The sequence below is a fragment of the Phaenicophaeus curvirostris genome, chromosome Z, assembly GCF_032191515.1.
Source record: "Phaenicophaeus curvirostris isolate KB17595 chromosome Z, BPBGC_Pcur_1.0, whole genome shotgun sequence".
NCBI lineage: Eukaryota > Metazoa > Chordata > Aves > Cuculiformes > Cuculidae > Phaenicophaeus > Phaenicophaeus curvirostris.
The window spans coordinates 56,855,656-56,999,834 of record NC_091431.1 but is presented as its reverse complement, the minus strand read 5'-3'; the positions used below and the strand labels follow the sequence as shown (position 1 = coordinate 56,999,834).

Sequence of the window (144,179 nt, the reverse complement as noted above, 5' to 3'; positions counted from 1 at the left end):
AGCTTATGGGAAGCACGGAAACAGGGCATAAGAGCAGACCTCCTGCAATGAGCAGTGTTCTCAAATAACAGTGTGTTTTTTTCCCTTGGGAAACGAAACAAACTATCTAGGAGAAAGAAGGGGATGATTAAAAAAAAAAATCAGGTAGGCAGAGTAATACAGCAGTAGAAAACATTAAATTTGTATCAGCAAGTCTGGATCTGCCAAGTTCCGAAGAGTTTTTAGTAAAAGCACTGAACTGGCTGGGGAAATTGATACACCACCAGGATTTGTATATATTTTTATACATTTTGAGATATATGGCTTGTGTTCCTTGCTGGCTGTCCTGCTCCCCTGCCCATGGCTGCCCCTAGCACCCACCTCCTCCTGCAACCCTAGTGCCCACTTCACATGTGAGGACCAGCAAGAGTTTTGCTCCTGCCTGTGTGAGTGTGTGGTTCGTGGTCTGCTGAGGTTTTGCCTATGCTGGTGGGTGCTGCAGCAAAGCCAAGCCAAGAAAACTGAGATAAGAAGCTTGCATCCATTCTTCAATCACTGTACCTCCATTGGGAAGGGGAAAGTACATTTATTCTCGTTGCTCATATGGCAGGCCTGTCTTTCCTAGGCATGTTCTCTGATGCTCTGCATACACTATGAAAGAAATTTGGAAGTGGATATCTTTTTTCTCAGCCAAACTCAGATGTTTTAGTTGCTAAACAACGTCACTGACTTAGATTATTCTTTCCTATTCTTTCAACAGAACAAAGTGAGCAATGTGGGCTTATAATCTCAAGACTATGCAGTGAAAGTCTTAATGTTTATTTGTTCAGGGACATGCTTTGATGTCTTGTCTTCTGCCAAATATGTTTCCATTTTCTAGCCAGGGACTAGGCAGTGTGGGATGGCTATACAGAGTCTCAGATCAGCCCTTCTCTGCCCTTGATAGTGTTCTCCCCATCCTATTATGCTCCCACATACCAAAAGAAAGACCAAACTAGTTTCTGTTTATTTTATCTATATGCCATGACAGAGACAATTTGGGTGGGAATTTGAGAATAATAATTATTAAAACGTCAATACAATAAAATTATATCTTATGCATTTTCTCCTTTGTGAACTTAGATCTTTCATGTTGAGTATTTCAAAACAGCAATCCAGATGTAATCTCCCAGACCATTGGCAGTCTTTGCTCACTAATCTTGCTGAATGAGAAGTGAAGATTTGTTACATTCATTGATTAAGGCCTAATATTGATCCTTGCATGGGTGTACACAGCACTGGGAAAGGACTGTGTCAGTTAAGAGAAGCAATGACACAAATGTTTGTTTGGTGAGTAGATAGGGAATTCAGTACCCCTGGCTAAGCACCAGGTTGAACATTATATTAGGTCACCACTTGTGGTACTCTTACTGCCTGCCTTCTTGTTTTCAGTCATGAACATGGTGCACACCCCACTTACTTCTCCAAAATGTACCTGGTGTCAAGAGTAAAATGGCTCGGCTTTGGTGATCTCCATGCTCTTAAGCAGCAGGCTGACTTTTGCATGGAGTAGTTCTCATTTTTGACTCAAATTTTAACATCGTTGCAGTGGTGTCAACACCTGTCAGTACCAGAACCACTGTACTGTAAAACAGCGTAAGTACAGCTCTGAAAATCAGCATGGCTAAATCAGCCCTTCAGGTGTAAATGCATCAGCTTTATCACCTTGTCTTGAACATCACACTAGTTGCACAATAGCAATAATAAGCAGGCAAGGAGTCCTATAACCAAAAGAACTAACAATCTTCGTGAACGAATCAGTGCAGGTCATTGGCAGTGCTGCACTGCCCACATTGTTGTCATCACTGTAAAACTCGAACAGAAATAAATGTAGCTGTAAAAACTACTCATCACAGCAGCCACAAGCCAGCCACAACTTCTAACCTCCGTGCTACCAGGAGGTGTCCAAAGGCAGCTGAGAAGCAGCAACACCTGCATACATCGCAGGGGACATCCACCTTCCTGACTTTGCCCCTCTAATAGGAGTGCTGCAGCAGGGACAAAGGAGCCCGTGGATGTCTCTCGAGCCTTCTGGCTTGAATGCCCACCCAACCTGCAGACTCCTTGTCAGGGATTTTCCTGTCAAGACGTGATTATATTTAAGAAGCACAGGGGCCTCATGCTATTACTCAGACCACAGTAAATAGTATACCAAGCACTGGAATTTCATGTCTGAATTGCCTACCAGTCATTTTTGGTCAGAAATCAAGAGGTGACATCCCTTGCTTTGGATGATTCTCTGTTTTTACTCTCAGAACACTTTTGCCATCTCAAATATCCCTGTTTTGTTCTGCTTGTTTTCCACCTGACCTTTCATTTTAAGTTCAGCCAGCTAAAACTATGTTCATGCTGACTGGAATTATTAGTAGATCCTGGTCTTCCAACATTGAAGAAGTTGTGTTATTGTAGGTTTGACCACTGCTGCATGTTCACACATAAGGGTTTTTTTTTTTATAATATGAATTGTTGCAAGTGTTTGTCATTTGAGATATGCAATATCTGCATGAATTTAGATTTGTTCTGTGAGTACTACATGGATATAATTAATGAGCCATAGGGGTGGCAGGATCGTGTCATTCATTATTCATGACCATTTCACATTTTTTAAATTTGTGAATATAACCCCATTTCTTGTCTTATAGCAAAAGCAGAGTTATACTGAAAATGCATATAAAAAAAGCACCATATTAGTTACATACCATTCTCTCTTTATGAAAGTTTCAGTCAAGCAGAAACAGAGTACACACTGGATACTGCATGGTGCTTCGGACTTATAGCAAATGGTTATTATTAACAGCTTGTGAATTAGCCAGATATTGACATTGTTTCCATATGCTATCAAGGAGCCACCTAAAAATAATTTTACCTGTCAAAATCAGCTTGCTAACAAATAGAGAAACATACTCAAAAATGACATTGTGAAATATTCACAAAAAGAAATTTTACTAGTTCCATGCTGACATGATGACTGTGACAAAGTTGAATCAATCTACTTTCCTAGTGTAGTGTGCTATTTATATAATTGGCCCTTTGTCTTTCCTGATGGAAAATCTAGTACAATTCGAATACAAGACTGGAGAAAAAAACATCATGTCCATGGAGATGGATATGCTACTCTATATGACTCCACCAGCCTGCCTGAAAAGAGGGACAGGGAAATAAAAGTGAAAATAATTAACCCAAATATTCTGTTGAGTTTTATATTCCTTTCATTAGACATATAATGGGCAATACGGTGAAAGGAAGTGTCCTCAAGCTGTGCCAGGGGAGGTTTAGACTGGATATTAGGAAAATTTCTTCACCAAAAGAGTTGTCAAGCGTTGGAACAGTCTGCCCAGGGAAACTGAGTCACCATCCCTGGAAGTATTTAAAAGAGTGTAGATGTGGCGCTTAGGGATATGGTTTAGCGGTGGACTTGGCAGTGTTGGTTTGAGAGGTGGACTCCATGATCTTCAAGGTCTTTTCCAACCTAAATGATTCTATAATGCTATAGTTCTATTAGATAAATTGCTCATGAGTCTTTTTCAGACTTTTCCAAGGGGGGCAGTCCCTTTCAGAGGCCCATGCCCTGCTGCCTGTCAGTCCCACCCTGTCCACCAGTTCCACTCTACCCAAGAGTGGTGCACATGCCAGAGGGGAGAGCAGTCAAGTCTGAAATAATTTCTGATGGCAGAATCACCTCTTGCTTAGGCTAAAAATTTTTCCACTGTACTATTCTCAGAAGTGGGGAGCAGCTGCCTCCACCACTTCCAGCTTTCTTTTGCTGCAGGAGCCATCCTGCCTGGGCAGTGAACTACCCAGACTGCATTTTATTCTCATGCATCAGCCAAAACTCAGGCTTCAGGCAAGTCAGGCTCAGCTGGCTGGCAGGCTAGTGGATCCACGGCTCTCATAGCTGGCTTTTAAGGCCTTAGGAGTTGGTTTGAAGGGTGATGGACCTCAACAAAACTCTCGTCTTCTTTGATTCCTGATCCCCTCCTTCACCTTTGCTGATGGATCTTGCACATGGGTGGGATCCAAGAGCTACTGGCAGTGCCCTGTTCTGCCAGCACAGGGGGTTTGTCCGGGAACAGAATGTATGGGCTTAGTGCTTCATCTCTCCTATAGGATTCATTCCTCCTTTTCATACCTCCCCAGAAACTCAAACGGCAAAATACACTTATGGGTGTTGGCCTGGCTAGAGCCCCATGGCTTGCTCTGTGTCACCCTGCACCTGCACCACAGATGCTGCGTATACCCACAGCACTGCAGTGGGGCCATCCAGAATGGCATTCACTGCATTCGGCCATACACTCCCTGCCTCTGTTCCCTCCCTGCCCCATTTAAAATGTTTTATTGCCTCCCACAATGGGCTGTTATCATTAATGAGTGAGCATCCCTGACATGCCTTGCAAAGGAAAGGCACAGTGTGCTCTCAGCACTGAGTATATTCGTTTCTTTGAACAAAGCTTCTGTAAGAACACAGAACATGTGCCATGTACAGTAGACATTTCTGGCATAGCTTTTATTGAGGTCAATATAATATTCGTAACATTGCTAATGGACTGTTTGTTGGACAAAAGGATTTTGCTACTGGCATTTATCTATAGAACAGTTTTTCTGTTTTATGCCCACATACTAGCATATAATTATAGTAATAAAGTCTAGTCCCTTGCTTGAAGTGACTGCTGCCAGTATTATGAAATCATGGCAATGGTTGTAAAAATAAAAGAGGTCATAACCCCTCCACACACACACCCACCCACTCTGTAGCTGATATCAAATAGCTTTGGTGGGAAAATGCAGACCTTTAAACTTTCTCTACCAAACTCAATGCCTTCTGTATTTAACTTATCCTCTAAAACAGTTTGTGTTATAGGAATTAGAAAACTGCACATATCCGTGGAAGAAGTCTGTACTTAATTAGCTACTGAGTCCAGCTTGATTTAAGCAAAATAACAACTATTTCTTTGTGCTAACTATTTGTAATGATATGCATTACATGCATCAGCCTGTCCTTATGCCAAGGCTATTCGAGCATCAACTCCCTGCTTCACTGTTCTAGTTTTGGCAAAGAAAAGTATCAGGAAACGTCTGCATGGAGGTGCTTTTTCATGTCTACCAGGCCAAGAACATTCATCTCTCAGGAATACAACCAATTATCTTAAAATTGCAGTGGCATCAAACAAAATACATTACAAGCTCCCAGGTACCTCCTGGGAAAGCAACACAGGATGCTGGAGGACAGGCAAGAGCAGGTAGGAAAGGCTGCTGTCTGGATTCTTTGCAGACATTTTTCGAGGGACTTCTGCATCAAATACCCTTTCCCCCCGCCTCCCCACTACACATATAAGCAGCAGAAAAAGGTGTTAGTAGACTCACATTAGTTCTGCAAAATGGAAAAGCAGAGCAGGCACGACCTGAGGCCGTGTCTGTCCCAGCCAAATATAGAAGACAGCACCCGGGAAAGAGTGAGGTTGACTGGTTGCTGAGCACCACCAGGCACAAAGCTGCCCATAAAGATTTTTGGTGCCTCTCATTTGGGATGCTTACACTGAGGCCCTGGTTTCACAAAGTGTTTGAGCCACTCCGCTGAAGAAGCTTGAACTTTGTCAGGTGTTCAAGAGCAAATCTCCAAAGATTGTGCCCTGCATGTGAGTCTTGCTTGGGCACCTGACATCACTTGTTACTCTCAAAAACATCACAGTCTCTGGTTTGGCTCTGGCCAAAAGAAGACAGAATTGAAAGTGTAGTCAGAGACTAAGAAGAGGAATAAATCGAACAAGCATTAGACAGCTGCATTTGACAGCCTCCTCCTGTTCCCTAAACTCTTCATAGCCTGAAGAGTATCAGGGACATACAGTGGAGACAATTGAACTGTACAATTCCCAGCAGCCCTGATTGAGCTGCCTTGTTTTGTTTTCTTAGCTGAGGCCTCTGGAGACAGTGGGAAAAGAAAAACAACAACAAAAAATGCTCAGTTATTCAATCTTCTTTACTGGAAGTAAAATGTAAAGGATAAGCAATGTAGAGGCAGAGAAGGTTGCAGAACTACTTTACAGGTTGCCAAAAAGATAAAAGATGCCCAGAAAGAGTGCTACAGGACAGAGAGTTCTGGAGAATGCTAAGAACAATGAAAAAAACTCTAATGAAAAGCTGGAGACTTCATAGATTCTTAGATTTTCCTTCCTGCTTCTGTGTCTCACTCGGGAAGAGAAAAATTCAGAAAATGAGTGCAAGCTGGACATAAATAGGTTAAGCTTAGAAAACAAAGCAGTAAAGCAAAAACTGTGGTGACAGATCCTCCTCTTGTTTATCCAGGGGTAAATTCTTAATTGTCCCATTGGGACAACTTTGGGTTTGCCTCAACACAACTGAAAGCAGAATGTGGCCCTTGCACAATATGTCCAGATGTTCCTTTTTTCTGTGATGAAAATGTGAGAGATTCAAAGAGGTTTCTCAGACTGATGAAATTTACAGCCTCCACCCTCTCCCCATGTAGCTTTACTTAATTCAGCTGAGTTACACCAGAGACAGTAGACTTTTGTCTCATGGCACAATTTTTTCAATGTTTTACACTGCAGAACTACTATACAGGTTGGTTGGTGTCTGCAGTTTAGCAAATCAAAGGCATCACCGTGCTTTTACAAAGACGGCTGATTCAAGGGAAGTCTTTCTGACGTCTAGGACAACATTTTTCTTTGCTTCTTACCTTATCTGCAGTTTGCAGAATCTACCAACAGCCTGCAGAAGGAAATGTTCCCCTTGTCCCTCCTGGGCATCATGCCAGCAGCAGATAATCAGCAGGCAGATAAGTAATTATTCATTATTTACTGTTGAGCTGCCTGGTGCAGGTGTATATCCTTTACTTCAGCTGTCTCTTACACTGTCTCCTGCTGAATGATCTCATTTTACACAGATTCCCTGCACTTTGTAAAGAAGACCAGAGATACAGAAGGGATGCATCATCTCACACTCCCATGCCAGATTCTGGCAGTTTATAAGCAGGTGCTCAGACATGCTGGAGATCCAGAAAATCGAGGTAATTACAAAAGAAGGTGGTTTGATTCACTGCACTTTCATGGATGGTCTCATGCTTATTGCAGGAGCCAAATACTGCCCTAGTGAAACAGTGCACAGGATCCAGGGAAACCAAAGGGCTGTGGTAGTAGGGGTGTAAATGTGTAGCACCCTGTGATTTTTCTTCCCCAGAAAATCCACCACATTGAGAGGCTGAGGAACTGATCGTACTACACGCAGGTCTGGGCAAGTGAAGACAAAATTTACAAAAGGGCTGTGGCCATAAGGTTCAGCTGCACTCCCATGGAAGTCCACAGCTCCCATCATTCTACTGGCTGCCAGTTCAGGCTGCTTTCAGTTCTCACAGCAAAAGCTAGGTTCCACGGAAGTTTAACCTCAGCAAGCCAGAGCACTTTTTTAAACCAATAGTAACTGGGAAAAAACAGCGTGGTGGTACATCGATGAAACAGTTTACCTTTTTTTTCTGTTGCAGAAACAGGAGTTCTTGCAGGTTCTCTGGTGGCTCCTTTCCTGAATCAGCACAACATCCTGCAGCTAAGGGAGTATTTCTTTGGTTTGCCAGGGTGAACTGGGTGCCCTGCTGGAACCAGGATTTCTGTACTCGGAGTCTCTATCTTAACCTCCCAACCCACTGGGCTATGACAGTGGCCTTACAGCAGCCCAGCATGGTCTGGCAGGCCCAGTGCCATCTGAGGCTGCTGTTCTGAAACTCACCTTTTGGGGTAAATTCACTTAAATCCGCTCCTGTTTGAGCATGCCCTCTTCCTGTCTGGTTTTCCTTTGCACAACTAAAGATCTTTGGGACAAGCACCCTTTCTGGTTGTGTGGTTGTATTGTGCTATCCGCAATGGGATTGAGTCTACAGAGGTTTCCCTAACACACTTGAGCACGCTGACCAAGAGAGCTCCCCAGTGTGAAACGAAGCCTTCATACCATTGCTATCCTCCTTTTTAGCTGTCTAATCAGGGCATAACAGTAGCAAAGTCTGAATTGTTTAATACCTTTTGCCCAGCATGAAAGACACAGCGAAACGGACGACACTAAGCTGGGTGGAAGCGTCGAACTGCTGGAGGGTAGGGAGGCTCTGCAAAGGGATCTGAACAGGCTGGACCGCTGGGCAGAGTCCAATGGCATGAGGTTTGACAAGGCCAAATGCCAGGTCCCGCACTTGGGGCACAACAACCCTATGCAGTGCTACAGACTAGGAGAAGTCTGTCTAGAAAGCTGCCTGGAGGAGAGGGACCTGGGGGTGTTGGTTGACAACCGACTGAACATGAGCCAGCAGTGTGCCCAGGTGGCCAAGAAGGCCAATGGCATCTTGGCTTGGATCAGAAACGGCGTGACCAGCAGGTCCAGGGAGGTTATTCTCCCTCTGTACTCAGCACTGGTGAGACCGCTGCTCGAATACTGTGTTCAGTTCTGGGCCCCTCACCACAAGAAGGATGTTGAGGCTCTGGAGCGAGTCCAGAGAAGAGCAACAAAGCTGGTGAGGGGGCTGGAGAACAGGCCTTATGATGAGTGGCTGAGAGAGCTGGGGTTGTTTAGCCTGGAGAAGAGGAGGCTGAGGGGAGACCTCATTGCTCTCTACAACTACCTGAAAGGAGGTTGTAGAGAGGAGGGTGCTGGCCTCTTCTCCCAAGTGACAGGGGACAGGACAAGAGGAAATGGCCTCAAGCTCCGCCAGGGGAGGTTTAGGCTGGACATTAGGAAAAAATTTTTCACAGAAAGGGTCATTGGGCACTGGAACAGGCTGCCCAGGGAGGTGGTTGATTCACCTTCCCTGGAGGTGTTTAAGGCCCGGGTGGACGAGGTGCTAAGGGGCATGGTTTAGTGTTTGATAGGAATGGTTGGACTCGATGATCCGGTGGGTCTCTTCCAACCTGGTTATTCTATGATTCTATGATTCTATGAAATACCCAGATCCTCAGAAGAAGTTGCCCTTGGGCACAGACTTTAGATACACAAAAATGAGACAGAGGAAGAGGGACAACACATGACATTGCCTCTAGCCAAAATCTATTTTTCAGGGAGTGTTCAGCAAAACAACAGCCATCACCACCACAGAGCTCTCTGGGTCTTCACAGGAGATGATTATACTGATTAGCCTTGAAGTTAAAATCAGAAAAAAAAAATTTGGATCAATTCTTGCTGACAACTGAAAAGAGAGCCCTATATGGTAAAAGTGCAGCTCACATTCAGTGTGAAAATGTGGGGTTTATTTTCTCCAGTTACAGTGGTTAATCCTGTCAGCTCATTTTAATAATGCTTTTTATAAACCCACTCTCATCCAGATGTGGTATGTTGTTGTGTTCTTTTTGGTGATGCTGGGCATTTAGTCCACATTGACAACACATTTATGATGCTCACATAAAAAAGGGGATCCAAAAGCTAGGGTCCAATAATTATTCCTAACATTTTCCAGCATCTCTTTCAAAATGCCTAAATTTGCTTTATCTCTACAAGATAAGGCTTGTCTGCATACCAGGTTTGAAAAAAAGATAAAAGATCCTGGCTTGACCTGAGGTTGACCTTTCTGTACACAGGCTCCGCTATTGTAGAGGAACCGAAAGCAGCAGTGCTTAGCAAAACCAAACCAAACAAGCCCCGAGAAGCAGGAAGAGGAGGGGGAGCGTCCTGCAGAGAGGTGCAGTGCCAGCCGCTGCCCCTGTGCACAGCCTGCACCCGGGGGGCCTGGGAGCCACATCTCACAGCATTGTCCAGCCCTGAACCCCAGTGGCCCACCTTCCTCTCCAACTCTGGAACGCCTGGTGTCTGAAAGCAGATCCAAACAACTGTGCTGTTTGCTTACATCTACTGTTCCGAGGAAAAGTGTAGGGGTTAGTTTTATTTTGAGACAAATTCGCTCTAAGCCTTCTTGGTTTCATCATCCTGAGCGAGGCATGTTCGAAGCAGGCTTCAACTGTGCAGAGACTGCTGAGGAATTTGGACTTGCAGTTACTTGCAGGAATGTAGATTATTAGTCATCCTTTAAACCTGAGACATTTCATACCCATGCAACTGCTAATCGCAGAAGCCACATCAAATTTGTGATTACCTGTAGACAGTTTTTAATGGTCCTGTTATGCGATACGCAGATTTTTCACAGGGACATGGGAATAATGCTTTTGGCTTCCTGGCCTAGTTCCCACATTGGAACTATCAGTGCTTCGACCTTACTGCAGGAAGCTGCTGACCACGCTTCTGCTCTGCAGCTCTCTGCTATGCTCTGCACATCTCTGTGGCTTAGCAGAATAAATTGGGAAGTGATATTTCCCTTAAGGGAATATTTTCTCCAACTGAAAAACAAACCACTTCTAAAGAACTGCTTTGTCAAAAAAAAAAAAAAGGGTCATTTTTTTTTCTGGAAAATCTGGAAAATCTTTATGCAAGACTGTGTAAAGGCTTGGAGATGAGGGAGTCACAGCTCAGATGGGTACTCTGCAGTAAAGGCAGCTTCAGAATTGACTTTGAGATGAGATTCATCTCCCCCTTCAGCACTGTGAGCCTGCTGGTGAGGCTGAGTTATGTCCTCTAGGGCACAGGGGTCTGGCAGTGGTTCACAGCCCCTCCTAAGATACCACTCGACAGGGCTGGTTTGCCCAGAGGGGCTCAGACACCTCCAGCACCACAGCAAGAAGACTATGAGGGCATCTTGTTCCTGGGCACCCTGGGGTCACCCTTTCCCAGAGCTGTGCAAGTAGCCTGACAGCCTCATTGACTTCAGTGCAACCGCTCACATGAGTGACATAAGGGTCAGGCCAGAGAAGTTCCATTCCTGAGGACTAGGAAGTCCCCTAGGCTATATAAAGCTATCTGTTGCAAAACCAGTTTTCCTTACAATATTTGGTGAATCCTTTCCCAGGGAACATACAGCTTATAGATGAAGAGGCTGAGAGAGGAGCAGCCCAGCCCTCTCAGGGCTCACAAGAGCTGCAGCTCAGCTTGTGTTCCTGAGGAACTGGGTGGTCTTCCTGTATCAGAAATAGTGCAGCCACCCTAGCCACTGAAATATTAACATGTGCACCAATTTGTTTGCTTCCTGAATTAACTACACAGCTTTTATCAGCCATCTGTTTTTCAGACTTGACACTGGTGGTTTCATTTCTGCTGCTACAATGCACCTTGCACTCAAGAAAATATTTCCTGTTCTGGTTCCTTCCCAGTGTTTTACAGAAATGATGAGAGATCAGACACCAATGGAAACTGTGATTTCTCCTTCAGCTTCTCAGCACCAGGAAAACATGCAGCTGGCTACTGTTGCTGAGAGGAGGCATACACAGTGAAACCACCACCTGCCCAGTCCCTCTGTTAAAATAGGGCTCGTATGAGAGCCTACACAGAGAGTGAGACTTGTCTCTGTGAGGCTTTGGTAAGACCATCTCCGTTGTCCTCGGGGTCGCTCCCCTGCATGCTCTCTCTGAGCAGATCCACCCTTCCACATCCAGCAGCAAGTCCAGCAGGAGTGCATCTGCTAGGACGTGTGTGCCCAGGCATGGCTGGACCTGGGGAGTCTTCTGGCCCTCACTGTGCCCTGACCTAGCAGCAACCTCTGCAACGCCACTCTGCCCCAGGGCATGGCATCCTGCCCACAGCCCCATGCCCTCCTCTGCTTCCTGGCATCCCCATGGAATATGTAGCTTCTCCCAAGGCATTATCTGCAGAGCTTCAGAAGCGATGAGGTGCCCTGCAGGAGGAAAACATCTGCATAAATGCAGACAGAAATCTACTGAAAGCACAGAGGCATTTTCCTTCACGTAAATAAATAAAGCTGATTTAAGCAGTGGCAGGCAGTTTCACACTTGAAATTGGCCTGCAATTAGACTGTCTCATTATGATTAGGCTCTATGTAAACCATGGGTGATTTCACGCGTATCACATTTAGTTCATGTTAATATTTAGATCATGTGTAAAATTTCATAAATGAGTACAGAAAACAACAGTTTGCTCATAAGGCACTAATTACAAACCAGGGAAGGGGAAGCCTAAGAGGTCAGTGCACTTGGCAACAAGGCCATCATTGGCAATGTCATGAATCAAATACTACAAGAAATGTGCAACAAACAGGGCTGAGGCATGTGTAGTGCACAACTATGAGACCAGTAGGAGCAAAGTGAGTTAGACCAACACTTGTAGTGCTTTATTCATGATTTACCAGCAATTCTCTGAAACATTGAGAGATTTAAATTATTAAACAAATGCTCTTTGAATATTTTATAGAGCTGGATCTACAGCATGAAGAATTATTACTCAGTTTGAGTGACAAATAATGGGTATTATTTGACCACAGTTAAGCGGTACAAAAATATGTCTCTTGTTTCTTAGACATATTTATGCCTAGCACTGAAGCACTTCTGCTGTGGGCATGTTCATGGCAGTCAAACACAGGTGTCTGCCCTGCACACCCAGTATGGTTACACGCCATCCCTGCATGGCGCACCACCTCCTGCTGCCATAAACACACTGAAAGTTGGCAAATCAGACTAGATGGTACTGATACTTATGCTTCTCTTTCCCTCCATTTTGTATGGATACAAGTTTATGCTAATCTTGCTGTTAGCTCATTTACACCAGTAGGAGGTGTGAACACAGCTATGTGGCCATTCCAGAGTCTATTTATGCTGAATAAGGCATTTGAGTTTGGCTGTTGCTGTGTTCTCTGGCACTCCTGGAAGGCAAAGTCCTGGTTGCAGGCAAATGCTACAAGGTTGCTCAATAGCTTTCTGGATTGCCAGCATCTCTTACAGAGATTTTTCCTGAGGTTTGAGCATTTAATTGCAACTATCAAGCACAGCCTGCTCACTATCGGTACAGAAAGGAGAGAAGAAGGAGAAGAAGACAGCAGAAGGAAAAATGATATGGGAAAGTACTTGGATCACAAACTAAGCTTTTCGATGTGTGAAGAATGTCCAGCATGATGAAGCATTCATCTCTTCATATGGCTTTCAGATGTTTCTTCGATAAAGACACTTAGAGTCACAACAGACCAAAAATAATTAATCAAAGTAGCAAAGCTATTTCCTTCTTACTCATTTGCAAAGTGTGACATACCTGTTTACGCACCACACAGTTAAAAGCACAAATAGCAAGGACACATTGAAATGGCAGCATTTTCATGATATTCACCTAGTTTGCTCTTGAACAGACAGCATTCTTTATAAAACAGCAAACTGAGTAACACGGGAATCTGCAAATTGTAATAGACTCTTGCAAAAGAACTGGTGCTTTATCTCATTGTACATCGACAATTATAAGGGTTCTGAGAAAGCTGCAAAAGAAACCACAACCCTAGAGGGCCTGGTTCTGCACATCTAGCTGAGGAGAGCTGACAAAAACCTCTTTATATGAAACTCAGAAAACACTGAAAATAGAAAACCAGATTTGTATGTTCTTTGTATATCCAAGCAACTTCCCAGAAAGACTTCAAGTTTTACACTTTGCTTTTGTACTGAAAAGAAAAGAAAGATTGTAAGCTTCTCAGTGAGTGACAGCTGTGTGAAAACATAATAATGTGAGAAAACGTGTTATATTACATATTGCATCATGAGATGGTTTAATTAATTAGACAATATTAGTTTCTGTTGACACCAAGTATTCTTACTTTACCAAATCAAATCATAGACAGTTTCACAATCAGAAGATCATGTTTTTCACCTGTGGGAAAAATAATTATGTTTTAACATTTCGTCCCCAGTTCTCAGGTTGTATTAACCTGCTTTCTGCCAGAGAGTAATGGAATGGATTTTACCTTGGACCTCCACTAGCCAAGACTTCTCTGCATTCAGAGAATTATGGTTTCTTTATGTTACAAGAGAAAACAAGCTGTGTCAGGGCTTTGAAATGGGTACTCCATCTTCATCAGCATAATTTGTTAGATAAATAATGTGGTCTGGCAGCTAGGGAAAGGCCTGGGAGACATGTATCTTGGGTTATCCACAAGCGTACCTTACAAACATTCCCCAGTTTCATAACCTTCCTGTTCCTCTGCCTCCTGTTTTATGAATAAGGCCAACAATAACTTTAGCTTTATAAGCAGTTTGGAGAGTGATGGGTAAAAGGCGTTATGTTTATGCTATAGAATGTTATTACAAAACAAATGGTTGCAATATATGCAGGAAGGAAACTTTCTAAATAAAAGGTTTAGTGAAGTGTTCTAGATCACATGGCAGAGGAGGATTTGCACAGTAATAGCTTAATTGCAATAAAATGTGGGAAGGACTCTGGTTACATTCCCACACTATAAAGCCATTTCAAGCACCCAAGATGGTATTGGGACAGGGACATAGGGATCGGGAAGACAGGATTGCCACAATGGTCCTAAACTATCTATTCAGACAGTAACTACCTCTACAGATAGAAAAGATTTCCTCCTATCTAACTGAGCCGAACTTTATAAATTAGTTACATTTTGTCCCACTCTTATTTAATTTGGCAAGCAATTTATTCTTGCCTTTTATCCTGGATATAGCTAGTCCCTTTTCAGTCCTCTTTTTTTTTGAGCCACAGTAAATCCACCTCTTCAGAAGCTGCATGTTCTTTTGCTGTTATCTCTGAGCTTCTTTGGACTTCCTCTTAGTTATTTACAACTTTAAGAGCTGAGTACAAGTGTAAAAAATTCACTCCAGTTGAGAAGTCTCAGTCAAGCAAACAGTACTTCTCATCTGTCTTTATTAAATGTCATTTGCTCATTTTCAGTCCTTTTTACTGCCTAGAAAGGTCTTTCTTTTCCTATCTAGTAAGTCCTTCTTATCCTGTCCCCAAAAGCTAGGCAATACTTTTCAGCTAATTTTGTAGGTGCACCCTTTATTCCCTCTGACGCAAGAAGTAGTTACTGTTACAAAAAGTAGAATATTTTTTATTTAAGCTTAAGTAAAGTTACATCTAAGCAATTGTGTTTTTTGAAAGTTAGACACATTGTCCCTCTGATAAAATGTTCTCTTTCTCTGATAATATGTTTTGGTTTAGACAGTGTTTTTCCAGACATTTTTAATTCTTTGAAGAAGATAACATCTTGTGTGAAGTATGGTCTGTGCTGAACAGATGTCTCTTCTTCTGTAATCACCTCCGCTTGGGGTTTCTTCCTGTCTTAAAGGCGAGGTCAGGCAGAGAGCTGGAGTGAGTTCCGAATCAGCAAGAGTTTTGACTCTTGAAATATTTCTTTCGAAATTAGACCTTGGAAAGTAATAGAATATGCATAAGATTTCTGGGGAAGTTTATACATATGAATGTAAGTGGGAAATATATTCTGTAATCAGCTTTTGTCTCATTGCATGTGGTTGATGAAGATCACTCCCTCCTGTTGCCCAGGACCTGGTGAAGGATACTTGCTTTCTGAAACTCCAAAATGAGTCTTAGAGAGTTTATTTGCTGGCATTTTTGGTATCACCTGGTCAAAATAGTAAATGAAAATGATGTATATAGACAGTTTTCAAGAACAGACCACTGTAGGCAACAATGAAATTATTGATGGCACCTTTCTGAATACAACTTAATGGCTAATTATTAATCAATTTGGCAGCTGGTGGACACACTGAAGAATCTGAGACTCCTCCAGAAACGTACCATCTGACAACAGTGCTAATGTTGTAGCCTTAATTCGGGAGGTATGGAGTAGTTTGTAACATACAAAATGCAGCCATCAAGTTTCCACGCTGAGCTGCTAGCACTAGACAAGTGCTAGCATCTTCCCCAGCTTTCTGGTAACAAAGGAGACATACCTAGTGAAAACAATGGACCAAGCTGGTTTTGGATAGCACATTAAGGCTAAATGCCACCCTACCTCTGCTGAAGACCTTCTGAACATTACACCTGGGCCAATAATGTCTTTTTAAATCAGCTTACTCTTTTGCAGGCAGTTGACCAAGACAAAGCTTGGAGCAGTCAGTCGCAGCCCACGGAACTTGGTTTCTGCAGGCTGCTTGCTCTTAGCCACAAGGAAAGCTGCAGCTGTCTGCATGTGTCTGCATGAAATGTGAGTGCTTTGCAGTAGGTGTGCTAGAGAAGCCTCTTGGGAAGACTGAAGAGTGGGACAGAAGAGTGGCTGCTTTTCAAAATTAACATGTGGAACAACTGAAATCTTCATGAGTTGGAGCTTCAGCCTCCCTGCACCTCAGGGGGCTTCTGTGTTCATGTGGTAAATTAAAGCCAAGTTTGCTCTCACAAACCCCACTTACTCTGTGGGTGCTCCACTTCAGATGCTGATGTAGATCAAAGATCTCACAAGGACAAGGGGAACAGTAAACAGTGTTTTCAAGTGGTTTGCTAGTTGTGGGGTGTGCAAATTTTGCCTTTAGTACCAGGACTTTCCACTAGCAAGCCAGCCAGCTGACCGGAGATGAGCCTGTTGGTAGGTGCAAGCATTTTGCCCTACGTGAAACTTATTGTTAGACTGCTCCAGAAACTTCTTTGAAAGGTGTTTCCTCCTCTAGACCTACTGCTGCAAAGAGCACCTTGTGCATATCCCTAGCTTTCAGTCGACTTCCACATGGCAGTTAAGCCTGTAGTGTGCAGTTAATTTCATTCACCAAAAGTCAACTACAAGAGCTGACAGCTCAATATATCCTGGATATCATTTATTATAAGGATAATAAGTTTTGCTACTTCTGCTTCCTGCAGACCTGCTCTCCTTTTCAGATGTTTTAGTTCTTACAGCTGTGTAATCAAGGTAGAATAAATTAAAACATTTTGCCATGAATCACACCTGGTATATGAGGCAATACACCATTCTAAGCAATTTTTTTGCCAGTGGTGGAGAAGCTTAACCCTTTGAAAATGTCGAGATGTTTCTGGCAGACAAAGAGAGCAGTTTATCACTCAGGCTCCTTTCAGCCTCATGATTCCTTGATTCTGTGAATAATGAAGTAACTTCCTAGAGGCAGTTGTGCAGCATGCACTTATAGATATGGTTAATTCATAAGGTTGCCCATTAATAATAAAGCAGAACATGGCTCTCGAGAGATGTGGGGGATGCAGGTTTCTGCTTCCCTTAATAAATAATATATAACTCTGGTATTTCTGTAATATCATGCCTCTAAATAAGATCTCACTTAACCAGCTCTGTTCATCATCTTTCCCCTGCTGTATAATTGTTGTGGCTTGTTTAGAGAGGATTACTTATCTCCCACGGAATCCTCCATTAAACAAAGACAATCTCTTTTCTCTTGAATCATAGAATCATAGAATAACCAGGTTGGAAGAGACCCACCGGACTTATAACACCCCTTTTTCCAAAGGGATAACATTTATATTGCACCTAATGTATTACCTAGTATTCAAATGAGAGGCTGAACTTGAGTAACACAACTACACAGATCATTTATCATGTTCCCAAGTGCTTGTACATGTCTATATTGAGATGCATAGTTGAAGTTGATTTGTGTTAAGATATTGCACTGTTCCTTCTCTCTCATGAGAGAAATAGCTGTGCTTAAGGAAGTAAACCAGAGACTTTACAGCTGATCACACTTGAAAAGGTGGAGGCATACAAAGATGACATAGGGTAAAAATAGGAAATTTCAGAAAGCTAAACTCTCTTTTGCTTTAACTTTGCACTTACTATTTCAGTTTTAGGCAAGAATGGCAGAAGTATATGTTCAGAGAATGATTCATCCCGTGCTGTACAGTGCAACCTCATTCAGATTTGGATATCTGGGAATGCAAAACCGTTACACTTCTATGAAAAAAACCAGTGGCAACACTTACCTTACAACACTTATCTGACATAAGTAGGATAGACACATATCTGGAGCAGGAACTTTGTAATTTGCTTCCCTGAAAAAGGATTATTTCCTTAAACCACTGATATGCTCTGACATGGTGTCAGATTATATCAGGGCATTTTCCATAAACCAATTTTGCATATGTGTGAGATGCTGTCCACGGCAGGCTCACAACTGAACTAGATAAATATTTAAATAATTTAAATATTTAATTCATGGATTGGTCACAAATATCAATTTCAGTTCTCTCGCCTTTCCCAGGAAAATCCAGCATGTCTTCTGTCCTTCTTTACGGCTAATTCTCAACAGCCTAAATGCACAGAAAAGGTCTGTATTCTGCACACCTGCCTGCAAAGGCATTATCAACCAAGAAAGGTCTCCTGTTTTCACCAATGTTGCTTGACAAGAAGACAGAGTACAGTTTAAAACCATAGCTGCACTTTTATTTGAAAAATGCTGTTAGAAAACCTAAACATAAAATATGTATTATTTCTCATCTAGGAGCTGATTTCAATCTCCCTTCAGGCAGCGAAAAAACTTCTGTTAGCCTAAGTGGAGAAAATCAACATTTTTTGGAGAAATGTGGACTCATTGCATCTCCCATTTCTGTCTGTACAGTGTTCCTCCCCTTTTCTCCTGAATTCTGCTTAAGATAGTGAGGGGTTCTTCTGAGTTTCAGCCAATGAGATTTTAAACATCCCTCATAACTGACACATGATTATTGGTTTCAAATTCCACCCCCCAAAATGGAGAATAAAACTATCTGAACAAAATCGTCCATGACCTGTAAAAGTATCTTTAAAACAACCACACACTGTGAAGTTAGAAGTAGATGTTGACGATGTTCAGACCAATGAGACTTTTTATGATGGGCTACAGCAATCATGAAAACTAGATAGGTTAAGAATCAACTGTGATGAGGGAGTCTGCATATAGGGGAAGTAATATGTAACGCTAACAATTCACAAGATTTCTAAGACTTATTTAGCCCTGCCCTTGTGAAGAGCAAGGAGCCCAATCCAGTTACAGCCAGCAACTGAACAAGGTGATGTAAACCACAACAGCAGCAACTGTTTTATGAATCTGCCCGTGAGGATATCCGGTGAGGTCAGTCCTGCAAATGTGGCCACACTGGTGCAGAGAGAGGATAGATCAGGTCCGGAGGCTTGATGCTGCTGTAAAACTTGCTGCAGACATTTTGGGAAATCCAACTTACTGCCCATTTCTGCAGCACGCAGACGCACTCTATGGATTCCCTCGTGCCTTACAAAGGACAAAACAGATACCAGTTTAACGCCTTCATAGGAGACAAGTTGCCAGCATGTCAGATCACCACTGCATGAGAAACACACTGCAGGCATAATCTCAAGATAGATCTAAGTGTAGACTGGTCAATCTGTTGAACAAGGATACCCAGATCAGAACCAAATTAGAGCTGAGAAGCTTGGAAGCTGCACATGCTCGTTTCAGGTGCTTATCTGCAAGAAAACAATTTTTTAAAAAAACCCGTCTAGCCTGCTGAGGCACTTGAAATACCAAAAGCACTTACAGTTTCTGGCAAAAACATCCTCAGGCAACAGTAGCTGTGCTATCTTGCATGCCCAATAGCACCACTTTCTTGGCTGTTTTTGACTATCTAGGCACCTATCTCTTTGCCTGTGGCTCTTTAGGTTTCAAAAATTAAGTGCCTCTGTGCCTAACACCCCTGAAGACCGTGGGTTTTTATGCATACCAGAACACACTTAAGACAAACTGAGAGGCTGCGTCTAACCTAGTGAAGAAAATGTTTTCACTACCCCTCGGGGCAGCTAGCATGGCACAACATGCACTCATTGGACTTCACCTTGCCCACCTCCGAAGACGGGTGGCCACATTTAAGCTGTTCTTTTTCTTTGATGCAGTATCATGAAATAAATTGAAAACTATTGCACTGTATTTCATACTTTGATTAACCTCTATTGAATATCTGCATTTTGGCTTATTTTCTATGTCCCCTTTGAGAGGAAATATTAGAATTAAAGTCTTTTTTTGCTTTAATTTTCTTTCTCTTCCCTTAATAAATAAGTGCTTTTTACAGGGTAATCCTGAGGTGTTTCTGCCTCTTGCCTGTTGTGGCTTGGGCTCTCAACAGCCAAAACCATGCCAGGGCTCTACTTAATAGCTCAGTATTGTGGATAGTTGCAAACTGCCACTCAGGTCTGTGTCTAGCCCTGTTTAGTTTGTTAGTACAGCACCACTGTCCTAACCAACTCATGCATTAGGGTGCACCTGGCTTCACTCCAGACTGTGAGTGAGGGTATTTGCCTGGCAACCACCCTACAGGACTGCGGAGAAATATAATTTAATTTCAGATTCTGTTTCCCTCATCTCAAGAATAAACAGAAAAAAATGAACAATCATGTTTCAGATAGAAGCTGGAAGTTGACCTTTTGATTTTTCTGGTGCAGCTCCCTACTCAGCTTCCTGTTGCCTCTTGCCAAAGCTACCACTGCTCCTTAGTAGCAATTGAACCTGTTAAACTTAGTTCCCTTCTCTTCCCTTTCCTTCCCTTTCTCATTCACAGACAGGTCAAAGCTACAGGAATATGCTGAAATGGACCATGCTCATTCCCCACATGACAGAACAAGAATCCTTCTTAGAGCTATTGCAAGCTACCAGCTCCCGTAGCCTTCAGAAGGCACCTGTTTCCCAAACTTAGGAAAGAGAAGTATGGAATGGGATCTTGTCTAGAAAGGATTTGGATTTCGAGTTCTGCTACAAGGACAGAGGGACTGCTCTGGAAGTCCTTGCCCTTCACATCATGCCTGGGAACTTGAGAAACCCATGATCATGGGGTCCCTGGAGAAATTGGCTGCTCCCAATTGACTGCTTTAATGACAAACTGCTTGAGGGTCTGGCTTGAGGGATGGAGAGGAGTTCATAATAGAATCTTTTGGTCCTGCTGTGTTTCACGTTTGTCTGCACAGTTGTTAAGGCAGAGCAAACTTCTCAGACCTCTTTCAACAACAGCCTGTGTTAATGAATAACCTAAATCTGGGCTGACGAATGGAAATCCACCTTTTTGAGCTGTGCTCTTAGCCATTTTGGTTAACGAGCTACAACAGTGATATTTCAGCTTAGGAGGATTGAGAAGGGGGTGCAAGGATAGGAAAGCAAGAGGATTGGAACAATAAGGAGGGAAAATAACTTTACTGTGATTACGAATGGTTGTTGAGAAGATGAGAAGTTGGTTTGAAGGTAGCTTCCTTTGTGGGAGCAAGGCATGCAAGAATGAGGGAAGAAAGAAGCCAGAGCCAAGCAGGATTGCACATTTGTGAAGAAAAACCTTCTTTACGCAAATATTGTTTTACTATTTAATGTCATATTCTGCTGGTAGAGAGGCCACCCTTTGCTTTTTGCTGTTGAAGTCCCACTCCTGGCTTGTAGCAGGATTAAGGAGGCAAGCTAGCCCTTCCCGAAGGATGTACTTAATCACCTGGCTGAAAGAGAGGGAGAGAGAACACCATAGAAAGATATATACTCAGAAGAAGGGAATGATAGAGGGAAGTCATCAGGCAAATGGCACACATGAACCAAAGTTGATGTGTCTAGGTTTTAAGATCCTGGCTAGGAGATAAGGCCAAAAAGCAGATAGAAAGGAAAGGTGTTTGAGGATTCTGATATGAAGAAAAAAAAAAGAAAAAGTGAAGACAGGAGCTAGAAACCAAGAGAGGAAACAAAAGAGAGTGACACACCTGGGAAATGCATAGCACTTGGCAGAAAAAGACCATCAGTAAGAGGGGATGAGGCTGGAGAGGAAAAAGCAGTGAGGGGTGAGCATGGCAAAATTGCTGAATGAAGAGATCCTGCAGACAGAAGAGAGGTTAATGCCCTCATACATGTAAGACAGCTGCACTGATGTGTGCAGAGACAACATGGTGTCTAGTGTACATGCCTGTGCATTAGGCTCAAGCTCCAGCAGCCATCTCTCTATGTCAGCATTATATTTTCCTTCTTTCGAAAGAAAGTGAGTTGCGCAAAGTCGACATGGGCTGATCTCCATATAAGGGCCTGGGAAGGAGCTAGTTCTGGCAGCTGGCGTTGTGGGGCTGCCCACAGTGCAGGTGCTGCTGCTGGCAGGCATGGCACAAGGGTGGCTGCTGCTTCTCCCTGAGTTAAGCAGTTAAGCAGGGAAAGACTGCTGAGTCTGAGGCCAAAACTGAAAGAAGGGTAGGTTGCCAAATTAAGCACTGAAGTTGTTAGGGAAAAAAAATTGTCAGCAGTTCTTAAAAAAATATCTTGCATAAACATGATGCTGTTTGGACCACATCGCTCAGTGCATGTGTGTGTGTTGCTGCCAGCAGCTCATGTATTTGCCTTTCAGAGACTTGAGATGTGTGCTGTATGGTCCCAAGCTTGAAAGATGGTAAGCACTCTTACCCTCTAGTTGGTGGCTCCAGAATGTACCCTTTCCTCTGCAGCATCAAGTTGCTGCTGGGGACTTGCCTCACCAGTGCTGGAGCAATACGTTTTGAGAGGGATAAAGACAGTCTCCAGAGAGCCATGTGCCTGTGGAGTCATCAAGACTATTCATGAGTCACCATTTTGTTATACACAGACCTAAATTACAAAAGAGGGACCCAAAATTTAGGTGAATTAGGCCATGAAGTGTTCTGGTCTTTCTAGAAGAGCCTGCCTCCATTCCCTCACACACGCAGTGTCTTACTCCCTGAAGACTTACAGACCCTCAAATGAATAGGTCTGTATATATATGTAGCAGTATAGCCTCTGATGTGGCCCTTAGAGTACATAGCCACCAGACATACAATTTGACCTGCTCTGAAAATTACTCCCCTTTGTCTGCTAGCTCTATGTTTTATCAATATATCATATTATATATTTAAATGGTTAATAGCTAAGAGGGTTGTGGGAGTGATCTTTTTTCTTCCATCTTGCAGGACATTTCAGTGTTACAATTAGGTTATTCCCGTTTTCCAGTCACCAAGTCCTCTGTACCTTTTGCTGCTGAGCCTTATTTTCCCCTTGTCTTGGCCGCAGCTGCGTACACTAATTCAGTCACATCACATCAATGCTAGCACAGGTCAGCCGAGGTACTGTTGTCTCCACACAGTGCAGCTCTCCGTGCTGCGTTTTGGGGAGGCAGTGCCACCCTGGCATGCCGGGAGCCTTGCCCAGGTGGAAGATCTGAGCACACATTGCCTAAAAGCTGTAGCTTCTTCTGGTGAACTAAGTCTTTTCCTGGAGGTCTTTATTGCACAACCCACAGTGATTAAGGCTTCCATTTTCTCAAAAGGAAATGAATATTTTGCAGGCTACGTAAGGAAGAATTTGGGAACTTAGGAGGCTAGGAGAGAAAGAATACACAACAATGTAATTGGGTGAAAGATAAAACGCTTCAAAAATTGCTTCAAATGTCAGAGAATGAGAGGGAGGAAATCATTTCAGTCAACAGCAGAATCACTGAAAGTTGTAGCAGCAGGAGGAAATAATTTGCAAATTTTGGCTGGATTCAGCATTCACCTTCATTTAGAAAACAGAAGGCAACTTTATAAGGAGTTAAAGTGTTTTGAGGATTTTGAATTGCCATGATTAATTCTGAAAATATCAAGTGTTGTTTTCTGAAATCATAGAAGATTTGGTTTTGCACTATATATTTGGTAAAGGCCCTGTTAAAATAGGCCTGAGCATTAAGGAGTAGATCAAGGAAGAAATATGTATCTTGAAACAAGATGAGACATTTTATGTGAAAAGATAGGAAACATTTTGTAAAGTTTATTTTTTCAAGAAAAATGAAAACCTCCACTTCAGGTTGAACTGCCTTACATCTATTCTCCTTTATCAGTGTGACAATCAAGGCAAAACCTCATAACACACTTAGCTCTAATGAGTTATGGTGAGCTCTAGGGCCTTCTTGAGAACAGCCTATATGAAAGATGGATCTGTTATGTGAAACCGTGTTACTGCTGTGAAGTGTGCTCAGTTACAAGGTATTTAGCATACCTTATTATCCTTGGCAGGTCTGGTGCACATTGTTGTGCCAATACCATTATTGAAAACAAAAAGAAGGCAGTTTGCCCAAGTATTTGATAACAAAACCAAATTGCTACAATTTCAGTCCAGTGGTAGGGCATGGGAAAATTTCCATAATGTTAATGCTTTAAGAAATGTTAATCTCACTGTTCTTTTCTTTTTAACAAACTGTACTTGTAATATAGTTTAGTTTTCTAAGATTTTGAGAACATGTGCAAGGCTTACAGTCTTTCAGTAGGTAATTTCTCACATGCCACATTAAAAGCACAGACTGAAAATCTGTTCTTCATCCTTTTACACCCTTTGTAGAAGTTGTACTGGGATATTCCCAATGAAGTGTAGGAACACAGGTAATTCAGATTGTGTAATTTCTGGCTGTGCTGCAGAGGTCGTTTAAGCAGAGTGAGATCTCCCTTCCTAAAACAGTCCATAGTACATTGGCTAGAAAGACTGAGGAGGAGGAGCCCAAGCATTTGCTTCAACTTCTTCATAATAAGTACCATTGTGCTGCTCAAAGTTTAATGAGCTTTAATAGTATTACTTGAAGAAAGGGTGTTTCCTCCCTCCACAGAAACTGCCTTGTGAATATGTACAGAAGTGTTCTATTCTTCCATCAGTGAACTAAGTCTTTACTTAAGATTGATTTCAGTGGTGAATTTCAGGAATGAAAAAAAAGCACATATTTATTCCACTGAACACACTGGGAAATTTTTGCTGAAAGATATCTTTCTGTGACAACACTTCCATAGCTGCACATAAAAATGTTATTAAGATATGTTTAATTTTTTAACTTTTATTTCAAAATACAGGAGATTTTGGACTGAAAAACTCATTTAATAAGTGGTAGCGGGACAGAGTACTTGATTTTAGATAGGCTTATATTGCCTTTAACTTTGGTCATATGGTAGATAGTGTAATCATGGGGGAAGTATGCATAATACAGTAACAGGTACACTGAAAAAGCATTTAAATTAATATCTACTTAGTCAGAAATACTAGTCAGAGAGAACAGAGGCAGTATAATGAAAACAAAAGAAATCTTCAAATAAAAGGGGGAGTTTAAAGTATGTGAGACTTGTATGATTACAGACAGTAACTTAAAAGGTGAGAAATTGGAAATGTATACAAATAGCTGTCTGTTCACACTTCTTATAATGGAAGTCATATCTAAGAAACAGAAAGTCAACCAATTTTAGACGTAGGAATGGAAAATTGTCTTTTTCCTTAGTTTTGCCCCATGAAACTCACAGCTGGAAGATAACACAGTCAAGACATTGCAATCAAGATCTAATCTGAATTTACTTATCTAGGAAAAACAAAGCTCCATTGTACAAATCATCAGGTTAGAGTACAAGGAGTGGTTGGTTTGTAGAAATATTTTTCATTTGTAAGTTTCTTGCTCCTTCCTCTGTGCTACTTCCCACTAGCCTCTCTCAATGGCGTGATACTGGACATGAAAGGACATGCATCTAACTCAGTGACAGTTCCTATTGCCTTCTACCTTGGAAAGAGCCAGTGTGTACAGAGCACTTCTGGGTCAGAAAAAGAGCCAAGATAACTTAGAAAATGTTGGCCTGCTGTATGTACGAGACATAAATATTCCCTTGTCATGGCTAGAGGTTTGGGAGGCCTCAGACTGACTGGAGACATCATGTTGTCACACGCCAGCCTGCTAGAAAACAGCTGGGAAATCACTACAGAACAAATTACTATTCATGAGGCAAAACCCTAAAACAAAGCCTGTCCTCCAAGTCCTGGTGGCCCAATAGGATGCAGCATGGGTTAGAATGCTGAGGCATCATCTGCACAGCTGGAGTACTTCGGTGGCATACTGCCAGGAGCCTGATGGCCATGTCTCATTTGCATGCGTAGGGCTGGATTTTAAGCAGAGTTCAGCGCATACAGTTCAGCGCATACAGAGTACCGCCGTAAACACAACCCTTCTTCAAACCCATAGAGAGAAAGGGGGTATTCAGTGCTTCGAGAAGCAGGAAGGGGAAGCATGCACCAAATGAGAGATCGGCACGGCACCTACTATCTGAAACCAGGTCCAGCTGTATTTCTGCATGGCAGTTTCAGACTGTTAGGTCATTATGTTCCTTAGGCTTGTTCACACCTGTGATAGGAAATGCCTGCTCACAATCATATCAGTATTTCCAAAGAGCCTTGTGCCAGCAGCATCTCACACGTAACTGTCATCAACCATACAAATTCACCTTGGCAAAGACTGGGCTACAGCACCATTACTTAATCAATCCTACTTCTGCTTTCATCTCAGCTTCTTCCAGGTTCTTTCCAAGATGTGGATCCCTGTTTCTTTCCGAGGTTAGGAATACTTTAATGAATACATGCTCCAAAGTGTCCCATCCACTTTTTCTGCAACTAGGCAACAGGAATTACCCATGCTCAAAGAGTCCCAACCGCGGAGCCAAGAAACCCTAGGACTTCTAGTTGTCAATTCAGAGTCTTTTGGGTTTTCTTTCTGCACAGAGTATCTGAGCCTTCCTAGCTAGGGGCTAGTGTGTCAGTGAAGCAACATAAATAAAACGTCAGTCATGTTGTTTCTATTGGAAGCTTGTGTGTAAGGCTTAATGAAGATGCAGGGTGGGCATTGGAAGTCTAGTTGTATGAATCTGGATTACAGAAGTAAGAGGGTGAGTTCCTACTTGATCATCCTTGGTTCTGCACATTGACCAACTGAATTAGGGAGGTCCCTTCAGCAGGAATCTGCGAGTGCAGGCTCAGTTTCATCACTGAGGATCCTGGGCAGTTGCTGGCCCAGCACTCTGCTTCCTATGCAAGAAGACGTGATGGACACTAGGGTGGAAATTGTCATATGCCCATGGGAGGATTTTAAAGGTGTAATGAAAAGGGTCACACAGAACTTTAAGATGTTGTCTAGATTACCTTGGAGTCAGCTGGTCAAAGATACTCCTAAATCAAGGAGAACGATTGCCAGACTAACTATGGGGTATACAAACAGGAGTTACCATGCATATAGTTGCAAAGGAGGATTCAATGTTTCTCATCCATAAATAAAAACACTAGGAATATTTATACAAGACAGCCTAGGATCAGATATACTAGCTAAGGATCTTGGAGCAGGCTTTCTTCTTAGAACTGATGCTCTTGAGTGTGTGGGTTAAGGAGAAAAGAACTGGCAGTCGGACACAGCTGCAGCAGCAGAGGCCTGAAGTATAGCACTGCACACTGCTTGCCTTGGAGTTTCATACACTGTACACTCTTCTGATCTTGTTTCTTACGCACTGAGGAAAATACTAGAGAGCATATTGGTACTGAACATCTCTTGCCTACCTACACCAAAGTGCTTACGGATATGGTTTAGTAGCGGACAGGTGACGTTGGTCTCGATGATCTCAAAGGTCTTTTCCAACCATGTGATTCTATGATTCTTGGTCTTGCCCATAGCCCTGGTGAGCTGAGAAGGACTCAGGTTCAGTAATGTTTCTCACTGAGATAACTCTCCAAACTGGTTGGGAACCAGCAGTCTGAGGCCTAATTGCAGCCTCTGGAATACCTACTCCTTGTTTACCCGAAAAAATCAACAGGTCCGCAAAGAACTCAAAAAGCTGAAAAAACATCATCTTAGAAGAAATATACAAAGCTATTGCATTCTTGATCCCAAGTTTACCGGTTGAGTTAATGTAGATATCAAATCAATTAAGCTGATAAGACCAGAGTTGCTCCTAATATTCAGAATTTCAACAAAGCAATTCTTCTCATCTGCATATCAAAATGCTGGGAAATAAATTGTGTGGGCAAAAACCCGGTGCTTAATGTAACTGCATGGTTCTATCCAAAACTCACTTAGGGATCATATTATCCTTTCTGTGCCTCCGAAGCTCAATTTTGTTGCAGGTTACTTATTGGTTTGTTGCTGCAGTTGGGAAACTTTCTGACATGCAGCAACTGAAGTTATATTCATACAAATGTCAAACATGAAACCATATAGTAATTTACTACTGCTGGTTATGAATCTTAAGAAAACCCGACCTCACGTAAGAGTTATCATTGACTTAATTCTCATAGCTTCTCATTGCCATTGATGTTTGATGACCCACTCAAAAACAAGACATCAGATTTTCTTGTCTGAATTTAATTTGTGACCTAACTACGCTCATTTTAAGCTTGCTTGACTTCCTTCATGGCAAAGTCACTTACAATTACTGTCACATGCAGCGGTTTCTTTCCTTAATGTGTTCACTTGCAGGATTTTATGGAGACTTTTTTCCTACATAATGTAGAACTCTTGAAATATAGAAAAGCTATAGGCTAAAAAAAAGAACACGGGAAGCTCAGAGAGCACTCCAATGCACGGAAAGCATGAGGGAATTTAAAAAATGCTGCAGGAGGGCTAAGGTTAATGCAGAAGCTTGAGCTGCATGGTAGTGGCAGGAAATCTGGGCTGGCTGGAAGACCACGGAAGCAGCCTGTGGAAGCAAAGCTGTGGTGCAGGAGGCATTAAAAAATAAGAAAACATTCTGAAATAGCACTTAGGAAGAGCAGAGGTTCCAAACAAGGGTGGAGAAGGAAAGACAAGAGACACAACCTCTTTTTCAGTGACCTGAATGGAAGTAATACCTTGTGTCTGTCCTCACAGAGCGTCCTCTCTGGCCCCTAGTCTCCCTCAGCACTTAACCACCTTAACTACTCCAGCATCGCTTTGCGTGCACAGCTCAAAAAGAGATGCATGTGTTCCAGATAAGGACAGAAGTTTAGTCTGCTGACAGATGTCATTTGGCACCTCTTCCCATGACCTCCTCCAACCCTCACAAGTGCCCTGTAGACAGGGTTTTGCCCTCTGCATGGCTACGAGGGAAGTGTCTGCTGGAAGAGGATGGGAAGACCTTACTCAGCAGGGAGGTTGCGGATTTTGCTCTATCCCCACAGTCTTTAGCTTTGACTACAGAACTCATGGGTCCACTTGCCTTGTACCTGATTATCTTCTGTACTTTCCTGTTCCTTTTTTCAGTGTTCGTTTTCCCACCCTGTAAGTCTGGATTGCCTTTGTGCCCAGAAGCATGACCTTACAGCTGCCTTTTCTGACATGCATGTTGCTTGCTCAGTGTCAGCCCCACAAAACCATACAGAGCACTATGTATCAGCAGCATGTTCCTTTTCTACTTCTCAGTCTTTATGTCAATTGCAGATTCTGTTTACAATTGTATTAACATTTTTTTTCAAGCTGTTACAAATTATAAAATGGTACGTGCTGCAGTAGAGGTAATTTGGTAAAGTCTCATGCGGAATTCCATTTGTGATAATTAAGTAAAGTATTCAATCTATTTAATGCATTGATATTCTATCAATGCTAAATAAAAATATAATGTAGAACTAAATTAAATATCTTTTTATACCATCACTTCTACTAAGAGCATGTAACATACAATCTCAAAAGAAGAATAACACCCCACCTTGGGAAGATTCATTTGCCAGAATTTGTGTATTGTAACTTATATTGGCATCTCTCTAGTTTTTTGTTAATTGAAACTTGTATCAACATTATTTTTCCTACATCAAGATCAGGGTGAGCCCTAGACTTATTTAGTCTTTTAAGTCTTAGCTCTAAAACAGCCAGTTCTGAGTTTTCTGGAACTTCTTTAGTGTTCTAGTGTTCCAGGAGGTATTAAAAATAAGGAAAGTTGATCCACAAGTGGTTTTTTAAGTGTTCAGATACAAGTTATCTTTACTAACTGATTTACTAGTGACATTTTAATAGCTTCAGGTATGTATTATTCTTTAATGTCTTTGCAATGAAGTGTTTCATTTTTATGAATAATTTAAAAAAAAATGTACTGACCAGCTGTGACATTCTGTCATTGTTATTGACAGTTCCTCTATTTCAATCCACAGTTTTGTAAATTACTTTTGTTCCTGAATATCTGTTACTACCTGCATTAGATCCTATCTTGTGTCATTTTCCTTCCATTATTAGTCTTTTACAGCATCTGGCTTCCTCCTTGTATTTATTGTTATAAAATTTCCCTGTTTCCTCTTGTTTCTTTCCTTTTCTTTTTATAAAGCTGGTTTTTAGTCAGTGTAAATTTCTGTTCTGATTATAGGCTGCTGTTGCTAAGTTATGTATATTTGTAAATAAATCTCTGTTGTTAGGCACAGTTTCCAATTTGTATTTTTGCTCTGATTGATTTGACTTACAAATTATTTTGAGTAGTAGTCCCTTGAAAAGGTCCTGTATATTTCTATTTATTTATGCAAATCATACCAAGTACATACATATTATTTTACATTACATGTAAAATGACAAATCATATGTCCTGATCACTTTTTGCTAAACAAAGTTGTAATTTTATAAGCAATTTTTCTTTATTTGATAATATGAGATGCAGAATTCCCTGGGTTGGATATATTGTGTTTTGAAGCATTCTTAAAATTCCAAGGACACTAAACTATTGACAGCATGAGACCGCCAAAAAGTCAATGGGAGTTCACTGATCACTATGACATGGACCGAAGGAAAAATCAGTCATTGAAATTTTCCTTCATTCATGGAATTTGATAGATTTTGTTAAATATCCTGCCTGGAAAAGTTATTAGGCATGTGTTTAAAGTTTAGCACATGCTGAAGAACTTTAAAGAATGAGACTGAATTTGAGGACACTTAAATTTTTTTTCCCTGGTAGCTCTACCACCCATCTGAAAAAAAGTCACAAGACACAGAAAGAGAAACTGCTGTTAGCAGATATGATACAGATGTTTACAATTAAGCATGTTCTTAACATCATTGCTACACTACATGTGGTGTGTTCAGACTATAACTTGTTGCCCACTACAGCATAACATCTGTGGGTTATTAAGAGGTCAAATATATCTATATCTCACAAAGTTCACATCTATGAGACTGGAGATGAAATGTTTGTTCTATGCTCTCCACAGCCTCGATCTATTATTATACCAAGGTACTTGGAGATATTCAGAAATGAGAGCATTAATTAACCCGCTCAGTCATAGGATAGTCATAGGATATTGCCTTATTGATTTAGAGCTATAAATAGCAACGCTATGAGTACTAGCCATCAAAATTTCCATCCTCAAAAACTGCCATCACTCTTTTTGAAACAGCGGCTGTCTGAGCTCATCAGTGTTCTGGCTAGCACATCTACAACTGCTTAGTAGTCTTGTGTTGAAACAGTTATTCACTGAAAATGTGCCTTTGCTGAAATCAAAAATAGCAGCAGATGTGATGCAGCGTCAGCTGCGTCAGTCAGTGTTCCTTGGCTCCTGGAATGAGTTTCTGGAGAAGGAATATGGCAGAGGGAGAGCACGCATAAGCCTTGCCATAGAATGTCAGATAGGCTGATGCTCAGCTTCACTTCACCTGGAGAGGGAAAAGCCTCCCGCTGTGAGTGATTTAGTGCCCAGGGCAAAACTACTCTTTCTAGCCCAATGAATATTTAATTACTTACACACTGTTAATCAATGGCAGCAGGAGAAAGTGTCTCCTAAACAAATTCCCAGTATGAATCACACGGTGCAAAGATCATAACCTATCTCCTAAAACTGTGCCTTGATAACTATAATAGTTGGTAGGGACAGGAGATAGATTTTGCCTCTCATTTCCAGCTAAGGAGGGAAAAATATTTAAAAGAATGTTAAGACTAACACATCAGAGTTTAAAAATGTACACACTGCAACCCTTTTGTTGCAGCATTGTAGGACAGGACTGAAAAAAAAACCCAAAACAACAAAAAAGGCTCATATCTCTCTGTGTATCTGACCTCTGGAAGACTATGGAAGTAAAGAGCAGAATGGAGAACAGCTGCTTTCAAAGCAGGAGCAAATGTACCCCTGATCAGTGTAATGAAACAATGAGTTTCCAACCACAACATGAGAAGTGAGAGCATGCAATACTACCTGTGCTCTGAGGCAAAAGTCTGAAATACCAGAGCTCCTTCTCCAGAGGAATCGGAACCTTGCACAAAGCAAAAGTAGGGGAAAAGAGTTATGATTTTTTTTCCTTTTCTGTTTTGGTTCCTTGGCTTGATTTAAATTGAAGAAAACAAATCAAAACCTGTAGAAGGAATGGTGAAATTCTCCTGTTCCTGCTGGACTAGTTTGGCCACAGAAAGTAAAATGGAAGTGTGGATCTTCCAATCCATGAAGCACAAAATTTAATGGAATGAGAGGCGGGCTAACCTCCCAGCCAGCTGCTGAGTGGTGTGAGTGTCTCCCTTGCAGCAAGATCTGCTATAAAAAGCCCTACAAGTCCTGTCTCTTTGGAGGATTCTTTATATTTTTAAATTACTCATGACCTAAGCCTAATTTGAGGAATGTTCAATGAAGACAATAGATTAGCTCCAAAAACACATGAGGTACAAACATGAGGTGAACCAAGATGCTTATGCAGAAAACAGCATAACCCTAGATAACATTTAAAATCAAATGTGAGTAAAATTGTTCTGAGGTTTCTCACTTTACAAAATGTGGACAGTAAAGACCAGCTAATGCAAGAACTAACCAATATATACTGTTAATTAAGGAAGGACAAAAGTAAAAAACTGGTTTGCACTGGCCTTTTGAAAATACCTATTAGTACTGCCAGACACCTGGAGATAGCCTTGCTTTGCTTGTAAGCGAGCTGCCCCACTTTGAGCAGGGTTGCTCTCCCAGACCACTCACTGGGGAACATTCGATGGCCAAGGCTCTACCAGCTCAGGAATTCTATGCTACTGCAGCTCTGTTTTCCCAGTTGTCAGCTCTGTTTATAAATTGTCCACTTATAGCAAATCCAGCACCTGCTGTGGACACTTCAAGATGCCAAGCTTTTGAATGTATTTCAAAGGGAGCCATTCCATGTTTCAGCAAGTTATGCTCAACTCTTCGGTTCAAGTAGCCTCCCAGGATTTCTGAGGGCAAGTTTACGCTGTTGTGAACTAACTGGATAAGGCTATAGAATTGGGTTTGGTAGACTTAAAATGTACAGTATTCCGTTTCAGAACAAAATAGCAGATCTGCTGTGCCTAGAACATACCTCCCTCTGTAAGCAAAGTACTTTTATCCTTCACACAGCCCTTAAAGAGTAATTCAGACTGGCAATTCAGAAAATCAAAATAGTAATAAAAACCCCACTGACACTTTTACTGTTTAGTTCAACTAATTTGTGATTTTTATGTTACCAGAATACGACGATCATTCATTAGTAAATCCCAGGTAGAAAATATCAGATGCCTCCATTTGTTCTAACTCATTCACCTCCTCCTTTAACTAACCTTCCTCACCTTAAAGGTGCTCAACCAGTCTGGAGAAACACTCACTTATACACAACAGAAAATGCAAAAGGAATGTATCAGCCTCATTGCTTAGCTTGCCCAAGCACAGCTCAAAACACAGGCTGACTTTGCAGCTACACACAACTCAAATCCTACTGCAAAACCAAAGCAACACCAAGGAAAACTCTAGCTACCACTCTGTGAAGATGGAGGTCTCGGAGCTGCTGATAACCAGCTGAGGGGGAACATGAGTCTAGTGCATCTTCAGCTGAAGGAGGACTTTTGGGAGGCTGCGTAACATATGGGTTCCTGGGTTTTGGAATTCAGCCATTCCTCCTCCCCAGTGGCCAGAAAAAGCTGCAAATTCCTAACTTTCAGGCATAGTACAATCAGCCCATCTATTAGTCTGGACTTTTGGAGAATTTGCAGATGTACAAGGGGTAATTGGGCTCAGAGGTTAGTGTTTTGGGTGGGGGTTGTTACTTTGATCTCTTCAGCAGGCTGGTTGGTGAAGTCTCATGGGAGACAGTACTCAAGGGCAAGGGAGCCCAGGAGGGCTGGGAGCTCTTCAAAAGGGTGGTCCTAGCAGCTCAGGAGAAAGCCATCCCCGTGGTCCGGAAAAAAAGCCGGCAGGGGAGAAAGCCAGCTTGCTTGAACAGAGAGATCTTGAGGGATATCAAGAAGAAGAGAAATGTTTATGGGCTCTGGAAGAAGGGACAGGCCTCTTGGGTGGACTACAGGAGGGAAGTGAGATTGTGTAGGGAAAAAATCAGAAGGGCTAAGGCTCAGCTAGAAATTGGATTGGCCAAGTCAGTGAAAGATAACAAAAAATCTTTCTACAAATATATAAATAATAAAAGGCGGACTAGGGAGACCATACAGTCCCTATTGGACACAGAAGGAACAACAGTGACAGGGGATGAGGAAAAGGCTGAGGTACTTAATGCCTTCTTTGCCTCAGTCTTTAGTCGTAAGGAGGGTCGTTCCGCCTGTGTACAAACCCAGGAGCTAGACGAGCAAAATGAGGCTCCCATGATCCAAGAGGAGGTGGTCAGAGCCTTGCTAGCCCGACTAGACACCCACAGGTCTATGGGGCCGGACGGGATTCACCCTAGGGTACTGAAGGAGCTGGCGGATGTGCTGGCCAAACCCCTTTCCATCATCTTCCAACAGTCCTGGAAGACTGGGGAAGTCCCACTGGACTGGAGGCTGGCTGATGTTGTGCCCATCTACAAAAAGGGCCGCAGGGAGGACCCAGGGAACTACAGGCCTGTCAGTCTGACCTCAGTGCCAGGGAAAGTCATGGAGCAGGTGATCTTGAGTGCTATCATGAAGCACATGCAAGAGAACCAGGTGGAAAACTGGTTGGATGTCCGGGCCCAGAGAGTGGTGGGAAATGGTGTGAAATCCAGCTGGAGGCCAGTGACAAGTGGGGTTCCCCAGGGCTCAGTGCTGGGTCCAGCCCTGTTCAATGTCTTCATCAATGACCTGGATGAAGGCATCGAGTGCACCCTGAGCAAGTTTGCAGACAACACTAAGCTGGGTGGAAGTGTGGATCTGCTGGAGGGTCGGGAGGCTCTGCAAAGGGATCTGAACAGGCTGGACCGCTGGGCTGAGGCCAATGAGATGAGGTTTAACAAGGCCAAATGCCGGGTCCTGCACTTGGGGCACAACAACCCTATGCAGTGCTACAGACTAGGAGAAGTCTGTCTAGAAAGCTGCCTGGAGGAGAGGGACCTGGGGGTGTTGGTTGACAGCGACTGAACATGAGCCAGCAGTGTGCCCAGGTGGCCAAGAAGGCCAATGGCATCTTGGCTTGGATCAGAAACGGCATGACCAGCAGGTCCAGGGAGGTTATTCTCCCTCTGTACTCAGCACTGGTGAGACCACTCCTCGAATCGTGTGTTCAGTTCTGGGCCCCTCACCACAAGAAGGATGTTGAGGCTCTGGAACGAGTCCAGAGAAGAGCAACAAAGCTGGTGAGGGGGCTGGAGAACAGGCCTTATGATGAGTGGCTGAGAGAGCTGGGGTTGTTTAGCCTGGAGAAGAGGAGGCTGAGGGGAGACCTCATTGCTCTCTACAACTACCTGAAAGGAGGTTGTAGAGAGGAGGGTGCTGGCCTCTTCTCCCAAGTGACAGGGGACAGGACAAGAGGGAATGGCCTCAAGCTCCGCCAGGGGAGGTTTAGGCTAGACGTTAGGAAAAAATTCTTTACAGAAAGGGTCATTGGGCACTGGAACAGGCTGCCCAGGGAGGTGGTTGATTCACCTTCCCTGGAGGTGTTTAAGGCCCGGGTGGACGAGGTGCTAAGGGGCATGGTTTAGTGTTTGATAGGAATGGTTGGACTCGATGATCCAGTGGGTCTCTTCCAACCTGGTTATTCTGTGAAACGTACACAGCTCAAATATTTTCACTAGGGTTAGAGGTTTGCTTCTGCATTTCTTACGTTTTTGGGATGTAACAAGAATATATTGAGGCTGTCAGAGTATGACATGGTCTATGCTCATGTAGCCAAGGCAAAATTCATACAGAGGTGAATGAAATGTGACCTCAGATGCCTTAAAAGTTACAGATTTCTTATTTTGTCTGGACTTTTCATCTCGTTTGCTCCAGTGCAAAGTTGGCATAAAACGCTACTGCATAAAAATCCTCCAACAACAGTAGCCTTTTACCCAGGTCCTGATGTTGCACAACTCACCAGTGACCCTGGCATACAAGCCCTGTGGTGCTGCCTTGCAGCTGGACCACGCTTAACTGAAAAGGGCCTTTACACCATGAACAAGGTGGTCCTGGTCGCCTGTCTTCAGAGAAGCTGGCACCCAGTGACGCTGAAGAGTGACAGTCTAGAAACACTTCATTAATCTGTGAAGCTTGCTGCCCCAGGATAAAAGGAGGTCAAGTGCTCAAGAGGACTCCAAATGGATTAGCTTTTGTACTGCTCCTGCAAACTTCTAATTGTACTTGACGTTCACAGACGACAGCACAGAAACTTTCATACTACAAAGCATTATCTAGCCTTTGCTAGAGTTAATGGGGGGGTGTGAGGGGGGCAGGGGGAGACAAAATAAACCATTGCCTGAACGGTTTCTCAGAAGCATATGACAAAGTCTGGTAAAAGCAGAGACAGCCTACTGGAGAGACAACACTGCCATATGACCGCTCCCAAATGCCTCCCAGGTGGCTCCTGACTTGCTGAGGGGTAAACAAAAGGGCAGCGGACGTCCCTGCAGCTAAACAGTGAGTCCTCACCACTTGCAGCTGGACCATGCTCAAGCAGAATCTGCTTGGCCAAGGGCTGGCCAAGGAGGTGCTGGCTGTGCAACTATCTGCAAAATGCAGAAGAGTTTTGGTGGGACAAGGCTTAGTGCAGCAGAATGGCCAGCACGAGCAGAAACAGCAACCCTGACCACTTGCCGTTTGGACAAAAAGTGGTGGTCTCCAGAGCCCTTTGCAAGGCGAGGCAAGGATCTGGGAGCTGCCTCCTGATTCGGTGTATATCTACCACCAGATCCCTGCCAGCAGCCCCAGGCATGTATGTCAGAGGGGGCTTTGAATCCCTTCCAAGACACTAGTAAAAATAATTTTAAATACATCGGTGTGGACTGTGCTTTTACCAGCTTGTTGTCCCCCTCTAAAATCAAATGGGTATACAAAGAAAACAAATTTTATCAGGTTTCCCAGATATTACTTAAAATACTGGAATAATATTGTTTGAAGCATGGGACCCAAACCTTGACACACGGTTTTGAAATATGCTTCTTTTCTCCGTATTTATTATGCAGAAGAGATCTAAAAATAAATTCAGAGACTGGAAGTATACTTTCGACCCTTGATGCTCAAAGTTAACCCATGTCTAATTTCGTTCCAGTTAAGCCAAAAATGTTTTAAATTGAATACTTCATCTCCAGTTTTGATGTTGTTTGCTTTTGTGGTTATGTTTTCAAACCAAGGTATTGTAAGAATATACACACAGTATTATGAGTATACAAGGTCATGGGCAGACAAGTCTTTTACCCCACAAACCTGCTTTTCAGGCTTCAAAATAATTTCTAAGCATTTAGAGAGGTCTAAAAATGCATTACCCTTTCTGAGTATGGATTAGTAGTCAAGAGAGATTATGCAGATCTAAATTCACCTTCTGTTACCAAATATAAGAAAAGAGAACCTTTGAAACCCAAGTACAATTATGAACGATTGTCAGTAAATAGATGGAGTCACATGGCTAGGAAGCAACACTCACAATGCAGCTTTAGGTGACTACCAAATTGAAGTAGGAAGCCAGAAAGCTTTCCCTTCATCAGTGAGAATTTCCTACCCTCCTTTTAGTAGTCCCATGCAAGAGGGTCACTTCATATTAACTGCTTTGTTTTCTTTTGTTTTAGTGATTAAAGTTCTTTTCTTAATAAAAACCTGAAATACTAAATATAAACAAGCAACAGTATTAATCTTAATTTTACATCATTGTATTCATCATACCTCTTTATTTTCCTTAACAGTCAGTTAAGTGGTTCATAAAACATCCACTATGGAGTACTGATACATGCAAAAAAGTTTACAGGAGCTTAGAAACCACAACTGAATCTATTTTCAGATTAAATTACTACTCAAACGCACATTAGCATTTGCTCCCAGATCCTCAGGACAACTCAAAAAGTTATGTCTCAGGAGTTTTTTGGAATGTGGCCATCATCTTTACTGTGAGAGTGGCAAAGTATTGAGAATGCCCTTCTGGAAGTGCTTTCCAGTCATGTCTGAGGGCTGAGTGTGGAAGAGCATGACCTACTTTAAAAATTTGGCCCACGGCATAGAGAGAACAGAGAATGTGATGAATGCCAAAGAGTGCATGAAAGCAGCAAGCAACATAGAGTGCTGTAAGCATTCACTGTTGTGGAAGACATTATATGGAAATAGGTTCTTAATAGAAATATAGTAAGGAAATTATATCTACCTGGATGTTGGTGAATTGTTTCCAACAGATATCCAGTGTCAGAGAACAAATAACTGTTGCAAACTTGAGGACATTCAAATTTTTGCAGATAAGTTCATCCAGCACATTTAGGTATTTGAGAGGTCAGAGCCTTGTCACATTGCACTGACATGACAGATACTGGTACTCATGCCACACTGCTTGTGCAGGCATGTAAAAGAAGCTGCAGCTTTTGGCTCCAATCAATAGTACGTGCATCTTGACACATTACTTTTGGTTAGGATCTTGGCTGAGAGCCCAACCTTTGGGACACCGAGTCAATATTTTACAGAAGATATTTTCCTGTATTTGGTAACACCAACTATTCTCACAAACTTGTCAGTAGTGCTAACTGCACATTTCATTTTTGTGTTCTATATTTTCATATGTGCATCTCTGTGGATAGACTTGTGTATAACCTACATTTGCTCTCTTGCAAGGGCTCCACTAACCTCTACTAGATTTCAGCACTGTGTGGAAGGAATTTGCTGATGAATACCTGTCCCTTGATATGCACCTTCACTCTGTAAAGAAGTTTCTTTGCAATAGTTTATGTTTTGCTAGGAGTGTGTTTCAGACCACAGTTCTGAATAGGTAATGACTGGTTTTCCCCTGGGAAGAGCCCAGGGCAACTCTGGCACAGTGAGTGCGCTAACATTATTCATACACTAAAACTGCTTACTACACCACCTGAAAGCTGCTTGCAAATCTAACCTTCAGTTAGCTTGGTTGCATTTTAACATGACCTTTTCCTGGTAAACCTAAGCAACACGTTCAGCAGAAGTCCATGAAAATAGAAGAGATAAAAAGAATACGGGTTGTTTGTTGGGTTTTTTTTTCAAATTCTTCAGATTTCTGGCTGTTCACAAGCAGTCCAAAGGCTCTCACACCTCTTCTAGGAATGACATAGGATAACTAAGTCCTCCACACAGCTAAAAATGCTATAGCTATAAATTGGCTCTTAGTTCTAGTTACTTACTTGTGGGAAACGGAAAACAGCATTATGTCTCACAGCACGGTAAGCAAAATATATTTCATTTTCGAGTAGACTACTATAAAAGCAAATACTAAAAATTGCTACATGAAAACCTCAAGGTATTCACCAAAACATTTTCTGATTTTTTTTTTTCTTTTAATAAAAATAGTCATGTTTTTCTTCTGTTTCTATATACAGCAGACCCTTGTTTCCCAGGATACCTTCCTAGGGATAAGTTTTTGGGATGGGGTTAGAATTTAAAATTAGGCTTATTTATTTATTCTGGCTAGTTACATGACTGGTACTTGCTTGCATTGTTTCCCCTTATAATAAGAAATCCACATTTTTCTTTCTCATACATTATTTCAGTCTTCACTTGGCAGTAGTTTAAACATATTAATATTAGCATTTGTAAGCATACCCTGAAATAAACACATTGAAGCCAAGATACCTCCTGGTCTACTTTTAATTTCAATTAAAGGTTTAGTAGAAACTCTCCGAGGAGGAAACGTAACCTCAAGCAAACTATTTTAATGCTCTAAGGACAAACAAACTCTCAGGCAAAGCTAAACACAGCTCATTGTAAATTGCAGGGCAGCCTTTCTCAGAGTATGAAAGGACATAAGCAGACTCCACTCTCACAAATGAGAAAAAAACACATGGCATAGAGAGAAGTCATTTGTCTGATCCTGAAGTTAAGACCCAATGTAATATTATGATCACAGTTGTGGATATATTTGGTAGTATGGCTCTGTCATTGCAGAGAGGTGTCAGGTGCGCAAGAAAAAGGGACAACAAGCTCCCTTACAGAAAGATCTGCCATAAAAGACTAGAAAATATGAAAAAAGGGGGAGTGAGGAAAAGCTCACATGTAAATTATCTAACAGGAGGCAGGGTTGTTATAGACCTGTAGCCTGACTGAGGTCAAAACTAAGGGAGAAAGCAGTCTCCTTAGGGCCACTATTCCATGTTTTATACAAACAGCTCCTTCTGTGTCCTGACCTCCAGGCCCAGGAAGATACTCTTGTTTAAGGTCACAAGGAAAACAGAAGTGAATAGAGCTTCGCAGTTTCTGAAGGAGAAATGACTTAGTTACATGGAGACAAACAGATTGCCTGTCTGTGGAAAGCCAACTCTGCTAGCTAGGCTTGATGTAAACTGGTCGCCTCCTGAAGAGCTTTCCAATTTAGTATTCACATACAAGATAGCTAACAAAAGTGAAATATCTTTCATTTCATTAACAGATGTGGTTACTAACAGAAACATTTTCCTGGATTCTTTTAAATAAAGCTACCAAAATAGTATCATACCACTGCCAAAAAAGCTAATGTAGGCCAAATTCTCATGGAAAACATCAATGTGTAGTATTTTCTTCAGCTGGTATGTAATTACTGACCAAAGGAAATTATATACACCTTACCTGGAGCTCAGGAGCCACTGCCATGACCCATAAAAAGGAGGCTGTGTGGCTTACTATACCTTTCTTTGTATGATGTTGAAGCAATTGCACTTGAGGCAATGTTGTACTATCAAGGTCATTAAATAGATCAAATAGAAAACACATGGTGTTCTAAAATTATATTTGGCAATGGCTCTATATCAAGATTAATAAGGTCAACAGGAGTACGTACAGAAATCTGGAGTCTGAGGGCCAAATCTTATGACATGCTGAGTGATCTCATCTTAGTCAGAGTATTATTTAATCTCTGTAACTAGTCCCAGGGACTCAATAGAATAACTCACATTGCTAGAAAGAGTTTTACTGATTCTTCTTATCCCTTCAGTAGGGAAAAAAAAATCATGGTTCTTACGTATTTTTAACTGACACAGGCCCCTAGTTTACAGTTAGAGGACACTGCTCCTTTAACTAAGAACATCAACTTCCATATGATTTTCAATATAAGTTATCTTGGGATGCACTGTATGAAACCAGACAGCTCTTAAGAACTGTTTAAAAAAACAATACTTGTGGCTAAGCTGGTAACATCTGTGACATCTCTGGTAACCCCAGCAATTTGCTAGTGGAATAGTGATAGGCTATGCTATTAGTATTTAATTTCAGAATCTTTTATGGACTTTGTTTGAAGCTCTGGTCTGTGCATTCCTTTGACATAGGGCAGGATCAGTATTGTTTCAATTATTATTTGATTCTTTTTGCATGCAAGACATAAGAAGATCTCATCCTTAACAATATTTTCCTGCAACACAACACTCCCCATTCTGACAGGAAGCAGGAAACACTATGGAAACTGGCGATGGTTAAAATCAGAAGAATGTTAATTATGTAGTGGGAAATTAGCTGGAACAATGCTTTTCAAACTCTTTCTGTTTGGAAAGCCCTAAAAATCTGCAAGTGGTGCAAACCACTTTTCAAGAAGAAAAAGTTACTTTTTATGTACTTGTGTTCTGATTGTATTTCACAAAATGTTTAGAAGAGTGCTAAGCTATGACATTAGTATAGAGGTTCCCTCTTCAGTAGCTGGGAAATGCCACAGGTTCTTTATGATGTCTTGCAGTGAGAACCTACATAATGAAGTTTTTAACCATTGAATAGATATTTCTTTCAGCAATGGCATGCTTAAGCACCCTTCTTGTTAGAGAAAGGCCGCATCAGTGTCTTCTGTCAGTTATTTGGGTATTACTTGTTTAACCGCTATACATCTCTAAAAACACTTAAATTTGCTATTTCCTGTCATCATGAACTGAGATGATGTATTTCCAACAGAGTCATTCTTAATTCTGACTGTTAGCTAGCACAAGTTCTGATGTTCAATAGTTACATAGCTATGAACTTGCTGTATTATGCTGTACAATTTGACCATACTTACTGAACAATTTATGTCTTAGAATAATGATTTGTTCATTTTTAATGTTAGCTTCTATTTCCTTTTATTTTTCTTTCCAACTTTATGTAGCAAAAGCCCTATCTACATTTCACCCCTTCACATATCTGAAAACAAAGATCTAACTTCTGATCTAGCCTGACCTAGTGGGACATATCTCTGCCTGTGGCAGGGGGGTTGGAATTAGATGATCTTTAAGGTTCCTTCCAACTCAAACCATACTATCATTCTGACTCTCTCAGAGACATAAAACATAGATTATTATCAAAGTATCACCTATGTATAATCATTCCCAGCTAAAGCAAAAGCCTTGATCAGATTTCGTCTCTGCTCCTTTGTATCTAGAGGACTAAACTTCCTGGATCATTATCACATATTTTGGAGGGATTTTATATATTCCACTAATATTTCTTACTCAAGCACACAAAGCATCTATTTTGTAGGCATTATTTCTTCCGTAAATATTCAGTAAAGATTTATTTCTTGCATATGAATGTCTTGCTCCTCTGACCTTTGGTAAATTGTGAAATCGCACTTAGATGTAAATTGTGATTCCTTTCCAGGGGAAAAAGATGTTTCTTGCTAGAATGAATTCCCACAAAACCTCTAGCCTTCAGCATTAGTAATTAAGCTAAGTTACTAAAATATTTGGTTATTTTTGGTTAATAAGAACTTTTGAAGTTGCCCTTGAATATGATTTTTCCCTTTCACTGTATCTCAATGTTACTAGAATTTTTCATAAGCAGTTGTGTCAACAATGCCTAGAGAAATTGAAAGGAAACCAGTTCAAAGGCTTTTAGTATATAGCCACTTTGTTGTACAAAGATACTTATACAGATCATTAAAAACTTTAAATACCTGGCGTGGATGGGAAAGCATTAATAATTTCTCACGAACCAAAATCTGCATCTACTAAGCAGGCATTGGGCTCTGTTTGGAAAGAAAATTTGGTTCTTTACTGTCATTTTGAATAGAAACAGTGTTTAATATTTAGCTTCTTTGGACAGCCTTAAAATTGTGATTTCTTTCTTTTTATGTGCAAGATACAAAAGAAACACATCCTAATAAGTATTTCCCTGCAACACAACACTGTTCATGGCAATTGGAGATTTATGTGGAGAAATGAGAAGAGAGGAAAGAAATTGTCACAAAAACTGTCCCAGAATTTCTCCATACAGCTTGAGTCTTCATCAGGGCTGTAGGAAGGGGTCACCAAACATTTTTCTGCTTTTGAGCACACACACTTGCTGCCACTTGCAGTCTCTGGGGAGTTCAGGTTTCTAGCATGATTTTAGCAGGATGATAATGGGTTAGTTTATTTAGTGTAAAATAGGGTGTCCTCATTTAAGCCTCACTTGTGAAAGGATGGGGTTTGTTCTGACAGAAAATTGCCAGAAGTCTTCTCTTGATTCCTGATTGTAAAGCTTCAGTGTTACGTGGAAATGATCTAGGATATGTAGTGACTGGGCACAAGCAAAGTAAATAGTTATGAGATCTCTCTTCACACTGAAATATCTTTATGAAAAGAGGTGGCTCGAGAAAAATGAAGTTTGAATCTGAACTTCTTTGGAGAAATAACTAATCAACAAAACAGTTGGTGAGCCTGATAGGTCACCTGAAGATTTAAGATAATGAAAGATAGGTAATTTCTTAGAGGAAAAAGATATTAGAGAGATCACACCTTTTTTGAGATTAATTGTGTCCAGAAACTCGTGAGAGAAAAAGGATCCCGAACTCTTGGGTTAGCAAGGACCCTGATCTCAGAGTGCTGAACCCAAATTTGTAAAGATGTGAAAGGAGTTGTTGATTTATGTATTTCTTGAGCTGCCCAATGTGCTACGTGAGTCAGCTTTTGTTTGCCTGGAGAGAGAAAGTACTTGCAGACCCCTAGAAAGCCTTGGCTGCAGACACGAAACATTGGTGTGGGCACCCAGACCACAGAGTACTGTTAATCAGCCAGATATTGAGGGACACCCCAGGAAACTCAGCTCAACCACCTTGTGATGCAGGGAGCCAAGAAGTTAGCAGGGGGAGCAGACACCATCCCAGTCCTTTTACCTTTGCAATCTGAGACAGAAAATGCTTTAGGGCGGGGATTGCCGCACTGTTTCTGGTAGTACAGTGGGACTCAAATCTCAGCTGGAGCCCTCAGGCACCACAATAAAGCAAATAATGACAGTCATCCCCCATAAACCTGCTGAAGCCCTGATTATTTCATGGAAAGTGTCAGGATTATTAGTTCTTGGATGGGTAACAAGTATAAACACTCAAAACTTATTTTGCTCTCTATTTTTTTTATAAGCTTACTTTTTCTGTTAACAAAAATAAACTGCATTTTAATGGATAGATTTTGTGAAGGTAAATGCACAGAGTGGAGTTTTTATTAAGAGTGGACCAGCTAATTCTTTCCTTGTGTCTGCTTTAAATGTACTTGGTCAGAAGGGGAAGCTATAAATAATGTTACCTTGTATTTTCTGTTTGTAGGACAGAGAAATGTAAATGGCAGTCTAGTTGCACATGCTTGAATGACCAGAACTGAACAGACTAGCCCATACTAACATTTTAAGATATTTGAATAAAAGTGGTATTATAAGCCTAACTCTAACTAGAGATTTTCATTTTATGCATAATCCCATCGAGATTTTTAATAATCAGTAAAACACTTGAAAAATAACCTATGGAGACTTTTGTAATAGAGTTATTTTTAAAAACAGGCTTTTCTATAAGATATGTCTTAAGAACTGCTGACTGTGAGCAATGCAGAAACAAAACCAATTCATTTTTAAGAATCAGGCTACTTAATTAATTGCTTTGTTGATGTACGAATGCAAACACATATCTGAAAATACTAAGTCATATATCCTTTTCAGATATAGACCAAATTGTGATCAGCTAATCATATGCCTCCGTTACCTTCAGGGAAGTCTGCACCAGTGCTTTGCTTGAACAGTGCAGTGGATGGATGGAGCAGAGGACAGGTACTGCATAGGCCTTCAAGCCTCACCTTCTAATCTCACTCCCTGGGTATGATCTGATCATAAAGATGCCAATAGTTCAGTGCCCAGATGTGTTGGAAACATCTAAAGAGCCAGTGGTTTGACAGTCAAAAAGGCTGATAATGTCTGCAAAATATGGTGAATGTGTCCCACTGAGCACCAGAGAGTCAACAACAGGCTTTCACATGGAATTCAGTATACCTGTATTTCCATATAAAGTCTTACAATCAGTCTTTCAGTCCTATTTTGCATGCCCTGCAATTATTCCATGTGTGTACAAAACAAGGCTGCCTCAAATTACTTTTAAGGGGACCACACGCTATTATTTTCACCTAATTACAAGAATTATTCATAAATAATTATGAGGACTTGTTCACTTCAGAAGTTCATCCATTCAGCTGTAGGACTGCTGGATAAATTCCTCATTGCATTTCTTTTTCAAGGTGTGGCCTTGGGTCATATTTGTCAGTGACCCAATCATTGCCTTGAGACCAGGGGCCCCTGTCATTCCCAGGGGTGACGCCCCTCAAATGTCCAGCTTAATCTCAAATACCAGGTAAAATGGGAGACATTCAGGGATATTTTTTAGGAAATTACAGATCTGAGGTTTTGGTCTGATTCGTTTCCACGCCATCCTTCATTCTCAGAATACAGCAAGGAATAAGCACTCCACGAGCCAACTGTCTGAAATCAGAGTTGCAATGGCAATTCTCCTCAAATCGTAAATCCAAGAGATAGAAATAAATGTCAAGCTGTTGGGTTCCTCTCATTGATAATTTCCAGTTGTCAGAACATTTTCTAGCTGTTGTCTGGCAAAGGACTGTTAAAAGCAAACATGATGACTTTCTGAACTAACTTAAAACTTTCTCTTTTTTTTAATGGGTGGGGAATTGAAAACCATATTTTGAAAACCAAACAAATGTCTCTATTTTTCATCCTGTAAAGGCTGGAATGTTGCTTTTTGAAGGGTACAAAATAGTAACATATGGTGACACTGTAGCAATAAGTCATTTCTATTACTGGTCACACGCCATCGTTTTATCCCAGTTGCTCTTGCGGTACTGACAGCCCAGGATGAGTGTGAACTCTGTTTCATATTTACAACACACGAATAATCTCAAAGAAAAGAAATGCAAGACTGTCTCCATTTTGTGAGGCCAGTTAGCTTGCACATCTTTAAAAAAGGCTGCAAGTTACAACTTCTATGAATACAGAATTCGTACTGCAGTTTTTATAACATCATCGATCTTTAAATTAATGTGAAGATGCAAAGGACCGGTCTGAAGACATCCAAGTGTGTGGCTAATGTTTCCACAGCCAGTCACTGAGATTAGAAGAAATTCCTGCCTGAGATAGCTGGACTAAAATATTTCCGGCTGTAGGAGCTAAGTAGATCATTTCTGTCAAAGAAACTGGTATTAAGTGAAAAGTGCAAACATATAACCTTTCACATTTTGACATCCTCAGCGCAGTATGCTGTTGTCTCATATAATAAAACATTTACAATTAATCAAAAGGATTATTCACAGCATGTTTTGTGGTGCAGATGACTTTTACTGCTGGCGCTCATATAACAAAAGTTTCTGACAGCATTTACATTTTTAAAAGACTTTCTGTGAGTTTTTACCACAGTTTAAAATTATTCATGGTGGTTAATCCTTTCACTAAATTCTGAAAGAGAAAATGTTTAACACTTTTAACTTCATCCTCTGATGAAATAAATATACAATAGATTTGAATAATGTATATTTTTATCTCTTCTTCATCACTTTTTTATTAGTGCTCAGAATTTGCTCTTCAAATTTGCTCTTCCAAGTGCAGGCAAAAAACAATCTGAATTTTGTAAACATACATTTATGTCTGTAGCACCTGGCTTCAAACCACGCAGAAAATATGTGTTCACTTATAAAAGAGAAGATTCAGACATTTGGTCTGTCCACTTTCTGTCTTCAGCTATGTATTTTTGCCTTTCTGTCCTGGCATTTTATTGCCTTTATCTACACTGTGTTTTCCCCTCCTTTTCTTTCTCCTAAATATTTGGTGGCTCAAGGCACTGAGGTAACTTCATGTCTAAGGACAGAAAAAGATGAACAGCAGAACACAGCACACACATACAATCCTAAAGCTCAGTGCAAGCCTCTGGTTTGCAGGGCCATCCCATTTTCTTTGTGATCAGTGCACAACATGCTAGTAAGTGTGCATGATGCCCTTGCTACAGACTTGTTTCTACAGCAGTGTATAATCATGCACATCTTGAATCTAATTTGCCACAGTTTAGGTCCATAAGCCTGTAAAAATATAATCTGAAGTGTAACTTTGTAACACATACACTTAAATGTGCTTCCAGATATCTTTTTTCATTGTATATATGGAAATCAAAGTGCATGGAGTTTCATAGAATCGTAGGATCGCTTGGTTGGAAAAGACCTTTGAGATCATCAGGCCCAACTGAATCCCTCTTGTTTCACTCCAAGTCAACCAAAGAATTAATGATACTCCATCATGCATATACATCAGGTAAGTTACCGTCCAGGAGAGTGACTCTGTTTCTCTCAACTCACGGCTGCTAGGAGCATGCTATGCACAGACCAATCTCAAGTCCTCAGCAGAGCTTTCAGCAGAGAAACTTCAACTTGCTGAGAGTGTTGCGTTTCCTGACAGATAATATAATCTGTTGCACTACAATTTCAGCTAATCAGAGAGCCTTCAAATCACCTAAAGAAATCCAGATATGACCATGAGATGATAGGGTTTTCTGTTCTAGGACAAGTGAAGAGGGTGGTTAGCAGGACAGTAGCATTAAATTTCCAGAGGGCAGACTTTGAACTCTTCAGAAGGCTGGTTGGCAAAGTCTCATGGGAGACAGTACTTAAGGGCAAGGGAGCCCATGGGGGCTGGGAGCTCTTCAAAAAGGAAATCCTAGCAGCTCAGGAGAAAGCCATCCCCATGTTCCGCAAAAAAAGCCGACAGGGGAGAAAGCCAGCTTGGTTGAACAGAGAGATCTTGAGGGATATCAAGAGGAAGAGAAATGCTTATGGGCTCTGGAAGAGGGGACAGGCCTCTTGGGAGGACTACAGGAGGGAAGTGAGATTGTGTAGGGAAAAAATCAGAAGGGCTAAGGCTCAACTAGAAATCAGATTGGCCAAGTCTATGAAAGATAACAAAAAATCTTTCTACAAATATATAAATAATAAAAGGAGGACTAGGGAGACCATACAGTCCCTATTGGATGCAGAAGGAACAACGGTGACAGGGGATGAGGAAAAGGCTGAGGTACTTAATTCCTTCTTTGCCTCAGTCTTTAAATGTAAAGAAAGTCATTCTGTTTGTGTACAAACCCAGGAGCTAGAGGAGCAAAATGAGGCTCCCACAATCCAAGAGGAGGTGGTCAGAGCCTTGTTAGCCCGACTAGACACCCACAGGTCTATGGGGCCGGATGGGATTCATCCAAGGGTATTGAAGGAGCTGGCGGATGTGCTGGCCAAACCCCTTTCCATCATCTTCCAACAGTCCTGGAAGACTGGGGAAGTCCCACTGGACTGGAGGCTGGCTGATGTTGTGCCCATCTACAAGAAGGGTCGCAGGGAGAATCCAGGGAACTACAGGCCTGTCAATCTGACCTCAGTGCCAGGGAAAGTCATGGAACAGGTGATTTTGAGTGTTATCATGAAGCACATGCAAGAGAACTGGGTGATCAGGCCCAGTCAACACGGGTTCACAAAAGGCAGGTCTTGCCAAACTAACCTGATCGCCTTCTATGACAAAGTGACTCGGCTGCTGGATGAGGGAAAGGCTGTGGATGTGGTCTTCCTGGACTTCAGTGAAGCCTTTGACACACTTTCTCACAGCATTCTGCTTCAGAAACTGTCAGCCTCTGGCCTGGACAGGCGCACACTCTCCTGGGTGGAAAACTGGTTGGATGGCCGGGCCCAGAGAGTGGTGGGAAATGGTGTGAAATCCAGCTGGAGGCCAGTGACAAGTGGGGTTCCCCAGGGCTTGGTGCTGGGTCCAGCCCTGTTCAATGTCTTTATCAATGACCTGGATGAAGGCATTGAGTGCACCCTTAGCAAGTTTGCGGATGACACTAAGCTGGGTGGAAGTGTGGATCTGCTGGAGGGTCGGGAGGCTCTGCAAAGGGATCTGAACAGGCTGGACCGCTGGGCTGAGTCCAATGGATTTCACATGGAGTCCAGCTGGATTTCACACCATTTCCCACCACTCTCTGGGCCCGGCCATCCAACCAGTTTTCCACCCAGGAGAGTGTGCGCCTGTCCAGGCCAGAGGCTGACAGTTTCCGAAGCAGAATGCTGTGAGAAAGTGTGTCAAAGGCTTCACTGAAGTCCAGGAAGACCACATCCACAGCCTTTCCCTCATCCAGCAGCCGAGTCACTTTGTCATAGAAGGCGATCAGGTTAGTTTGGCAAGACCTGCCTTTTGTGAACCCATGTTGACTGGGCCTGATCACCCAGTTCTCTTGCATGTGCTTCATGATAACACTCAAAATCACCTGTTCCATGACTTTCCCTGGCACTGAGGTCAGACTGACAGGCCTGTAGTTCCCTGGATCCTCCCTGCGACCCTTCTTGTAGATGGGCACATCAGCCAGCCTCCAGTCCAGTGGGACTTCCCCAGTCAGCCAGGACTGTTGGAAGATGATGGAAAGGGGTTTGGCCAGCACATCCGCCAGCTCCTTCAATACCCTTGGATGAATCCCATCCGGCCCCATAGACCTGTGGGTGTCTAGTCGGGCTAACAAGGCTCTGACCACCTCCTCTTGGATTGTGGGAGCCTCATTTTGCTCCTCTAGCTCCTGGGTTTGTACACAAACAGAACGACTTTCTTTACATTTAAAGACTGAGGCAAAGAAGGAATTAAGTACCTCAGCCTTTTCCTCATCCCCTGTCACCGTTGTTCCTTCCTATCCAATAGGGACTGTATGGTCTCCCTAGTCCTCCTTTTATTATTTATATATTTGTAGAAAGATTTTTTGTTATCTTTCACTGACTTGGCCAATCTGATTTCTAGTTGAGCCTTAGCCCTTCTGATTTTTTCCCTACACAATCTCACTTCCCTCCTGTAGTCCTCCCAAGAGGCCTGTCCCCTCTTCCAGAGCCCATAAGCATTTCTCTTCCTCTTGATATCCCTCAAGATCTCTCTGTTCAACCAAGCTGGCTTTCTCCCCTGTCGGCTTTTTTTGCGGAACATGGGGATGGCTTTCTCCTGAGCTGCTAGGCCTTCCTTTTTGAAGAGCTCCCAGCCCCCATGGGCTCCCTTGCCCTTGAGTACTGTCTCCCATGAGACTTTGCCAACCAGCCTTCTGAAGAGTTCAAAGTCTGCCCTCTGGAAATTTAATGCTACTGTCCTGCTAACCACCCTCTTCACTTGTCCTAGAACAGAAAACCCTGTCATCTCATGATCACTTTGTCCTAGGCGTCCACCTACTGCCACATCCCCCACAAGGCCTTCTCTGTTCACCAACAGCAGATCCAGGAGGGCACCTTTCCTTGTTGGTTCATTCACCAGCTGTGCAAGGAAGTTGTCTCCCACGCACTCCAGGAACCTCCTAGACTGCTTCCTTTCTGCTGTGTTGTACACCCAGCAGATAGCAGGAAGATTGAAGTCTCCCACAAGAACAAGAGGCATCGATCTTAGAGATTAACCCCAGCTGTTTATAGAAGAGCTCATCAGCTGCTTCTCCTTTGCTGGGTGGTCTGTAACAGACTCCCATCACAAAATTTAGCTTCTGGTGGGCTCCTCTGATTTTAATCCACAGGCACTCAATCTCCTCATCACCACAATCCATCTCAATGGTGTTCAAGTCCTCCCTTACAAAGAAGGCTACCCCACCTCCTCTCCTGCCCAATGGGACAGCAGCAGGCATTTCAGCACAGTTTTTACCGTGAGCACCAGCTAATTTAGTCCATTCCAACAACATCAGGCAGTGAAAAAAATTTGTATAAGTCATTTTAGTGTTTTGAAAAATACATTTTGGCCAAATGGAAGGTATAGAACTGTGTATTATCTTTTTGAGTCCAGGAAAGTATGTTTCACCTTGAACAACCACGGTATTTAGATTAAGCACCACCCCCTTGTCCCATGTCTATACCTACGACTTACCTTAGGTTTTTAAAAGAAAATTAACCTTCCTCTGCCTTTAGCAGAAGTGCCATAAGAATATGTCTTCACATTCATTCCAATGTGAATTTTATTCCAGAATTCAGAATGAATACAGATGTTTCCTAACCTGTTCCTCTGCCCTTAACAGTATCATGTGTATTATAAAGGAGCTGAGCTGAAGCCCATATAGTCTAACCACAGTGTTCAGACAGGGCACCACGTTCTCCGTAGAAGTAACATTCTCTAAGAATGATCTGATATTGTATAAATTGTAAATTCCTTTCCCTGAACAGAATGTTTTCTTATGTGTCAAACTGCCTCAAAAAGAAAGCCGTTTCAAGTGCTTTCCAGGGAGATGGTTGGGGAGGGAAGCCTTTCTTTGGTTATTTAGTTTTCCTAGACATGATGATAATTATTTCCCTAATTTTCTGTTGGGGTAATTGATGCAAACAAGTTGAGAAGATACGCATTAAGGCTAAAATTTTCCCTGCTATGCCCAAAAGCCATTCAAAGTTTGGCAGAAAATAAATTACTTAATTTAGGCTCCAAATACACTGAAGCCCCTTCATGGTTTAATAAAAATACTATGTTATTGTGACAACTATGAAGCAGCCTTATCTAAGCAGTACATCGTAGGTTGTATGACAATAATAACTACTTCTGAATACAGTGCTACTGCTGTAATCATTTCATGCCCTGGAAGTCTCCTGAACTCTCATTTAGAAAGGAGATCTCTTCTCCTGATCAATCTCTACCCCATGCATGGAAAGTTACTTAACACTTCTTTCCCTCTCTTATAAGTGTGAGATGGCATATTTCCATGGGCTTTCTGAATAGGTCACTGAAATTATAGAGTTCTAAGTGATAAAAACAAGTGAAATCAAAAGAAAACTTCCTACCCTAGTGTCAATAACCTTCCAATTTATTTTAGAGGAATGTAGTGCTAGAGACATGTTTTGAATTCAATTTTTCTAAGTAGGTAGTTTAGAGAGATCCATGTGGGTAAAGGATACGTTATCAACCTCCTTGATAATTTCTTACATGCAGTGAAGAAAGCATTGTATGTAGACACAGTTTCATTCTCACATATTGTTAAAAACACATTTTCCTTCATTTTACACTTCTAGGAGAGGGACAGCATCCAGCTTGTGAGTCTTTGTATAGATCATACAGATCTTAGTGGACTTCAAAACTGGCTTAATTTAAGTAGCGTAGACCCAGAGCATGCATACCTTTGAAACAATTTACAGAATCACAGAATTGGTTAGGTTGGAAAAGAACTTCTTAATCATTGAACGCAACCATAAACCTAACACTACCAAGTCCACCACTAAACCATGTCCCTAAGTGCCACATTTAACTTGTTCAGCTAGTCTAAACATGTGATAATTCCTTTCCACATTACTTACAAGATAATGATGATTCTAAGAGGCTCTATAACGTATACTCCCTTTCAGATCTTCGAATTTTGATTTCAAAGATGGCTTTAGTAGAACTGTTCTTATCTTACAGGTGGTAAAATACATGAATGCACTGTAATTGAAAGAATGCTGAAATTTTGCATGGCTATTCTGCATTTACAAAGCACACAATTTGCACCGCTAAGTACAAGCAGTGCTGTATCCATACCATGGATATCCATACCCATGATTCATCTTCTCTGTCTATCCTAGCTGCTAATTCCCTGACAAGTTTCGTTGCTGGCAGTCTTGTATAGTGTAAAGATTTGAAAATAGTATGTGGCTGGCAATAATTACAGAAATAAGTTAAATGATCCCAGTATGCTATTTATTTTTAAAGTGTCTGGACAGTTTTCTTTCTCAAGTCAGTAGCACAAGTTGCCCCTTTTGTGGGGCAATTTCTTGGGCTAGGCTTCTTTCAATTGCTGTTTCACAACAACAGTTTCACAACACTGAGGCAACAGACAAATGAGTCTGTCTTGGCAATAGGCATTGCTATCTGTTTACATTTCCTTTTAAATATTGCTGGAAAACTAGGGAGGAGGATTGCTGCAAAAATACAGTTTAATACTGTTGCCATTGAGTGAGTTATGAGATTAATGGCTATCTCTGACTATAATTGCAAGAACTTGATAGGAGTTGTAACTTATAAATCTTGATGTGACTTCAAATGTCTCAAGCTTGTTTTCAGCCAGCACACGAGATCATCCTGTGGGAGGCAAAAAAAGATAGCTCAGGTGATTAATATGGGCCTAGGTGACTGAGAACACATCACTGAGTCAAAATCCCAAAGAAGGAGAGATGTAAGTGGAAAACACATATTCTGGCTGCTGTAATTGGCCTGTGAAGTGGCTGTGTTTGCCTCATGGCTTTCCAGAGCAAAAGAAAGTGTGTTATGCTGCCAGAAGTGGTGTCATAGGCCCGCAGTGAGGCACATTTGTAACCATCAGTACGTTCATAACAAGGACCTGTATATCCTTTGCAGGAAGTTGTGCCAGCCCTTAGCATCCTGCTGCTGAAATGGACAGAGGTTTTTCCTCCAAAGCACACAAGCATGGTGTTTTCTTTGTCCTCAGGCTTAGAACTGGGTTGTTCTCTCGTTATTATTTAGAAGGAAATGTTAGAAGTCACAAATATGAATCATGCTGTAGTGACAGTCATTTGTATTGCTTTCTTGAAGGTCTTTGATATTCCAGTATTAGGTAAATCAATTTATTTTGTGCATCACGCTTCAAGTCAGTAAGACTTTGATCTACATTTGAATGCATGTAGTTGTGACCTTTATTAACATAGTTCTGATGTTAAGGAAGAAATTATGCTTCCAATTTTGAAAATTCTGCCACTCTCAAAACTCTGCACATATGGGTGTTATGTGAGTGGCTTATAAAATGCAAGTAGACTTTCTGGGTTTTACCTCTGTTTACTGGTTATTGTGGTTGGATAGAAGGAGGTTTAAAAGTGTTCTGGTCAAAAATGAGGGTGATGTCCTGGTGTCCTACTGCTCTGTTGCAGGGCATATCTCCCTGCAGATAACAATGACTGTGTATGTATATTTGTAATAATATACCTATTCTTGTATGTATACATGCAATATAACAAACGTATTTTATACATATTCTATTCTATTGTACAAGTTACACATAAAAATAGCATATTGTATGTATACATACAATAATACTGTCGTATTGGAGCAAGGCTATGGCTGTATATCAGAACTCTGTCAAGACAGAATGTGGTTTTCAAGGTCAGCAACCATGTCCCCTTTTTAATTCCTCCTGTGCTAGAAGCTGCCATCTCTTCTGTTGTGCCAGTAGCTGTTGCTGTGGCTGCTCCCTAAATTGGGTATGACTCAGAAAACAGCAAGAAAACAAAAAACTGGCCTTTGAAGAAGATTCTAATTCACTAGGGAGAAAGCATACCTCCAGATATTTGACAAGGTCATTACTGACAAGTCCATTTGCCACTCCTCAGTCATAGGGAAGGCTGAAATTTACACAAACAAGCTGCTGAACCTGCACATTTTACAGTAAAATTTGAAGGCAGTTACCACATCATAATCTGCAGTATTTCAGCAGCTGATCTGTGAGCATCTCAGCTGTCCATACATAGAGAGCATATGTCCATACATTCAAGAGAGCAGGTGACCCTGAGTCACCGGACTTAGCCATGCCACATCTGCTCAGGAGTCAGTGCTCTTGGCAGAGGTTGTTGGGTTTTTAGGCAGGGTCATCACACAATTTTGGTTTCAACATGATGTACGAGAAACTGAATAGACAACAACAGTGGTGACAAAAACTTTTTCAATGCTGAGATCAAGTTGCTGGGCTCAGAAGTTTGGTAATGTCTTGAACAGGTCTGGTCCCAACAGATTAGTAATGTGTAATGGGAATCCAATTTGGACACATCCATTTTTCTTAATGTATCAAGTCATGTCAGGTGCATGAACCAACAGTTTGTTGGCTGTTCTTGTGTAAATAGACAACATATGATTTTTATGTAGCAATGAAAATCAGCAGAACCTTTGACTTAACATGTTAAAAAATGCCTAGCAAGTATCTGTTGCTATGTACATAATTTTATTTTTCAGTACAAAAAAAAAAAAAAGGGGCACCTCAGGAATCAGGATATGTCTTCTTAGCATCTTGCTGACTTTCCGTATCTGAAGTGATGATTACAAAAACTGTAAAATAACCGCAATGATTCCATGCTTAACAAGAACTCCAATGTATTCACATTGATACTGTCTGTTTGATAACTTCCACTCTAAGCAAAATAACTTCAATGGCTTTGATAAATGTCCATCCTAACTCTGCTTTATTATTGCTCCAGCAACTGTTCATCATCAAATGCCCTGGGAAAACTCAGCAGTATACGAAGACTGCTCACAGTTGTAGTTATATGGAAATGTTTCAAACCAAATAGATTTTAGGTGTCCACAAAGAAAGGCCTTGAACATGAGCACCTCATATATTTCAAAAGTAATACTTCTACCCAAAGTTTACCACTGTGGTCAGAATAAAAACTCACAATGACTTAAAGGAAGACAAAATTTCTCACCTATAACTCTGCAGAAGCTTGAACATGTGACTAATAGCAAAACTGAGCACAGGAATCCATCAACATTTCTTCATTATTTCTCTCATTCATTTGTTCATTCGTTCATTTCTTCAGTTCAAAATCTTGCTTCTTTTGAATCAGAAATTAACATTCCAAATGAAAAAAATCTAAGGAAAAAAATTCATCTGAAATCAATACAAATATTTTGTTCTGATAAGGCATTTCATTTCAGGTCTAACTGCTATACGATCAGTTTATGGACTACTATATGAAACTAACAACTTAAAACACACGGAAAAAAAGGAAAAAGAAAATAGCTGTAAAGGACACTTTGACCTTATCAGAACCCTTAAAGGACTTCTTTACCCAAATAAAATTCAGCTAACTAACTATATGCCAAACATTGTTGGAGCTGTGATTACACTTTCTAGGTAGAAAATTGTTCTCTTTCTTTAGGGCTTTAATTAGCAGTGATGCATAGTATACATTTGACAATGGTAACATCAGATAAGCTATGCCCTACACAGCATACAACATGGATGTTTGTACTTCTCTTGCTTTGACGTCTTCCCTGTGATGAAAGAAGTAAATGTCTTCCCTGTTCTAATAAGGTATTAATAAAGAAATGAGACTGTGATGCCTTTCCCATCATCATATCCTTCTTGCGAGTAACCTTTAGAAGTACTGGGCAAAAAGATAAGACAAAGAAAAAGTTTGTGGATCACAATGTCTATGTCAAACTGAATTTTTCTCTCCTTTATTACAAACAGAATGGTGAAAAAACAGAGTCCAGAGAAGTGCTAAATAAAATTTGTAACAGGAACTCACTTTCTTATTCATCTACAAAACTGGGTTAATGACTATGACCTATTAATAAACTGCTTCAGCATCTCTTTATACATAATATAAGACTTAGTAATATAAAAACCTGATTAATTCCTCTCGTAACAGAACAGACAGCATACCATGGCAAATCAAGTGTTTCCATTTTAATGAGACAGAGAATTTTACTAAATCTGCAGTTCTGCAAGAGCTCATCCATTCTCATGCTTTTTTTTTCAGATGCTACAGGCCAATTCAAATGTGAGATCCATTGCATTCACACCAAATTTAGAATTACAGAACTGTTTAAACATTGTTTGGAAGGGCTTTCTTGAGGCTGCCCAGTCCAGACTCCTCCTCAAAGCAAGACTATTGAATTGAATCAAATCAGTTGTGGTGTTGATCCTTGGAAACATCTAACAATGGATATGTCACTACATCCCTCAGGTTCCAGTGACAGAGGGAGAACATTTAATAGGAAAAAATATCCACCACCACCTGCCCACTATCTAATAGCTTACTGTTAGGACAGGCCTTACTGAAGTGTAAGCTGAGCTTATCTCTACATCCTGAAGGCTGGATGGAAAATGAAGTGGTGCTTCAACACGATCGTATTTATTGCTCCTTCCTCCTTGCTAGACTGGTTTTCTGCTCACACTTAGGCTGATTTATATTCTGCTATAGCACTGTATTTTGGCTGTTAGATGCTGTATTTATCATCTGAACAGGACTTTGGAGTGAATTTTCTGTGGCCTGACTTTGATGGAGGAAGAGAGCCTCTAGATATTTCACAGATGCTTCCAATACGTTTTGCATGGCAAAATATTCTAAGAGATGGAAGCTCTGTTAGGATCTGACATTGTAAAAAAAACCCCAACCCTTAAAAGACCCCAAAAAAGACATTGATTATGGTTACCAAGTTGATTATGATTACCATGAAATAACTGGTACATCATGACAAAATTAGCCAAAATGTTAACCTCAAAGCCTTCATGGCATGCAAACTTGGAAATCCAACGTGGCTTTGTGAATTGTGCAGACATAGGTTTTTATTCCCAGCTTTCCACTTGCCCATAGTCAGCAAATCTGTTCCTCATCTGCATAACAGAGTAAATGATAGTGACCCACTTTACAAAGTGCTTTGAGATCTATTGCTGAAAAAAACTAATTGAGAGACTTTTCTGGTACTAAATACAAGGTCTTTTCTCTGGGAGTTACTCAGAGGTGCTCCAAGTCTTCATGCCAGAAGACTGCTCTGATTTAAATATGTTCTTCTAGAAACTGGTTCAGTTAAATCATTGCAACTTTTGTGCTACAGACAAGACCAAAGAAGAAGCCTGAAGCACTAAGAACAGGGGAGAGGGGATATATTTGTAGGTCAAGCAGTACAGAGCAAAATTCTCTGAAGCAAGCACTTCAGTCACAACCAGTCCTCACTGGCTTTCACCTCCTGTTTTAACCTGAGATCACACTATACAAGTGAATATAATAGCAAACAAGATCCAGCCCTTCCATACCAGCAATTTTCAGTAGATCATGCAACCACAAAGGACAATTAAAAAGAACTAAGGAACAGCCTGTGCCAGACATCGACTTCCTAGTATATTTTAAAGTAGAGATTATTACTTTTGGCAACAGTTCAAAGCCATGTGGGGGAACAGACTTAGCCTGAAGGATAGATGGTGTTGTCGCTGTCATCCTTCCTTCCTCATAGTTTTGTCTGGAACAGCTTAAGAGTGTTTTCAGCAGAGCATGCTGAATCAACTCATTCTTGACTAGCTCAGTTTGCTTTTTGCTGAGGCCAGTGCATGCAAAGAGGAGGGTGTGACTGCTGCAGCCTCTTTATTCTGCAGACTTCTTAGCCCCTTAGTCATGCTACCTGATACCTGGACCTAGTGAAAATTGAACAGTGTCTATTGTCCTGTGTGTCTTGTGATAGGAATTGTAATTTTTAGGAGTGTTCTTGAAGTGCAAAAAAGCTGTGTGATTGACTATGATGCTCCCTCAAATCCTCTTATCTGATTCGTATTATCAAAAACTTATTGGAGCTTAAAGATATTACTGTGGGTTCTTTTGATTTTAAAAATAACAAGCAGTGAGTAATAAAGACTGCAATGACATAGGCATATTAATTCAGCCCTGGATAACTTTCTATTAATTTGCAGGAGAATTACATGTGTTAGAAGCAAAGATAATTAAACATATTCTGTTTTAGATGAGTCTTCAAGGATTCCAGTAAGAGTATGCTTGAATCCAAAAGAAATCGGATCTGTTATCTTAAATATAATCAATGGCATTTAGACTAAGATGTTCTGTACAGAGCACTAGATTTCTCTCTTCAAAACATTAATTGCTGTGGCAAAGAGGAAACCCAAGCCATGACAGACCCATAAGTCCTTTGTCTTTCTACAAGATGTGTCTGTGCCTAGCAACCAGAACAAATGGTCTCTTCCAACTTCACTTCCAGCTTACCATCATTTTCTGTGTAATGGTTAGCTGTTTCACTTGTCTGTGTTTTAGGAATTGCTGTTATATTATACAAGTATGGATATTCAGACAATTATTGTGCTAAATGTTTGGGGTAATCTTAACGCTTTACCTCACAGTGAATTTTTTTTAAGAGATCTTCATATCAGTATAAGTAAATATGCCAAACACGTGGCAGGATGACACACAATTTTTGATATATCTTTGCCTCATTTGGATAAAAACACCTTTGATTTTTTAAGAAGTTCTTCTAAACTCGAACTTCTCATAGGGGCAGGATTCAGAACCCTTAGATAGGGCTCTAGGCAAGAAGGACTGCAGGCAGATGTCGCCTTCACTGGGTGCAGGGACCTTAGCAGAAATGCAGAAATGGTAACAGCAACCTCCATTGTCACTGGAGTTGAACCATCTGGACTGTGACTAGTGTTCAACAAAAGCTTGGCTAAGATTACAAAGGAGAAGTGAACAGATTTTGTGTCTTCTCTGTAATTTTGAGGCCTCTTCTAGACCAATTAATGCCAAAATACTCAGGAAATCATACAGTAAGCTTGGGCTTACCAGAAAAGTTTTCATTCATACTTTCCCATCTTCTGCAGCAAGACTAGAATGTGAGACATCAATGGAATTCAGACCTACGACTTTCCAAATATTCACAATGAGCTGGTTTTGAAAGCATCATACACTTCAATCTCAGGACAGCTTTCGTTGTCTTTGGTGCGATACAATTACTAAAATAAGATGGTTGGAATGCCCTTCCATGTGCCAATACAGACTACGAACACCCTCACGCAGTTCTGTATCATTCACCAAATCTACTTATGGCTCTAGTTTTAAACAAATTAATTCACAGGCTTATAAAACTAGTCTAAGACACACACGTGAATTTTTAATATTCCAAATAGTAGCTATTTATCTCATGCTTTTTGGAAGGCAGGGGAAATAGAAATCTTTTCTGTTTTTTAGCTACAACTTTGGCTTTCATGACACCATAAAAGTGCATCGGAATTTAGCTCCCCTTCTTTCAGGAAAGAGGCAGGAGTTTCTGCTACATACCTTTCTAATGTGCTATTACTAGTAATAGTTTTAGAATGAAAAATAAGAACTAAATACAATTTTAAGGGAAAGAAATACCTACAAAATTTTGCATTTATTGATTGCTAAATACATGTTCACTTAAGTTAGAGAAGTAGTCCTGTTTTATTTCAAACATAAATAAGTTGTTTTATACCAGTCATTTAAGGTGAGATTCTGGGTTTAAAAAAATGGGATTTTTGTCTTCCTGCAGATATTTCCAATTGGCCACGTTCTTCCTTCACAAGCTTCTTAAATGTTGCTTTTCTGATGCCTCTTCAGCTTCCTTCAAACATTGGTTAACTTAGAATGGTGAAAAGATGAGCTGTGATATTCTTTGATATCTAGACTTCCAGCTAGTAATGTATGTACTACACCACAAATATATAAAAGGATTTGGCAATAACTCAGAACATTCAGGGTTTAGGAACTTAAAAATTTTTAAGAGGAAGTGTGAATTTCTTTATTTAGCTGCATTTTATTTTTACATTTGGTATCTCTCCATATACAGGACTATGATCCAAAGGGTAAAATCATTAGAAGGGGACTGCAATAGCTCTTACTGTAGACTGAAAGGTATGTTACCGCCCCGAGAAGGATCCTTTGTTCTGATTAAACAGAGCAAACAAATAGTTATAATCTCAAGACTTCTATGCCTAATATGTAAGTGTATGAATACACATTCTTATCTTGGACAGAAATTAAAATGAAGATTGTTCTTCTCAACATAAAGCAGACAGTTCAGGCAGGTTTATGATCAAGATACTAGAGACTACCTACTGAAGTGAATGTAGTGAAACTGGTGTTAACCTTTGTAAATAAAATCACCCTTAAATCTTACCTCTGGAAGGTGGGAAATGAAAAGCAGCAGCCCAGTGGTGTGCATTTGTTGATGACATTCAAGAGAAAACACTGACATGTATTTTTTAAGTGATCTGACTTGCACAGTTAGTATTGTACACAATAAACTTGATTAAGGTATGATGTTGAAAAGCACTTAGCAGCTCACTGGAAGTGGTTTATGTGGTTAATACCTTCAACTGTAAGTGACCAGTTCTGCTCTTGAGACTTGCAAGCCTTTGTTGAAAATCTGAAAAGTTTTGCCTTAAACTACAAAGAAAACGAAGACAGGTAATCTGTCAAAATAAACTATGTATCCTACCTTGGCAAGTATTAAATTAATGCCCTCCTCCAAATCCACACAAACATCACCTGTCAAGGTCATTCTTTGTTTCTCAAGGCCTTTCATAGTGAAAATATGTAGAGCATGTGAAGCCAGCTCAGTTTCGTACCCTGGTAATGTTTTTAGGTTGCATCAAGCACAATGAAATGAAATGAAATGAAATGAAATGAAATGAAATGAAATGAAATGAAATGATCAAAAGTAAAAATGCAAAACATAAAACTAATCTATTAAAGAAGTAGCAAATGCATGTTATAGCATCTATTTATAGTATAGACATGTATCTATATTACCTGCAAATCAATTTGCCAAGGATGATCAAGTAACACAACATCTATTTTCTGTGATTTCAGTATCTAAGACAAGTAAGTATGCAGAAAGCAGAGTATTTGTCTACTGATAATTTATTGATAGGTCAGATACATCAGTCTCTACAAACATCATAAAAATGTAAATTAGCTGGGTGTAGCAAAGAAAGCTACAATATAGAGCATATGATATAGAGCAAGAGCCCTGTGAATGATAAATAAACTTCAGGAAGAGCAATCAAATTCAAGAACTAGATTTATGGTGCAGAATAGGTAGAATATTTTTGTAAATATCTTTTTATTGGTAAACCAGACCTCAGGAAAGGTAAGAAATTTGTTTTGCAATGATATATTTTATTTCATTTTATTTCACCTTTTGCTTTTGCAATATAAAGGTAATTGTTTTGGTTTTAATACCAACCAAACAGTAAGACTGAAAAGTTACTTTCCTCAGAATTCTCTAGGGTAGTCATTTGTTTTTTCAGAAATTGCCTGGGAAAAGAATTCCATGACTCCTGGGCTCCTACACGCTTATGTGTACACAGAAGAGAATACTGCCAAAGCAACACAATGTTGAAAATATTTTGATTTAAGATAGGCAAATGCCTACTACAGATCTCTGGAGGATGTTTAGTTTAGACGATAGCTTGGGACACTGTGATTAGGTGGCTTTGGAAATACCTTTATTGGGGACTGGCACTGGCACACAAGCAATAAAGTAGTGTTGCACATACTATAATTGCTGGAGAGAATAACTTAAATGTAAAAACTTAGGGAAAAAAATGATAAAAACTTTTCTAAAAAGTTGAGTATGACAAAGTAAAGATCTGACTGTTTGGACATAAAAGACCCAATAACTATTTTTAAGAACTGTGGACTCCCTGCCATCATTGTAGCAAAAAAGCTACTCGATTCAGTTCTGCCATGGTGCCAGAAAATTGACAGGCTTGGCACAGATGGATCACATGATGAACTAGGCACTAGTGTCACTGCTGAGTTTTCTTATTCCCTCTGACAGCTGTGAGGACCTTGGCAGGGTCCTTGCTGGATTTGGGAAGAGAACAGCACTGCCACCACTCCCAGCCATCATGCTGGGAGTGCACAAGCAGCCTTAGTTGAGAGCCAGAGTGGGATGAACAGAAATAAAAAGGAAGGAGAGACTGTGTCAGGCTTGATGCCATTACTGCACCCAGAAATGATTATTCAGACATGCACTGGCTCTGGAGAAAGCAAGCAGGGTGCTTTGTGGAGGATGCTCCTGCCTGTTCCTTGCCCATCTGGCACTTATTTAGGGAGGCAGTTATCCAGAGGTAGCTGCCAAACTGTGTCACTCTTGCCTGCTCCTCTTCTACAGGATTCTCAAACAGTCTGTGTACTGCATGATTCTGCTGCTGGTGGAAGGAGGATGACAGAGCAGTAGGCAGAGGAAAAGAACAACTGCAGGGTCCTCCTTGGTGGGAGTGAGGAAGTTGTCCTTCTTCCATCCTGGCCCTTCATGCTCCCTTTCAGTAGGTTGTTATATTGTCCTTAGAAACAACAATAAGAGTGAAACTTGCATTTGTTCCCTTATAATCTGGAAATCCATAGCTTCCAGTGGAGAAAATCTTCCCAAGTTTATTAATAATTGTGCTAATGCCCCATACCTTTGTCTCACAGAATGGAAAGAATAATAAGTGCCTAGGCTGAAAGATATGTAGCAGCAGCCAGAGGCAGCAGTAGGGTAAAGGAAAACTGAGCTATTTCTGGCCTCTTGAGTCTGAAACAGTACAGTTGCTTTCCCCTGGAAAGAGGGAAATGTGATGCTTGCAATAGATGCAAATGCTGAACTGGTTGAGCAGTGTTGAACCAGTTGAACTATGTTGTCTGTTTAGCAGTCTGGAAGGATTTAAGAAAAGGAACTGACAGCTGCAATAATTGTGATAACTCTTCAGAAATTATTTACAAGAAGATGTTTAACAGGTCTTGCTCGCTTCATTGTTATACTTCCTTTGGGCAAAGGTTCACCTGGAAACTTCATATTAAACTCCTCAGCTTTGTGTCAGGCCTGAGGTGGGCAAATGTATTTGTTACCCAGTTACAATTGGGAAAAATTTAGTCATGAAAGGATGGTGACTTATTTGAAGTCAGAAAAAGTGCAGCCAGGAAGAATATCCTAATTAGATGCCAAAGTATCAGTAATTTAAAGAATATCCAAGGTCACAAATTTGACTGATCTTAGTAGTTAATGCACGATACAAAAAGTAGTGACAAAAAAAATTGAAAGCAGTGCACAGACTTCTGTTGAACAAGGACTGCAATCTAGCTTGCTAATTGCTCTGTTTCTTGTCTGCCTTTTATACTTAAATTGCAGATCCTTTGGGAACAGATCACAGTTCTACTTTGGATCATTTGGTGGACAGACTAAATGGTTCCTTGTTTAATAAGTAGATGCTACAGAAAAAAATGATAACTGTGATGAATGTGACTAGACAGCGAAGAGTTGTTAGAAGAGTTGTTAGTTATTAGAAAGAAAGAGAGAACTGCTATTATGTGCTTTGGCAGGAAAAGGAGGTCTAAGAACAGGTATTTTCTCACATAATGTGTCTGACGCCTAGGTCGAGATGTAATCTTAAGTTTTGTGGATCCAAAATACATTTTTAACTGAAATGTGTGAATTGAAATGTGAGGAAAGAAATCTTTAAACACATTTTCCATGGAAATCAATGCTGAAATTAGTAGGTAGCCCAGTAAGGAAAGTACCAAAGGAACAGTGAGATGAGATGTTCCTGGTGTCTGAATGAAAGCCATGGAACACCCTGTAACAAATTCCAGTTTTACCCTCCTTCCTCCTGAGAAGTGATATAGTATCCTGATTTTCTGAGGTGGAATCTATTCTAAATGACACATCTATTACACAATGAAGTAAAAACTGAGCATCAGCAAGTTTACAAAGCATTTCTACAGGCAGCAGAGGCAGTAGCAGATTTTCAGCAGGCCCTAGAAAACAAAAATGAAAAGGACCTCAGACTCTATGTCTTCATTTAGTTGGTTGACTTCTCCATTACACAGAGGAATAAAAAGGAAAGGATTATGGCTTAAGACCAGGTTTGTCTTCACTTTCTCACAATGGAAAGAATGAATGGAAGTTCAAGGCGGGGATAAGTTTTCCTATACAGAAGGACACAACAGGGAGAATCTGGTTTGTATACAGTATTAAAGCACTTTTAACATGTTTAGTTGAGACCAGAGGCTATTGACTGTGTTATCTCTTGTATTTATTGTGTTCATGGATGATGATGCCTAGGTTACGTACTGAGAGACATGGCAGATTCCTATCCAATCTCTAGCATGGTTTAAATTGGTTTTTATTCATGACACTGTTACAGGTTTTGTGCAACAAGAAAACTCCTTGGCTTGCAAAAACTTAGTGTGTTCACAAACAGAAGTTTCTTTGTGTACAGCAGTTGATGTTCCAAATGTTGCACTGTGTTAATTTGAGGCCAAAGGCTTCTGTTTCATAACAAGCTCTGAGTGCCGCTACTTACAACTTAGGGGAAACAGGCCCACTGAAAACTGCTAAAAGTCTCATGTTACCATCCAGAGCTGTATTTTAGATAGACTGAGAAATAAACTGTGCAAGAGGTAACCAAGTATCTTTCTGAGCGCTTCTGTAATTCTTACGGCTCTTTACAATTAGGACAATTCATGTTGATTAAGTGCAAAAGGGTTTTTAAGAGCAGATCACAAGAAAACACAGACGTCAGTCAGCATGTTCAGTTACTGATACAGAATTTAGTGCTTCTAGTAGAGCCTCTATATTTTGTATATATATATGTTGCATACAGGCATTGTGTTACCTAGTATTCTGGAGTGAGGAATGGAATGTTTTCTCGTTTGCCACTGTGCTGCTCTGGTCATTTGAAACAATAAGGTGAATATAAAGATCATAGGCAAAATGTAATTCATTAGAGTTGGATTTCAGCCAATAATTGGGGATAAACAGCCCTTATAAGACATGCCATGTGTTCTTTAGTGACTAAATAGATGTTTTCCCTGTTTCCATCTTACCTAAAAGGTCACTCTAAACCTTGATAGTGCTGGCCTTACTCAAAAGGCAAAGTCATGCCTTAGCAGGGACAGTGACTGCAGTTGTCCACACTTAATTATTTCTTACACTAGTGCCTCCCAATACCCCTGGATTTCATGTTTTGCTCTGTATCTAGCTGCTTTCCAGAAAGCATTTCACCTCAGTGCACGTGCACATTCCCCAGTACCCCATTGCCACTCTGACATGGGCCTTGAAACTTCCCAAGTTTCTTTCTCGTTTAAGCCTTGTTGGAGCCTTGGCACTATGAGAGAGTTATGCCCTAGGACTCTGTCAGACCAAAAGGATGAGTATGCATCCTTTTTTTCCTAGGTGTAGTTTCATTAGAGATTTGCTCTTTCTTTTCTGTGTCCTTTTCTATTAATTCCTATTCAAAGCTGTATTCCTCCTCCATGTGACAAATTCCTAAACCTGCTTTCTTTTTCTGTTTAGAATACTTGTAGGGGGAAAAAAAAGCATACGTGCCTTTTTTCTTTGAATATGATTTTATTTGAAAAGATGTAATTGTGCACTCTGTTGGGTTTGGTTTTGGTTTTGGGGGTTTCTTTGGAAGACAAAAGGATCCTGTATACATGCAGGTTGCACTGTCAACAACTGGTAATAATTGGAGTTCAGCTATCTGCTTCTGCTCTGTTCTTCCCTGCATTTAGTAACATCCTCACCTTGACAATAAGGCTTGTTTAGGCATCTTCCAGAAAACTGTCCCTAATTTATAGTAGAGGCTTTAAATAAGCTTTACATACTATATTTACGAAATTCAGAATTAATTCCTCTTTAAATGTGCACCCCTGGGTTGTACATCACACAGGATATTTAAATGACCAGCTTACCCCGAAGATACCCTTCTTACAACTTGATAAAGGACATAACTGACTTCCTCACAGCATTCTTCACTGGAAGACCTTCATAACGGTAGTTATGGCGTGGCATCTTGACAGACCACCTGTGTGATTCATTTAGTGTGACCTTGAGACCATGTAAGCATGGATATTACTCTGCAATTTTATATAGTACTAAAATAACATGCTCCAGCTTTTGCTCTCTCAGGTCTAGAGGGAAAGACCTCTTTAATCTCCTCATCACATCCTTCAGTGAAGATTCTACATTTAGGTCAGCATCTGATCATATATGTAAGGCAAGAAAGAAATTGCTTCTGTTAGAAGGTACTTCTCACTCAACTAATGTTTCAGATCAAAGCACTGATCCCAGCAAAGTGACCGTATTAATAGCCATTGTCAATTAATGTTATTGTTGGGGGATACCTAGCAAATTCTGAGAAATAAGCCTAAGATATCCAGCTAAAACAAAAAGCTCTTTGTACTGTGAGACTCCTACTGTATCTAAAATTGCACCATCCTGAAAACACCCTGATATGCATAGAGACATTAGGGTTTTAGTGACATTTAGGGTTTTAGCGGTATTTAGGGCTTTTTACCTCAAGCTGGCATTGCGAGAGGGCAGGCACCTTTCTAACAGCCCTGTGCGCTCCTCTGCTCTTGCAAAAATTTAAGTCTCTTGTCCGCAGCTCCGAGTTTGAAAGCACAGCCACCCAGCCGCGGTCGGGTGGAAATCTAGACCAAAAGCAAATTTGCTTGGACCTCCCCACGGTTCTGATCATGTGATGCCTCCTGCTTTTTCCCCCTCTCCCAGCCTCCCGGGGCACAGCCGCGGCGGTGGGTGTCGGGCTGTGACCTGAACTGGATGCGCGCACGGTCGCACAGATGGAAACGGGCGCGCCCCGACGGGACGGAGACGCTTCTGAGTAGCTGCAGACATGGAGCGGGATCCGAGGAGGGGCGAAGCGGCGCCTGCCGAGTGAGGGCAGCGCGGAGAGGGACGCGCGAGGGCGGCAAGCGAGGACATGCACGGAAATTCGCACTGATCCCCGCGAGGAGTCGGCAGGTAAGCTGGGGCGCAGCAGCGATTTCCCAGCGCGGCCAGGCGGGTCCCGGGGAGGACGAGGAGAGGGGGCAGAGGCACGGCGCTGCGAGCAGAGGTGCTGCGGGCTCGGGGGACCCGAGACGGGGGGCTGAGAGATCGAGGGATGCGAGACGGGGCTCTGAGAGCTCGGGCGATGCGAGACGGGGCGCTGAGAGATCGAGGGATGCGAGACGGGGGGCTCTGAGAGCCCGGGGGGATGCGAGACGGGGCTCTAAGAACCCGGGGGATGCGAGACGGGGGGCTGAAAGCTCGGGGGCTGCTAGACGGGACTCTGAGAGCTTGGGGCATGCGACACGGGGGAGCTGAAAGCTCGAGGGATGGGAGGCAGGGCTCTGAGAGCCCAGGGGATGCCAGACAGGGGGCTAAGAGCCCGGGGGGCTGCGAGGCTGGGCTCTGAGAGCCCGGGGGGAGGCGAGACGGGGCTCTGAGAGATCGAAGGTTGCTAGACGGGGCGCTGAGAGCCTGGAGGTTGCCAGACAGAGGGCTGAGAGCCCGGGGGGATGCGAGACGGGGGGCTGTGAGATCGGGCGCTTGGAGACGGGGCTCTGAGAGCTCGGGGGCTGCGAAACGGGGCGCAGCGAGGCGGGTTACGGTGTGAGACGGGGCGCTGCGAGCTCGGGGGATGGTGTGAGAGAGGGGCGCCGCGAGCTCGGCCGCCGTGCGCTCGAGCGCTGCGAGCCGGGGGCCGCTGCGAGCCGGGGGCGCTGCGAGCCGGGGGCGCTGCGAGCCGGGGGGCGCTGCGAGCCGGGGGGCGCTGCGAGCCGGGGGGCGCTGCGAGCGGGGGGGCGCTGCGAGCGGGGAGGCGCTGCGAGCGGCGCCCGGAGCCGCCCCCGCTGTGGGGCAGGGCCCGGCCGCGCCGCGGCCCCCGCCGAGTGCCGCACGTGGGCAGCGCCGCGCGGGGGCGGGGCTCGGCTCCCTCCGGCCGCGGCACCTGCGCGGGGGCGGGGGCGGGCGGGGCGCTGCACCTACGAGCGGCCGCCCCGCCCCGCGCCGCGCGCCGCCGCCAATCGGCGCCCGCCGCCCGCCCCCCTCCCTACGCCGTTTGCGCAAGGCTGCGCCGCTTCCGCAACGGGTCGGAGCGCCGGCCCCCCCGCCCCCCCCCCCCCACTCCCGCCCCCGGGAGCCCGATGTGACCCGCCAGAGAAAATGGCGGCGGCGGCGGGGGATCGTGCCTCGTCGTCGGGATTATCCTCGAGCAGCGGCGCGGAGGCGGCCGCCGCCGCCGCCGCCTGCGAGAGCCTGCAGGGCGGCGCGGCGGCGGGGAGCGTCGCCGTGAGCGGCGGGGGGCTCCCGCGGGAGGAGCGCGAGGAGCGCTCCGACTGGAGGCGGAAGCAGCTGCGCAAAGTGCGGAGCGCGGAGCTGGACCGGCTGCCCGAGGCGCCCCTCTTTCTCGCCGCCTCCTCCTCTTCCTCCTCCTCCTCCTCCTCGCCGGAGCCCCCCGCGCCGCCGCGCTCCAGCCCCGCCGCCTCTCCGAGCCGCCGCGCCGAGCTCCCGGAGCCGCTGCCGAGCGACCCCGCGGCAGAGCGAGGGATGGAGCCGCCCCCCGCCGCGAGGTGAGGGGCGCGGGGGGCGCCGGCGGCACCTGGCGGGGGGGCGGCTGTCAGCGCCGGGGCGGGGGGGGGTGCTTTGTGTTCGCCGCCCGGCGGGCTTTGAAACGCGACTTGGCGGCGGGGCCGGAGGGGGCAGCCGCTCGGTGCCCGCCCTGCCCGGCCCCGCGCCGCCCGGCACCTGGGCGCCGCCCGAACCCCGCGGTTCTGGCGCTCAGAAAGTGCCTCGCTCCAGTCTCGGCGCCCGTTTGCGGCGCGGTGCTGTTGCGGAGCCGATTCCTTTAATCCTTAGTAAGGCGGGGGGAAGGCTTTTTAAACATCAACGCCCTCAAACTTTCAAAGAGAAGGTGATTTTGGCGGTGGTTCAGTCTCGGTGGCGCGTTGCAGGGGTTGCATTTAATGCCCTTGTGCCTGTACCCGATATTTGCCTTCCGTGTGTGTTACTCGATCAGTCCGGTTGCTCGCGGTTTTACGGAACTGCCCGTGTTCTGCCTGTCTGGGATGCGTGGAAGAGTTCAGGATAGAAGGGAACTCGCCTCCATGATGAAGCAGCTGAAGTGCTTCAGAACACATTTCAGCTTTAACGTGCGCTTGCTGGGTCCGACTGGCTGGGGGGCGGGGGGGGGAGGCGTTGCGGTAATGAGGGTGTAGTTTTGATGTGAAGTTAACAATTCCACATGGATTTCTTGTAAGGTTTTATATGACTCGGACTGTGTTAAAGGGCTTCATACTAGCGTACGAGGACCTACTTTAATGCTGCCTTGCAGTTCATCTGGCTAATTGCTTCAGCCTCGAAAGAAATACAGTTCCGGTCTGGACGGAGGACTTGTGTTTTCTTTTTAGTTGAGTCTTATGTCAGTTAAACTTCAAGAGTTTTTTTAAAAAACGTTTGCTTATCTTGTGACTAGTTCTAAGAACTGTTTTCTGTGTTTCCAATGTCTTGTTTGAGTGAATTATCAGCAATTAGATGGATTGTGGTCTATTCCTAGAGCAGCATAAAAGTACTTGATCGGTGTGGTCATGACAGATAGGAAATGCCTCTGTACTTACAGGATTAGTGGGAAATCTTAAGTGGGTTTTGGGGGGAAGTAGTGCATGAATTTTAGGGTGTAACTTGTCTTTTTATGACTCTTAACTCCATCTTGGTAATGTCATTACTTGAGAGAGGCAGTTTACTGTATCTGGTAATACAACTGTAATCAGTTTCATGCCTTTCAAGGAAAATAAAGAATCTGTGCTGGATCACATTTAAAACAACTTAGTCTCATGGGAGTTAGGTTTGGTATTAGAGGATCAGAAAGGTCAATTTATGTTGCATCGATGCTGAAACACAGAGTCTATCCTTGCTAATCAGTCCCACAGCAGCAATGACAGAGCAACTGTGGAATTTTTTTCTTTTCACATAGACAGTTTGCTTACTTTTAAGTACCTGCATTTTGACAAGTTAGTGTTTTTAGTATGTGTACAAGCTAAAGCCCTCCTAAATGCTTTCCCACATTTGACTAGGAATGTTAACAAATCATAGAAAATACTGAATGGCAAATGCCTTCCTCTTTGTATTTCAGTAGGATAGTCTACTTCGAATTGGACTCGATGATCCAGTGGGTCTCTTCCAACCTGGTTATTCTATGGTTCTATGAATTTGTTGTGAGTGCAGTTGAACATACATGGCAGCACCAGAAGTGGTTTTTCAGAAATGTCCTCTAAACGCTCATGTAGAGTATGTCAGTAATTCTGTAGGTTGTGTTACCAGTAAACAGATGTTAGACAAAGTACTACTTTGTCAGGCCGTATGAGGAATCTCTCTGCCCTTACTGCAATATTAATTACTTGTCCTAGCTGAAGGAGGGAGGTTTGTATGTGAGAAAATATTATGCATTGAATTGGTTCATGCAGCTGTTGCTCAGACACTGGTTATGTCCTTCATTTTGCCTCTTAATAAAAGTAATGTATTATGTGAAGGTTTTCTATTCCAAAAATACGATAGCTGTACTTTCCTGCAAGCATCTGCTTTTCGATAAAAGATACCGTGCTTGGTCCAAAGTTCCCTTATTCTCTTTGGTATTGGTTGCCTTCTTTTTAAATAGATTTTCTGCTTACGCTGGAAGACCTGCATAAGCCTTAAAACGAAGCTGAGAAGGGAAATTGACCCTGCTGTTAAGTCCTATATGCAAATACTACCTTTTTTTCTTTAAATGTCTCAAGCATTCTGCTTGTTACGGCAGTAGAGCAAATATTTTCATTAGAAGCTGTGAACGTTGTAATTTATCTTTTTATATCACTGTAAGAGGAGGAGGGAGTTGTTTCACTAGGAAGTGCAGTTTCAACATAAAGCACTTCAGACCTTTTATCCCATATCTATATTGACAGTATGTTGATGTGGTTTGTATAGAGAGATCCAAACAGTGAGTTCAGTGGTAACTGAACTGATTTCTTGTAACTTGGGGGAAATCCATGAAGGCAAAATACACCTTCTTTGCAACCTTAACAAAGTTCTTCTAAAACATTCTGACTCTTTAAGTGATGTTTATTTATGTATGAAATTGGTGCAGGTGACTTACTACATTCCCAAGTACAGGATTAGTTATACTGCCATAATCCTGTTTTTATAAAAATGAAAAGCAGGAAATGCTGCAATTCATCTCCTCTGCATACAGTAACCACGTATTACGTAAGCTGTGTGAAAACTAAGAGTTTGAATTTGAAAATGTATGTGCTAGTTGTGGCAGACTTGTCAGACGGTCCAGCAGCAAGACAAACTTTGTAGGCATTGATGCTGTTTTCTGCAGTTGCTGTTTGATGCTTGCTAGAAACACCAAAGGTACACTGAGAATCTGTGAAGTTCTGACTTCTGTGTGTACAAGTGTACTGGTGAAAGCTCCTCAGTTTTAGCTCTGCTTGTGCATTTGTAGCACCTTTGTTTGGTGTGTTTCAAAGGAATGTGTGAATGGTTTAACAGAGCACTGGGGTGTGGGCAGTGCAGTGGGAACAGAGGGAGAACACAAACGCACAGCATGGCTGAGGCTTGACTTGCTCCCTTCTTTTTTTTGTAACTGAAATGGTAACTTTCCCTATTTGTGTTGTCAAAATGCAGCTAAGGTAAAAAAAAATAGCTTGTAATTGATGTTCACTATACTTAGCTAAGGTAAAATATAATTTTACGTGTTTTAATCAAGTCCATGATGCTGGATAACTTTTACTGGCTGCTTAGATAAGTCACCAAATTTTCTGCTTCCAGTTTAGCCTGGAAACTACTGTGAGAGAAGGTACACGACCTACCTTTTCTATGATCTGTGGCTTGAAAGTACTTTTGGAAGAGGGTCACCCTCTACCATGACTGATTTTTATCACTCTTAGTTATTGCAAGTTCTGCTCAGATGATCTGATCTGGTATGGCAGTTTCTTTGTTCCTATGCAAAGTAAATAGATTGTAACTAACTAATCTGGAGCTTTCTGTCTCATTGGATTTAGTGATACTAAAGGTTCAGTCTCCACTGTCACTCAGTGGAGTCTCAGTACTGTTCAGTGTGATACTGATACCTGTGTGTAGCTATGTGCAGTTCTGCCTTACCCAAAGCTCGAACATGCAGAGGACAAGATTTGGAAATTACTATTTCCTTCTGCGTGATAGATTTGAACTTCATGAGAGATCTTTTAGTGTGCTAATGCATTTGTTGTTGTTTGAAGTTGGAGTAAAGGTGATGTTGCAGCTGTGCAAAAGCTTATTGTGGTCCAGGAGAGGGTGAGGCAGGAGTGGAAACAAGCGGCTGGAGGTGGGTGACTGTGGGAATGCTTCTGCTGGCTTTAACTGGATTCCAGTGTAGGTGAAACTTGGCTTAAGCTTGTCTAATATAGAAATTGTATGTTGTCATGTAGCTGTTCTCTAAAGAAGCTTGTAAAGCAAGTTTTCTGCAGCAGTGGTGATAAGAGAATGGATCTGGTTTGATTTCTGAGTTTCTAGTGCTAATCTTGGTGTTCTCAGGGTTCTCTGCAAAGGCCCAGCGGTCATCTTATTTTACATTTTATCTGCTCTGCTCTCACTTAAAAATCTAGAATTACAGCTCATTCTTTTTCTTGAGGCAAAGTGGACAGAAAGCCCTTAAGAGGGCTTCATTACTTGCCTCTAGGTGACTAGGAGAAGGTGGTTAAATGGAAAGTTGCGGTCCGTTGCTTCTCTCCCTTTATATTTTCACTCGGAGGCTGAGTGTTGCCTGCCGGGCAATGCTTATGATTTCCTGTTTCACCACACTACAGAACTGGAGAATCCAGCCTGGTGAACAGTCTTATTATTTTTCTCCTCTAAGTTATGTCTGGGGGAGGCTGGGTGTGTCGGGAGGGAGGGGGATGTTTGTTTGTTTCTTGGCTTATGATTTTGGGATTTCATTGGTTATAGTTGGGTTCTGGGGTTTTTTTTGTTGTTGTTGGTTGTTTCTGGTTTTGTGGTTTGTGGTTAGATCTTGACTGGAAGAAAAAACAAAAAACTCCTGAAGAAACAGCACCTCTCTTTACTTGATACTTGAGTCATTTGAAATAGGGAATTGTTTACCTTCTGTCTGGAAGCTGATTAAATACTTTTCAACTTGTCTTAGTAAAAGCTGGTAGAGCCATCAGTCGCTCTTGATTTTGCTCAGAAACATCCAGTTGTTTTGATAATGCTAATCACCTGATGACCAAGGATTTGAAGGTGTTTGCAAAGAGTGTGGGGGTTTTTTGTATCATCAAATTTGGAATGTCCTTCAGTATTGCTGTTCCTCTGCTATGAGATTAAACTGGAATTAAAGTCAGTCTTCCTGTGTTTCACGCTATCTCCACATATTTCTCTTGTGTCCCTGCAGTGTAAACTATTCACATCATTCATGGAAGTATAACGTAACACTATTTGTTCTAGTGTCTCTTGTCCTAATATTCTAATTGGTAATGGAATCACTGCTAATATACCTGTTGGGCCAGATGACCTCAATTCTTCTCTAGTATTTTTCATCAACAAATTTCACAGTTCCTTGTGTTTTACCAGGATCACTGTGGAAGGTGGGAGTAGAATGTTGCAAAAATGAGTTTTCCATCTTCTTAAGCATCTAGTTGTCTTGCTTTTGAGGAAACTGAAATGAGTCCTTGCACAGGTGTCAGCAATGACAGTCGGGCCCTTTTGTGAGCTGGTAGTTAACCTTCAAAGCTACACAGCTACTATTCCTTGTTTTGGCTAACCAATATGCGTTTAATTTCACTAGTTATTTCTGCCAGATACCCTCTTGCACCCTGAGGAATTGCTGTATGTCATGCATGACCATCATGCTTTTGTCTTCTGGGCTGTTTCTTTCAGATGCTAACAGGGCTTGGTGTAAATATTTCAGGTGTTAAAGAAAAAAAAAATCAATTTGTGATAATATAAATTGAGAAATAGTTTTGATTTTGGTTTTTGGTTGTTTTTTTTCAAGCAATTGTCAGTGTTACATCCCATTCTGCTGATAAATGCCTGCAGAATTTTATTTCAGTAATTCTTTGTATTCTTTAAAAGGGAAGCTTCAAAGATCAGTGGATAATAGGGTGTCCCCTTTACCTTCAGGTGGTATTTAGTTGTTCCGCATCTGGAGAGGCATACAAAATACAAAAATGTGAAATGTTTGAAACTTGCAGTGACCTGCAGTTTTCAGTTTATGTAGAGTTTGAGCTTTTAAGATTAATATACTCTGACAGGCAAGTGTTATTTTTATTTCATGGTTAAGACAATATTTTAATTGCTTTGAATTATGGTACTACCTTTATTTCTGTTATCTGAATGTTTACTTTGAAAATGCATGTGTAGTCAGTGACAGTTTTCTCAGTTTATCAATATTTTATACTTTTTTTACTTTCATGCTTTTAGACTGCAGAGTTGCTGGGTGTGATACTAATATTCCTTTCATTTGTTTTCTCTTGTTGCAAATTTTAACTTTTATCCCCAGATGTAATCTGTATCTTAAATGTTCACATAAAAAACATATGAAGTGTTTGTTATTTCACTAAAGTAAATACCTCTAGAGATGCCTCTCTGACTGGAGACTTGTTTGCTTAATGTGAGAAAATAACTTCAGTTGTGAGTAGTTAATTTACAAAATTTTAAGAATACATTATCTCCCATATTAAGGATCTGAATTAGTCATAAAAATAGAACATAGGTGTTGGCTCTTATAGTTCTGTAAAATTCTTAAGCAGTTCATACTTGAAATGGAAATGTGAGCAGCTGTGTTTTAAATGGAGCTGCATGGAGTTTCAAATTAAAACTGCATTAATATTCATAAGTTTATTTTTTAAAAGTGATTTCAATATTGTCTGAATATAGTTCCAGAAAACCAGCTCTTCTGTAAATATAGGGTTTCTAACCAAGTTCTCCATTTATTTGTAATGAACAGCTCGAGACAGTAGGTTTCCTGACCTCAACAGGCATATCAGGTGCCCCAGACAGTAGGAAGCTCCAGGGCACTGGGTTTTTTTACTAGGTTCTCTTGCACTTGTGAACAGGCTCACATGAAGCAGAACATACATCTTCTTCAAATGTCTTCCTACAAATAACTTGAGAGTTCCAGTTTCTTCCTCTGACAGGAATTTACTTGGAGTTGCAGTTGCATGTTTCTTAGCTGTCCCAAAGGCTCTTGGGAGGAAGAGCAGGGGTACGTGGGGAAGAGGTCTCAAAGACATGCAGATTGTTCTCTGTATTTATTTTAAGCCAGTGTTGCAGGAAGAGGGAGGAGTTGTTTCCACACCACCCCAACCCCCTCCGCCCTTGTGTACAAGAAAGCATGAAATGAAACTCCATAAGCCATGCAGATCTCTGGCAGACAGTAGTGCAGATAGTCTTCAGGGTTTTTATTTTAGAAATGCATTGTGCCAAACTGATATAGATAAGATTGGATGACTGATCTGTTTAGGTTCTCTCACTGTGAAGATTGACGTGGCAACTGATGCTCAGACTGTCTTTTTTTGTGGGAAGAAGGCAGATAATCTCCATCAGGGAACTGAGTAATAAAATATTTTGACTTACACTAAGACATCTTCTGTCTGTACAGAGTTGCAAGATGCTTTCTTATAAGGAGGTGTTCAGTAGTGTAAACCAAGGTACATTGATACTCTTCGCAAGCTGAGTGAGGAGAAATACTAACACTTGGTGAAGTGTTTGACTTAGCTTACTTATACAGGGCAATTCAGAATTGCTGCAGTGGGCTACAGTGGTGTAACGCCTGACCGTTGCTTTTGACTTCTGCTGCTGGTCAGCATGCCTCCATTCAAAATGGTTACCTTTGTCACTCATTGCAGCTTTATTTTTGATGGTGAAGGATTCAGTGCTTAAAAAGAAAGAGTTTTTTTCGTGTGTAGGTACTTGAAAGCCAGACTGGTCCAAGTGACTAGGAATGAAGAATAAGGGGGAAAGGGTTAGAAAGCAGCAGATCAGTAAAATAAATGTGAAGCATTTCCTTGTACCTGGGGAGCTTGTCATTTCAGCCCAAAAGGTGAGGCTTTTTTCTGTCTAAGAAAGAAGTTGGGGTTTGCAGACCACAGTCCTAAACTCCTACAAATTCTTTTTCTTTTCTGCAGTGGAAGCCAGACTTCACTTTCTGAAGGAAAAAAACAGTATATAATTGGAAGGCTTTTACCTGAAAGTTGCACAATGAGATACCAAGGGAAAAGTTCTTGATGGCATCTTCTTCAAATGTTTACTGCCTGTACCTAATACATCAGTGTCAGTAACTTTCCTTGGCTGTTGCTCTTAGAATACTATATGTAATAAAAGTTAACATTACAAACTCTTATGAAAACTCTGGCCTTTCTCAGAAATATACTGTCTATTTTCCCCCCATTTTCACTAATTAATGATATTAAACTAATGAAACTGTTTAGTGTACATATTTCTAAACACATTTGGAGTATGATTATACTTGGTCTCGAAAATGTTATTTATATCAAAATTTTTGAAGTATATATTGGGTCTTTCAAAAATTATATGTATATGTGAAAAGAACAACAATGCTACTGTATCTTCAGCTTTGTCTTTTTAGCAAGAAGTTAAGTTCCAGCATGTTCAGGTACAATGGTAAACCATCTTGTCCCAGTAAATATGCTGAAATATATAAATCCCCTTAGTACTTCAGCAGAAAATTAGTATGCGCTGCTGTTTACTTGTCCTGACCTGCTCTGAGCCTCGTGTTCGTGGGAGTATTTTACAGTTCTGCCACTAGTGACGGTGCCTAGTGAAGCCAAGTCAGGAAGGACAATTGCTTCAGCATTCTGAAATCAACTCTGTATGAATTACATTCTTGTATTTTAAAATTTACTGCAAACGGGAATATAGGTCCAGTGCCAGGGCAGGCCACTAGTAGACCCTGGGAATTGAGGCTGCAAGGGAAAGCACAGCCAGAACTTTTAGGCTTTTGGCTTCCTTTCAGCCCACAGGGTGGACTGCTGAGGAGCTAGCAAGGGGAACTAGCAGGAAATCTGCCAGTTTCTACCACGTAGACAAAGTCTGTAGGAGCTTCATCAAAATGCGTCTCTGACTTTTTCTGAATTGACAAATCATTTTTTAAAATATTGTTTCTTTCCAAGCAGCATCTTGGCTGTATGCATTAGATATTTCCACTGTCTTTGAAGCACTCACATGTGCATAAGTAGCTGAGACCTAAATAACCGTAAATAGCTGGGACTTAAACAAAAATGCAGGTTTTAATTTTGTGAGTGAGCCTCTAGTAAAAGCTTAAGAAATGGTGGAGCTGTATAGGCTTTATTGTTGTTCTTGCTGAGCAAGTGTTCACTTCTTGTGTATCTGTCCCACTTGTGTACTGTTGCCTTAAACTGAGGTAAAGTGAAGTTTATTACTGAGTAGGTGGAACTTCTCTAATCTGGGTTTCCTTCAAAACACAAAACCCAATTCAGAGGCAAATTGGGACCCAAAATAACACTATCCCCACCTTGGAGTTACATGTAACTCTTGCAGGGTTCTGACTGAAGCCTCTCTGCTTGTCAGCTCTGCTAAGCTGCTGGCAGCAGGGTGATGTTAGCATAAAACCTGCTGTGCTTACAGTGAGTAGGTAAGTGCTGTGCATCTTGTGGTGCTCAGCTACTTAAAACTTGGTATGGGGCTTGTAAGCTTAGCAAAGTAGGCCATCTCTGACGCTTCAGGCAGCAGGGGCCGACAGAGCTTGGGAGAAAGACAGAAGATGTGGTAGTGTAGTACGTGTTACAGACTGGAAGACCTCCTGGTTCTACCGGAATCTCCACATATGTAAATTGAAACACATTTATACGTTTAGGATATGTTTTGGTACCTATTGATTTGTGAAATAGCTAAAAAGTGCAAGTTTCTGTTATGATTAAAACCCCTGATTCAAATGATGTGACAGTGAAAGTTGTCAGAAGTAAAAACATGACTATTTCCTTTTTTTCTTTCTTTTCCCCCTTTAATATACCTAGGACCTTTATAACTATAAATTGCTAGATTGAAGGAGCCATAAGATTTTGAAAAAAACACATTGTTTGCTTCTTCCACCTTATTGGGAAATAATTCAGCTCTATTCTAATTAATCTTTGCAAGGGAAAGACTACTGAACAAATTAACTGTCTCTGGTTACCATAGGGACAACATGTACATTAAGTTTCTCTCACTGTAGAGCCAAAAGGGCTACAGGTCTTCCTGATCTGCACGGCTAGGTAGATGGGATTGGAACAAAGCCAAAACCAGATGGAGGACTTAATTATGCAGTTGCAGCATTTTCGGATATGTGAAATGTGTCTGTACAGAAGAGCTCTACAGCTTATACAAGTTGAGACCAGCTGTGCTCTGTCTCCCCTCTGTGGGGAGAATACAGCTTGTCTTATGGAAGCTGGTACCTTAGGGAGAACAGGCTCTTTTTTCCATTAAGTATTTTCAGTTATCTCTGGAGAAGACACTATTGCCTCTGGATTTTGTTACACTTTCTTGTGCAGCAACATGATAACAAATAAATTTGATTTTGTGGAGGCACAAAGCAGTTCTATGGATTTTGTACCAAAGAGTTTTTTGAGACTTTTTTTATTTTTTTGCTTGAAACCACAAATAATTAGTGGGTAAACATAAGTGCAGTCAAAGTTGTCATTGTAGTTACAATTGAGCAAGTTTTTGGTATTTCTCACTAACAGTCTGTCTAATCCTTCCTCGGGCTTCTTTACAACCACTTTTGGGAATTAAAAACACTACGTGGAACTTGCTCTAAATTCACTTTTGGAGAATAGTCATCTCACTTTCAGTGCACTTTCTGCTTCATTGCATTTCTGAGCCTTATTATGACAAGGTCTGCATTTTGATACCTAAAAGGAAATGGGAAATGAGAGAATATGGGTCTACTACTGTTAACTCCCTTTCCATATTAAAATAAATGGCATGTTTTTATAACTGGGAGGGGATAAAGCTGGCTCTCACAAGGGAAGCGGTGTAGCTGGTTCTTGCCACAGTGACTTTTGATAAGGATTTGTTGGGTTACTGTATGCTTTTTGCAGTCACTAAAATAATCTATAATTACAGGATTTAAAGTGTTTAACTATTTCAGTTTAACTGTCTCAGTCCTTCAGAAGCTGCAGAGAGACAGAGTATAAGAATTGGCAACTGTGCTATTCTGTATTTGTTCAGTAGCTAGCTTCTAACTCTGTAGCTGTGTGGCTGGCTGGCTAATGCTTAACCCAGACATATTAAGCAAGCAGATGGGAAGGCTGTCTTACGAAATTATTGACCTTATCTGGCTACAGCGTTCAAGGAGATACAGCCTGGGTCCTCCTGTATTTGAATGTTACCTTAGTGTTTATTGTTAGAAAAATGAGTGAAAATGGCTATGCAAACACCCTTAGTTTTCCAGGATAGGATTGCATGACTATGTTCTTCACTGGTCCTGTGCAGTCTGGGCCAAAGTCAGCCATGTTCCATCTCCATTTCAGAGGTACATCTTCCTTCTGAGGTCTGTGTGGACTTGGGGCTCTGTTGCCCTAGTCACAGATTGCTGTCAGTTTACTGTAGTAATTAATTCAGTGGGTGACATCAGTCTTCAGCTTTTAGTTCACAGCCAGGCCACTTCCAGTACCTAGTATAAGATTAACTTGTTGAGAAAAGTATTTCCATTAACAGTTCATTAGTAAGGCACAAGGGCATGACTTGTTTCCCTCACAGACTTGCCCCCAAGTTTCCTGGAAACTAGTTTTTATTTCTGGTCTTTTATATATGTGATGTAGTTTCATAGTGATTTGGAAGGTGTTTACACACCTGTTGAAAGAAGTGACTGCTTTTCTTAGCTGTTATCTGATTTTCGAGAGTTGCTGCTGTAGTACAAGTCCTCCTCATGGTGAGAGGTAAAACCAGCCTGACATCTTCAGTGATCAGAAATATTTATTTAATCTTTGAATATTACTAAAATTTAATAGGGAACTTACTGTGTCTTAAAGCAAATACTTGCATTATCTTTTTTTCAGACATTAGCCTTGTAAAGGGCTTTCAGAAGAGTATGCTTTTCATTGACTTTAAAACCAGCATATTGCAAGTGCATGGTTTCAGTGATAGTGGTTAAACCTGTAAGACAAGTCATGCATTGACTTGTCATGAGATTCTTTTTGTAATCTCTTACTACCTGCAGTGCCATTAAACCAGAGCGCCCTCCAGAGCTGCAAGAGGTGTGAAAGTTTATTTTCCCATTTTTTTCATTCTTTCAAAGTAAAACTTAAATTGTGTAGCAAAGTAGAGAAAATTAAATTGGATTATGTATGGGTTTAGGAAAGGCAAATCCTGCTTGAATAACCTGATCTTCTATGCTTGTGGATGAGGGAAAGGCTCTGGATGCTGTCTACCTGGACTGTAGTAAAGGTTTTGACATTGTCTCTTGCAGCATTGTCCTGGAAAAGCTAGCGCCTAGTGGCCTGCAGGGGAGTACACTTTGGGTAGCAAACTGGCTGGGTGACTGGGCCCAGGGAGTTCTGGTGAATGGAGTTCAGTGCAGTTGGTGGCCGATCTCAAGTAGCATTCCCCAGGGCTCGGTACAGGGGCCAGTTCTGTTTAGTATCTTTGTCAGTTATATGGATGAGGAGATTGAGTGCTCTGTCAGTGAGTTTGCAGAGAATACCAAGTTGTATGGGAGTATTGATCTGCCTGAGGTTAGGAAGGCTCTACAGGGGGACCTGAACAGGCTGGATTGATGGGCCCAGGCCAACTGTATGGGGCTTAACAAGGCCAAGTGTTGGGTCCTGCACTTGGATCACGACAGCCCTATGCAATGGTGCAGGCCTGAGGAAGTGTGGCTGGAAATCTGCGTGGCAGAAAAGGACCTGGGGGTGTCAGTCAACAGTTGGCAGAATATGAGCTAGGAGTGTGCACAGGTGGCCAGGAAGATCCTCAGGATCCTGGCTGTATCAGAAGTAGCATGGCCAGCAGGAGTAGGGAATTGATTGTACCCCTGTACGCTGTGTTGGTGAGGCCAGACCTTGAATCCTGTTTTTGGTTTTGGGCCCCTCACTACAAGAAAGACATTGAGGTGCTGGAGTGTGTCCAGAGAAGAGCAATGGAGCTGATGCAGGCTCTGAAGTACAAGTCCTGTAAGGAGCAGCTGAGGGAACTGGAGTTGTTTAGTCTGCATAGGGAGGTGGTTGAGTCATCACCCCTGAAGGTTTTTAGCAGATGTGTAGACACGGTGCTTGGTGACATGCCTTAGTGTAAGCTTGGCACTGTTAGGTTTATGGCGGGACTTAACCTTAAAGGTCTTCTCCAACTTAAACGATTCTATGATTATATGATGCCGTGAAATTGTAATAATTGGGTAAATTCTGGAATAGATTCTTACTATGTCATGTTTAACACAAGTTGTTTTTAACAAAAGTTAAAAGTCCTTTCAGAGGAGTTATAGCACAGCAGTGTGGTCACAAATGGGACTGTAAACTAGGGCTGGTCAAACCATTTGGCAATCACTAGTTTGATTTGTTGCTGCCTTATCCTTGGTATGCTGAAGTACAGCTTTTGGTAGCACCTTGGGGAATTAGTTCAGATCCAGTTTTTATAACTGATTGACTTTGAATGAAAGATATTCCTTCCTAGTAAGGGGGGTTATTTCTTCTTAAGTTGATTCAGTGCACTCTTATTTCCCACATTTCTATGACTATTTCATTAGTAGAGCAGGTATTACTGCTTCAAGTCACAGTCCTAGTTTGTGTTTTCTGTTTCCTGTATTTAAATGTGTTGCTTAGAACCCCCCCACCTCATGAGTTAGTACTGATTTTTATATGGATTCTGATTTTTAAATCCTTGGATAGTGGAACTATGGACAAGGTGCAAATTATTGATATTTTACTTATGACTGTTTCTGCAAAAATACCAGTGAAACTTCTAGAGAAAACCTTTATAAGGCAGATCTGACAGTTTTGTCTGTCCAAGTAAGAATGAATATTCTTGAAGATAATTATCTCTTCATTTTTGTTTCACTTAATTTTGATTAAGACAGTTATGGCTGCTTGCAAATAAATGAAGTCAGTTTAAAAATTGTAGATTGGTCTAATAAGCTTAGTATAGAGAATGAGCAACTAATAACTTGCCTCAGAAAGAAGAAATAAAATAAAGTGACAGAGACACTCTTTTGAGCTATGCAAGTTCATATTTTTACAATGGGAAGATTATTTAGCCTATTTGAGTTTACAGGGGATTATAGCAATCGGTAGAAATGGAAATGAGTTGTGCTTTGTAAAATCCAACATTCAAAAAAAGGATTAGGTGAGTTTGGCCTCACCTGTGGCTTAAGTACATGCTGGTGCTTGAATCAAAATCACAAACCATACCAAAACCTCTACCTAGAGACTTTGTTTGTTTCGTATCCAGTTGAATTGTAGTATCGTTTTGCTCATGGTTGGGCTTTTTTTCAAAGTAGCTGTTGTATCCCTTATTCACTTTTTTAACACTGAAGTTATAAAACATGTTCTTGTCTTCTGTTGCTGCTTTCTAGATTGATGTACTTCTGTCTGAATGTTCATACAAAAAAAACCCACTCAAGTTACTCAAATTTTTTAAGTTTCAATTAATAGTTCTTATTTCTCTTGTTGATAATTGATTTATGTGTTTTCTGGAAATAAATGCATCATTGTTCTTTCTACTGTGCCTCTTTGATTAGAATTCCTTATTCAGAAAGTGAAAGTTGAATTTTAGATATAGCTGAAATGTAGAGTTAAATGTGAAGCCTAAATTGGGCAACAGCTTTGAGAGGCTTGGCAGTTTTTTAGGAAACCAAATTGCGCCTATATGAATTGAGGAAGCTTTTGTAATGTGAAGGCAGGGAGCAGAACAGTCCAGAACAGTGGTCACTGGTAGTCCTTCACCTTCTCCAGAAACATAATGCCGTCTTCTTCTGAAACTGGCAGTGTGTACAAATTAGCAGAAGACTGTTTATCAGCCAGTTTGCTCAAAGTTGTGAGAATTATTCTGACTTTTTTTAGGATTGAGTACACAATATTGCATGCTATTTGCATTACTAATTTTAAGGTGAAAGTGGTTAAGAATCTTCCAGTATTAATGCCGAAATTTTACTTTTCTGCATATAAGTTACTGACTTGGTGTGCTTTTTTCTTTCAAATGTTTTTGAAGAAAGACTAGCTGGCTTTTTCCACAAATTTCAAAACCAAAAAGGTTTTTAAGGTTGGCGCCTCAATGGACCAGGCTTTGTTGTTGCATGAAGAAGTTGTAATGTGATTTTAAACAGAAATACAAGGTTCAGTTGATGTTGGTTTAACCTTTGCCTAGACCACTGAAATAAAATTAACTGGAAAAGCTCTGGAAACCAGATTAAGACACACTTGAAAGCACAGATTCACTTACTGCCTTTCTTATTTTACAGCATTACAGTGTTCAAAATTACTGGAGAATCTTCATGGGAAGGTGGTAATAAATCGAAGTGAAAACTTGCTGCAGGAACGTATGCATTAGTTTCAGAAATTCCTGTTAAAACTGCAGTACAGAAAGAGTACCTTATTTGATTAATTTAGTGTTGTGAAGTGACTGAACAACTCTCTTATTTAGTTCCATAGTGAAATGCCAACAAACGGTCAGACCTTTGTTCCTTTTCTGGGAGAAAATAGTTTCTCAGCCAGTATCAAAACTTATAGTCTGTGTTGGTGAGGATTTGTGTCTCACACTAGGGTGTGAAGAGGAAAAGAGGCAGGTGTTGGCTTTACTGAAACTGGAGCTGGTTCAGCATTGTCATTTATGGCTTATTCTTCTGGCTTTGCCTTTGTACACATTTGTTTTGTGTACTTTCCATTTGTTGTTTTTTACTGTACCAAAAAGTAGGGTGAAATTTAAGGCAAAAGTATTTTTTATTATTACGTTCTGTACTAGATTTGGGGAGGTGGGTTTCCAACTTTAGCCTTCTACCTGAAAGCACAGGCACTCAAGAGTGTTATTTTAAGTAATACTATTCTTGTGGGTGCAGAAGTGTGTCAATGTCTTTATACAGTTTATTTTTCAATCTTAGGCTTTAGTCTTCCTTAATTGCACCCATGTCTAGGTCTAAAATTGTTGGTTAAAACCCTTAAAATTTTGAAGTATTTTTGAATAGTGTCTCCTACCAAGGAGGTCCTGCAAAGTTCTTAGTTTTATTGTTTTGGGAGGGGTATTTTCTTAAGGTTTCAAAATCAGAGAAATTGTAGAATTATTGCATTTCATATGAGTTGGAAAGGTGCCTACACTGGCATAAAAACACACAGGATTTACTATGAAGTGAAAAGTCTGGAAACCACTTTTAAAGAGTAATGGCTAAAAGAAATGTGAAACAAATATGGAAGATGTAATTTAAAATGATTCCACAGATTTTATATAGTTGGTACTCCTTTTTATTAATTTTTGAAATGCTTTATTCCTAATGAAAAGGGGGGGGAGGGGAAGAGAATAGTACAGGCATCTTTTGCTGCCAGGAAACAATGTAATCAGTGTCAGTTGGGAAAATTTTGGACCCAGAGGAGTTAAGAATGCCTTTCAGGCCTGCTGCATAAATTTGCTTCACAGGTGAAATATTGCCAAGCAATACAGTTCCAGAATGAGGACTAGTATAATAATTATGATAGTATGGTGTAATTGTCTGTATCAGGAGTTACTTCACGAAAATGCCTAAATAGTGTCAAAGCATCATTGTCACGTCTGGTTTTTAGCACTTGCTGGAAAAACAGTGCTTCAGTCTCCTCTCACAAGCTATTTCATTGCCTATTAATAAGCAAGAGGGTTTACCAGCAAACTTGGACATGTAACTATATGGCACAAGTGACAGTTACGAGATTTGTGAATACATGGAATAAAGTGCAAGGGAAAAATATACAGGTTGGTTTGGGGTTGTTTTTAGGCAGGAGGGAGTATTGAAGTGATAGCTTTTAACTTCTGTGATATTGTTTCAAGAGCTTTTGTTTGCATTTTTTTTTTCTTCCAGATTTACTGTTAATTGTTTGCCCGCTTGCTTAGATGGAATTGATAGATTCGTTTGTGGGGCTGTCATTGATACTAGCATAGCTGTCAGGTCTTTTGATCTGATTGCAAGTTAACAGTATGTTTTGGTATGTTTTAAACTAGAAACCTTGCTTTTAACGATCAAATTTGTGAAATATGGAAGGGGTGTACAGTGGAATATCACCTGGTTTGCTTATAATCATACTAACTGGTGAACATATGACACCAGAAAAAGATTCAGACAAAAAGGAACTGTTCGTCTGCCACAAGCACTGTGCATTGTGTTAAATTAGACATAGACACTTTTGCTTATTGTTCTCATGTGTTTGAGTTTTCCTGCCCTTTGTAAGTGAGAAAAACTATGGATATTCTGTTTGAGTAAACTGAAATCGAAACTTCAGGTAACTAACTTGCTTCACGTCTTGAGCTTCATGTTGAGCATAGTTTTTGTTGGGAATGCTTTCATGCATGGGCTAAGATTTGTGTTTTTTTCTCAGTAAAGGACATTTGCTTAGTAACACCTTAGTGCTGTTAGAGATGTGAACACCTCTCTATGCTTATATTGAGTCCTGGGCTCAGGAGAGAGTACAATATGCTGTCCTGTGGATAAGGAATATTCATATCCTATGGATATATAAGTAGCTTACACTCCAGTGCTCTTTGAAACTGCAGCTAGTAAATAGCAAATGGCACAGCCAGCTGCTACATCTCCCAAATCACCTGTTTTCTTTACTGTACCACTTTCACCTGGATGTATTATATGTGAATGGCACAAGATTTCTTTTGCTGAAAAGAGACAAAGCAGACACTTATTTTATAAAATTATGATGAATGATGAAACAGCTCTTCCTGAAGAAAAGGCTGATCTGGGTTTGTTGCTCCTAGATGAGCATTTAAAATACTTCTACAGAAGTCTTCTGAAAAAAATTGCAGGTAGCAAGTGCCTTGTATTTTCTTTTAGCTTACCTCATGCGGCTTAATCTTTAGTGGGTGGTGAATTTGCTCTGAACTCAACTCGAAGAAACCAAATGCTTACTGCGAAGAACAGTTCCAGCGAGTGAATTCTGCCATGCAGGGAAACAAAGTCCTGATCTCCAGCGAAACACTTCCTGTTGTGTTCTTAGTGGCTTTATTGTAGTAAATTGTTTATTACTTAAACAAGTAGTTGAAGGAGAAGCTGAGTTGCAGCAGATTGTATAGTGTAATTAAATTCAGTTCTATACGAACTTATCTATTAAGTTTATTTAACTATTATGTACTTTAAATTCAGTCAGCTGTTTAATGTACTGTTTGTAATAGTTCAGTGCAAAAGTCACGTAAGACTGTAACACACACTTCCCTTTCTGTAATTATTAAAACAAGCAGCTGTTATTTCTACATTGTCCAACCATTTTGGTTTTTTAATGTCTTGATCTATAGAAAACTAGTTGCTTCATCGGAAACTAGTGGCTTCATAGGACATGCTCAGGTGTTAGAACAGCACTTGAAAGTAACTTTAGTTTTCCAGTATTCTGCCTCCCATGTGCTGAGTTTCACTGAGATTTTTGCATGCTACAACAGGAAAGAGAAGAGATTTTATTTAAGCCAGATAAGAGAAACTGATAGCATGCAGCTGGCTTCACAAAATGCTGTTTTTCTACTTCTGCAGGGGAAGGAGTCCTTATGAAGCCACCTTTAACTTCCATTAGTAACTCTCTTTGTTTTCATACTGTCTGTGCTATGGCAAATATAGCTTTAACGCGTGTGTTGAAGTTTATTGTTTTTGTTTCAGAGAGCATAAGAATTCTTCTTTCTCAATTAACATCTAGTTTCTTTCTTGGGAAGAGTTTGCCTTTTTGTCTTTGATGCCTTCAGGAGTCTGAGGTTGTTTCTTGTCTTTAATTCTGCTACCAGCTTTCTCTGATAGCTGAGGTACCATTTTCAGCATTGTAATGAAACACTGTTAACATCTATGTGCAGAAACTTGTTCCTGACTGCCTGGTAGAGGTTGAAAAAGTGACAGTCATTTTGATGGTTTTGCAAAGCAGGAGGTTACTGACCTCTTAAGCTTTGTCAGAGACTTCAGTGCCTAGAGCAGGAAGAACTGCTGAGATCCCTAAGAATGTATTCCAATATACAAACACACATTGTTTCTATTTTAGCTTCACTGTGTATGAGGAAACTGATTTAACTGAACAATTTTTTTCATTTTTTTATAGTTTGTATTAATTAAGAATCATCCTATTTGTTTAGGTATGACTTAAAAGCAATTTTTTAACAAGCCATGGTGCAACCAGACCTTATTTCTAAGAATTCATCGCTAGTATAGTTATCCCAGGGAAAGTTTTAATGAAGTAGAACTTACATTCCTTCTCTTCTTCTGGGTTGGGCTGTATGTACATGATAACACTGACAGATCTGTTTGTTGAATGTCTGCTTGCATGGACAGCTTCTTTTAAACAGAAATGTATTTTTACGATTTCTCTTTATTCCATCCCAAAAAGGTCAAACAGGTTGTTTGGAATTTTCCCTCTGCCAGTTTGATTTGAGTGAAACTTACTGCACACAGTACTTAATGTATTCAATGAGTATAGAGTATGCTCACCTTAGAGTATTATTTCTCTGCCCCCTCATCTACCTATTTTCCCAAAGGGGAAGGACGTTTTAAAGAAAGCTAAGGTAGTAGATTACATCTACTGCTACACAATGCTGTCTGTGTAAATCATGGTAATATATATCAGGATCAGTAGTTCTCTGCATTGAGGGAATTATTTGGGTTTTGTAGTTTAGGTGTAGTTTTGTAGTTCAGATGTATGCTTCTGATGTAGGATTTTTCTAAACATTGAAACAATAGGACTTCTTGTATCATTCTTATGTATTAATGATGACAGTGTGACATATAATCCAGGACATGCATTGTCTTCTAAACAAAGATCTCCTCAAGAGAAAATTTTAGTAAAAATAAGGAAAGTAATGCTTGGACATAGTGGACCAATTAGTGTTCTCAATACTCGGGAGGATACATGAATACCCTCTTCCTTTTTGATTTATCTGCAGGAGCAGATTTGATTATTACAACTTTTTTTCTGATTACCTCAGGATTTTGAAAGGAAGGGGTGTATGTCTTTATGGGAATTGTTTTATAAGTTACTGAGTCTTAAATCTTTCTGTTTTCTGACAGTTGGTTTTGTTCTTTGACCTATACTTGTACACAGAGATGGCATATGAATTGGAATAAACAGTGTGCACTTACATGTAATGTGTATCTAACATAACTTTCTGTACTACAGTTAATTTCAGCTGTCATCTTGCCTTTTTTTTTTTTCTCCAGTATTGTGGTGTGCTGAGTAAACATCATATTTTCTTTTCCCCTGAGGTCAGCTCAACATTTTTTTAAACATCTTGGGTCACTTCACATCACATGCCTTCATGTTTTAGACTACAGTCTTCATATAAACCAGCAGATGGAGGCTTACAGCACGTCAAAAATCAGTCGGGCAAATTGTTGTGTGGAAGCATTCTCTTCTGATTCCCCTCTGAAACCACACATTGCTGGTGAACGTGAGGAAGAAAGTGGGGAAGAGTTGCTCAGATGTTGTTCTTGTGGTTTTACTACAGCATGCACAGGTAGTTGCTGTTTGGCAATACGTTACTGGGCTGGGTGGACTTACGGTTTGGCCTTATAAAGGCCCCTTATGGGGAGATCCTGTGGAGTCAACTGTGCATTTAGGGGCCTTGTGAATTCATGGGGTCTGCAGTTGCTGGTAAGCTCTGTTCTGGTATGGAGGTTTGAGTCATACTGCCATGCTTCATTTCTGTCCTGAAAATGAAGTATTTTCTTTCTGTGATAAATAGGAAACAAAGGAACTAGTTATCTTTTGGGACTAACATAATCTACAGTGTGGTGAATTCTGCTGCTGCATCTGAGGCATCTTCTCTAGTAGAATGAGTTTCTGTCACAGTGCATGTGTACAGGGAAAATGGAAGACCTTAGTATTATGTCTTAAAAGGCTGACTAAAGCTTTTTCATTAGAAGTGCTGTCCTGTCTGGTTTCCTGGGAAATTGATACAGAACCGTGTTATGAATTGGTTTGGAGATAGCATCCTATTGTTTTCCTTTTTTTTTTTTCTTTTTTTTTCTCTCCAGGTTTCAAAATACGTGGTGATTGGATTTTTTTAAGTTGAGTGTACATCATTAGGGAGTGAATATTAGAAGTCAATAATTGAGATGCGAAGTAGTAACTCCTCAAACTGACATTCTTGCAGAAAAGATGGTAAATGGAACTGTTTCAACAGGTTACATACCCTATTTAGGATAGCTTCTGAGCCCTTCTTCCTCTCTAGTGGCATAAGTAGCTGTTTACTCAAAGCCAAGGTATTTAAATTACCTGATCTATTTCTTGGCTTGTTATCACTCTAGTTCTAGTGTTAGTACTTGATCTAAGGGTATTCTAGCAGCAAATTCAAGATCCTGCTTGCATATGTATTTTATGGGCTCTTTACTGTTGATGATTTTTTTTTTTATATTTTTTCCTGTTTAATAAAACAATTGTTTGTGACTGAGATTTAGATCCATAACCAAACTGCAAAGCTTAAAAGTATCCACAGTAGCAGTAACTTGGTTTTTGTGTAATGCATAGGCAATGGCAGATGGGAGAGTGGTAAGAAATACAATTTACATATATTGCTTAAAGTAGGCTTGTTTTCAGATTAATATGCTGAAAAACTGTTTTAACTTTTTTTGCTTTTCATTCCTCATAAATTTTTGAAAAATACTTAGTAAAGAAACTAAAAAATTGCTGTCATATTGTAGCCCTCTCCTGGTCTGGTTAGCAGCTAAACACAGGCGGTTGTGGACCCAGTTCCACTGACACACAGGGAAGAGAGAAAGGGAAATGAAAGAGACATTTGCGGGTTGGAAACTGTAACAGCCTTAATGAAACAATAAAAAATAATAAGAAATTAATAAAAAATACACAGATAAGGACACTGGCATTGAAGAGAGCCTGACCCTTATGACTCCTCAGTTTTTTACAGTATAACATATATGGAATGAAATATTCTACTCTGGTTTGGGTCGCCTGTCCTGTCCATTCGTCCCTGCAGGTGTGATCCTTTTTCGCCCCTTTCACTTGTGGCATGTCATGAACTCAAGAGTAACTTTGGTCTTTGTGGGGATAAATATAAGCAGTGGCCCTTCTGTTACTTTGGTGATGATCATAAGTTTTGATTATCATCACCTTTAGAGAGAGACTGTCTTAAAAATATGCACTTAGCTTACAGAAAATGAAGTTACTTAGATGGGGCTTAGCTGAAAAGTTAGAAAATTAATTCTTCCTTAACTCAAATTGGAACGCTTGCAGTTTGCACTTCTGTGTTGTCCTGTGGAATAAATTTTTGCTAGTCTCTCTGAACCTCCAGTTTTAGAATGCTTTATATGGCCTTCAGTTTGATAGCATTCCCTGGGATTCAATTCAACTAATTTTAAAGATTCCCTTATAACACTAAAATAACTTGGTGTCTGTCACATACTGCTGGTTGATTGGAAGGTTTTAGAACTTTGTTTCAGCCTACTGTGAGCTGATTTATGTTGCAAAAAAAAAGTAGTACTTCTGATTTTCCTGTTTTATGATCTAGTTCAGCTCTGACCTACAGAGTATGCTTTACGTCCAATTTCTCTGTTGGATGAACACATCCTTCAGTTGGAATATTGGAAGTAAAATTGTCAACATTCATTTTTTAAGTTAAAATTCAACATTTATTGATTTTGTGTTTTCTAATGAGATAAGGAAAATGTTGCATCTTGTGTTTATGCATGACAGATTTTAAAAGATTAATTACACCTTTTTTTCTTAATAGCTTAACATTAATATTTCTTAACAAATTTGACTTCAGGAACTGGAATTTAAAAATTGCAGTCAGGAAGTAGTTGGTTTTGACTGAACTGCATAGAAAACAAAGCTTTCAATTGAGGCTTCAGTTTGAAATATGCTGCTTTCATGTTGTAGCTAGCTCTGTGCTGCCAATATATCATCTTTAACTGTGCCTCTTCCCTGAAAAGGGGAGCACAGCATCTTCATGAGTCTGAATGTCTGTCATATGCTGTCGTAACTGCATTTTCTCATTAAATCTTGAACTGAATTTAAGAGTGGCATTTTACAGCAACATGGATTCCTAGTCTGCGTGCCTGTACATTCCACACAGTGCTTGGTTTTATTACATCAGTTGCACTGACAGTGTGAGGTGGTAAGTTGAAAGCCAGTCTGCCTTAGCAGACAAGGACTGCAATTTCCTTGTATCCCTCTAGAGCAGGTAAGTGTGGCTGTAAGCAAGACCACTTTTTCTTACCTTTTTGTCTTTATAGTGTTGATGTTATGTTTTGCCATGTATTGAAACTTTGGAATCCAGAATTATTGGGGGACACCATTAAAACTTAATATGTAGGCAGATACAGGTAATGGGTAAAACACAGCCGTGCATTAAAATAATATCAATGTTAAAGTTTACTTATAGGCAAGGAGACGTGATACACTTGCAGCAGTGTCCAAAGCTCTGTCTTGCTTTTGAAACTTGTGACAGAGCTATGGGAATACTGTCCTGTACGTAGGGCTTAGGGATCTCTGCTTAATGCAGTGGTGGCAAAAAAATTTATGGCTACGTATGTTCATTTCATGATCCCCTTATAAATGAGGTGCTCATACCAGGGACTGTTCACATGCTTTTCTCACATACCTTTACCTTGTTCTGCGAGACCTTTCTTAAAAATCATAGAATCATAGAATAGCTTGGGTTGGAAGGGACCTTAAAGATCATCTAGTTCCAACCCTCCTGCCATGGGCAGGGACACATCCCACTAGCTCAGGCTGCCCAAACCCCATCCAACCTTACCCTGAACACCTCCAGGGATGGGGCATCCACTACTTCCCTGGACAACTTGTGCTAGTGTCTCACCACTCTCACAGTGAAGAAATTCTTCCTAATGTCTAGTCTAAATCTGCCCCTCTCCAGTTTATAACCATTCCCCCTCATCCTGTTACTACAAGCCTTTGTCAACAGTCTGTCCCCAGCTTTCTTGTAGCCCCTTTCAGGTACTGGAAGATTGCTATAAGATCTCCTCGAAGCTTTCCCTTCTCCAAGCTGAACAACCCCAGCTCTCTCAGCCTGTCCTCATATGGGATGTGCTCCAGCCCTCGGATCATCTTTGTAGCCCTCCTCTGAACCCATTCCAGCAGTTCCATATCCATCTCACGTTGAGGATTCCAAAACTGGACACAATACTCCAGGTGGAGTCTCTCAAGAGACTCAACCCGAAGAAACCTCCCTGCCCTTCATGTGCTTTAGCATAGCTTATAGGAGGATCTGTTCCATGATCTTCCCAGGCACAGAGATGAGGCTGACAGGTCAGTAGTTCCCAGTCATCTTTTTTACCCTTTTTAAAAATGGGCACAATGTTACCATTCTTCCAGTCACTGAGGACTTCTGATTGCTATGACTTTTCAAATATCATGGAGAGTGGCTTGACAACCACATCAACCAATTCCCTCAGGAATTGCATCTCATCAGATCTCATAGACTTATATATGTTCAGGTTCCTCAGGTGGTCACAAACCTGATCCTTCTCTACTGTGGGAGGGGCTTTACTTACCCACCCTGGTCCCCATCTTGTTGTTCCATGACCCAGGAGGGGTGAGGAGAGCTGTTGTCACTGAAGACTGAGGCGAAAAGTTCAGTACCTCAGCCTTCTTCTCATCTGTTGGTACAAGTTCACCATTCCAAACCATAAGTGGGGGTAACCACTTTCTTTAACCTTCCACTTCTGACTGACGTACCTGCAGAAGCCCTTCTTTTTGGTCTTTGCTTCCCTCGCCAAGTTCAGCCGTTGCTGCACCTTGGCCTTCCTGACCTCATCCCTACCCATCTGGGAAGTGTCCCTATACACGTCCCAGATTCCCTGTCACTGCCTGCACTGCCTGTGCAGTTCCCGCTTGGTCTTCACTTTGACCATCAGGTCTCGACTCAGCCACGCCAGTCTCTTCCCTTTCCTGCCTGATTTCCTTCATCTGGGGACTGAGCGCTCTTGTGCTTCACGAAAAGAATCCTTAAATATTTGCCAGCTCTGTTATGCTCCCTTGTCCCTGAGGACCATGTCACAGTGGCTCCTACCAAATAACTCCCTGAAAAGCTGGAAATCTGCTTTCCTGAAATTTAGAGTGCTGACTATACTCCTCACCTGTCCCATATCCCTTTGGACCTTGAACTCCACCAGTGCATGGTCACTGAAGCCCAGGCAGCCTCCAATCCTAATGTCACTAAGTCCGCCTGTATTGGTGACCATCAGGTCCAGTATTGCATCTCCTCGGGGTGGGGATCTCTATCAGCTGGACTAAGAAATTATCTTCAATGCACTCCAGGAGTCTCCTGGATTGTCTACAGCTTGCCATGCTCCTTTTCCAGCATGTAAAAATGTCTAAAGATAGTGCCTGTACACGTGATACTGAAATGTTGTCTTTAAGGTAGATGATAGGAGGTTTCTCTTTTATTTACACAACTCTTAAACATGTATGGTGAGAAGCTTGAGAAAACTGTTGAACTTCTTTGCATAGATTGAACATTGACTTAGTTACACATATATGAGAGATGGTTTTAATTATTTTAATTCTGACATACTGGATAACACTCATCTATATATCTTAAGTAGTAGTGTTACTGTTAAAAGCATGGATACATCCTGGTTTTGTGATCTCAGGGAAGCACTATGCTGCTTTCACTTCACTGTAAAACTCAAGTAAGCATTAATGCTTCATGATAGCCTGACAACATGTTTTATATCATTTTTGAAAATTAATTCCTTTGAGTGGGAGGTGAGGATGAAGCAAGGAAACCTTGTCATTATTGCACAGGAATACTGTGAACTTCATGTGGGAGCATTACAATATTCTTCCTTATATTGGGAATATTCATGAAAGGGCCTTGCTGTTGTTATTTCAGATTTCTTTTTAATGTGAGTTTATTGATAGCATCAGAATTCCAAGCAGCTGCTCTCCTAAATTTCAGAGTTGATTTGTAGAGGAGGGAACGCAATTTTGGACAGAACATTGATGTCTGAGGATTGCACTGATGAGCTTACGTGAGTAGTCCACGAAAAGCTAGTGAATAATACTGCAGAACACACACAATCTTTGTCTTTTGGTCTGTGTGGGAGAGCGATTAAAAAATCTGAAATTACACAGGTGTGTTAGTGTTGCTTTTCTTTGAAGGCGTGGACTTCAGAGTGCTACTGTCTCAGCTGAAGCAATGCTTCAGGGTACTGCACAAATGGTTAATAACCACTTCCTATCTATACTTTTCAGGATTCTTCAGCATGAAGGAACTGCATGGCAATTCCTAATTAACTTTCCCTTGACAGTCAAAACCAGCAAGCATGAATTGGCAATCTCAGTTGAAAAGCTTGAGTAGGCCCCAGGCTTATTCTGTTGGCCACCTGAAAGATGGTTTGAGTAGCTGAAGGTCATATATGCTTGAAGAAAAATGGGAATTACTGATCTGAAATGGTAACTGGTATCTTAACTTTGTCAGTGTTAAATATTTAAAATGAGTGCCAGTTAAAACCAACTTAGTAAGTACATCATTGTAATTCCATTTCTTAAGTTCATTTTGTAAGGCGGTCTGACGTTCATGAGGGAGAGATCCTTGTCATTGAAAACATATCTCCTGCCTGAAGTATACATAGGTGTATATATTCCCATGTTTCAGATAGTTATCTTAGACATTTATTTGGCATGCATCCCACCAAAAATACCTTTTATGCTTATTGTACAACTGATGTATTGAATAAAGTTCTGTCAATAAGCAAGTTAAATGTTTTTTTTTGTAACCATACTTATTTTGTAGCTTCAGCAATATAAGACTAAGACCTTTAAGGCAACAGTAATTTCTTTTTTGTGCTTGTGGGTTAGGATAAATAAAAAAGCTTTCTTGCAAATCACTTTAATGTGATACTTATCCACGTCAATAAAGGAAACTGTGCTGTTATTTTTTTTAATATGGGATTTTTTTTAATAATGGGATTTTTTACAGTTTCAGTTGTTTGACTTTGTGTAGTTTTTTGAACTCCCTAGTGTGTCTGCAAAACTTAGGTACCATGATTGCCTGTGGTTATTCCTATTTATAAATTTTATGGGTTTCACAACTATTTTTTGTCCTTCCCTGATTCTTTTGGATCAATAAAATGTCATTGGTAAATTTAGCTACTCTGATTTTATTTAACAGTAATATATGAAAGCTTGAGTTGCTATTTGTTGCAACTCCTTCCCAGCCAAAATCCATACAGTTTCCTTCGGGAGATCTTGGAAGGGAGTTAAGAACCGGAATTACTGCCTTATTAAATTGTGCTGCTGATTAGGAAACACAGTGAAAGAGTAACTCTCTGGTTCTGGAAAAATTCCCTCCATCCCTCATGAAAGAGGTTTTTAACAGCAGTAAGAAGTTGTTTATCCTTCTGCCAAACATAGATACGGTTGATATGATCTGGAGTTCTCTACTTATTTCAAAATATTACTACTTATTTTCAATATAATTTGTAGCCTCAAAGTCCCATGTGAGGTTAGAGACGGATTTGTTCCAGCTACCATGTTAGTACATATACGAGAATATTTGAATAATGTAATAATGGGAGGTTAGAGATAGAACAGTGTAGGTTAGAGATTGTTCCATGGAGTGTTTATTTTGTCCTGTTGGTCATATCTTTTAATCTTTCTGCAGTTCCTTAGATGCGGAATTACTTTCAGTATTCACAGTGGTGTGGTGACATAATCGGTACAGTGATAATATGTTATGAAATTTTACAAAACAATTACTTTATACAACCTTGTTGGGAGGAGAAGATTTCTTGTAGCTAGGTAGCACGCGTAGGAATCCCAAAAAATGCTATCCTTGAACCAAAAATTACTATTTAATTTCAAAAATAAATGCAAGGAATGACAAGTAGCCAAAGCATTTCTAGTACAATGCTGAAAGGCAGAAGTGAAGGCACCACCCCTGTCTCCCCCACAGCATTTACTTGATTTGAATTAAAAATATTATCTGATAACTTTTTTGTAGGAACTGTGGGCTTGCTTTTTGTTTTTTAGTTACTACTTTCTCTGTAATGGTTACTGAAACCATTGGTTTAGAGGACTCAGGAGTATGGTCAAAGTGGGATGCATGGAGCTGGCATGTAGAGCTGTGTATACTGAGCATTGGTTTTAGCGAGCAGAGGGATGACAGCGTGCTTAATGGCCCACAAAACCTGCTGAAAGTTGGCAATAGTCCACTGGAAGAGTATATCTTGATGAAATTAGGACTATTTCTTTTTGCATATTATAATGTAATATCTATCTATGTAATTCCATGCACGTGCATCTTTCTAGTTGTAGGTAATATTTTTGTCTTCTGTGGTGGAGTGTCCATGGTTTGTGAAACTTTTTCCCAGGTGCTTGTTTATAGGAAAACATTTTGTGCCTGGGAACCTGGCAGGGAATGACTGTACTGGAACTTGAACACCAAGCCTTTCTGATAAAACTGCACTCACATGGAACACTGTCCTTCTTCAAATCACTATGGCAAGCTAGAGCTCTTGTCAAGTGATGCTTCTCTAGTGTTATGCTTTCACACTGCTGTGTGAGTGTTTCTGCAGTTTTTTATTTCAATTTTGAAGCAGATATTGAAGATGCCACTTTTCCTTAATCCAGGCCCCTATCAAAGGGACTTCATCTCACTGTGGTTTTACTCTGATATTATGTGATTTGTAATCAGTATCAAGAACTACTTTTTTAAATACATATGCATTAGTATCAGTTAAAAACTTAAATGCCATTATTATGAGTAACATGTGAATGCAGCAAAGATTTTAAGTCAAATCTCAGCTTGGAATACACAGAGGATAAAAAATGGTATATTTTTGTTAAGGAGTAGTCAGTATGCTTTCTGACCTGTAATTGGTTTTCTTGCTTTATTAACACAGACTTGTTTGGTTATTAAGAGGTTTTTTTTATTGCTTGCTAACTACATTTATTGATTTTTTAAAATTATTATTTCTAAGTTACCTCACAAAATACTCTTCCCCATCAGATAAGGTTCCTGCATCTATTTTCTTTTTATACTTTGGATTTTAAAGAAGCTACTGAAACTATAGAAGCTACTGAAATAGAAGCTACTGAAACTATAACCATTTTTAGCTATATGCTTGCAGAGTTTTTGAATTGCCTTTTCCTGCCTTTTTTGTCATGCTAGCTTGTCGTTATCTTAGAAAAACAAACATTTGTAATAGTAGCTGCTATTGTTAAAGTGGGTGTAGTTACTGTATGCTTGGCCTGTGGGTAGAATAGCTGACAGATTGTAGCCAAAAGGTCTCCTTGTTGCACAGGGAGGCAGTTCTCTCCCTGTACAGTGCAGAGCGCTCTTAATGCATGGAAGGGCACTGGAAGTTTGAGAGTTAAGAGAATAAACATCCAAGTCTAGGTCCTCATGGTGAGAACGAGGTCATCTTTCTGATGATATAAAATGTGCTGTCCACTATGGATCTTCTGTAAGTGGGTGAAAGGTTCTAATTTTTTGCTCTAGGGCTGTATTTCTTCACCTAGAAGTTACTCATAAGAGGATTTTTTTACTTCTGCACCCTAAGGAAGTTTTTTTTATGCCAGCATCAGAAATACATACGGAAATGTTTAGTCCTCTTCGGCTTTTGGAGCAAAATTTAATATATGCATGGATCTCCATAGGACAAGGCCATCTTGAATGAGTGTCTGAGTGACAGTGAGCAAGATAGATGCCTCTTTAGTGCTTATTTAGGACAGCTTATTCCTGTATCATAGGAAATTATATTAATTATATAAATTCATTGTATAACTGAGATTACTTTTTTGTCTTCGTATTTCTTGTCCGTATATTTATTAAAGTAGAGCATTAGCTTAGAAAGATTAGTATCAAGTAACAAAACCAGACACAGGCAAGATCTGTAAATAAAAAATCAAATTGGGATTATAGCAATACTAGGGTCCTATTTAATGACTCCTAAATGCTACTTTTGTACCACTAGTAGGTGACAATAATAATTTGTTAAAATTGTCAGCACTATACACTCAGAAACAAATGTATTCTTAGTGAGAAATAATTATTTTTGTCATGGAAGCATGGCAGTAAATTCATTCTTCAGAAAAGAACAGGAGCAAACCTGTTAAACATCTTTGTGTCTCTGATCTTCTCTAAGGCCAGAGACTGTTGGATTTTAAAACACTTTTAGTTGAGCTGTAAATAATTGAAAGACTTATTTGGTTTGAAAAGAGTAAGTTTAATTCTCCATTTGTTTACATTCCATTTACAACCTAACCAGTCATTAAAACTTAACAAATTTTTAGTATGTTATGTTTCTTTGCTAGAAACAACATATTTATGAGCCTTTTTTTTTTTCCTTATGTCATTTATTTTTATTAGAATTTTCTGCTGAGAGAACTTAAACTCCCTTTCCAGCAGCAGTCTTGGAACATTTGGTATCTTGGTATGTGCTGATAATTCTGCTGGTTTAAATAGTGCCAGAATGGTCTAAATTCCCTTTCCTAACTCCTCCAGAAATGATTTAATACATTACAGCTTTTGAAAATCTACACAGCTTATCCTATCCAAGTTACTTGTTTGTGTGCTGTTTTATGCCCACCATTCAAACCAGAGGTGGGGATTGTAAAATGCACAGTTGTATCTGCCTGTCCCTGTAATGTTGAGCTGACTCTTAAGTATAAGGGTTTTTTTATATAAAATATCTTGTGTTCTTCTCTGGGCACAGGGGTGTTAAATTGCCTAAGAAACTAGCCCGTGCATTATGTGTAGCAATGTCTTGCATCTGACAGTCATCCAATATCCAATAAGCAATTTCATCCTTAGAAGTAGGACAGACGCTAACTCAAAACAGTATGAATGTTTTCATATACCAAATATGTAGATGTATAAAAATCTGCAATAAGTAGTTCAGTTTGGGACTTTTGTTTTGGGTTTTATCATACTTTTAGTCGCTTCTTTCTGTTCATGGCTTCAGACTTTTACATCAGCAAGGACCATACCCTTTCTGACTTGATGCTTTCTGTGTCCTAGCCAACTGCATTTCACCTAACACCCCTGTTTGGAGGTATGACAGACTTAAAGAATCTGAATGCAAGGTTCATTTTGGTGTCCAAGAGATTAAACTGTGGACTACAAGTGAAGAGTTTTATTCTGTTAAAATGGGAGTTGATTTAGGTGATACATGGCCAAGTATAAACTTGGCCTTATACTTCAGCAAAAGGTAAAGGAGGGCTCTGGTGGGCTAACCTAGGAGTGGCAGAAACTCTTGTTCTGTCATCTATGCTTAAAATCATCTATCCTGGTGCAAATAAAGTAATCACATAGTTAGCTGTCATTGAGCACTCACGTTTTTGTCTTCCTTTTTTATGATGTTACTGCTGTCCTTTGAGTAAGGCCCAGTAGTGTGGTGCACCAGGATGGGAGCAGGACTTATGTATTCTCTTCATTTGTTGTAATGTGAACTGGGCATACTGGATTCTGTTCTCTGTTGAGATATTAAAGTTTGTCATACAGTAAAAAATTTATGAATCTTTGTATAAGCGATATTATCACAATTCGTAATTTTATGTGTTTGGACTAATATCGGAAATCATTAAGCTCCACAATTATTAGTGGCTTTGGGTCTCATGTATCAATATAAACTATCTACTTACTGTAACTTCTAGAAATTCTGCTCAGGAATGGCATAATGTTTTAGTTTTAGGCATTACCAGATTTTCCTCTGCAAACTTTTTAGTATGAAAGTTAAAAGTCTGAGACATCACATAATGTAACTAGAATTTGTGTATATGATGGATCAGAGTTGGTACTGGGAGACTAAACAACAGCAGGAAGGATTAGAGAGTCCTAGGAGCTTTTGTAATACTTGTTTGAGATGTCTGATAGTCTTCTTAAGAAACATGCAGAAGAGAAAAGCCCGTTTCATTAGCTTTGTTGCAAACAGAGGCTGGTATTTCTTGGCTTGTTTTGTAGAAGGACTCATTTTCAATGGCTGCTGACTGAATAGTGCCAAAATCTCAGGGCAGGATGAGCTGGCTTCACAAAAAGGAGTCCAACCAATGTTTGACATACTTCAAGTAGGTGGATTTTACTTCATAGGAGCCTGAAAATCCAATTTACCTCTAACTTTAGACATCTGGTTTTGGAGATTTGAGTCTTCATCACTGAGCGGGATTATCCTACTTGACCAGAGCCTGTGAGGTTCCACGGAAGGTAATTGATCAGTCTGTGGAGTTAGTGCTTTGATTTTGAATATTGTCCAGTTAGCAGTGAAATGTTCTCTTCAGCAAATACACTTGTGACGTGTCATTTTTCAAGGAAGATTCTTGATAAAAAGGACGTTATAGGAAGAGAACACAAATGATGTGTCAAACTGGGACTGAAAAATAATTACTACCAAACTAGTAGAGGTATAGACTCGGTAATTCTCATTTTTAGAGTCAAACAACAGGAAGATTTTTCTTTCATGTTCTCAAAATATTTACAGGTTTGTTGCCCATTTGCAGAAAAATACTGGAAGAAATAGGATATGATTTAGCTTCTAAAACTACTTCTATGTAAAGATGCAGTGGCTTTCACCTGATGGTGTTCTCATCAGGGGCTTTTACACAGTAGCCTGGATGCCCAAGGCAGCAGAGGTTCCACAAGAACCTGCTGGGTGTTATGTCTCCGTTTCATTACATCTGGACACCATTTTTTTGTTATTTTTATAATGTATAAATGTATTTATGATTTATAAGTATAGTTCAAAATATATGAGAACGTGCAGTCTTATGTGAGGTAAATGGAAGGGAGTTCGTAATGCCGAATGCTTGTTAGTGATTCATCTAAATGACTTTAAGTGGGAGTTTTTTAATGTGATATAGAGGGCCATTCAGAACATACTCCTTTTGTACCTCATTATGTTCATATATATGGTGAAGAGCTGTTGGAGAAGCTGAGCCAGCTAGAAAAAAAATACATTTATTGTTTTCCCTTTTGTGTTTGTCAGGTGCTCTAGTGAAAAACAGAACTTAATTTCAGGCTTACATAACATTTGGCTAAAATCTCTGTAACTATTTTAGGAAGCCTGATTCATTAGTGTCTATGAAGTAGTGCATTCAACGCTGTCTTTTAGTGGCAGTTTCTGCCATTTAGTACTAGGTTGAGAAAGTTCCCTGTTAAGTTTTTAATTTTAATCAAATGTGCCATGCCTAATCTTTTGCTTTGTTAGGATGGATACAGAAGGTTAGATGATAGATGCCAGTGTAGTGGATCAGGAGGAAGAGGAATGGCGCTTGCCCATCTTGATTTTTTCTTTTTTTCTTTCTTTTTTTTTTTTTTTTAACTGACCTTAATATATTGAGTGGCAAAAGAGAAAATTTTGGAATTATTCCAGAAAATTGGAATTATTAGTGGCAAGAAGTCATCTAAAACACTATTAGCTGATCTCTTCATTTCAGGGAATGGCTTAACTCTTTTCTCCCTGCCCTGCCTCCCACTGAGCACTGCTCATAGCATGCCTCCAGGCCAGTTCACAAGCCCAGCGTTCTCAGAACATGTTGAGGGTTGCATTGCAGGTGGCTGGGTGCCTGCATTCTTAGTTCTTGCTTAAGTTCCCCAAAATGATCTCTATACATCCTATCTAAGCTTGATTCCAGTATTGATTGTCACCATTTGGCATTTGTGCTGAGCAGAATGTTGTTTCTCCAGTATTTGTTCCTTCTTATTCAGTGCTTTTTCCATCAAACCCCAGGCTTTTCTCATAAGCTCTTGTTGCTAAATGCACTCATTGTTCTGATAGAGCTGTTGTGTGACCAATTTTGTTAATTAATTTTTTGCAGTCAGACATGGTTTGACCACTGCTGGTACGCAAGTTTACCTTTGCGAACTTGCTTCAGACAGGTGTTAAAAAAGGAAAATAATTATACAGTAGCTAATAGCTTTTATCTTCCCTATGATTGAGTATTTGTGGACAGAGGAAACAGAGTTTCCCATTTCTTGGTGAATTGACTCCTAGTTCAGAATTTGCTTTTTTCTGTTTTCCGGCTGCTACTAAAATCTGGTCCAGCGTGGCAGTTGGTTAAAACTGCCTAAATAAGAAAGGAAAACCAAGGCATGAACTATTCCTGAGCATTGAGAAGTACAGGAAAATGAATTGGAGCTACAATTCAGTTTTCATAGAACATTATACGCTCTTTGTAAGAAAAATACTAGCAGAGAATGAATGTTAAATTGACTGAGTTATTCAGCAGCAAATCTTGCCTTTGTATATCACAAATTTGCTAAGTAACACCTGTAGTGCATATCTTGTGCTAAAGTATTGAATCACTGATCCATACAGAACAAGTTCTTAACAATCTGACTGTTCAGTTACTGTTTGCAAGCCTTCAAAATTAAGACATAGAAACAAAGGACAATGTTTTGCCTTCTCTGCACAAGATGTTGCAATAAACTGTTTACATGCAGTACATTAATCTTATTGTATTTAGTTTTATAGTTCATGAAGCAAATAATCCAGAGTGAATGATGCAATTATTGATGTGCAGACCACTGAGCTTATTCATTAAAAAAATAGTCATTGCGCTGTTGAGCTGGGTCAGTACTTCAGGATTACAATTTAGATCTGTATCTTTGGAATTTCTTGACTAGCAATACAGGAGCTCTTATCTGTTGGTTTAAAAGTAATGATAAAAAGAAGTTATAATGCTGCTGTTGTGGAGGGGTGGCAAAGTTTAGAAGTTAAAATTTTTCTGGAAAAAAAATCCTTATGTCTTTTCTGCTTGATTCATGAAAGGCTGAAACATTTCAGAGCGAAGTCCTTGCTTCATGATGAAGCAGCGGGATGGGCTGCTGAGAAATGTCAGACTCCCTGGTTCAAGCTGTTGGGTTCTCAGAGATCTGTTGGGTTCGGCCTGCTCCTTTGCTTCGTTAGGACTGTTTAAGTAAAGCACCACCTGGTAGTCACTTCAGTACGTTATTGCCTTGACTTATGGATAGGTTTTGCTGTATGAAGATCTGAGTGCTCTGTACTCTGCAGGATCGAGTTTTCCATGGGCTCTGCTCTGAATTTATCCTTTTTTTTTTTTTTATAATGAGGTACAATGATACAGAGGCTGGCAGCCTGGCCAGTGCCGCGTAGGAAAACTTCAGCTTGCCTGGAATAGATAAGAGGGTTTGCTTTAGATTAAAAAAATAATAATTTTTTTTTTAAAAAAACCCTACAGGTTCAGGGCCACAAAATGAGGATGTCCTGCAGTGCGTGGTGCTTGGTGCAGTCACAGGAAACATGATTTTTCAACAGACCCAACAGTAGAAGAATATTTAATAAATATTTTAGCCAAACTTGAGTTAAAATATGAAGCTTTCTTGAGCACTGCAGAAATTATGTTCTATAAAAATAGATAAAATACTTCAATTCCACAAAAAGATTAATGTGGTTTGCTAAGCATAAGCTTTCAGACTCGTCTGGTCTTTTCCACCTGCATGGAGGAACAGCACAAGAGTTCTTTGTGCAGGCAAGAGTGGATCAGTTTAGCTGTCACATGAGAGGAAGATAGTTGCTTCTGCTTTTTAGAGAACAAGTGGAGATTGTGAAGCCTGCACTGTTGTATTACATTGTTCATGAATTCAAGTCCAAGGGCCTCTAAAAGACTTTTTTTTTATCAGTTGGGAAGTTAATCATGGTTATATGAACAATTGAAATACTGTTCACTGCTGGGATAGCGAGTTTTGTCTTGTATACAAAGTATTCATGCAACTGAGATGGTTCATGCTATGGAATAACTGATATTAAAAAAGGCAGAGGAACTATTTTTAACTTGCACCTATATTATTGTGGATCTGCACTGTTCTTATGACAAGATTTTTGTCTTTGAACCTTTTTTTTTTTTTTTTTTGACTCCAGGGAAAATGCAAAATGGAACCTTTTTACCCAATAATTTTCCCCCTATTTTAAACTTCTAGGCACGTTTTCCATTTGGACTCTACCTGCTAGTATGATGTATTATTTTGCATGAATGATCACTAGTTTTTTATTCTCTGTTTCTAGAAGGCAACAGTATGAAATTCAGTGCTGGGACAAAACTAATTTTTATGCTATTACATCAATTTTGAAGTTAAGAGAGTATAAATGACTATTTCATTCTTAGGTGGATTGTGTTTCTATTTATATATATTTAAGTCTTTAATCACTGGCCACAGTTCTGAGTGTCTAAAGTCGGCTGTTAACAGTAGTTTTAGATGTTGCTTGAAAGAAAATGTATTTTGTTTACAGTATTCATCTGCTTATTACCTTTCAGTACTGAACAGGAAGAATAATTTCCTGCCTCAGAATACTTTGTTTCCTTTGTCTCTACAATAAGAAAGAAAAAAAAAAAACAGGAGTGCTTTTGACCAGCAAAAGCTTCGTATTTTTCTACATGGAGATTTGTGATAAATGAATCTTAGTAATACATTGCTTATGAAGATAGACATTGTAATTTTAACATCTTATTGCAGTGAATGTGATATGGAATATGTTGTAGGTCATCGTACAGTACATAAATCTGGTTTTAACTGCATAGCTACATACTTTAAAAGCTGAAAACTGTGTGCATTAAAGTAGTGGTTGGAAATAAATTAAAAAGCCTTATCTTCCACTTTGGGTTGTGATTTTATTTTTGAAATAATACTTCATTTTGAGAGTTGGATTAATCAAGCTTTCTTGTTCTTAAAGACTGCTGACTTCAAGAAAATGGATGGGGATCATGTGCTGCTGCTTAAGAATGTGGTTTTCTTGGTGATTTAGCAGATAGCTCAACAGAATCAGGAAATCTTGCAGACTATTCATGTTTGGTTTTCAGTGTCTGATGGTATTTTTTGCTTTTTTATTATTGCCAGCAATCACAAGCAACTACTTTGCTGTAGGTCAATAAAGTACAAGCCCAGATGGATTACATTTTCATTTTACTAATAGGAACTTGCTGTGAGTTTTGCTGTAATCCTAGCTGACTTGAAGAGCTTTTGAGTCATCAGTCACTCCAAAAACTACTCTCAACTACTCTCAAGGCTTTCATGAATTCTTTGGCGAGTTTAAGCATACTTTACATTATTTTGGACGTCCTCCTTTTTAAGGAAGGGTTCATGATAGGAAAAGCCACTGCATACATAGTTTCATGCTTGTGCATCTTCTGAAGAACGAAAATTTTCACGCTTTATTTGTATTTTGTAAATTGTTCTAAAATAGAGATTGCAAGTTTTTATTTGCCAAGGAATGCATGAACCATTACAATGCTTGTAAAACTCTTGGTGAATGACATGGCACAAGGTGATTTTTTTATTGGTTTAGTATTTGCCAAGACCTTCATTTTTACTGTGTGTTCGATGTTACAAGCAGTACACGCGTATTAAAGAAACAGCCCTCCAAACAAGTATGGTGCAAATGGCAGACTAGCAAGCTAGTTGTAGATCTTAAAAGGTTTGCTTCAGCCAGTTGGAAGTAGAGTTTAGCAGCTGCGTTGTAAGGAGAGGGAGGAAAAGATGGCACCAAGTTGGAGTACTGTGATATTATACTTTTAACTAAAAATAATGATGTTCATGACTATTTTTCTTTTGTCTTTGCTATAGTCGTGACATGGAGAATAAAGAAACCCTCAGGGGGTTGCAGAAGATGGATGACCGCCCAGAAGAGCGCATGATCAGGGAAAAACTCAAGGCAACGTGTATGCCAGCCTGGAAGCATGAATGGCTGGAAAGAAGAAGCAGGAGAGGCCCTGTGGTAAGTGGCGCTGGTGGAAGGGCAGTATTTGTAACAGCTGTTAGAAATAAAAATCCCTTATGTTTGTTTCTATTAAAAACTTCTTCATCTTAACAGTTTACATACTCCTAATAACAGTGCTCATTTTCATTTTTTGAGCGTTTAACAGGAAATTGTGGCTGGCTTTCTGAAGTGTATGCGTTTATTAAGCTTCGTTTTTCAGGAAAAGGCTGTGCTGCTGATGGTGTAGTGTAAGATAACATCGTGACAATACTGCCCTCTAGAGTCAATAACAGAAGTAGCTCCGACTCATTAGGTGAAAACTGGAGTGCTCAGCTGTATGATAGTGCTTTGTACTCTGTTGATTCTGAGGTGGTTTATGGCTTCAGTTTTCCATTTGAAAATGTTAATTTATATTTATAGCAGGAGTATACAGATTTTTTGCTAAATGAAAAAACAAATTACAATATTACCAGAATCAGAAAAAAACAAAACTGAGTAACTCCTTCATGCATCTCAACTCTGTTAAACTTTGCTGGAGTATTCTATTAGCCTTTCAGTTAATGTTTTTGTAAGTGGCTCAGTAGTTTTAAGAAATTGCAGGCATATCAAACCTGAAAGTTACCATAATTACAGTTCTATTCAATATAATGCTGGTTAATTAATAGCAATCAATTGCCTGTAAATATAGCTCAGTGTGACTCCTGTGTACCACTTCATGGGAGTGCTAATTTAAAGAACAGACATATAAGAGGATTCTGTTGGTAGCTTTCTGTCACGAGAAGGAAAATTGAGAATACTTAAAATTGCATCAAAGCAATAGCTCTAAGAGTCAAGTAACAGAAACCAGTTCTTACTTTAAAATTTTTTAAATTCATCTTGTTTACTGCATAGCTTGAAATTGTTACTCTGATCAGCCCACTTCCCTTGAGGTTTCTGGGGTTTTTAATACAACTTTTGAGCTCCAGACTCTCACTTACTACCATTTTACATTTAAAATGTTTTCAGGCACTTGCAGCTGTAACTAACTTGTCCACAGGCACATAAATTTGCATTCTGACCTTCCAGGAAAGAAAAAGTGTTACATTAATCAGTAGAGGGAAAAGAAGGCTGCACTGCTTTTTATACTTCTCCTTTGTTCTGTTTACTTTCATAATCTGCTAGCAATATGCTTAAAACCAATAGCAACAAAAGTTTCTGAACAGTTCAGATTTGCAATACATTATAAATACGGTGACTCCTTAAATTGAGATGTATGGTGATTGGATAAAGGCTTTAAATGCAGGTGTTCCTTCTCTTAGGTAGTGCCTTGCTGCTGGACCACAACCTCCTCATTGTCCTTTTCTCCTTTGTCCCTGCCTGAAACTGAAATGCATTTCTGTATAGTGGAATAGCTTCAGTTGGATGAGTTAATGCTTCAGTTTAAAATAGTGTTTGATCTTGTGGATGCAGTCCAAACTATCATGTAGAAAGTCACTAAGTCTGGATATGTCTTCTTGCTCATACCCTGACCTGGTAAAGTCCCTTCCATTTTTTTTGCCTAAATTCAAGAGACCTCTGGAGCCTTCTCGGAGAGGTCTGATCTGTTAATCTGAAGCATTGCTGAAGCTTCCCTCCAGCTTTGAGTTAAGCCTCCAAGACATGGAGAAATGTAGAACTAAAACCACCTCTGCTTAATGTGACTGCTTTAATATAGTTCTGCTCCCAGGGGCCTTACTCATGCATTGTGTGGGTCTGAGGTGCAGGCAGCTGAAAGTTACCTTGAATATTCCATACCTCAGTGTCAAAATTCAGTGTTTGTGCAACAAAGCAATGTGAGTGTACTCACTCTGCTTAGGCACATGTGTTTATTCATGTATTACAGCACAGTGGTTAGCTCAGATACCAGATGTGGTGTAGCCGTTTTACTTGTATAGCAGGCAGAAAACCTAAGCACAGTTCACCCTAATTCTACTGAATTCCTTCCAGGTTCAAAGTAATTTTTAGTTTGCCACAAGTGTTGTGCTGTAGAAATAGCAACCTAATATTGAATATAACTGATGGATCCAACATTACTGCTCTTACCACGCAGACAGTGTCTGTGGAAATTCTTTTGATTCCTGTTATTGGAACGGGTGAATTGCTGTCCTTTGAGATATGAATGAGAGCTACAGAAGTACTTTGAGAGTCAGATCAGTTGCTGCCACAAGTCACAAGCAGCACAAATTGGGAGGAAAAAGGGTTCTTGCTCTTGTGGCGCGTATTGATAAACCCCATTAGGTGTTAATATTAGAATATAACGAGCATGCAAACTTCAAATACCTGGATAATGGCTTAATTTTATAATTCTAGCAAATCAAGTTTTGGTTAAATAGTTTTGCTTTAGTGTAAAATTATCAATTCATAATTCTAACGTGTGGTTTAATTCCTGTAAGGTGGTGAAACCAATCCCTGGGAAAGGAGATGGATTGGAAATGAACAAACTCTCTATAGAACCTCAAGCTGAAGGACAAAGCTTTGCTTCTTCACCTACGCAGAAAGGAAGACGTAGTCCTTCTCCTAGTAGCTCCTCTTCATCCTCATCTAGGACGATTAAATCTGAATCACCAGGTGTTAGAAGAAAAAGGGTATCTCCAGTGCCTGTAAGTTGCAGGCTGTTTATATAATTTTTAATTTGGCTATATTTTGCAATCCTTTGTCTATAGCGACAGTTAGTCCTTTGGGGCAAGATGCTGATACAAAGGGTTTATGACAGGGTGTCACTTGAGTAAGATCCACAGAGTATATCTTACGTTACATTTCTCAGGTGCGGAATTTTATTCTCTACTGCTAGGTGTGTGTTTTCATTTTAATTAAGTCCTGCTTTTAATTTTTATTTCTAGGAAATAAACAAAGAAATATAGATAATTCAATTGCAAAGACATTTATGTTCTCTTAGCTTGAGGTGCTAGTAGTCTGTTTGGGTTTTTTTCTGTCTAGTTTTGCATGTGAGTTCTCCAAGTACTCCTTTGTGGTTAGGGCTGGTGACTGGATTAAGATACCTGCAGAAAAGTGTTGCTGGTATGCTGTTTATGATCCTCTATTCAAGAACTGATCTTTATGTACAGATTAGGGAGGATTAGGAATGTGAATTGTTAAGACTAAACTGTCTGTCATTACACTGGAGAAGATCAGGAACAGAATATTTTGAGCAATAGTAACTGGCTTCATAAAAAATGATTAAGAATATAATGTTTTGAGCATAATCTTTTGAGTAATAGCATCTAATGGATTTGCTTGTTGTGAAAATGTTCAGTTTACTTGTCTACAACTTCACAGTGCAATTAGGGTAAGAATAAGATCTAATTGCTTTTATTGTCTCATTGCTGTCAACAATCTTACAAAATCAATTAAAATATGTGCTGCCATTGCTCTGAACTAGGGACAAATCACAAGTTGCAGTACAACAGCAAAGCTTCTTTCCTTTTGACAAGAGAAACTGAAAGGTTAAAAAAAAAAACCCCCAAACTGAAACCACAACAGCCACTCTAAGTTGGCCTTTGTTGCATTTTTACTTGATTGTTCTTCTTTGGTTTATATTAAACTTTCACATGAAAAAACCTTAGAAGTTCAGGCTGTCTTTACTTACCTGATGGAGAGTGAGTCAATTATAACCTGCATCATAACATAAAGTTTAACATGGTTATAAATTAAAGCAGAAGACCTTAAATTAGAAAGAGCCATTAATGCATCTCATAGCATTAGAAATGTGAAGAATTTTAATTAAAAACATTTTAGTAGAAGATTTGGGCCTTTGAGTTTTTGATCACAGGGAAACAAAATGAAAAAATTTCCATCCTCAGCTGAAAGTTGCTTTGATTCATGGAAAGGAAAGGAAGCTGTATCCTTGTCCCTTTTCTCTATTTCTTAAAATTGTGTTCTTCATTGATATTGTATTCACTTGTGTAAACTTTAGTCATAGTATTTCTTCATTTATGAAATACGTTAGCATTATAATCTTACATAATAATTTCCTGTATGAAGTTAGAAGTCTGTGGTAATTTTCTCATTGGATTATACCTGCTAATTCAGTAGTAATATAGGGTAAGGCAACCAGTGAAGGCTTGAAAACAGAAGCAATTTAAACCTCTTTTTCTGTCATAATGTTAGACAAAATATCAGTTACAAAAATACAGTTTTTCCTCTGCCCCTGAGTTCTGGGTATGGAAGAAAAGTAATTATTTTGAAGTCATATAGTCTAAGCAGGTTTTAGAAGTCTAAGGTTTTGGGGACTCTAATCCTACCTCATTTGGAGGGAGGGAAAAAACCCCACATAATTTAAACTTACTCTTGTTGTCGAAATGCTTATGATAGAACTGTTTATGTAGTTTCAGAGTGGACGAATAACACCACCTCGACGAGCCCCATCTCCAGATGGCTTCTCTCCATACAGCCCAGAGGAGACAAGTCGTCGTGTCAACAAAGTTATGCGAGCCAGGCTGTACTTGCTGCAGCAGATAGGACCCAACTCTTTTTTAATTGGAGGAGACAGCCCTGATAATAAATACAGAGTGTTTATTGGGCCTCAGGTAGAGAATGTTTTTATGTTGGCTGTAGCTTTTATTAATTTGTAGTTAACGTTACAAAACTATTCAAAAATTAATTAGATCTAGTTAGTTGCCAGCCCATAATAGTGGTAATATAAAGTAACATTAGTTGTTAATCTCTGCTTATGTAGTAAAATGATCAACTTGTATTTCGTAAGAAATGTGGCAGGTGTATTTGTTTGTCTAAATTTTCTCTTTAAAAAAGAAAACGAACGAAAAACCCCAGACTCATGAACGCTCTCAATTTGAAAGTAATTGCTATTGTCCTGTCTACTTTTCATTCCTAGAAATGGTTTCAAATTCTGACTTATGTACTTTTGGCTAAAATTTTCCTAGTTTCTCCCTCTGAAAAAAATTTATTTTCTCAATTCATATAAATGGCAAGCACAATATAATTCCTTTAATGGTGTGATAGTTCCATTAGTATCTGTAGTGAGGTCCTTTTCATAGGCTTTCATTGAACTAATATAATATTACATTGGAGACCATGTAGGTTTTAGAGTAAACAGAAGCATCTTGTTTAAGTTTGATTGCTGTCATGTTATGGGTTTACATTGCTATATGCATAAATTCCTTCTAATATGAAACGGAACAATAGTTTCAGTTGATTTTAAAATAATTAAAAAATGGGGGAAACCATCAGTAGAAAACTGCTGTAATAAGTGGTGTCTGCTTTGCAGTATATATTCCTGAACAATGCTTTGGCAATTCACGTTTTCTGTAAGGCCATCTACGAAGATGTTTATGCCTATATAAGAAATATTTTGCATAAACTGCTTTTTTTTTCCTGAGTGTTGGTGGTAGTGTGTGTTCTATGATGCACTTCAGTGTGGAAAAATTGTCTATATAATTGTCAGTTCAGTAAAGCCATAGCATATACTTTCCTTTGCAGACTTGTAGCTGCGGCCGTGGCACGTTCTGTATTCATCTGCTGTTTGTTATGCTGCGGGTGTTCCAGCTTGAACCCTCAGACCCAATGCTCTGGAGAAAGACACTGAAGAACTTTGAGGTAATTGATTTCTAGTAGATCTAATGGCAGATCTGAAATGCAGTCCAGGTAAAAGTCTTTATGAGTTTTTCTTAAAGTGCTTAAAACTGTTGCTTTGTAAAGCAACAAGAAAATACGGGTTTATGCCTTTAATACAGTCTCAAGAGCTCTCTAAATAGGGAAAAAAACCCTACTATTTAAAGATATAACTAAAATAAGGGTAGAGAGCTGTAGTTTAGTGAATGATTCAAGTCTTAGGTTTTCTACTTGCATTTTTGTATCTGTCTCACTGGTTAGGTGAAAGGTAAACAGAAAAATTGTCTTCAGAAGTAGGTGCATGTAGATTTAAATCTGTTTAATAAACAAATGCATTTTTCTTGTAAAGTGTTTCTTGTAATCTGTTAGTAAGATTTCTGAAATAGCTTTGCTGTGTGAAACTCAATAGACCTTTTTTAGCAGTAGTTAGGGATCAGTAATATTACTTTTAATTATAAGCTAATTATAGCATAAATTCGACTGTTGCTGTCTTTTTCTGATGTTAGGTTGAGAGTTTGTTCCAGAAATATCACAGTAGGCGTAGCTCGCGGATCAAAGCTCCATCTCGTAACACCATCCAGAAGTTTGTCTCACGCATGTCAAATTCTCATACATTGTCATCATCTAGTACTTCTACATCTAGTTCAGAAAACAGGTTGGTATTATTTTAAAGGAATTAAAAGCTTTATTCTGTAGTTTTCTACTACATTTGGAGATTTAGAATCACCTACATTCCTTTTGTTCGAAGCTGCCATCATTTCAAGCCACGTTAAGTCTCAATATTTGCGAAGAATGCAGTCAAGCATACATAAATCACTGTGGTACCAGGAGGGTATATTTGCTTTATAACTCCTGTTTGAAAAATGTTAAGTAGTGAAAAGAATTTTTTGACCCTGTAGGAATTCGGGGAAGAAACTTAGGAAATGTAAGTGCAATACTGAAGCACATATTAACTTTGGAAAACTATTTGTGTCTGTTCAAGTACAGCACTTATGCAAATATTAACAAATGGGGAAACATGATTTTTCTTTTTGCTCTTGTCCTGTTTTGGAGAAATGCTTGTCCCTATGACAACATACTAAAAATTTTTGGGTAAATGAAATATGTTTGCATAAACATAAATGAAAAAAAAAAACTCAAGCATATATTTTAAAAAACACTTCATGGAAAATGGTTCAGGAATTTTTTTAAGGACACTATTAAACTGTTATGATTTTTATAGTTTATACAGTATTAGATAACAGTGCCTTGTTTATCAGTTTTAAGTGATGCTTGATTCTTACTTCCCCAGCTTCCATTAATTGAGTGCTTTAGCATGTTCTTTTTCTTGATTTTTGAAAAGGTAATGCTTAATTTTTTTAAACAAGTGGTCTGTGCATACATTAGTTATTGGATCAACTAGACAGCTTCTAAAGAAGTCGAACCACAGAAGACAACCTAAATTGAGGATTTCTTTTGTGTGGAGTTAAATCTAACTTAAGGATACTTTGAAGAAACTGCTTGAAGAGTTTTTATCTTCTGTTAAGTTTTTGAGTTTTACGTATGTTTATCAAATAGTATTTACAGTTTCCTGTAGTGAGCTAAAGACCACCTCATGACTCAGTACTCTGAAATGAACATGATGGGAGACATGTGGGTAGCCTGCAGAATATAAGAAATTAATTAATTTCCCAAGGCCAGATGATAAGTCAAAAAAGCAAAGGTTGGTCTATTTAAAGAAGCCTTGGAAAATAAGTGCCCAAGGCTAGGTCTTTCAGTCTCTAATTGGTATCTGACCTAGTCTGAAAAGATGTCATGCATTTTGAAACTTTCCTTTTCATTTAAACAAAATGTTGTTCTTACTCAGTGCTTATAAAAATGTAGTTGCTTACTTATTCAAACCAAGGTTTAGGAGAAGGATTGTTGAATAGCCTATAGTTTATTCAGAAATGACTGTTCCAAAGTGGGAGTTAATCTTTTTTCCCTGTTAAAGTCTGTTATGAATTCTCATATGCTGCTTTTACAATCTCAAATATCTGTTTCTGTAGTATGAAGGATGAAGAAGAGCAGATGTGCCCCATTTGCTTGTTAGGCATGCTGGATGAAGAGAGCCTAACTGTGTGTGAAGATGGCTGCAGGAACAAATTACATCACCACTGCATGTCAATATGTACGTTGTCTTGTTAAGTTCTGGTGACTCTAAATATGCAAAAGTATTCTAACTTACTGTGTTTTTATTCGGTTTTTTTGTTTGCTTTAAAAGTGAAACAACAGAAACCTGTTCTTCAGTGATGACTGGTAGCTCTTTGTGAGAATTTAGTATCATTCAGGTACTATTATTAGGCTTTATTTTATCAAATATTCACAAATGAAGTTTGTAATATGATGCTTTGAGATCAAGTGCTTTGATTCATAAATGCTTTGATTTAGAAGCACTTATCCTGAAACTAACATTCTTCAGTAGAACTTAGAAACAGTAATGCCATCTTCTGGTTTTATACGCAGTAGAACTGAAGTACTTATCCTGTTGCTTAATTCCAGGGGCAGAAGAATGCAGAAGAAACAGAGAGCCACTTATATGTCCTCTTTGCAGATCAAAATGGAGATCTCATGATTTCTACAGGTAAGGAGTCTGATTATAACTGACTACCTGTTGCTGATTTCTTAGTTGATATTCCTAAATAGGCTAATGTATTTGCTTCAGCAAATGTTTCATTTGTTAATCAGTGTCATTTGTTATTAATCTGTAGTCATGAGTTGCCAAGCCCTGTGGATTCTTCCATTCTCCGTGTGGTTCAGCAACAAACTCAGCAACAATCTACAGCTGGATCACAGAGAAGAGCCCAAGATAGCAATTTTAACCTTACTCATTATGGGGTCCAGCAGATCCCTTCTGCCTATAAAGATTTAGCTGAGCCATGGATTCAGGTAAATTTATTTTGTAAAGGAAGCTTCAAATGTAAAAGCTGATTTTGAGCTGTTTTGCTAGATTTGTCGTATCAACAATTCAAAACTTTATTGTGAATCCCTTTAGCTTTATGGTCGATTTTTATCAGAAAGAATTACATTTGACTTTAGAAGAAAAGGTTATCCAGTCTTGTTTCAATAGAGGTTTCAGTTTTGGACTTTGTCTTGAGCATCATATTAAAATTCCATGCAATAAAAAGTAATATTTGTGATTAGCTTTGGTTGTGCAAGTGTCCTTTAAATACAAAGTTAGCATTTACCATTACCCAAGTTGTGTTGCAGGAGCTGAATGACTTAAATTAGAGCCTAGAGGGTGAGTTCAGCTGAGCAAGGGTCACACACTTAGAAGTGGAAGAACTTGTATTGCCTATATTTCTGCTGTGATTTTTGTCTGCTACTGCCAGACCTTGGTTTCGGAGCTGTTTTTGTATCAGTGTCCAGAAACAAACTCCATACTGAATAATTAAAATTCAGAGTGTATGTAACCATCCATACAGTCATCCTCCCATTTCTCTTAACAGAGTATTTGGATAACTGATAACTTGTCATTTATGATATTTCAGTTCTATCACAGAATCTTTTTTTTAAGATACCATATCTTCTGACATATTTTTGCTGTCAGGCTTCTTAAGGTGATTTTTCACCAGAAACATTCATTTGCTCTTCTTGTTTGCTCTTCTTGGGTACTTAAGGTGCAATATTATTCAATTTGTCTTCTGGAACATTGCTTTTTCCTTCACAGGTATTTGGAATGGAGTTAGTTGGCTGCTTGTTTTCTCGAAACTGGAATATACGAGAAATGGCACTTAGACGTCTTTCCCATGATGTTAGTGGTGCGCTGTTACTGGCTAATGGTGAAAGCACTGGAAATTCTGGAACTAGCAATGGAAACAACACAAGTGCTGTAGCTCTGGGAGCAGCTAGTGGGTCATCTCAGACCAGTATCTCAGGAGATGTGGTGGTGGAATCCTGCTGCAGTGTGCTGTCTATGGTCTGTGCTGACCCTGTCTACAAAGTGTATGTTGCTGCTTTAGTAAGTAGATGTTTTCTACTTATTGCATCCTAGGAATCTGGAAGTTATTTTATTTTTTAAGGGGAGGGAAGGGAGGAAATATATGAAGTCAGGAGTCCTAGTAATTCTTGTGGAACATCACTTATGACAACTTCTAACCATCATCTCAAAGTGGGATGAACAAAATCCCATGGTATTGAAACAGCGTGACTGCAGTGGCCAAATATAAGAAAATGCTTGCTACTATACAACAGTACCTGTATAACTAGCTTCTCTCCAGCCTCAAAGAATACATGACTAATTCTAACAGAAAATATGTAGTGAGCTGTTTATCCTTTGAACATTTCACTGATATTTTGAATGCAATTATATAAAACTATTTACAACTCTTCAAGAAAATGAAAAACTTTGTAGCTAATTTGATTTCATCTGTATTGCTTTTTTTTTTCTCTTAGAAAACTTTAAGAGCCATGCTGGTATATACTCCCTGTCATACTTCGGCAGAGAGGACTAAACTACAGCGACTTCTCAAGCCAGTTGTAGAGACAATATTAGTTAAATGTGCAGATGCCAACAGGTATGATGTCTCATAAGCTTCAGGTTCATTTCAGATTGTTACTGGAATGTTCTGAAGCTTTATTTGTTGCTGTTTATGTGGAATTCGGAGACCATTTATAGTCGACAGTGAAAAAAAATGTATGAATCCTGAGTATAAAAATAAGGTTTTGTCAAAGTCTTAATTGCTACCAATAAACTTCTCTTGAAAGATGCAAGTTTTTAAGGCACTGATTGTACTTCTCTAGCACTTAGATATTAAATGATGCTTTGCTTTCACAAGGCCTTTTTTCTCCTTTAAAATAACAGAAGGTGTTAGTTGCAGTCATCAACCATCACCTCCATCTCAGTTGATACTGCTTTGGTTTAATTCTTGTTACTTGCTTTTCGGCAGTCAGCAAGTACCCTCCAGCAAGTAATACTCATGTATGTTTCCTACTTCAACAAAGGCTGTTGTAAATCTGTGTCATGAAGTGTTAATGTAATGCTTCTACTTCTCATTTCACAATTTAGTGTTAGGAGATCCCTGTTCTGAGTGAATGCCTTTGGCGTTTCTAGTTTGAGTAGGCCTTGTCTTCCTGTCCCAAGCTACTCTGTTGGTTTGGCAGGACAAACAGTTTCTTCACCTGTACTGTAAATTAGATGCATAAGCCCACCAGCTTGATTTATGTCTCTTGAGGTTTAGTTTCTAAGCAGCATTTTTACTGAAACAGCAGCTAGTGGTGCCCCAGCAATAATCTAGCAATAAAATATCTGAAGTTAAAGGAATAGGTGAAATAGAACTGTTTCTTGTGTTGTAGAATTCCTGGATTTGTCCTGTTTTTGTAAGGAGATGATGTCCTATTTGGTTTTTTGTTTATTTATTAGTGATGGATGTGTCCAGAAATATAATCTCTGTGTTAAAACAAACCCACAAAAAACTGTTGGTAGTTTACAGATAGAGGATTATAGAAATGTATCAGAATAAAACAATGTAAAATCATTTTCCATGCACAATTTCAAGCTAAGATTGTTGGAGTATGATAATTTGAATGTTTTTCCTTAAAACATTTGCTAAAATAGTTACTTTTTGCCTTAATTTCTTATAGTCGAACAAGTCAACTTTCAGTCTCAACACTGTTGGAGATGTGTAAAGGCCAAGCAGGCGAGCTGGCAGTTGGGAGAGAAATACTTAAATCTGGTAAAAATAAGTCTTCTTATATAATTTAATTATAATTACGTGCAAATATATTGAAGTGCTTTAAATTTTAGACAGGGTTTATCCAATATCAGCATGGCAAAGATAACAGTATTTCTCTCATCAGTTCGGGAGGGGGTGTTATTTGGGCATATAATGTGTATTTCTATATGATACAGTTCTTATCTTTTACTAGGTCAGAATTTAGGTTGTGACCAAATGTAATCTTTATTTTATCGATTTTTTTTTATAGGGTCCATTGGTATTGGTGGTGTTGATTATGTCTTAAATTGTATTCTTGGAACCCAAATCGAATCTAGCAACTGGCAAGCTCTGCTGGGGAGGCTTTGTCTAATAGACAGACTTCTGTTGGAATTTCCTGGTGAATTTTTTCCCCACATTGTCTGTGGAGATATCTTGCAGGCTGATACTGTAATAGACAGGTACTTGCTTACATTATGTGACTCCTACTCTTTGTAGTTAAATGTGTTGTTGGTGATTTCTTAAAAAAAAAAAATTATTCTAGTACCTGTAAACAAAGAGTTTACATTTATACGCAAAAGTGTCCTAACTTTATGGAGTAAATGATTGCCTTTTTAGAAAACTTCTGTGAATCAATTTTAAATTACTAGTGCAGCAGTAAGTCTCCTTTCTGTTGCAGAACTGACAGCTAAATACGTTATCTTGAAATGGCTTTCTTGGAGGTAGTTAACTGAGCATATCAGTGTATAAAACACCTCTTTTCTTTTTTTAGGTATAAGAAACTTCTCTCCCTCTTAACTTTCACCTTGCAGTCAATTGACAATTCCCACTCAATGGTTGGTAAACTATCACGGAGAGTATTTTTGAGTGCAGCAAGAATGGTGGCGAGGGTTCCCCATGTTTTTGTAAAGCTTTTGGAAATGTTGAGTGTGACAAGCTCAACTCATTATGCAAGGATGCGTCGACGTCTGATGGCAATAGCGGATGAAATGGAAATTGCAGAAGCCATCCAGCTAGGCATGGAAGAAATGCATTCTGGAGAACATCAGCATGAAGATTTTTTGCAGCTGCCTGTACCAGATAACTCTCCAGAAGCTACAGAAAGTAATACTCCTAACAGTACTGTCCAGTTATCAGGGAAAAGTGGGAAAGGTTTGAGCGATAAAAAACTGAGTGCCAGTCCAGAGGACATTTCTGAGACGCTGGCTGGCCTTGCTGTGGGACTTCCTGTTTCATCAGTAACCACTGAACAACCAAAGCCAGCCATTCAAACAAAAGGCAAGCCCCACAGTCAGTGTTTGAACTCTTCTCCCTCATCCGGTCATTCTCAGTCACTATTCCCAACGCTTCTGTCTCCTTCAAGTCCATCTGTACCAGCAGGCACTGTAACAGATGTCTCTAAACTCAGACCTCAGGGATTCGTTCCCTGCAAAATCCCCTCACCTTCTCCTCAAACACAGCGGAAACTGTCTCTCCAGTTTCAGAGAAACTGTTCTGAAAATAAAGAACCAGAGAAGCTTTCTCCAGTCTTTACCCAAGCCAGGCCATTGCCATCCAGTCATATACACAGGCCAAAGCCATCACGACCCACCCCAAGTGATGTGAACAAGCAGGGAGAAACCTTAAAAAACAGTATGACACTTGACCTGAATGATGTTTCACAGTGTGATGGCAATATTAGTAGTAGCAGCGCAGCTATACCAAGTGAAGAGACAGTGTTCACACCAGTAGATGAAAAATGTCGGTTGGATGTTAATGCAGAGCTCAACTCCAGTATTGAGGACTTGCTTGAAGCCTCTATGCCAATGAGTGATGGCACAGTTACATTCAAGTCTGAAGTTGCAGTTCTTTCTCCTGAGCGGGCAGAAAATGATGATACTTACAAAGATGATGTGAATCATAATCAAAAATGCAAGGAAAAGATGGAAGCTGAAGAGGAGGAAGCTTTAGCTATTGCTATGGCAATGTCAGCATCTCAAGATGCCCTGCCAATAATTCCCCAACTGCAAGTTGAAAATGGTGAAGATATCATAATTATTCAGCAGGATGTAAGTATACACATGGAAATTTAACCTAAGTCTCAACTGAGGTTCCCTGAATTCATAAAGCAGAGCTGTTGTATTTCCAAAATTTTATATATAACACCCTCTCCTAGGAGTTGGAGAATAAACAATCTCCCAGTTGAGGGTGCTAACAGAATTCTTTAACTGTTATTAACAAGTTCAGAGAAGGTATTTAGAAGAGAAACATCATGTCATATACCTTATCTTTAAATGTCAAAGAAGGAAGTGTAAAAGTAGGGAAACAAGGAAATGAGAACAAGATTTTTAAACAGGAGAAGAACTGTAATGACTCTTAATGCTGATGTATTTTGAAGGCAATTGTACAAAACCAAGGTAGTGTCTGAAAGAGAAGGCAGAGATGGAAGAGCTCTCGTTGCTGGTACATCTTGAGAGAGAAGATGTGAGATACTTTAGAAGTCAGAAAAAATGTATTTGCAAATAGACAAAAGCGTAACAGATGAGAATATGGAGGGGAGTATTTTATTTGCGGAGTATAAAATGGAAGTAAAATAAAATGGAAGTAAAATAAAATGGAAGTAAAATAAAATGGAATAAAATGGAAGTAAAATAAAATGGAATAAAATGGAAGTAAAATAAAATGGAATAAAATGGAAGTAAAATAAAATGGAATAAAATGGAAGTAAAAAAAGTGGAAAACAACATGATTTTGGTTGTGTTTACTATAGGTTCTAACTAAACCCTTAACTACACATGAGATCAGGAACAGCAAAAAAGTCTCACTCATGTTTGTGTCCTTAAATCCTACCTTTCGTCTTCAGGTAGTGACACAGAGGAGGCTTTCTGTTCTTGCATTCTGTAGGAGTATGTAGATTATGGAATACACCAGTGTTCTTGTCTCAGCTAAAACATATGTAACGTACAGTACAAGGAACTGTCAGAGGAGAAGCATATAAGCTTGGGTATTTCTTAACCTTCCTGAATGTCAGCATTTTAGATACACATTAGTAAACATGGGATTAACTTGGAATATTATTTGCAGACACCAGAAACCCTGCCTGGACATACCAAAGCAAAACACCATTACAGAGAAGATGCAGAATGGCTTAAAGGTCAGCAGATTGGTCTTGGAGCTTTCTCTTCCTGTTACCAAGCTCAGGATGTAGGAACAGGGACGTTAATGGCTGTAAAACAGGTAAATACTTCAAATACTTGATTTTTTTTAATATATTGTGCTTGATTTTTCCGTATTTCTTTGGAATAGTAAATATAATGTTCTTTACTCTGACAGACTTCTTGTGTTCTTTGTTTATTCTGCTCCCTGTCATGTATTCTCATGTAATGCATAATAAAAAGTCTTCATGTGCATAGTATTAACATAAGATTTTCAGTGTTTTTCACTTCTCCTTAAAATGAAAAAAGCCACTTTTTTATATGCTTATTTATTTAAAATGCTTTTCTGCATTTTACAAGTTCATAGATCACTGACAGAATTCAGAATGGATCCCAGATCTCTTGGTTCTAGATTAGTGTCCTGTTTGCAAGGTAGCTAATAGAAGTAGTTTCCCCTTACTTGTCAGGATTGATTTTGCGGGTTGTTTTCCTAAAGCAGTTGTAGTGGAGGAAATAAAGTTTAATGCCTGTTTCCTGTGATGCCACAGCCAACTTTGAGGCAAGTACTTTTAATATTTAAAAATAGATACAGAAATGTGACTGAGAAAAGAGGCCCTAACGTACATGCTTCGCTCAAGATTTCTTGCAGGTTCTAGATTTCAGTAAATGTTTCACACGTAAGGTGACCTAGGTCTGAATTAATGATACCACCATCTAGGAAACCTTATTCCTAGCATTCTTCTATTAATTCATAAATGCACTTATACTAATGGAATTAAGCAATTTCAAAACACGTCATGGTTCAAAGAGTATTGGCTATTCCTTCCTCAAAACTCTCTTGCTTGTGAAAGAGTAAGACTGTCCATGCATTCCTTGAGGCTCCTTCTGGAGACATGATGGTTCTGATGCCAAGGGGAGATTTTCTGTGGTATGCCATGGTTTCAGATTTAGTATGGATTGGAGCTGGGGTCAGCTCCAGTTCCATTACAGAGCTTATGATCTCTCCGCTCCCCACCTGACATAGAATTTCTGGGATAAGAGGCTTAGTTATGAAACATTTAGTAGTGTTAAATGGGTAAATATCTTACAAATATCAGCACTGTCAATCGGGACTCATCTTTCTTCCTTTTCTTCAACAGCTGAAAAAAAATTGGTTTTTTTCCTAGTTTAAGTAGATGAGAGTGAAGAAGGAATTTTCTCTGCTCCATACTTGGAGAGAATTTTTGTTGTTATTTCCCTAGAAGATCACTCTTAATTTTCTATGACTGTCTCATATTGTTCTTACCTGAAGAGTCTTGAGATAAAAGAACACTTGGCATTTCTAGATGGTAAAAAAGGGATGGAAAATCACCCATTCTTGTTACTGTACTGAAGTGAGGATTACAAGACTAGTAATCATGTAAGATAATTCTGAATGACATACATTTCAAAACAGGTGACGTATGTCAGGAACACATCATCTGAGCAAGAAGAGGTAGTTGAAGCACTGAGAGAAGAAATAAGGATGATGAGCCATCTGAACCATCCTAACATTATTCGAATGTTGGGTGCCACGTGTGAGAAGAGCAACTATAACCTCTTTATTGAATGGATGGCAGGTAAATGACTGCTTTACAAAAAAAATGTAGATAGTGGTTGGGCCTTGAACTGTGTAGTTTCGTACTGCATTTTGCCTCACTTCAGTTTGCCAATTTGTATTTTTATTGCTTTTTCTTACCAGTATGAAGATCTACGTACAGAACAGTGTAAGTGGTTGTAGTGATAATCTTACCAGTGCAACCTATTTTGTATTCGTATTTTGTATTTGTATTCGGAAATTTCCATACCTAATCTGTCATATAGTTTAAAGCATTTGAAAACCTTGAAACAATATTTCACTTATTTCCTCAATTTCTGAATCTAAATGAGGAGTTAGAAACTTTGAGACAGGCATTTTATTTGGAAATAGATCAGACTGTTGCATTTAACTTTGCTAGGAAGTGTGAAATACCTGTTGCTTGGTTTTGTTCCAAGGATTTTCATAGAAGTTGTATAAGATGACATGCTAAAGCTGTTAAGAACTGAAGTAAATTGCTAAATAATGAGGTAGTAAGCAGGATGCTTTGGGAAAAATATGTTCAAATCTTAAAGATACCAAATAGTAATTTAGTAACAAATGGTGAAATCTTTTCATTGTTGTATAGAGGTAGGGAGAAGAAAGCCTATCCTTTTTTCAAAAAGGAGCTTTAGTAATTTTATGAATGGGATTATATGCTGCTGCTTGGTGCAGTTACCAAGACTAGATTTGGTGTCTTACACATCATTATTTCTCATAAAAGAAGCATTGCACCTTGACTTACATTCTTTGGTGGGAACCATATAGCAATACCAGAGTCCTAACAAGTGAAGCCCAAGTATGTGTTGTTGTAAGCAGTAGTGCAGAAAATATTTTTGCAAAGCTATGGGTAATGAGGTGTCAGGAATTGTATTTACCTCATCCAGGTCCAAGTTATATTAATACTTTAAGAGGCATAATTTTGAAAATCTAAAATCTTGAGGATCTCTATTCCAGTTTTGGGAAACAGAGGAAGAAACTGCTTTTCCTTGCTTGTCTACTTGCTTCTTTAGATTTATACTTGGATGGTAACAAAAGAATTCTTAGAAGCAATGGTTACTGGCAGCTGTGTATATCTAGTGTCCCAAAGAAAGCTACTGTTCTGCCGTTTAAACACTAATGACAAATTGTGGGTAACTATTTGTAGGGGTTTTTTATCAGCAATAGTACTTCATACACTAAAGTTTTTGTACATTCTTGTAAGGAAGTATAACGTACTGGAAAGCATGAGGACTTCTCTTCAGTGTATACAGTTCTAAGTAGAAAGTAACAAAGTATTACTTTTTGCCTTTGAAACTTTTTAATGATGTTTTTTTTTTTGGAGGGGAGGGGTCTAGTTATAAATTAGGAATACCAATTTCCAATTTTAGGAGGCAATGCTACATTCTGCTAATGTAAAATGTAAGTGTTGGTAAAATGTATTTTTTTGTCTCCCAGGGGGTTCAGTTGCTCATTTGTTAAGTAAATATGGAGCCTTCAAAGAATCTGTTATTATTAATTACACAGAACAACTGTTACGTGGCCTTTCTTACCTCCATGAGAATCAGATAATCCATAGAGATGTTAAAGGTGAGAATTACTTAGAAAGCCTTTTAAAAAACGAGTGTTCACAAAGCATCTATTTCTGCTTGAGATCTTTTGCTTCTCTCAGATATCATCTCAAGAGTGATATTTCTATTGGGTTTGTCTGATCATTCTTAAGAACCTTTAATTACTGAAAGTAATCGGTGTGTTCATTGCATTCTTGGGGATATTTGCTACCTCTGCCAACAGATTAGAAAATATAGTTTTCTCAGTTTGTTCAAATAAAATATCAAGTTCCCATATAGTTTTAAAGAACACTAGTTAAATGTTTACACTGAAATGATGGTAAAATCTATGAACAAGCCAAGATAAAGAGGTCAAATTTCTAATGTATAGGAATATCCTTCATCCTAACTGAAGATAAATACAGTTGTACTGTGTTTGAGCAACATGGGAATAACAATATTACAAAACTTTTCCCTTTAATGTCACTACAGCTGTCCCTGAACTGGAGATATATCCAGATAAGTAGCAACACAGTGGTGGCAAATGTTTGTCTCTTAATTTCTTTCCTAAAAACAGGAAAACTCCCAGTTGCTATAATTCTCTTCAAGATTACTCCAAGTTGATTAAGGATGAAATAACTTTAAATTTCACAGGGAGCCTGCAGACAGTGAAAACCCTTCAGAGTTTTAGGTCACCATTTTCTTTCGTTATTCTGTCTCCAGGCATTGTTCCAGAATCCTGTGTTTGCCCTGTTTTGAAACTTTGAGTGCTTCTTTAAATCTCTCGGACAGCCTCAAGCTGTGTGCAGTAGCATTCAGGCATAACAGAAAAATGATATTATTAGACTTTTTACTTGATTTTTAGATTTCTTTGATATTGCAGGTGGGGAATGGCAACCTATTTGTAGTTTTGAAATGGAAGGAAGAGTGTCTGTTTGTCCTTTTGCCTTTAACAGAAAGCCAACTAGTAGTATTTTTATTATGCTGTTGACAGGTGCCAATTTGCTAATTGACAGCACAGGTCATAGATTAAGAATTGCTGATTTTGGAGCTGCAGCCAGGTTGGCATCAAAAGGAACTGGTGCTGGGGAGTTTCAGGGACAGTTGTTGGGAACTATTGCATTTATGGCACCGGAGGTAAGAAACCAGTTTTGGAAGTTACTTCATAAAGTTTGTTCAAACTCTGGGCTAAATCATATAGTCAAGTAACAGAAAATTTCTGTAAATGCTTCAAATATGTTTTAAATGCACTTTTTCTTCTAAAGAACAGGAATGATGGTGATAGTGACATTTCTTTACTCACAAAGTTGGTGTAAATAGTTTGTTACAATGTTTATCTATCATAAGTACTGTTACTGAAGCCCAGATGACCCATTGGTTAAGAGCTAACTATTGCAAATCACTTTACCTTGCCTCTTAGTCAGGCCTGTTATTTACCAGCTCTCTACAGATGTATAAGTCTTGTGACATATACATTACTGATCATTCTGTCAACCTGAAATGTTAATCAGAATGCCTTTAGTTTGGGTTTTTTTTTGCATCTAAATTATTAAGAGTTATGAGACCTTGAAGTGGATAATCTGAGCTTTGGTTTCTCTGTTCAGGTTCTGAGAGGTCAGCAATATGGTAGGAGCTGTGATGTGTGGAGCGTTGGCTGTGTTGTTATAGAAATGGCTTGTGCTAAACCTCCTTGGAATGCAGAGAAACACTCCAATCATCTTGCTCTGATATTTAAGGTGAGGTATTTTGTTGTTACCAGTCTGCTATGAGAGACTCTGACAAATTTCATATGCAGCAATGTGAATTTTAGAAAAGCTTACAAGTAGTAGGGGCTGTTGCAATAGCTCTTCTTTATATTGGAGCTGTTTGTACAAAATCAATACTGTTACCAAAATAATCATGCTTGCTGGTTCAAAACACAAAAGGCTGCCAACACAGTAATAGGCAGAAAAAAACTGTTTTAAGATACAAGTACTTAGTGTAACAGGTTAAAAAAATAGAATAGACTTGATCTTGACTCTAGGCAGAAGATTGTGTCTTGAATTCTTCCCTACAGTCCTGCAAAATGCCGAGAGAAGTTTTTCTACCATAAAACAATTGTGTGTATTTGTATTTCATAGTGGGAATGTCCTTTGGTAAAAATCCAGTGTTCCATGTTCAGATTTTGCTGAGATATATTTGGCATTATGCAGTGCTGTAGATGAACATTGCCCCTCCCTTTTCTAGGTAATCCATTTTGTCATTCATGATTCTTACTAAAACCAAGTGTGTACGTTTAATTCTAAAAGTCTAGTTGAACTGTAGGCAAGAATGGAGAAAATACTTGGCAGGTGAAGAAAGTGGTTATTAGTGTCTTCCCTAGTATGAGTGAAGAAAGTGTTTCCACAAAGCACAACTAGCACTTCAGTATTCAAATGTGTTCTAGTTAAGTACAGATGTCTTGTGGTGAGTTATGTAATTGTCTTGGTTCTCTGTCCATGTGAATCTGGTGATGCCACTCTAGTTTTCTCAGTCCTCTTACTTAATCTTGTTTAAGGAGCATCTGAATGAGAAGGATGGCCTTTGGAGTGGTAGCAGAAATAAAGACAATGCAGGAAAGCACACCCAGCATAGCATATCATGATGTAACATTACGTACCTTAATTTATCTACATGTTGGCTTTTGCCGGTTACTAGTGATGGCAACTAATAGACTAAAGTATGTCTGTACATGTGAAAGAAGAGCATTTCATAGAATCATAGAATATCCAGGCTGGAAGAGACCCACCGGATCATCGAGTCCAACCATTCCTATCAAACACTAGACCATGTCCCTTAGCACCTCGTCCACCCGTGCCTTAAACACCTCCAGGGAAGGTGACTCAACCACCTCCCTGGGCAGCCTGTTCCAGTGCCCAATGACCCTTTCTGTGAAGAATTTTTTCCTAATGTCCAGCCTAAATCTTGAAATCATCGAAGTTTATAAATACATACATATACTGTTCATTATACTTTAAATGAGGCAAGGACAAATACTATGCGTACTAGGGAGACATTAATTTATGCTACTTATAACAACATCATACTCATTCAAATTCAAGTATTACTCTTACCTTTAAAGAGATAGTAAGTGCAACTTGACAAAAAAAACCCCAACTATCTGCTTTTAACACCAAACAGCACTTTAAAGTACCTAAGTATGACAGATTTAGGCCAGTGAAGCAACCCATGAGGCTGAGCACCTTTGACACTGTGGCCACCATCGAGTGGAGGCCCAGAGCTGCCTCTTGTGCGCTGCCAACGAAGGTGTGATACTGAAAATGCTGGCAAATAAACTCTCTGAGACTTGTCTGGAGGTTTAGAAAGCAAGTACCCTTTAATGAGGCCTGGCCAACATGAAGGAGTGATCTCCATCAATCATGTGCAGTGAAACAAAACTGCTTACAGCAAATATTTCCCATGCATATGTATAAATTTTCCCAGCAGTCTTGTGCATATTCTCTTACTTTCCAATCACTAAACCATGTCCCTCGGCACCTCATACACCCGTCTCTTAAACATCTCCAGCGAAGGTGACTCAACCACCTCCCTGGGCAGCCTCTGCCAGTGCCCAATGACCCTTCCCATGAAAAAATTTTTTTCTGGTGTCCAGCCTGAACATCCTCTGGCGGAGCTTGAGGCCATTCCTTCTTGTCCTGTCCCCTGTCACTTGGGAGAAGAGGCCAGCTCCCTCCTCTCCACAACCTCCTTTCAGGTAGTTGTAGAGAGCAATGAGGTCTCCCCTCAGCCTCCTGTTCTCCAGGCTAAACAACCCCAGCTCTCTCAGCCGCTCCTCATAAGGCCTGTTCTCCAGCCCCTTCACCAGTTTTGTTGCTCTTCTCTGGACTCGCTCCAGAGCCTCAACATCCTTCTTGTGGCGAGGGGCCCAGAACCGAACACAGGATTCCCGCAGGAACCTCCCCGGCTGCCTGGCCGTGCCCAGCCGGAGGGATCCCAGGCCCCAGCCCCCGCCAGGTCCCCCGGCCGCCCCCCCGCCCACCTGCGCTTGCGGGGGAGGTTCAGGGCCACCCAGGGCACGAAGCGGTGCTTGTAGGAGCCCCAGCGCCGCCTCAGAGCCCCCAGCATGGCCGCCGCCAGGCCCCGCCCCCCCACTCGCTCCGACCAATCAGCGCTCAGCGCGGCGGGCGGGCCGCGCGCCCATTGGCCGGCGATGAGGGGCGGGAGGAGCCCCCCCGGCCCCGTTCCGGCCGTAGAGGGCTGGTGGACGCGCTGTGCTCGTGGTGAGGGAGTTCCTTCTAAAGTCTGGTTTAAATCTGCCCCTCTCCAGTTTAGAGCCAGTCACCCTAGTCCTGTCACTACAAGCCTTTGTAAACAGTCCCTTCCCAGCTTTCTTGTAGCCACTTCAGGTGCTGGAAGGTCGCTGTAAAGTCTCCTCAGAGCCTTCTCCAGGCTGAACAACCCCAACTCTCTCAGCCTGTACTCGTAGGGACGGTGCTCCAGCCCTCTGATCATCTTAGCCCTCCTCTGGACCCATTCCAACAGCTCCATATCCTTCTTATGTCGAGGATTCCAGAATTGGCCACAATACTCCAGATGAGGTTCCAGTGCCCAATGACCCTTCCCGTGAAAAAATTTTTTCTGGTGTCCAGCCTGAACATCCCCTGGCGGAGCTTGAGGCCATTCCCTCTTGTCCTGTCCCCCGTCACTTGGGAGAAGAGGCCAGCTCCCTCCTCTCCACAACCTCCTTTCAGGAAGTTGTAGAGAGCAATCAGGTGTCCCTTCAGCCTCCTCTTCTCCAGGCTAAACAACCCCAGCTCTCTCAGCCGTTCCTCGTAAGGCCTGTTCTCCAGCCCCTTCACCAGCTTTGTTGCTCTTCTCTGGACTCGCTCCAGAGCCTCAGCATCCTTCTTGTGGTGAGGGGCCCAGAACTGAACACAGGATTCAAGGAGCGGTCTCACCAGTGGCAAGTACAGAGGGAGAATAACCTCCCTGGACCTGCTGGTCACGCCGTTTTCTTACAGCCTGCTCGCAGATAGTCGCAGTATCTTGCTCTACGAAGAAAACAGAGAAAACTGCACAGAGGGAGAAAGACTGTGAAAAGCAGTTATTTGTTATTGGGATAGAGGCATAAGGGCAACTTAAGACCTGTTTTATAAAATGGAAGCAGCAATATAATATTCATACTGCAGTAGGAAATACATTAAGTGGAGAAAAGCTCATAAACTTAACTTGTCAGCTGAAAATTATCAGTGTGTGGAATGTTTTCAGGGTAGAAGAGGGTGGCTTAAGAATCACGGGCTTCTAAAAATTTATTTTCCTTCTGTTCAGATTGCTAGTGCAACCACTGCTCCATCAATCCCTACACATCTGTCTCCTGGCTTGAAAGATGTGACTCTTCGATGTTTAGAACTTCAGCCTCAGGACAGACCCCCATCAAGGGAGCTGCTGAAACACCCAGTCTTCCGTACCACATGGTAGCCTCTTAAGTGTAAGGCTGATATACTGAAGAAGATGCTACTGAATATACAATAACTGTCTTGCAGTGTAATTAAGCACAGCAAATTCTTATTCTTCTGGCCATAATGATAGATACATCAAGGACTTAAGGCCAGTGGAGGACCCTACCTAAGTATGTGATTGACAAATCGAGATCTTTACCCAAGCTCAATATGCAACATTTCATAACTTGTGCAGAGATTTGTAAACTGTGCCTTTTCAAACATCTGGCTCTATGCGAACACAAAAGTGTTTTTTGTTAAATCTGCATGATTATTTAGCAGATAAGTGATTTTTATTTTATTTGGAGCACTTTTTCAGCAATATTAGCAGCTGGGGGGCTCAGGATATGTTTTAATATAGTAATCACTGTTCTATTTCATATCATGTAGATGTAAGCAAAGGGTTCCGCAATTAGTTTTCAGCACTGGGTAAAAGAAAGTCATGTATCTGTCCCTTTGTATAATGAAACGTTCTCCGAGTAACAAACCTGAACAGTGATGGATACTTTGAAAAAGCATTTGCCTTCCTTTAAGAGCAGGCACTTGTGGCTCACTGTGCATTTACTGCTGGCCATGTAATTTCTTTTGAAATTAAAGTTTGTTTTCATTGTATTTTTAACTTTGAGGAAAAGGGGATCTTTTTAAATAGTCTTTAGAAAAAGTTAGAAATTGTGTCGTGGAAAATACTGCTGACACAAGAGTTGTTTTAAAACCAGGTTTGCTGTAAATCTGAAATAAAATCAAATGCCACTGTCAACAAGGCAGTGTTGAAGGCTCTAATAGTGTAGTTTATCTATAAAAACAGAACAAGATTGTTCTGCTTAAAATGACTTAGTCTGAATCATGCTAAATGTTGTTGAGCCTTCTTTTCATATAGCAGTTTCTTCTGCTATCATGTAGAGAAGTTTTATGTCAAAGGCTCCAAACACAGCTCCCATTAAACTTTACAGGAGACTTTGTCCTGTATTTTAGTGGGAGTAGGTGCCATCTATGAGCAAATCTCATTCTTTGTGTAACAAAACTGAGGTTACATTCTCTACTGATAACAAGTTTTATCTGCTGTTTTCCTTCTGCCGTACATCATCTATTTACTGTAACCATTAGTGATAATTAAATTTGAAGATGTTAAAAATATTACCATAAAAAAGGTATTTATTTTAATATGAAATAAACTTGGACTTGAAAAGCAAAACTTCCTTTTTTTTTTTTAGCAGATGTGCTTTTTTTAAAACAAGGTTTTAAAATTATTTTAAAGGCAGGGGTTTAGATTCTGATGCATGTAATTCTGAAGGAAAATGGCAGCTTTTCTTTTGCTTTTTTAAGAATGGGGATATTTTTTAAATCAAATATTGATTGTGCTTAATCTATTTGGAATAGAAAATACCGTTCATGTTTTAACTCTTCAGAAGCCAGTTGGATTGTTGGACTGAAATAGAATTGGTTATTTTCAAAGACTCAGGAGAAACTAAATAAGCTAAAGTACATTAAAAATGTACAATATGAATTGGAAGTAAAACATCTTAAAGACAAGTTTACAGGAATTATAGTGCTCATGCTAGTTAAAAAAAGCAGTGTCACTAGTTGTGAATGTGTTTCTTTTGGAAATTTTACATTCCTTTGTTTTGGAAGATTGGCAGATTTTGAAGAGTTAAAAAGATTATACCGAAATGTGAAGTTTGGTAGCTCTAACTGTTTTGTACTTGACTCTTTTTTGACCACTTTAGAATTTCTCATTCTAATAAGATTGTTTCCATGTCTTTCTTATGTGCAAGCTTTAAAGGGTGCACTCTTGCCAATTCCTGTACTGGAAGATCAGTTGTCAGATTAATACTATTTCTGGCAGAAATCTAAACTGTATAAACTGATGAACCTCAGCTAATCAGTATTACTCTGTAGATCACCATGCCTACCACATTTCAAACTCAAACTGCCTCTAGGTGTCCAAATGCATTTGTTTGAGTTTGTTTGCATTTCCCTCAGCTTGCTGGTAATTGTGGTGTTTTTAAAATGCAGATGTGATGTAATATTCTTATTTTCTTTGGATCAAAGCTGGACTGAAAATTGTATTGTGTAATTATTTTTTTGTGTTCTTAATGTTATTTGGTACTTAAGTTGTAAATAACTTCTACTGCTGTTTATTCCAGTTTCTACTACCTCAGGTGTCCTATAGAGTTTCTTCTACCAAAGTTCACTTTCACAATGAAATTATTTGCTTTGTGACTGATTCCTAAGATTTCCAGGGCTTAAGGGCTAACTTCTATTTAGCACCTTACTGTGCAAGCAAATTTTACAGAAATCTCTGGGTTAAGAAATTTGGCTTCATTGTATCCTTTGTTATTTTAAATATATCAAGATATTTTAATTAAAGTTTTTACCCCATTGAACCAATTTTATATAGTATAATTTGTACCTATTTTGGTGGTTTTGTCTTTATAGTAAATAAAAGGTTTTGAAAAACCCCTGTCCTTTGCTTATTGTGATGCAAATATGTCCAAAATACTTCTAGTACACTTCACTGTTAGTACACAATTTCATATATAACACTCAATATGTCAAGAGGTAGTTTCTAACATTAAATGACAGGCATAAATGACTATGGGCTGACACATGTGTATCTTAGCTTATCAATTAAGAAAGCTTAGATGCAGCAGCAAACATTTAAATTGGTAATAAAGAGAAGAAATTCCCTTAACAGTACTGTCTATGGATGTCACTTGCTTTTGCCCTTAGATTAAAATTTTGGATTCTGCAAATATAGTATTAATAGCCAAGTCAGGTGAGTTGATTGGTTAGGCAGGTTCTGGAGCCATAGAGGTGCAGTTTGGAAGTTAATCTACTATTTTGTTTTCAGTGAAATTATTCTGTTGCTTGTGATTAAAGCAGCAAACATAGGCCTTCCTTGTTTGGGCACACTGAACATGTACTACAAAGCTAGGGCTCGTTTCAGTCAATTGTCTTTCTCCTGATCTTTTGATTTTTTTTTAATTTTTGCCTACCTCCCAAGATGTTATTTCTCTTATTAACTTTTCTCTTGTGGCTTAGTTTTCCATGCTGAGCTGAATCACAAATGTGACAGTCTTTCTTTTAAGAGTTGTAATATGCGTATATTATGACAAACAAGCCTGTTTTCTCGTGGCAGACAGCTGCTGGAATCCAGAATTTTAAGTTGTTGAGACCTTTCGTCATTACCAAGAAAGCCCAGAAGATGGCAGGAAAGCGTTTCGAGCCAGCCAAGGGCTGAGGCTTTCTCTGAGGAACTCTGCCACTTCCTTTTGTCTCCCTCAATTATTTCAGTTCGCAATATATCTTCACTCCATTCCTGTTCTCTGAGAAGATGTTGAAAGCCAACTATAGGTTTAAAGTGAATATGGAGTAAATCAAAAGGCGGTTTGTAAATATTGCAAGGTTCAGACATGGGAAGTTAATTCTACTGGTTTCATTGCTTGGATGGGGCTGGCTGACAAAATCCCAAGCTGCTTCTTGGCTAAAGGTTCAGGTCCAGACATAGAAGCATAAGCCTGACAATGGTTTGAGGTATTGATTTCTCTGCTCATCCCAAGCCTAATTCTTAAACACTAGCTCTGTAGGATTTTTTTTTTAAATAGTTCCCTAAGAAAGTAAAGTATCTGCTCTTGGGATTGGTCTCATTTTCCTGTTAACTTTTAACTGAAACAACAGATAAGGAGCAGCATCCAAAGATACAAGTTTTATCAAAGTAGTTACCCAAGCGGAGCAGGGAAGAAGATGGCCAAGAAAATAACTTGACCTTGTTCTCGCTAACTCTTAATAAAGATTTGTAAAGAATTATTTGGGGGCCTTTGTTAATGCTTGAAGACCAGTTGTTGAGCAATTGGGGGTTTTTTTGCTAGATATATTGTTTGTACGGGCAGTTGATGGTAGAATGTGGCATCAAAAGAACCACCCCACACGGAAAATACTCGCCCTATGTAATCATAAAATCATAGAATGGTTTGAATTGGGATCTTAAATATTACCCAGCTCCAACCCCCCATGACATGGGCAGGGACACCTCGCACTAGATAAGGCTGCTCAAGGCCCCATCCAACCTGGCCTTGAACACCTCCAGGGATGGGGCAGCCACAGCTTCCCTGGGCAACCTGTGCCAGTGCCTCACCACCGTCATCATGAATAACTTCTTCCTAGTATCTAATATAAATCTTTTCCCTTCCAATTTAAAGCCATTCCCCCTCATCCTATCGCTGCATGCCCTTGTACCAAGTCCCTCCCCAGCTTTATTGTAGGCACACTCCAGGTACTGGAAAGCTGCTGTAAGGTCTGCCCAGAGCCTTTTCTTCTCCAGGCTGAAGAACTGCAATTCTCTCAGCCTGTCCTCATAGCAGCAGTGCCCCAGACGTCTGATCATCTGCAGGGAGGTCAGGTCCAAATGCTCTATCTAGATAATTTTTAAGTCTAATTTTCATTTTCTATTCTAAAACAAGCAGAAGCCAGCATGGCTTCGCCAGGGGCAAGTCCTGTATGACCAGCCTAGTGGATTTCTATGATGGGGTAACCACATCAGTGGACATGGGAAAACCAACGGATGTTATAGATCTGGACTTCTGTAAAGCCTTTGACACAGTCCCTACAACATTCTTCTCTCTGAATTGGAAAGATATGGATTTGATGGATGGACAGTACCATGGATAAGAAACTGGTTGTATTCAGAGAGTAGTGGTCAATGGCTCAAAGTCCAGATGGATATCGTGACAAGTGGTGTCCCTCAGGGGTCTGTACTGGGACCAATGCTGTTTAATATCTTCATCAATAATATAGACAGCAAGATTGAGGGCACCCTCAGCAAGTTTGCAGATGACGCCAAGCTGAGTGGTGTAGTTGCCACACTGGAAAGATGGGATGTCATCCAGAGAGACCTGGACAAACTGGAGAAGTGCATCTGTGAGAACCTCATGAGGTTCAACAGGGCCAAGTGCAAGGTCCTGCACCTGGGTGAGGCAGTTCGTGATTTCAGTACAGGATGTGATTGGAGCAGCCCTGAAGAGAAGGACTTGGGGTGCTGGACGATGAGAAGCTCGACATGAGCCGGCAGGGTGCGCTCACAGCCCAGAAGGCCAACCGTGTCCTGGGCTGCATCAAAAGCAGCGCGGCCAGCAGGGCGAGGGAGGTGATTTTGCCCCTCTTCCTCTCTTGTGAGTCCTCATCTGGAGTATTGTGGCCAATTCTGGAATCCTCGACATAAGAAGGATATGGAGCTGTTGGAATGGGTCCAGAGGAGGGCTAAGATGATCAGAGGGCTGGAGCACCGTCCCTACGAGTACAGGCTGAGAGAGTTGGGGTTGTTCAGCCTGGAGAAGGCTCTGAGGAGACTTTATAGCGACCTTCCAGTACCTGAAGTGGCTACAAGAAAGCTGGGAAGGGACTGTTTACAAAGGCTTGTAGTGACAGGACTAGGGTGACTGGCTCTAAACTGGAGAGGGGCAGATTTAAACCAGACTTTAGAAGGAACTCCCTCACCACGAGCACAGCGCGTCCACCAGCCCTCTACGGCCGGAACGGGGCCGGGGGGGCTCCTCCCGCCCCTCATCGCCGGCCAATGGGCGCGCGGCCCGCCCGCCGCGCTGAGCGCTGATTGGTCGGAGCGAGTGGGGGGGCGGGGCCTGGCGGCGGCCATGCTGGGGGCTCTGAGGCGGCGCTGGGGCTCCTACAAGCACCGCTTCGTGCCCTGGGTGGCCCTGAACCTCCCCCGCAAGCGCAGGTGGGCGGGGGGGCGGCCGGGGGACCTGGCGGGGGCTGGGGCCTGGGATCCCTCCGGCTGGGCACGGCCAGGCAGCCGGGGAGGTTCCTGCGGGAATCCTGTGTTCGGTTCTGGGCCCCTCGCCACAAGAAGGATGTTGAGGCTCTGGAGCGAGTCCAGAGAAGAGCAACAAAACTGGTGAAGGGGCTGGAGAACAGGCCTTATGAGGAGCGGCTGAGAGAGCTGGGGTTGTTTAGCCTGGAGAAGAGGAGGCTGAGGGGAGACCTCATTGCTCTCTACAACTACCTGAAAGGAGGTTGTGGAGAGGAGGGAGCTGGCCTCTTCTCCCAAGTGACAGGGGACAGGACAAGAGGGAATGGCCTCAAGCTCCACCAGGGGATGTTCAGGCTGGGCACCAGAAAAAAATTTTTTCATGGGAAGGGTCATTGGGCACTGGCAGAGGCTGCCCAGGGAGGTGGTTGAGTCACCTTCGCTGGAGATGTTTAAGAGACGGGTGTATGAGGTGCCGAGGGACATGGTTTAGTGATTGGAAAGTAAGAGAATATGCACAAGACTGCTGGGAGAATTTATACATATGCATGGGAAATATTTGCTGTAAGCAGTTTTGTTTCACTGCACATGACTGATGGAGATCACTCCTTCATGTTGGCCAGGCCTCATTAAAGGGTACTTGCTTTCTAAACCTCCAGACAAGTCTCAGAGAGTTTATTTGCCAGCATTTTCAGTATCACACCTTCGTTGGCAGCGCACAAGAGGCAGCTCTGGGCCTCCACTCGATGGTGGCCACAGTGTCAAAGGTGCTCAGCCTCATGGGTTGCTTCACTGGCCTAAATCTGTCATACTTAGGTACTTTAAAGTGCTGTTTGGTGTTAAAAGCAGATAGTTGGGGTTTTTTTTGTCAAGTTGCACTTACTATCTCTTTAAAGGTAAGAGTAATACTTGAATTTGAATGAGTATGATGTTGTTATAAGTAGCATAAATTAATGTCTCCCTAGTACGCATAGTATTTGTCCTTGCCTCATTTAAAGTATAATGAACGGTATATATATGTATTTATAAACTTCGATGATTACGTGTTTGATTTTTGTTATGTTCGTCACTGAGAGCCTATGGGGTTTAACCTGCTTGCCTCACTGTAAATAAATTAGATGATTTTTTTTAGTAAAACAGGTGTGAAGAAGTATTCTTTAGAGTTTGGGTTTGTTTGAAACAATAATGCATATTACTTGCTGCTGTAAAGTGGCTCTTCTGTATTTTATTTAGAAAAAAATGTAATCATAAAGCCTAACGTTTTTCTTTACAGGACCCTCCGGTATGTTCCTGAAAGCTCCCAAGACAAAATTATCTCTGATGAAGACGTCTTTGAAACACTACTGAAAGTGTTTAAAGCTCTGTTCATAAATGACTTCAACAGACAGACACATATTTTGGCCTTACTTCCAGAAATCAAGTGTAAATATCTGGAATTACTGACTGTTGAGCAGAAACAATCCGAAGTAAATTCATGTAACCGTCAGACTCAACATGTGTTTAGTCCAGAGGAAGTTCTCTTTAATACACTTGGGTTTGCTATTAGTCGAGACCGAAGTTCCCTGGAGTCTGCTGGAACTGGAGTCTTCGTTACCAAAGGTTTTGTACCAAAAGGGACGGTTGTGTCTATGTACCCTGGTAATGGAATCTTCTTTTTTCTGATTAAGTTAGATGTGAATTTTAACTATCTAATGATGGCATGCCAAAGTTTACACTAATTTATATTTTACAGATCTTATTTCTGTCATTCCTTAAGAAAATCACAAGTTATGATGAGTGAGAATGTTTCTGTATGAACTGACTACATTTTTTTTAGAAATAAGAAAATCCATACTGAGGAGGAAATTCTTTATAAAAACACCTTTCAATACTCCAAGTCTGTCTTTTCAGCTGTTAGAAAAGTTGTTTCAGATTCTTGAAACACAGATACATGGGAGCAATTTCAGTTTGATGAACAATACAGTTTAATTGCTTGGTGTGCTTGTTTTGCATAAAGATCCTAAAAATAGAGATCTCCACACAGATCAGTAGGCAAGGCTTTTCAAGGCACTAAAATACGAATTGGAGAATGAAAATAAAAACCACATATTTGGTGGAACTCTCTTCCATAAAGCATGTTTGGGAAATGAGCCTTCTCTGTTCCTCCTTATTTCTTGGATCTGTATTTACTTACGTTCCTTGGAAAGATTATGTCAGTATGGCTGACAGCTCTGCTGAAATGCTTTCTATTTGTTTGTGTTTCATCTGTCAACAGCATCACCCCCTGCATGCAGTCTCCTGCCCATGCCAGCATTGGGCAGCAGCGTATGGTTTGCCATGCCAGCTGCCATTACAGTTGAGTGGCAAATTGACTCATTGTCAAGTGACAATCACACAGAATGAGCCTTTAACTTCGTATCTCACTTCAGATTTCAAGCACATGCTAAGTGTGAGTTTGTCGAGTGTCTCCTCTAGCAGCCCATCTAGCAAAAGGAGTGGATGAGCTGTTGAAATTAGTTCCTTTTTCAGGGGTGTGAAGGAACCTGCAGCAGGGTTGCTGACTGGGGAAGGGACCCTGTGAAGAGGGCAAGTCAGTGCTCTCCTGTCTGTTGTTTGGCAGTGAGTGCAGCCTGTCAGTGGGGGCTTTGCCCAGCACCTTGTGAAGTTGCAGTGCAGGGTGGAGATGCTGTGGGTGTGAGGGATGCAGGACCACAATGTCATGAAGTTTCATGCCAGTCTGCTGTCACTTTTCTGTGCTTGGAATCCAGGGAGGTTAAATCATGTCCACGGATTTAGGAAACTGTCTGCTGAAATTATTTGTCAGTTCTTGGTTTGGCACTTTGCTGTACCAACCAAAAGCTCTGACCAGGGTGGTGGAAGGAGGTATTTCAGGTTCTTTGCTGTCTGTGTGTATGCTTTTCAGTGTCCCAACACAGTAGTGCTGAGTATCTTCAGCTGTGCTTTCTTGAACAAGCATCACTTGACATTTTCCTCTCTGAAGCAGGCCGGTTAGCTGTCATGCTTTATCTACCTCTCACATGGATACTGCACACAGGCCTTCTCTTTAATGGTTTCTTTCAGTGGCTTCCTTCTATGGAAGATCTTCAACTCACATAGATTTTTTTGCTGTACCACAAAGTTGTGTCTAAAGTGTGTAGATTTGCAAGTGTTAATACCATTAACTGAAAGAGTTCCCTCCTACCCACTCTATCTCCTTTGAGTTTTTGTGTGGAGGGGACTGGATGGTACTGTAAGCCCCTGCTAACAGTTAACTGATTTTCTTCTGAAATATTCATCTATCTTGCAACAGGTACTGTCTACAGAAAGCATGAGCCCATCTTTTTCCAGTCCCTTGGCAATCCCTTTATTTTTAGGTGCATAGATGGTGTCCTTATTGATGGGAATGATAAAGGACTATCAAGATCAGTGTACAGGTAAGTAGTCAAAAGAAACAGATGATTGTCACTCAGCTGATTTTAAATGGTGATACTAATAGTCTCAGTTCTCTGTTGTTGTACCCTAAATTCAGTTATATTATATCATCCACCTATGTGTATCTCATAATGGAAGCAACTGAAGGGTAAGAGCTCCTGGATGTGATCATTATGTACTTGTATCCTCCTTTTTAACACCAGTTGCAGTTGGGATGCATTTTGATATACAGAGACTCTTTCCTGTAAAGAAAATAGTTTTAATATGAGCAGGATGTAGCATAACATTTTTGAAACACTTCTGAGCTGCTTTTCAAATCCAGTTAGTGGATGAAAAAAGAAGAACCTCCATATGGATTTCCTAATACCAAAAGGGGTAGCCTGGTATCTCCAGCTGTGGTCTACAGATGAGCAGCACTTAAGAAGGGAGCAGTAACCATACTCCTCCTCTTCCTCGTTGTTATCATTATTGTCATCATCATAGTTGTTGATTTATTGTTACTATCTTGAATGGGACCCATAAGGATCATGAAGTCCAACTCCGTGCTTCTCACAGGACTACCTAGAAAATAAAGCCTATGACTAAGAACATTGTCTAAACTCTCCTTGAACTCTGACCAGTGCCAGGTCACTCTGGCTTGGTGCCAGGACCACTTCCCTGGGAGCCTGTTCTAGTGGCCACCTGTCCTCTCAGTGAAGGACCTTTTCCTAATGTCCAGTCTGAACTGCCCATGATGCAGCTAGCCTAGACTGTTTTAGCTTACCTTAAATTTATTATTTGTAGGAATTTGTGTTTAAATATGACATGAAAAGAAAATCAAATTAATAACAAGCAGAATTATCTAAAATAATACCAAATCTGCATATTAATATCTAGTAATATCAGATCTTAATTCTAGGTATGATTTTGAAGGTGATATTGTAATTAGCTTTCGCATCTGTAGAGGTGAACAGCATGTGTTGATACTTCTGTAATGTCAACATTTGATGTTGATTTCTGGAATTGTGGGTGATAGGTTTGTGTGGGTTCTTCTGCTGGAGTCCGAAAGACACCACACAACAGTGGAAGCTTTGCATGTATTTTTTAAAGTACCATCCAGGTACCCCACCACTCCACCCCAGTGTTGTCCTGTTTCCCAGCTGCATTGGACAGCTGTAACTTTACCAAGCAACTGTGGCTCTTTCTACAGATAGACATACAGATAACCTGTTAAGTGGAGGAGCAGTGATTCATGATAATGCTGTCTGTCTTTTCAGGTCTTGCAGCAGGAGAGATCAACTTGGACCATTTCAGATGAGCGATGAGAGCTGGCTCACAGCTGCCCTGCAAAACCCACTGGCGATCGGACAGTATGTCAACAACTGCTCACATGGTAGGTTACCAGGTAAATTTTCCAGGTTTGAGTTTGTATTTACGAATATAAATTATTTTGGAGGTGACACAGAAATCGGATACTGATCCTGGGGCACAACAGTGCTGTGTAAAACAAGATTAGCATTTAGGGGAATGAAGAGTTTCTGAGGCTTTTTGTGACAGCTGAATGCTAGAGTCCTTCAGTGAAGCAACATTTCAAATACTCACATGCTTTTCTCACTGGCTTCTGCAGATCCCCCAGTCTCTTCTGGTTATGTAAGACGAAAGGCACACATCCCAAAATGTGAGATTGTGGGAAAGGATACCTAGCAAGGACCGCTTGGACGAGGCAGTCCACAGTGTGGCAGATCAAGTTTCCCATTGTGGTTCCAGCACTCTTCATGAGAAAACCACACACACAGTGACACCTGCAGTAAGAGTCTATCACTCCTCAGTTTGGACTACAGCAATTCTTTTAGACTTCCTCACATTTAGACTTCCTTACATTTATGCACAAAATCTATGAAGCTGTTGGTGTGGTATAGCTGTTGGACATGAAAAGACATGTTTCTGTCTTAAACAGGTTGAGGGAGCAGTTAACTCGTGGGAATGGTTGTGAGATGTGTGAAGTTCAATTACTACCATACCTAGCCTCTAAGTGACTTTCAGAGGCCGCGTTACTCTAAAGAAACCCTACCTCCAGGTAGAATCCAGAAAGGTTGCTGGAGCGCCAAACCAGGAATTGACTGGCATGGAGACAAAGGTCTGTGCCATGAAAGTGTTTCTTCCAGATCGATTGTCTGCGTAAGCAAAATTCCCTTCTACCTGCTGAATGGGTGGTGATTTTTTCCATGGCTGTATTTCTGTGATAATTATTGCCACTAGGAAGATTTTTTCCTAGATTTCTGTAAAATCAAATGTTTTATATGAAAAGCATTCATCAATGCTGTCAGCTACCCTTGGTACTAAGTGAGTTGTGCCCCTTCATAAACATGTGGCTAATCAGATCATCCTGTTTAATGCAATAAGGATGAATTAAAGCACCTTTAGTGAGTTGTGTAAATTCAAAGCAGCTCCCAACAAAGGCATGCTTTTCATGCTGTACATTTGATAATTTTACACATGTCTCAGCCCTATTTTCTTCTCAATATCATAGAGACATTTTTCCTTTCTTATTTCTAGAAAAAGCAGCCAACGTGTGTTATCAAGAGTTTGATGTGCCGGGATATTTTCCAGTAGAACTGAAACAGTATCTTCCAAACATCATCTACAGCCATGACATAGAGAGGTTAGCAGTGAATCAAAGAGCTGATAGTCTTGCATGATAGAAAGCATGTTGCATGTGTGAAAATAAAGGTGGCTGAAGAACAATACTATTCCGTATGAAGATGAGTTACACAGCAGTGTGCACCTGTGTGAAAGAGCTCTTGGAACAGACTAATTTTAAGTCACTTACAAGACTTATTTCTTGTTCCTTTTTCCACAACTTTGCAAATGAAATCAGCATAGCTCTGAAGATACGGTTTTATGAGCAGTGGTTACATTAGTGTGATTCTTCTGAGTCCCATAAAGCACTAGTTATATTTTGCTTGTATTAAAATGCTGAGGTTTTTCAGTGTGTATTTCAACTGTAGTTAGGAACCCTTAACCAATCAAAGCCCTTCTAAGGTAGCTGAAATTTAGGCTTCTTGCTCTCCTGTTCTCCCTGTCTTCTGCTTATGTGTGGAATAGCGGATGAATTTGCAGGGAGAAATCTAAAATTAATTTCTGTTGAGACAAATTAAATGTTAAAGGCATGTGATTTTTAGTTATCCAACATAGTTACAACATCCTCATTATGACCTGAAAATCCACTTCTTTTAAAAAATAAAAGGTTTAGAAACCATTCTCAGATTTTTGTTTGGAAATGTGGGAAAAGTGACAACTAGATGAATACAGTGAGTAACATTATGAACAGCAAGGATAATCAGTGTGTCTGGAAGTGAGTGTCCTATACTGGGACGTCGTCAAGAATACCTTTCAAGCTGTGAGAAGGTAAGTTGTAATGTTGGTCCTGACTTTAGCACACCAAAGAAATTGGGCTTCTGGTCCAAGTTACTACCGTCAGGAACCAAATAGTCCTCTTCATTTAGAGGATGTATAGGGATTTTAGAGCAGATCATCTAGATTTTTAATATAATTCTGGAGCTGTTCTAAAACTCTGAAATTTGACTAGATGAAGTGATGGTGCGTACTGGAAAACTTGCTTTTCTGATTAAATTCAGACTTTGTTGAGGCAAGGTTAAAGTTGCACTTGTAATCTGTAAATAAATTAAGTGCTAATAAATAAATTAAGTGCTAATGAAAGAAGAGGTAAGACAACTTTCAGGAAGCCTGGATGCTGTACTTAAAGTGTGAATGCAGAGTGAGCAGAGCTAAGCTATGGGACCATTTCAGGAAGGGAGGAATTTTGCTCTCTTCCTTGGAATCTGTTCAAGAAAAAACGGTCTTTCAGACATCAGTTCTCCCAGGGTACAGCCACTTGACAAGATTCCATCTGCTTTTAGCTGCTTGTTTTGATATTGGTATTTACAGTGCTAACAACACAGGTAAGGTGGTTGCTAAAACTTTTTCTGTAAAGTAGAAGAGTTCTTGGTGCTGGTTTATCCTGTTGTTTGATTTGTTTCAAAACGGCCTCACAGTAAATTTCTTAGTTGAGGGGTTTGTTTGAGTTGATGCACTTTCACGTTCATCAGCATCAGAAGAATGCGCTTGCCTTCCTAAAGCAGGCACTTCCGCTGTAGGGCGTAGTCATTTACTTAAAAGGAAGTTCAGAGGGTGGGTTCTTAAATCCCTCCGTCAGAACACTGGCTGCCAGCCACTGATTTCATTTTGGGGTTTATAGGGAATTCACCTATAGTACATTCCATGGAGTCCCTGATGCAGTTCAGTGATGTCTTTCTTGGTCTTGTTTGGCTGAGAGTGTGTTTAGTCAACTAGCACCTGTGGGTAGGCATGTCTAGAGGAATGATTTCTGTTCCGTCCGCTTTTCTCTAACTTCTCATCTTGTCTGTATGAGTGTCTTTGTCTGTCTCAACCAGTGCTTTTCGTTTCTGAATAATTGTGTGAATGGAAATGTTATTTGCATACCCATATAGGCTGTGCTTTTTGTGGTAATTATATTGGTTTTGCTTGCACTTGCTGTCTGTATTTCAGTGTGATTTTTCCAGGCTCCCTGGCCTGCATTATATTACTCCAAAAAGTAATCTAGACAGAGCCATTGTTTTAGCTCCTTGCTGTGAAAAATTAAAAAAAAAAATAATAAAAGGAAAATATAATTGTTCACTTCCACATGTTTTGCTTTTCCTTTTTTCACAGCCACCTGAGGTGTGTAGTGCTTGTCGCTCTCAGAGACATCAAGCAAGGAGAAGAACTTTTTTCTAATTACTACACTGTTGTGAATTGAAATGTCATTAAAATACTCACTGTGTTATACATCAAGCATCCTGAGCGTTTTTACATAACGGAGGGCTGTAGTTTTACCACTTAGAATGCAAGCTGCAGGCTCCTGTTTCCCTGAAAATACTCCATCTTTGATGCAGAGGTAAAGGTTTAACTGTTACATTATTAGGGTCTCACTTGTCTGCTGTGGTTGATATTGCTTGTTGGTGTTCAGCTGTCCACAGTTCATAAAGTAAAAACCTCAGTTCTGAACGTGTCACTTAATCTTGAGATTTGCACAGTTGTCTGTAACTATGGCTCAGTTTCTTTATTTTGTTATTTCACTTCTTATGCTTAGAATGGTCACATTTTGTATGAATAGCTTCCCACTTGTGAACTGTTCCTCGGATAATCCTCATAGTTCACCGTGATTACTGGTTCTCATTCTGGTTTTCTTGGAGTTGATCCCTTTGGCATCTTCTTCCTTTTAGAAAGTATTCCACTGTTGCCAGTTGTCCATATATTTTATTAAGCCTTTTGGAACAGTGCTGATACCCACTTCAGATGTGCCTGCATGGTCCACTGTCATCGAGAGGCCAACTTCAGCCCTTGCTTTAGCTGTGCCTGTCTTGGGGTAGGAGGAATGGTGGTATGTGTCTTGGAGCCTTGTTCAATCCTAGTTTCAGTGGTTCAGGGAAAATTTCCTGACATGTGTCGACTTTCATAGCTTTTATTCCTAAAGAGGGAGAACTGCATGTTAGAGTGTAGTTGGGGGAAATTATGCCAACAAAGTGTGCTGTGTGTTTTTTCTAATGAGTTACTGGCATAAACAGAGCCAGCCATTCCCACATTAATTCTCGCTGCTGTCTGCAAACTGCCTTCAGAAAGTAAACAAGAGACAGCTTGTCAGTCTTTGGGTTTGGCTAAACAGCTTGGGAAAGAAAAATCATCCCAGTATTTACTGCAACAAGTCCAAGCAAGCGTCCCAATGAATTTATGGTTGGCATAAGCTCATGAGAACAAAGGAGCCAGGAAATGGTGTCCTCTAATAAATTTGGCAGTGGTTGGGGCAGCCAGGGTGCCCTGCTTAGCTGCAGAAGCATCTAGTCTCC

General features: G+C 40.3%; 2 protein-coding genes across 3 annotated transcripts; both read left to right on the top strand.

Moving 5' to 3' along the window:
* The first annotated feature begins 67,091 nt into the window (after positions 1 to 67,091).
* MAP3K1 (mitogen-activated protein kinase kinase kinase 1) lies at positions 67,092 to 131,595 on the top strand. Of its 2 annotated transcripts, none has more exons than XM_069879779.1 (20): positions 67,092 to 67,303; positions 105,995 to 106,145; positions 108,539 to 108,745; positions 110,471 to 110,671; positions 111,582 to 111,698; positions 112,220 to 112,368; positions 113,741 to 113,862; positions 114,234 to 114,315; positions 114,443 to 114,620; positions 115,402 to 115,692; positions 116,127 to 116,248; positions 117,315 to 117,406; positions 117,657 to 117,846; positions 118,158 to 119,433; positions 120,449 to 120,601; positions 121,955 to 122,117; positions 123,551 to 123,682; positions 124,637 to 124,779; positions 125,247 to 125,378; positions 128,950 to 131,594. In XM_069879779.1, exons 2-20 carry the CDS (start codon positions 106,002 to 106,004, stop codon positions 129,097 to 129,099), a joined length of 4,044 nt encoding a protein of 1,347 aa, XP_069735880.1. In that variant the 5' UTR covers positions 67,092 to 67,303; positions 105,995 to 106,001; the 3' UTR covers positions 129,100 to 131,594. The 2 variants fall into 2 exon arrangements, with proteins under 2 accessions (XP_069735880.1, XP_069735879.1); XM_069879778.1 differs by lacking the exon at positions 67,092 to 67,303 and adding an exon at positions 68,474 to 68,895 and having other exon boundaries at positions 128,950 to 131,595.
* A 3,162-nt stretch (positions 131,596 to 134,757) lies between these two features.
* Positions 134,758 to 143,101, top strand: SETD9 (SET domain containing 9). Its single transcript, XM_069879793.1, has 6 exons — positions 134,758 to 134,853; positions 136,157 to 136,521; positions 138,173 to 138,296; positions 139,551 to 139,666; positions 140,830 to 140,935; positions 143,005 to 143,101. Exons 1-6 carry the CDS (start codon positions 134,768 to 134,770, stop codon positions 143,090 to 143,092), a joined length of 885 nt encoding a protein of 294 aa, XP_069735894.1. The 5' UTR covers positions 134,758 to 134,767; the 3' UTR covers positions 143,093 to 143,101.
* Positions 143,102 to 144,179: the final 1,078 nt, after the last annotated feature.

Bases quoted from the DNA above. Each gene is read 5' to 3' on its own strand.
- MAP3K1 (XM_069879778.1), top strand. From the start codon at position 68,489: ATGGCGGCGGCGGCGGGGGATCGTGCCTCGTCGTCGGGATTATCCTCG. The intron at 110,672-111,581 runs GTAGAGAATGTT...TTTCCTTTGCAG, and splicing joins GAGTGTTTATTGGGCCTCAG to ACTTGTAGCTGCGGCCGTGG. The intron at 114,621-115,401 runs GTAAATTTATTT...TTTCCTTCACAG, and splicing joins TAGCTGAGCCATGGATTCAG to GTATTTGGAATGGAGTTAGT.
- SETD9 (XM_069879793.1), top strand. From the start codon at position 134,768: ATGCTGGGGGCTCTGAGGCGGCGCTGGGGCTCCTACAAGCACCGCTTC. The intron at 134,854-136,156 runs GTGGGCGGGGGG...TTTTCTTTACAG, and splicing joins AACCTCCCCCGCAAGCGCAG to GACCCTCCGGTATGTTCCTG. The intron at 139,667-140,829 runs GTAGGTTACCAG...TCTTATTTCTAG, and splicing joins TGTCAACAACTGCTCACATG to AAAAAGCAGCCAACGTGTGT.